Source organism: Maniola jurtina, chromosome 6 (genome assembly GCF_905333055.1).
Source record: "Maniola jurtina chromosome 6, ilManJurt1.1, whole genome shotgun sequence".
Classification (NCBI taxonomy): Eukaryota; Metazoa; Arthropoda; class Insecta; order Lepidoptera; family Nymphalidae; genus Maniola; species Maniola jurtina.
In genome coordinates, this window is record NC_060034.1 from 6,594,971 (window position 1) to 6,739,149 (window position 144,179).

General features: G+C 35.8%; 7 protein-coding genes, 1 long non-coding RNA gene and 5 other non-coding genes across 20 annotated transcripts; 4 read left to right on the plus strand and 9 right to left on the minus strand.

The window, feature by feature from the left end:
* Nucleotides 1–6,699: 6,699 nt before the first annotated feature.
* Trnay-gua lies at nucleotides 6,700–6,785 on the minus strand. The gene is given in 2 exon segments: nucleotides 6,700–6,735; nucleotides 6,749–6,785. It is a non-coding gene; the product is annotated as a tRNA-Tyr (tRNA).
* Nucleotides 6,786–8,757: 1,972 nt separating this feature from the next.
* On the plus strand, nucleotides 8,758–8,843 carry Trnay-gua. Its single transcript is given in 2 exon segments — nucleotides 8,758–8,794; nucleotides 8,808–8,843. It is a non-coding gene; the product is annotated as a tRNA-Tyr (tRNA).
* Nucleotides 8,844–9,788: 945 nt separating this feature from the next.
* On the minus strand, nucleotides 9,789–9,873 carry Trnay-gua. The gene is given in 2 exon segments: nucleotides 9,789–9,824; nucleotides 9,837–9,873. It is a non-coding gene; the product is annotated as a tRNA-Tyr (tRNA).
* A 2,664-nt stretch (nucleotides 9,874–12,537) lies between these two features.
* Trnay-gua lies at nucleotides 12,538–12,624 on the minus strand. The gene is given in 2 exon segments: nucleotides 12,538–12,573; nucleotides 12,588–12,624. It is a non-coding gene; the product is annotated as a tRNA-Tyr (tRNA).
* A 6,513-nt stretch (nucleotides 12,625–19,137) lies between these two features.
* Trnay-gua lies at nucleotides 19,138–19,226 on the minus strand. The gene is given in 2 exon segments: nucleotides 19,138–19,173; nucleotides 19,190–19,226. It is a non-coding gene; the product is annotated as a tRNA-Tyr (tRNA).
* A 16,193-nt stretch (nucleotides 19,227–35,419) lies between these two features.
* Nucleotides 35,420–48,194, minus strand: LOC123866376 (histidine--tRNA ligase). Of its 3 annotated transcripts, none has more exons than XM_045907904.1 (9): nucleotides 47,874–48,194; nucleotides 46,366–46,533; nucleotides 45,639–45,851; nucleotides 42,656–42,877; nucleotides 42,023–42,229; nucleotides 41,119–41,413; nucleotides 40,269–40,369; nucleotides 38,200–38,382; nucleotides 35,420–37,455 (listed from the first exon to the last, which is right to left on the minus strand). In XM_045907904.1, exons 2-9 carry the CDS (start codon nucleotides 46,477–46,479, stop codon nucleotides 37,216–37,218), a joined length of 1,575 nt encoding a protein of 524 aa, XP_045763860.1. In that variant the 5' UTR covers nucleotides 46,480–46,533; nucleotides 47,874–48,194; the 3' UTR covers nucleotides 35,420–37,215. The 3 variants fall into 3 exon arrangements, with proteins under 3 accessions (XP_045763860.1, XP_045763859.1, XP_045763861.1); XM_045907903.1 differs by lacking the exon at nucleotides 46,366–46,533 and adding an exon at nucleotides 47,478–47,744; XM_045907905.1 differs by lacking the exon at nucleotides 46,366–46,533.
* Nucleotides 48,195–55,184: 6,990 nt separating this feature from the next.
* Nucleotides 55,185–61,932, plus strand: LOC123866378 (vacuolar protein-sorting-associated protein 36). Of its 2 annotated transcripts, XM_045907907.1 has the most exons (8): nucleotides 55,185–55,279; nucleotides 55,384–55,509; nucleotides 56,136–56,331; nucleotides 56,906–57,264; nucleotides 57,816–57,980; nucleotides 59,018–59,118; nucleotides 61,104–61,218; nucleotides 61,705–61,932. In XM_045907907.1, the coding sequence occupies exons 2-8, from the start codon at nucleotides 55,414–55,416 to the stop codon at nucleotides 61,876–61,878; spliced, it is 1,206 nt and encodes a 401-aa protein (XP_045763863.1). In that variant the 5' UTR covers nucleotides 55,185–55,279; nucleotides 55,384–55,413; the 3' UTR covers nucleotides 61,879–61,932. The 2 variants fall into 2 exon arrangements, with proteins under 2 accessions (XP_045763863.1, XP_045763862.1); XM_045907906.1 differs by lacking the exon at nucleotides 55,185–55,279 and having other exon boundaries at nucleotides 55,286–55,509.
* A 1,326-nt stretch (nucleotides 61,933–63,258) lies between these two features.
* On the minus strand, nucleotides 63,259–65,317 carry LOC123866379 (piRNA biogenesis protein EXD1-like). Its single transcript, XM_045907908.1, has 4 exons — nucleotides 65,120–65,317; nucleotides 64,138–64,944; nucleotides 63,808–63,924; nucleotides 63,259–63,527 (listed from the first exon to the last, which is right to left on the minus strand). The coding sequence occupies exons 2-4, from the start codon at nucleotides 64,723–64,725 to the stop codon at nucleotides 63,285–63,287; spliced, it is 948 nt and encodes a 315-aa protein (XP_045763864.1). The 5' UTR covers nucleotides 64,726–64,944; nucleotides 65,120–65,317; the 3' UTR covers nucleotides 63,259–63,284.
* A 2,399-nt stretch (nucleotides 65,318–67,716) lies between these two features.
* LOC123866380 lies at nucleotides 67,717–69,862 on the plus strand. Of its 2 annotated transcripts, XM_045907909.1 has the most exons (7): nucleotides 67,717–67,888; nucleotides 67,982–68,071; nucleotides 68,160–68,260; nucleotides 68,352–68,463; nucleotides 68,579–68,665; nucleotides 68,910–69,008; nucleotides 69,490–69,862. In XM_045907909.1, exons 1-7 carry the CDS (start codon nucleotides 67,847–67,849, stop codon nucleotides 69,799–69,801), a joined length of 843 nt encoding a protein of 280 aa, XP_045763865.1. In that variant the 5' UTR covers nucleotides 67,717–67,846; the 3' UTR covers nucleotides 69,802–69,862. The 2 variants fall into 2 exon arrangements, with proteins under 2 accessions (XP_045763865.1, XP_045763866.1); XM_045907910.1 differs by lacking the exon at nucleotides 67,982–68,071.
* Nucleotides 69,863–70,503: 641 nt separating this feature from the next.
* On the plus strand, nucleotides 70,504–92,106 carry LOC123866375 (glutamine-dependent NAD(+) synthetase). Of its 2 annotated transcripts, none has more exons than XM_045907901.1 (13): nucleotides 70,504–70,693; nucleotides 84,372–84,530; nucleotides 84,628–84,883; nucleotides 85,087–85,232; nucleotides 85,580–85,829; nucleotides 86,046–86,250; nucleotides 86,619–86,765; nucleotides 87,198–87,346; nucleotides 88,011–88,166; nucleotides 88,600–88,814; nucleotides 89,595–89,817; nucleotides 90,278–90,454; nucleotides 91,033–92,106. In XM_045907901.1, exons 2-13 carry the CDS (start codon nucleotides 84,385–84,387, stop codon nucleotides 91,159–91,161), a joined length of 2,199 nt encoding a protein of 732 aa, XP_045763857.1. In that variant the 5' UTR covers nucleotides 70,504–70,693; nucleotides 84,372–84,384; the 3' UTR covers nucleotides 91,162–92,106. The 2 variants fall into 2 exon arrangements, with proteins under 2 accessions (XP_045763857.1, XP_045763858.1); XM_045907902.1 differs by lacking the exon at nucleotides 70,504–70,693 and adding an exon at nucleotides 83,864–83,993.
* On the minus strand, nucleotides 73,157–79,521 carry LOC123866262 (cytosolic carboxypeptidase Nna1-like). The gene is made up of 17 exons (XM_045907717.1): nucleotides 79,281–79,521; nucleotides 79,005–79,180; nucleotides 78,500–78,652; nucleotides 77,919–78,151; nucleotides 77,580–77,726; nucleotides 76,873–77,131; nucleotides 76,632–76,796; nucleotides 76,406–76,521; nucleotides 76,181–76,340; nucleotides 75,790–76,109; nucleotides 75,596–75,713; nucleotides 75,428–75,505; nucleotides 75,165–75,347; nucleotides 74,361–74,509; nucleotides 74,094–74,267; nucleotides 73,841–74,008; nucleotides 73,157–73,451 (listed from the first exon to the last, which is right to left on the minus strand). Exons 1-17 carry the CDS (start codon nucleotides 79,483–79,485, stop codon nucleotides 73,157–73,159), a joined length of 3,099 nt encoding a protein of 1,032 aa, XP_045763673.1. The 5' UTR covers nucleotides 79,486–79,521.
* LOC123866381 lies at nucleotides 83,223–87,983 on the minus strand. 2 transcript variants are annotated; one of them, XR_006796174.1, is made up of 4 exons: nucleotides 87,384–87,983; nucleotides 86,486–86,493; nucleotides 85,843–85,844; nucleotides 85,278–85,289 (listed from the first exon to the last, which is right to left on the minus strand). It is a non-coding gene; the product is annotated as an uncharacterized LOC123866381 (long non-coding RNA). The 2 variants fall into 2 exon arrangements; XR_006796175.1 differs by lacking the exons at nucleotides 85,278–85,289; nucleotides 85,843–85,844; nucleotides 86,486–86,493 and adding exons at nucleotides 83,223–83,233; nucleotides 85,071–85,075.
* Nucleotides 92,107–92,847: 741 nt separating the features above from the next.
* Nucleotides 92,848–116,137, minus strand: LOC123866065 (transcriptional regulator ovo-like). Of its 2 annotated transcripts, none has more exons than XM_045907388.1 (4): nucleotides 115,746–116,137; nucleotides 96,166–97,823; nucleotides 95,329–95,754; nucleotides 92,848–94,848 (listed from the first exon to the last, which is right to left on the minus strand). In XM_045907388.1, exons 1-4 carry the CDS (start codon nucleotides 115,903–115,905, stop codon nucleotides 94,663–94,665), a joined length of 2,430 nt encoding a protein of 809 aa, XP_045763344.1. In that variant the 5' UTR covers nucleotides 115,906–116,137; the 3' UTR covers nucleotides 92,848–94,662. The 2 variants fall into 2 exon arrangements, with proteins under 2 accessions (XP_045763344.1, XP_045763343.1); XM_045907387.1 differs by having other exon boundaries at nucleotides 96,109–97,823.
* Nucleotides 116,138–144,179: the final 28,042 nt, after the last annotated feature.

Consider the following 144,179-nt stretch of genomic DNA (forward strand, 5'->3'; position numbering starts at 1 on the left):
CAACAACAATAATAAATTAAGTTAAATGACAAATATTCCCCTTAAAAATCCTTCATTTATTAAACTTGCTGTACTTACATATGTATAAAAAACGTCACATTTATTTTTATGTGCCTAAGTATATTTTCTGAAGTAGGTAGGTATAGAGAATTCGAGCACGTCTGTCCATGTTAACGTTTAGTAACGTGCGGGCACATTCCAGAAATAACTGTGCACCCACTCACTGGATATTGCTTACTCAGCCAAATGAGCTTAGCACTTCTATGACCAAGAAGACACTATTTCTTTATAAACAAGTAGGTAATTTAATAAACAATTTTAAGATTTAAATATTTCGTAAACACTAAATAATGCTGGGACGTGAACACTGAACAGTGTGATGTAGTGAATCCACACGGACGAATTCCAATGAAAAATCCTATGTATAATTAACTCTTTGTTTTTCCGGGACAAAAAGTAGAGAAGTTTTAGGCAATTAAATATCCCTTGTTTTAACGGTTAAGGTAAACATCGTTGCAGGAATCCTAAGAGCTCTCCATAATGTTTTCAAAGGTGTGTGAAGTCTGCCAATCCGCACTAGGCCAGCGTGGTGCATTTTGATAGGACCTCTTGTAATTAAATTTAATAAGGTATCGTTTATTTAAATCTAAATATTGTCACAATTTAATTTTTGAAACAAATGAATCCTACGTGAACAATTATTTGTAGTAAATAGGTACAGGTAGATAGGTAACTTATCATTCTCGTACAATTGCCTCATAAAATCACATTTCGACGACAGTGAAAAATGGCAGTCATCATTTCAACAGCATTTTTATGGGCACAATTTCTTTCGCATAAAAATAAAAATCGTGCCGTCTTTATAAAAACATCTCTTGCATTGTCATTCATGAGGGCGGAACGCGTATTTGTCACCCGCCATGTCGGTAGCGGATCGCGTTCCAAATATAAAAATGCAATTTTAAACAAAAACTTGCCGGATTCGAACCCCTACAATAGAAGAACACGCATGTCAGGATTTTTATCCTTGTTTACTTGTTTCGGATCCAAAGATATAATCCCATTATAAACGTGAAAGTTTGTAAGTATGGATGGATGGATGTTTGTTACTCTCTCACTCAATAACTACTGGACGGATATGACTGAAATTTAGAATGGAGATAGATTATACGCTGGATTAACACATAAGCTACTTTTTATCCTGGAAAATCTCTGAATGATTCATGGTCCATGATCCATGATCACCAACAATTATTTACACTTAGATTAAAAAATTAACATTATGTTGTAAAAGTTTTAAACTTAAACTTAGTACTAGTGTTATTTGACGAATATTTTTATTACTAAGCTTAATGTTTATACAGTTTAATGGTTTATCAAAAATTCTTTTACTTAAATCGCAGTTTACAAAATACTTGAAAATAAGTTTCTATTTAAATAATACCCATAAAAGAAAGTTTACTATGTCATTTGACTGGCTACCAATATCAAACGCCAATACAATCGTCAATAAATTTCACAAACGAAATCAAACCTGCGTCTCCTGAGGGTAGATATATGAATTTGGTATTCACTGCGTCGTCAGGAAGGCATCAGTGGCGAAATATTATAATGGCATAATGGTATCACATGGTGTTGTTCTTAGGGACGTACCGTCTCCACGAAAATTTTGAGACGCTCGAAAGTGGTTATCGATATCGATCTTTTAAACCCAGGCATTCCTATGTAGATAATAATATCATCAAAAAGAATAGTTTTATTTCATTTGTATTTTACTACCAAACTTGTATTTGAGAGGTTGATGTCAATATTTAAGAAATGGATCCAAACTTCACCATTATACAGTTAATGAACTATATATCTATCCCGAAGCTAAACGATATTATGATGTTTCTGATACAAACCGCTAAGTTCCAGCATCCATGTTACCTTTTTTTAATGCAAAAACGGGGAGGATCTTCCAGGCAAACTCGATTGGTTTTTATGTTTATATTAATCGCGAAAGGCAAGCCAATCTTGCCGTTAAAAGAATCATGTAACTTCGAGATTAGGTGTATTATGATCTAGGTACCTAGGATCCGACAGGGCGACATGAAAGCCGTTGGTTCTAGTATACCTGCATTGGTATTTAGTGCAATATTTTTGTAAATACCAGTATTTGTCGATAAAATCAAGACATCACTATTATGAAACACCTCTGGCGCAACATCGACGTCGTGCCTATTCTAAGCGGGGTTTAGGCTCGTGATGCGAAAGCGAAGTGATGTCACTACAGCTCGACTGCCAAACGGATCCATGAAACCCGCGAGATCTCCAGTTTTATTGTTCGTCGGATCGTCGTGTGCTTAGTTTTATAGCACTCGGGGTGTTTAGATACCGCCGCCGCGTTGCACGTTGGTGCGAATGCCAAACAGCTCGGAATATTCATGTATGAAAATCAACTTCGTGAATTGCCCAAACTGGTTTTTATTGCTGTTCGCAACTGTAGAACTATATTGCCTATTGCCTACCCTATAAAGCGGAATGGTAAAATGATTCATTTTTATAACTTTTTCAGGACTAAGTTCTAACTTTTAATATTCAGAGTTTTTATCAAGTTGTGCTTTAATTTTTACGACATACCTACTCACTTTCTAGGTACAACTTATAGTCTAGACCATTAACAGAGTTGAGAGTGCCTAGCAAAAGAAATTTTGAATTATGACGCTTGTTATGACGCTACAAAATTTACATCTACCACCTGGTTCGGAACACCTTTCCTACCTAGAAGAGTCGATAAGAAACTCGCTAAACGGTTGCTCTTTTCAAAGATTCGATTTATAAAATTATGCCATGAATAGTTCTTGCAATCATTGCGTTGCTGGAGCAAGTCAATTCCACGTTCTATTATTTTTTACATAATCTTCGAGTGTGTAAGTTGCTTTAGTAAATCCTGCGATCTCTGAATCACGACAGTATTGTATAGGATAAAACTTGCTTTGGCAGTTTTGGTATTGTGCCTAAGGCCCTGCATCTTTTTTTCATTCATTAAAGGCAAGCGCTTGACCACAATCACACCTGATGGAAAGCGATCATAATATAGTCTAAGATGGGACGCGTTTACCTAGAAGATGTCTATTCACTCTTGTTTTAAAGATAACCGAATTGTAATTGGTAGGAAACACAGCCCTGATAGAGCCCGTAAGAAGCACTTTCGCGCGTTGACGTTGCGATACTCCTAGTATTTGTGACTCTACATTAAATCCTGAATCATTAGCTTTTATGGTGATTATCCAAAACGTACCTAAACGTGCATGGGAATGGCAATTAAGAATGAAAAATGATCATTACTGGCGTTATAATTAAAAAGCCGCGACATGTTCTTATGAGTAGCCCGCTCAGACTTTGATTAATAATACGCTATGACAGTCCTTTGTCATGAACACGACACGGACGTATCCACTTTTGTTGCTGCTCGAATTATTGTGCCGAAAATAAAGGTGCCTCATTTATATGGCTGGAGCGAAAATTGATTTATTTTGACTGTTGGAAAATTTTGGGCGATTTTTCTTCGATTAATTTAATGCTATACAATCCTCCAGTATAAAATGTTATAGTATATAGTTTTATATTCATCCTTTCCTATTTTAATTTAAGTAAGTTTCTATTTATTTCTCTGATGTTTAACTTAGGCCAAAGAACACTAACTATTTTATACTACGTAAAGAAACGACTTACCGATTTACCAATATAAAATCAAAGTTTAAAAACCCCCGACAAAAACTTCTATAAGAAAACTAGAAAACAGCTGATAACTTTCAAACGGCTGAACCGATTTTCTTAGATTATAGCTAAGAACACTCTCGATCAAGCCACCTCTCAAACAAAAAAACTAAATTAAAATCGGTTCATACGTTTAGGAGCTACGATGCCACAGACAGATACACAGATACACACGTCAAACTTGTAACTCCCCTCTTTTTGGGTTGAGGGTTAAAAAGTGTACAGATCATGTGAAATAAATAACCGTATTATATCGAATTTTAAAAAATTGTACCCTAAATCATATTTTGACAGGTTCTCAGTCCACTGGCAGTTTAACTAAAACCCAATAATCGCAAAATCCACATGCGTCAAGTAAATCGCGGCAAACGAAAGTGTCAAGTTGTAATCTGTGTAATTAAGTGAATGTCAGGACGGGCTTAGTATTCGGGCGCTGGCGTATATGTAGGGGGGGGGATATATTGGTTCAAAATATGACATTTTTACTTTGTAGCTCATAGCATTAGCCCATTTGCATGAGGACACTTAAACTGATTTAGTTAATTTTAATCTATCCTATCTATCTATACTAATATTATAAAGAGAAAACCTTTGTATTTTTGTATTTTTGTATGTTTGTATTGAATAGGCTCAAAAACTACTGGACCGATTTCAAAATTTCTTTTACCATTACTTAGAGGGATTCTTCCGAATCCGTATAGGCTATATTTTATCCCGGAAAATAGATAGGATTTTTCGTGGTAGTGAAAATTGTGGAGTAAGGCGTCGAAAAAACTGCCGTACGTTAACGATTCTCGCGAACGCTGCCTAAATGGTTAGAGATGTAGGTATGGTTGACTTCTATAGAAAAGTTGTAGAACTCAATAATGCCTACAAAAAAGTCCGCGATAGTATAAACCAAACATTTATATTTTAGCCATTATATAACCACTTTTCCATTAGTTTTACGATAAATTATAACTTTGACTTGCACCCGTGCGAAGCCGGGGCGGGCCGCTAGTTTTTAATACTTAGTTACAAAATTTAACTAAGTAATACAGTTTAACGGTTCTTGTGTGAGTATATAGTTAAGTGCGTGTACCTCGCAGCTCATATTATTAGCCTTATCTTTTAGAACTTAACAACCAAGACCAACGCCAGTGTGTCTAGCCAAGTTCTAATAAGAAAAGATTTAATAAGAACTGTAACGCACCGGCAGTGAGTACAACCTATTTCAAGCTACTTTTGGCCCCTTCATAACTCGGTTAGGTACTCTTTTTACGAATTACAGATAAGTTAGTAATAAGTACCCCTAAACCAACCTGTACTTACACCAACAATGAATTGTACTGAGGACTTATATTATGATACTAGCGACCCGCCCCGGCTTCGCACGGGTGGACATTTATTTTTTCTATTTTCCGGGATAAAATATAGCCTATACGGATTCGGAAGAATCCCTCTAAGTAATGGTAAAAGAAATTTTGAAATCGGTCCAGTAGTTTTTGAGCCTATTCAATACAAACATACAAAAATACAAAGGTTTCCTCTTTATATGTAATATTAAGTGTAGATTTAGAAAAGACGCATATAATTCAGGTAAATCATCAACTATCGAGCTAAGGTGGAACACTCACGATCCTCAAAGATTACAAGACTAAATGAGCATATTCAACAATGTCAGCAGACGGTAACACCCTCGAGATTCGCACCGCAGACTTCGCGAGTCAACTCTCGCTAAATGAATTATTTCCCGCCGAGGTGGCGCCTTCTATTGACGGAGCAAACTTCGCTAAATAGTTTCGTTCCCAGTGCTATTATTGTTCAGAAACTGTCGCGCAACTCTGACTGACAATGGTGTCGGGCGTACGTACCATTTAGCAGTTGCAAAGTCTACAGATATCTAACCAGAATATCTGAGTTGCGAAATGTGTGGAGGAACGTTGAAATGGCACGTCGAAGTTAGTTATTGTGATGTTATTGACAATGATAAAGTGCCTGTTGTACCTCAGCATCATTCTATTGGTAGAGAATTGAATATGGTTATGCTCCAAGCATATCTAACTATATTCCATAGATCTGTAACAGTCTGTAGAACAGGCTATAAGCATAGGTAGACGAATACCAAACTAGCGCTACGCAGTCTGTTTTGGCAAGTATTTTCTAAATTCAATTAGCGATATGAGATTTTAGTTAACTTTTATTTATGCTCTGGATGATTTATGCTCACCTAACCGCACAGTTCAGATACTCTTTGAGTGCGAATAAAAACCGACAAAATAAGTAGGTATGTCACAGCGCCAGCGTAAGTTTTGAGGCAGATTGAGGCTACGTATCCACATAAGCTTGTCATATCTGCAACCTCTTGGATACAAAGTAAGCGTGAGGGCCTGCTACTCTAGTTGCTGACGTTAGTGGTGCATTGCATTTGGAGTGTGTAAGTTTTTTAATTAGCCAATACAGCGCGAGTTTTTCCGTGCAATCCGATTCGAACCTGTGAAAAAACGTTCCCATAGAACTATTTGTATTGTAACTTGCGCACTATATCCGACTTCTGTTATCCGATTTCTCTCCGTCATCCGAATATATCGGATGTGCCTTGGATTCAAATCGATCATATAACTTATAGATTATACCAAAGATCACCACTGAAGAGCTTGGATTTGCATCAGAGATCGGATTAGTGCGTAAACAATATCTGAATCCGGTCCGAGTTTTTTATATCCGTATTTTTAGGGATTCAGATCGGATGAGTGCGTAACCGCTTTTATTGAAAACTAATGCTCAGAGTTCCGACTGCGATACACATATAGGACATAGTGGCACACACGGACCACATAGCGATGGTTTTAGGCTATAGCCCAAATGCTTTGCCATGTCTAAGATTACCAATCCAAGAAAAAATTATATGGCCCCAGCCATTTTTTTTTTTGAACATTGTAATTAACTTCAAAATACTCCTTCGAGCCGGATTTGAACCAGCGACCTATGGATGACAATTAACCAGCTACAGTCCACCGCTCTACCAACTGAGCTATCGAAGGCACGCAATATAACGCCAATTACTGCTATACATATAATACGTATTATGTTCTCATTATGTAAGCGCTTCAACTTGCGTATGTGCACTGATTCGAAAGTAGCCGTCTCAAAAGTGTAACGTTTTTATTTACTAGTAAAAGACTGACCTGTCTTCACATTTCGAGTTCAATATAAACAAGTGTATGATTTATAGAAAAAAAAAATACTTTGATAAGATAAGGTACCTAGTATAAACAACTGGCGTTTTGTAACAATCCATAATTAACCACTATTGTCCGATTGATCGATTATGTTCTCAAATGAAATAGGTATTATGTAAATTATTATGAATAGGTATTTAGGTGGGTTTAATTTATGATTTCTGATACATCCATTACTAATGCACATTACGAGACGACATTGCAAAGCGAATTTTAGTACTTACTAAGTTACTATGTGTGATAAAAATTGCGATTGCCAATGCATGCTCTTGAAGGCATCAATATTTTGCTTTGAATCTAGAATTTATCACGAAGAAAGTTGAAAACCCCAGACGAGTCGCACGTAGGCACGTGCGACTCGTCTGGGTTTTTCAGCATTACGAACTAAACCCTTTTATCACTAAGAAGTCAGCATTAATTTTTAAGGTTCCGTAGTAATTTTTACAAATAATTGAGTGTATTAGGTACTCATATAATATATTATATTTAACATGCTGTTTTACCTCAATCATCTTTAACTAATACTCACATGACATTAACAGTGATATTAGTAAGAAAACTTGCAACTGGATATGCCCTATAATATGGCCTTATACTTTACGCATGCAGGAAAATAATAGCAGGGTGAACAAGTTCCAGACTAAGCGCGGTGCCGACCTTGCGAATATTTTCCTGGCACAGCGCAGGGCACAGGAGGGCGGTGTGGACTGTGGACGACCGTTGTCCCAGCAGGGATGCACTTTGCCTCGGTCGAGGCAGGCAACCATACTTACAACCATAGACTCAGCTTATAATTAAGCCATGTAACTATGATCCTTAAAGATAAAATACGCAGATTCTCAGTTAAAAATAGTGTGAATTTAAACTTGTCACTGAGGTCCTGTAGGACTGCCATCTACATTTCAATTATAATCTGTTAGAGACATTCCCAATCCCAGGTGAGACGCAAATCAGCTTACTTCACTAACCTGCAATTCCCAATTAATATGTTAATGTAAGGATATACTCGGTGAGACTGCACGTTGCATAAACTCGGAAACTGAAGATGCAGAAACCGCCTCGTTCGTATTCATAGTTGTGGTGAATGCTATGAGAGCTTAGGCTTAGGAACGGTTTAAATAGAGAAGTGGTGAGTGACAGAGATGTGGCGCAGACACAATATAATAATATCTCCTCTCGATTGAGAAGTAGGATATCACTTGAACATAGTAATAAAAATTAGGTTGTGCATCGTATCCGGGAAAACAATTGTATTGGAACACGATTTTTTAAACATTATTTCACACTCAAAGAGTTACACGAAAGGCGGACTTAGGCTGGCTTAGGTACCTTATCTGCTAGTCAAAAATCTGTCTTAGGTGCAAAAGCAAAGGCTGAGCAAGCAAGCAAGCAAAAAGAAGAGATTTTATCGAAGCCTAGCCGATGGCCGCGACTTCGTCCACGTGGGCTTAGTGTGGGAATTCTTCGATTTTCCGAGATAAAAAGCAGTCTATGTCACTCTTCAATTTCCCCAATTTTTATTGTGTGTTGTATTGAAAATTAGTCTTCCAGATTCTAGAAAAAGATGTACTCGTAGCTTGACTCGATTTCACGCACGCACTATGTAGATATTTTGCACAATACATTACTATCACTACTACATTATCTACATGATAGTGAAGCAAACCGTCCGATGCACGAATTCGCACGATAAGTGGAGCACACCTTTCACCTCAGATTCAAAGGGTTACATAATCAGAACGTTGTAAGTCCGTAAATGGTAATACTTACTATACCTTCGATAGCTCAGTTGGTAGAGCGGTGGACTGTAGCTGGTTAATTGTCATCCATAGGTCGCTGGTTCAAATCCGGCTCGAAGGAAATTTTTGAAGAAAAAGTTAAAAAAAGTTTTGACTCTACCTCACCGCAGTAACGGTATAAGAAACGGTACTGTATAAGAATAACTATAATATGAAGGCTTTCGATTCACTATAAATATAAATTTTATTTTCTACTATACTACTACTTATACTTGTATAAATAATATTCTATGATCTATATATATCATCAATTCTAGAAGTTCTCTCTAACGAAAGACTTCGGTCATGGCTAGATGCCTTCCTACAGGCAACGTCGTACCTTCTTGGTTGACTTTCCATTCGCTATGGTAATAATTACCTAATATGAAGTCTATATGTTCCCAGTTGGTTAAGAAACAGGACCGTGAGGCCGTTATAAATATTAAAAAAGATGTACCTATAGTACGCGATAGGTCGAGATGGCAAACGCCCCGTAACACTCGCTCGTCACCGCGCTATCCCGCACTAGGTTAGCGCAGGGGCTGTACGGGTGTGCGGGGTGTCCCCACCCCGATTGCCATCTCGATGTGTCACGACACATACTATATTTATTAATAATTTTTTTTTACTAGAACTAGACGATGCCACATATCTAGAAACTAGAAAAATTTCTAGACACTTTATCGACACATGAAAGTCATTGTCAATTACAACCAATTTATAAAAAGTGTAAAATATACTCGTATTAAAGAATCAAAAAATGTTTGAATTAATCATGAGTAGGTATATCGCCTTATCGATTTCTTAAATTCTTAAGTTTTCCTAAATAGATATACCTACATAAATGATAGTATATTATAACACGTACGTTATCCAAATCACGTTCGTTAAAACAACTACATCAATCGTGTTCTACATCTAGCTATTACAACAAATAAGGCAAAAAACGATTTATTCCTTGCAAGGGAAGCGTGCTACGAAAAACAGGAAGAATATTAGGACATTTCACAAATTTTCAAAAAAGGAATCCTTCGAACCGGATTTGAACCAGTGACCTATGGATGACAATTACCAACTACAGTCCACCGCTCTACCAACTGAGCTATCGAAGGTATAGAAAAAAACTCCATTTACATTTATACATTGCATTAATTACGTAATATAAAGTCTGATACTATGAAGTGAAAGGTATCTTCATGACGTATGGATTCTAATACACTTTACCTATCAGAGAGCCTCTGTTCACGAGCGGTGCTAGACCGTGATGTGTGAAAATCACTACAACAGACCTTTGTCTAGTTGTGGACGTCAAGTGGTTATAGGGTGACTTTACAATATTTACCGGAGTAAAACAAATCAACCAATGTACCCTAACATCATACGCATTGATATGGTAACTGGATAATGGATAGATATGAATTACATAATATTATTTTGATTAGATGTGCAAAGATACATTCAGTTTTAACCTTAATAATTACATAGTTTTATTCTTAAATTATTAAGGCGTAAAAAAATATAATAACCAATAACAAAATGTTCTGGAAAATCGCGGAAATTCTCTTCCGCGGCGCGGGCGATATGTTTGCGCAATTATTAATATGATGCTCTCCTAATATTTGTATACGACATATTCGAGCGGGATTCCGCAAGATATGACCCTGAACTGAAAATAAAATGACCAAGGTACATTTTTCTGAGAGAGATTTAGATTTTTTTAATCATGTGCATTTTCCGGGATCCAAATCCCATCTCAGGGATGCAAACTTTCTCAGTCCTAAACATCAAAATTAGTTAAACGTATAGGCCGTGACAAACAAACACACTTTCGCATTTATTAAGTAGGAATGTAGGCAAGGTACTAGATGATACCCGCAACTTCGTCCGCGTGGATTTAAGTTTAAAAATACCGAGGAAACTCTTTGATTTTCCGAGATAAATGTAGCCTATGTTCATCTCCCAGATGTAAGCTATGTTTCATCTACTAACTATCAAAATTAGTAACTGAATAGACTAACATATTTCCTATTTATAATTATTAGTAAGGCGGACATGGATTATTCTTACTCGAAAATAAAACAAAGGCGCACTTTATTTCTAAATTATTGTTAAGTAGCACTTTATCGAAATGCTTTACTTTCTAAGGCATGCATTAAAATGACTACAACGGATGTAGCTTGACGTGTCGCCTACTGCTTAGAAATCACTTCCACCACGTGAGTTTCTAGGCTGCAGGATATAAGACTTGAACACTATCCATTGCAGGTTTGTTGAAATTTTCCCAACAGTTTTCACATTAAACCTGCCTTGGAAAAGTAAAATTTTAATTTGGTACCACTTTATATTAGAATAATAGGTATACCTAATTTGAATATAGGTTTGTACCTACTGTCGCATCACGATAAGCGTATACTTCCGACCTGTCCTGCCGGACTTGTTTTAAAATTTAAATATTCAGCGGAAACTGCTTCTACTGAATATTTATATTCGTAAATGGTAACAAAGGACTTATTTCTAGCTTTATCTACGAGTATTTATAAGCCATAATTAGACAACTGCGTGGGTTTAGGTAAGCTTATTAAAAAAACATTATATATTGACCATAGTACGTTGAACATTCAGTACAGCTTAACTTTACTTTATAATTTTACTTTTATTATATTTACCTACCTAATATTATTATGTGGAAAGTGAAAGACAAACGCTACATTCATAGGATTTTTGAAACTCAATGATCATCTCAATTGCTCATAATTTCGTTGAAAAACAAATGAATGAACAATGTTATTTTTCTACCCCTGTAGAGTAAGTAGTACCTTAGTAACTACAAAGTCTCAAAACATAGGTTGGTATAGTAAAGACCTTTTTAAAGAAAATTGCGCTATTAGCCATAATACCTGCTTTCGAGCATCACCGCTGAATATGCATGGAACATTTCCTTGATAAATTGACAGCCATCATCGCAAAGGGCACCGCAAAGATCAAACACAGGCTTGGCAAATAATTTAGGAGGGCTCAACACTTAGCATAAGGTCAACCTGACATTTCGTACAACATTTACGTCGACGCCAATTCATAACATTGTAGGAAACAGGCGTCACGCAAGAGTAGTTATAGTGATGGGAGACGATGTTTCGATAAGTAAAATCAATAAAACCCACTGATGAGTTATGAGTTGTACAGTTGAAGTGGCAATGGGCAGGGTGCATACTCTTAATTCAAAAAAACAATAGACGTTAGGGTCCCAAGGTGTTTAGAATGGTGACCTCGCACCGGATAACGCAGCTAGGAATATAATCCCCCACTACGTGGACAGACGACATCAAACGAGTCTCAGGGAGCCATTGGATTAAGGCGGTGAAAACCTGTGGCGTGTCGAAGCCCCTACAAGAAATCCATGTCCAGCAGTTGCCGTCTATCGGTTGATGATGCTGATGAGTTTTTGATACTTGATGTATAAATAATGTCCTTACGACCGAATTTCAGAAATAATATTGATTATAGTTACTATACGTGCGTAAATACAGGTGCACTTTTTGTTTCCTTACTCTCATAGTCCGATGGAAAGGCAATGTGACACGACCGGAGACAGATCAGGGGCAGCGCTGCCGGCGGCTTTACGTGCGATGGTGCACAAATAAAAGATGTTTTATAAATTATAACTCAATAAAATTAAGGTGAACTATCGTTAAATGACGAAGCAAAATATTTGACTTTATATAGATGTACTTAAATTAAAAGATAACGTTATAAATTAATATTCAAACTAAAAAGATTCCTTCGAGCCGGATTTGAACCAGCGACCTATGGATGACAGTCATACCAGCTACAGTCCACCGCTCTACCAACTGAGCTATCGAAGGCACAGAAAAAACTGTCATTTACACTAACATTAAAAAAAAGTGAATGTTGTTAAAGACAGTTAGCGTCAGCATTTTAATTACAGCTTCTTAAAAATACAGTTAACTGCCAGGCAACAGATATTTCGCTAGTTCCGTTTGCTTACGCGCTTAAATTTTAAACCTAACCTACATTTTAAACTTAAGATTTAAGATATCGATTTGTATTAAAACGAAATCGATAACATTAAACTGCTTTTCCACATCCCTCAACTTAAATAAAAGGGTAGTACTTCAAACGGAATTGCCTTGTCGTAGCCGCTAAAATATTTATACCTACTCGAGTTAGGAAGAATGCCCGATTTAATTATTACAGTCATTCTAACTGCCGTTTGACATGAAACGCATTTTCTACGCGCTACGCTCGTATCCTATAAATACGTTGTAACAAGATCTTATGGAGCGATATTAGTATTTTTATCCTTTCCGGCCGTTTTAATTAAGAACTTCACGGTTTTGTAAGGCGAGGTAGCCTATTTTTAACCCCCGACCCAAAAAGAGGGGTGTTATAAGTTTGACGTGTGTATCTGTGTATCTGTCTGTGGCATTGTAGCTCCTAAACGAAAGAACCGATTTTAATTTAGTTTTTTTTTGTTTGAAAGGTGGGCTTGATCGAGAGTGTTCTTAGCTATAATCGAAGAAATTGGTTCAGCCGTTTGATAGTTATCAGCTCTTTTCTAGTTTTCTTAAGTATAGAGGTTATTGGGTCGGGGTTTTTTTAAAAATTTTGAGTTATAACACCAGTGCCCAAAAAAGGAGAGTACTGTTTTCAGGATTCATGTACCTTCCACAATAATTTCCAGATTCCTGAAACGCGATGTTTTAGCAGTGTGGTTCCTACATGCGCTTTGTAATGTAAACAAATTCATACAGGAACTTATTTCAACTACTTTTTTAAACTTTTTAACTACCTACTAATATCTTCGATCACGCCAGCATTTCCAGAAAATTTGTAGGGAATCTAATATAAGAAAAATACGTAAGTAACATTATTTTAATTTTGTTTCTTCTAACGTTAACAATGAACCAACCGATTGCCATTTTTACGTCGGAAACAAAACTGCACGCAGTTTTATATAAAAATGCCTGCACGTGTCACATTCAGAGACAATACGTGGTTTTTTTCTCTTTTGAAATACTTTATTTTAGTTGTTGCTATGTTCCGCAACAAGAACCATATCGTAAATTATTACTATATCTCGTAAGAAGTTACATCAAGGTCGCTGTGTGATTGGTTCTGAAAAATAAAAAGACAGACATCTTTCACTCATGTAATATATTATGACGCACACGTCTTCGTCCACGTAGATTTAGTTATTTTGAAAATCCCGTAGAAACTCTTTCATTTTCCGGAATAAAAATTAGCCTATGTCCGTATCTGTTCATTTCGCCATGAAAAGGTAGAGGTAACAGATAGACTGACATTTCGCATTTATAATATTATATATATATATATATATATAATATTTATAAGTATATATATATATATATATATATATATATATATATATATATATATACTTATAAATGCGAAAGTGTATAATTACTATAAATTACTGCGCTCGTGAAAATCGATTTAAAGTTAGTATGTTTGTGACTTCAATGTTAAGTTTATTGACAAACACTGAAATACAATCCTTTAAGGGCGTGTCATTTGAGTAAACTTTTCACTAATTTACGATGGCCCAATTAAGTCAATCTCCCATCAAATCCCCCTTTCTTAGCGACTCGTCTGAGGCATAAAACGCGCGAAAACCTAATGCCATTTCACGGCGGAGTAAACCTTTCTCTCGGAGTTAGCGTCTATTTAAACTCGGATTAAGTTAATCGATCGAGAAAGCCCTTAATTATGGCTTTATCTCGAGCAATGAGGATCGAACTTAGTTTGGCTCGGATTTAATTAGTGGATTTAAACTACACTAGCGGCACGCTATGATGGCCGGTTTGACACATTACAATAGTGATGTGGAATGTCAATTTATTCTGGAACAAAAAACAATTAAGTTTTGTTTTTGTACCTGATTAAATAGGTTTAATAAAACAAAAATGTATATGTTTATTTAATTTATTTGAACGAACTGAATATTTGAACGAAAATGAATATACATACTTTATATGCACACAAGAAACATATTAAAACGTCAATTCGAAACTGCTTTGTTTTGCATTGAGCATTGACGCGAGTTTGCCGGAGGTAGTAGTTGTGCTAGCCAGCGATCCTATGTGACGATCGTATTAGATTCCATTTTTAAAAATTTATTGATATTTTTTTGCGATTTCAGAGGTTTGTCCACATAGTGAAAATTGATCATATTCACAAGTACATTCACCCCTTAAATGGTGCAAACTGATTTTTCTACACTTGTATACATTTAAGAAATCAATTTAATAAATAAATTTTGAGTCCTAAACCTAAAACTACATTCGATAAAATTTATGAATCTCTGCACATCACTATCGTCAATAAAGTAATACAATTATTTCCTTCAAAGTCGTTATCAATTAATACGGAACTTCATGAGCGGACAAACGTCAAACCGGCCATCATAGCGTGCCGCTAGTTTAGCTTTGCAAAAGTTTGTGTCTGCTACCTTTCGTATTGAAATAGGTTACAAGAAATTGAATCAAGTAGCAAGTAGGTGTCCCCATTAATTTAACCTTAATAATTCCTTCTCTTAGTAGTTCCCCGTTTTGTCCAATATGTACTTGCAAGTTGCACTTATCTATGAGCCTGTTGTGAATAACCTTATACTGTCGTCACTACCGTCCTATTTCTAAAAAGCAGTTGCTTAACTGTAAAAATTAGAGTTTCCAAAAAAGAAAGGACCTAACTAAAAATTAAGAAAAAACCTTGGTACTATGCAGCACTATTTGTTAGAAAAATCAGGTTTTGAAATCTCACACTCTTTTTAGCTATAACTTAAAAACCACTTACGGCAAACCTACTTTTACGAAAAAGCGCACCACGGTAGTCACCGTCGATAAGCTAACTGCGGTATCTGAAAAATAGAACTTACTAAAATATATGCTCATATGAAATCCCTTAGGAATATCATAGGTGACATAAGACGATATCCGCATAAATTACCGTAACGCAAACCGTCAAGAAGGCTTGTCTATCAGAATTAGCGTTGAACCGCTAACCTGCAGTGTCGCCATATTAATATTCATAATCGCTCCTTGCATGTCATTATGGCGACGAAACTTGAGATGGTAATTTATTTTAGCATATCTGAGACTCCTCGTAGGTTTATAAATGTTTTATTATCATTTATAATGATAAGTGATTTCTATCATATTACTTTGAAGTATATTTTTACCCAATTACTTATATCGTTGAAACAATTAGGGAAGTTCTCTAAGATAAGATTCGCCATATTCTTCCTGTTTCTAGGCATTTTACTAAGGGGCATCGTACACGGCGACTTTTGTAGAGATACATAGGTAGGTACATTACTGTAGACCTTCTTGGCGGCTTTATCGCTATTCGTTACTGAATCGCTGCAGAAAGTTGCCTTGGTTGATTTCCCTAAACTCGCAGAAAGATAGCTAATATGATATGTAGGTAGGTATGTTATACTTCTAGGGCATGCCATGTCGCACAAAATAACCTGTCATATTATTAAAGTTGTTGAAGTTCTTTAGACCACCACTCAACAGTCGTGGTTCTTATCAATTAGTAAATTGGTCTAAGCCCAAAGATATTTGCATTCAAAATTACAGGCAAATGTTTAGTTATTTTATTTTATGTTTATTGAAACCAATGTTGACATAAAATTATAAAACCTTCTCATAGAGACGGCAATATTTACAAATCAGCGAAATATGAAATCCGTGTTAGTCCCGTGACTTGCGATTCACACCCCGATGGGACTACAAACCCTAATTATGTCTGAAACAATACCTCCTTTATTTTTATCCGTTTCCCGCTCAATCATAATTACTGGGGTCTATCCTGGGATCCATTGTTCCCTGAGATGGCTCTACCACCTTCTGTTACGATGTAATTCAAATAAACTGCCAGTGAGATTTTATTTTGTGCGGTTTAAAAAACAATATTACATTAATTTTAAGTTTACATTGTTAAGAACCTAAGTGGTTTCATTGTTTTCGGTTGAATAATTAGGTAGAAAAATGATTTCAGAATAATTTTATTGTTAGGTATCTACTTACAAACCGATCAAAATCTAAATTCACATATTTTATTTATTAGTCATAATAAAACAGGAACCAATTTAAGTCCTTGTCTGCAAAAAAATCAACATATTAATTTCATCAGTTAAACTCCTGCAACCAGAGAGCCCTATTAAGTGTGTAGATATGCAAACACTCCCGTATACGTCTGCATAGCGATACAATAAAAGCCTTTGAAATCAAACAACAGCTCAATAAAAGCGCTCGCAATTACCTGCGTCTCGCATATTTATCTTTTTCCCCGATATAAATGCTTTGTGGGGGTCGGACAATAGCGGGTGGGGGGAAGCTTTATAATTTTTTAATTAATGCCGCCGAAAATATCAAAGTCACTGGGCGTGCCTACTAGTCGGGAATGCTATTAAATTTCTGATAACGTTTAAAAAGCATTCTCTATTTTCGTCCTGGTCCTCTTGCGTTTTACTAATTGCATATGAGCAATATACGCCTCGCCAACTTTGACAATTTTTTTCATAATTTACAATATTGTGTTACGAGAATCAGTACCTAACTAAAATACCTATGGTCTAGCTCTAGCACAAGATTTGCATCTAATATTGTTCAATTAAACAATCTTCGTAAAAACTTCTTAATTCATTATCTGTAGACTCAATTTTGTCAATTCCTCTGGGAAAGTGAGTTCCTCAGGGAATCTATATTCCTAGTTCCTCCCTAAGCGACATTAATTTATAGATATATCTATGGTTACAATCCTGGGCCCTTATTCCGAATAACACTTAAATCGTAACTACTTACTTATACTTACCTACTACCGCGAAAATGATTTTATGGCGTTGACAGTTTTTCATATAAGAACTTGACAAGAACCTCTAATTTGACGTCACAAATTGTAGTTTTGAATACAGTTAAAATATAATGGGAAAAGATACAGTTAAAATATAACGGGAAATCAGGGCCAAGGGCTATATAATAAATACAAAAAAATACAAATCTGCAATACAGTTATTTGGCACACTGCTACGAAATTTCCCTTAGGTATTTATTTTGAACGACGCTAAATATGTTGTTCATTTATTTTATTATAATTATTATTCGCGTAGATTGGGGTAGAACAACCTGACGAGCCCCTTTGTAAATGAAGTAATTCTATTGGAAATTCATGTCACTTTACAAGGGTGCGTGCGGCTTTTGAAAACTGAGCGTGAAATTCACCCATTAAGTAGGTAAACTTGTAGGAAAACAGGGCTATAAAATATGTCCTGCACAACGTAGCTACTCTGTTAAGTGTTACAGATTTAATATTTAAGTATTACTGACGTTCTGTAATGTTTTTTCTATTTGTTTAGAAACTAATAAGTGTGGAGATAGGCACTATCTAAAGTCGCATTCATATCGGTAAAAGTATGCACTTTGCGTCCAGCGCCGAATTCGATAACAATTTTCATTTCGAAACAATCGTTGCTCTGGAGTCTGGACGTCTTTTTATAGAAAAAGTTACGTTGACAAAACGCAGGTATTATAATTGAATTAAAATGTGTTTTTTTCTTTACGTGGTTATTTATAGGATAAGGATGGGTTATTATTTGACGGTAATGATAGTTAAAAGTAAAAAAATAGATACATGACATTCGCGTCTAAAATGATGACAACTACCACATTTTTGTAGAGCGCTATCTCTTTACATGCTTACGCTTCTGTTTTACTCATCAGCAAGAACGCATTTTATACGCCATGTAATATCAACGTAACATACCATGCAATGGAGATTTTAAATTTCTATGAATGTAAAGTCATAGATCCCTAATCCCAATTCATTTATGCACACAATCAAAGGGGAAATCGGTGTCCAGACAACGTTTGATAAAATTTTATTACACGGACAATGCCCACCGAAATTAGTGTTATTAGCGAGCGCTCATGTAAATAGCCCTCTATAGGAATTTATTGGAGGTAATTGATTTAATGCGTCTCTTTGTTCACAATTACGGCCCGCACTTTTGCTTTGGGGATGTCATTTTAAAATTAAATTAAGCTCTGCACTCTGCAAGAATCTACGTAACCACACGTATTACAGTAGGTGCCTCCTTGTTTTTTTTAAATAACTACTATAATTATTAATATTAATAATTATATCTTGTTTTGATTTACAAATTATGAAATTTTAATTTTTAACACCTACTACAATTAAATTGAAAAAAAAAACACTGTTTTAAAATACATTTCATAACTTAAGTTTTCATTTCTATCGACAGTCCCCACTGACATGCACCTTTTTGCTTTATAGTTATTTGTAGATATTTGTTCAATGTTCAAAAACTATATTCCTTCGAGCCGGATTTGAACCAGCGACCTATGGATGACAGCCATTTTTCCACTACAGTCCACCGCTCTACCAACTGAGCTATCGAAGGCTTGTTACTTAAAAGATATAATATGGATATTAATCTCATTCGTAATTTTAGAAAGTGGCGTATCAACTTCGTCACATTTTTATGTTTTAGAATTCATTTGCTAAATAAATCTTGGAAAGTAGCCGTAATGAGACAGATTGACGTAATCATAATACCGGCTTACCACGGTGCGTGATATTGCGGATTACGCACGGGCGATGAGCACGGACAGCCTCGCACCGCGCACAATACTCGGACGACGATTCGGATGACTCGGACGACGTGTCTGCGTTACCACAAACGATACCTTACTCTTCCCAAATGCATCGGTACAGGCTGGTCCGCATTCGTCCGCAATATCACGCACCGTGGGAGACCGGTAAAACATGGTTTGGTTTTTTATCTAAAAAATCGTTTTTATTTGGTTATTTCGGTAATTTTTGTTCACTAAATTAGATTTTAAAGGAACAATCACAAAACTTCACTTCAAGATGAGCACGCAATGATTATGATATAATATTTACAGTTTTGGTTTTGAATCCCAGTTGAGATATTAGAGATTGAAATTCGAATATGTCTGTCAAGAAAACCTATAGGCTACTTACCGTTGACCTAGAATCATGAAAGGCAGGCAGGTAGGTCTTATGGCACAAGCTGCACAAGTAAAGAAAAAAATCCGAAAACTGTGAATGTGTTCATGAACAAATTAGTATTTCCAATATTCAAAGTAAAACAATTATAGCAAGGAATCATAGGAAAACACTTTATCTGTACATTCTAAAACAGATTTTTTATTTATTTTTATGCATTAGTTTTTGATTTATCGTGCAGACTGCAGAATGTCGGAAAAAATACTCGAGTACAGGTACGGAACCCTCGTTGTGCGACTCTGACTCGCACTTGGCCGGTTTTTTCCTTTTGGGTTACCTACGGAATTCTAACAAGATAAAATTTAAAACTAAAACCCGACTGCGATCATCTTAATAAATGCTGAAATAGTAGAGTAAAACTTTTTTCTCGCTTAGAATTTCTCCTCTTTCATTTGTCATCCTACTTGATAGGTACAATAGCAAAAAAAAATTTTTGGAGACCTCCACTTTTTTTTTATGTAACATCCGTCAGGTCAATTTTTTTCGTAGGTATAAAATATTATAGCCTATGTCACCCGGACACCTTTACAACGAATCAATTGACACCTCATACATCAAGATCGGCCCAGTAGATTAGGCACTACGGTGGAACACAGAATCTGGATACAAACATATATATACTTCCTTCCTTTCTACTTTGCCGCAGTCGAGTAAAAAGTGCAAGACATTGACATTATTGGGAAATTCATAAAAAGTGTACCTATTTATTTTCCGGTCAGTCCACACAGTTCCACGTTGCAGCGAAGGCTGTAATTATATAACCACGTAATTGCACTGCCAACAGGCTGCCTGGGTTGTTGCGACAACATTAAAAGCTATTTTTTTCTGAAATACATAGCCCTGAAATTATTTTCCCCTAGAATGAAATGTACTGAAAACTCATATCTACTTACGTTCTAGCTTTTTTAGTGTTTTTCAAATGCGTAAATATACGTATTCACTAGGAATTCAAAATTAATATATAAATATGATCATAGTGTAAATTGAATAAAATTAATAAACCTTTAATTTCAAACCACTATTATGTCAAGCGCAAATATCTTAAAATAATAATTAATTCATAATAAATAATAAGAAGTATAGGTAGGTAAGTAATCTAAGCATAAATCAGAATTTTCGGAATCAACCAATTTTACTATATTAAGTACATAGTTAGGTGCCTACCTGTTTAATAAAACCACCAAAATATTGCATTAATTCTTTGTTAATTAAACCGTTATTTACAGGAATAATATTATTATCATAACTGAAAACCGGATAAGGAAATTCGCACGCCTCAAGATCATGAACATCGTAAGCATTAACAGGCCCGCGGCTTTATCAACACGGTTTAATTGTTGGCGGGAGACTATCTTGAGGTTTACTGCCACCGATTGCCGCTATAAAATGTTACAGCCCTTTTGTTTTGTGCCACTTGCTAGTCAGGGAGCTGGGTGGTAGTTATAATTGGTTAGTAGGTAGGTACAATAGGGATACAGACTCACACAGAGGGCTAATTGTGTAAGTTCATACTACAGTTTTCAATCCATCTATACTTAATAAATAAAATTGGAGTGTCTGTCTGTAATTTCGAAATAATTACCTCATATTAAGCTCATATGGTTATTTGAACGATACCCACACTGAATCCCACGTTTTTAAAATTTTTGTCTGCCTGTCTGTCTGTCTGTTTGAAAAGGCTAATCTTCGGAACGGCTGAACCGATTTTGACGGGATTTTCACAGACAAGTAGAGGATTGACCAGGGTGTAACATGCCCCCCGGTATCAGTTTTCCCTTCAACTTTTAAATGTACCTTCAAGTCAAGAATGAATAGGCATCTTCTAGGTAAGCGCGCTCTATCATAAAGCTCTATCTTAGGCTGCATCAGCACTTACCCTGATTGCAGCCAAGCGCTAGTCTATAACTTCCGGGATTGTCGTATTGGAAATTGCTGGCTTTCGTACCGAAAAGAGCTTATTGAAGTTTTGCTTTTTTTTAAATAATGAATCAATTTTCGAACAAGTGAGAGAAAATTATATTACTTAGATATACTTATGGATTTTTTAATACTGAGTCAACACTTCAAAAGTTTCTAGTGTATACTACATACGAATATCTATACTAATAAATAAAATTGGAGTGTCTGTCTGTAATATCGAAATAACTACCGCATATTAAGGTCACATGGTTATTTGAACGATACTGTGACTGAATCACACGTTTTTAAAATTTTTGTCTGTCTGTCTGTCTGTCTGTCTGTTTGAAAAGGCTAATCTTCGGAACGGCTGAACCGATTTTGACGGGATTTTCACAGACAAGTAGAGAATTGACCAGGGAGTAACATAGGCTACTATTTTAACCGACTTTCAAAAAGGGAGTTGTGTTTTTCTACCTATGTACACCGAAATCTCCGTGATTTCTGAACCGATTTGCGTCATTTCTTTTTTAATCGATAGAGGAACTTTGCGACATTGTTTCATAAAAAATTTGGATTCCAACTCCTCAATCCTGATACTGCAGGGGATCTGACCAATCCACGCGGGCGAAGCTGCGGGCATCAGCTAGTTAATTAATAAACGACGACGACGAGTAAAAATAGTATGAAAAAATAATCATTAGCTCTTCATCTTTATAGTGGTTTTGTCGGTTTTGACAACAACTTTTCGCATTTACTCGTAATCTTCAAGCAATATTATACACACAGTCGTACATAGATCTACATATTTAATATTTTTATTATAATCAGTCATTGGCTAATACGTAGAATAAGTATTCTATAGTGCTGACAAAAAACAAAAATAAATAAAAGGAAAATATAAACATAACAAAATAATGTAAGTAGGTATTTCATGTTGTAAGGGTGTATCATAAACACGTACGGGTAGATACATACTTTGAATAATTTAGTTTGGAGAGAGTTTTCACCCACTTCCGCAAAAACCACCACAACCGCGAATAAGAAACACATTTTACTTAGTATGTTGGTATGCTTGAAATAGTTTGGTAGGAACGCGAACATGAAATGACTTTTTGTTAGGAGGTTCGTTGTTATGTTATGTACTAAAAAAGAAATATAAACAAAAAACTATATCCACATAATGTAATTTAACTAAAACTATACATACGATAATATTATGAGCATTATAAGAATTAAATATCACTTACTTTAACGGTGAAGGAAATTATCCTGAGTAAACCAGCATGCCAGAGAGTTCTCCATAATATTCTTAAAGGTTTATGAAGTCCGCACTTAGCGAGAGTGGCAGACTATGGCCTAATGCCTTCTCATTCTGAGAGGAGACTGGTCTGTAGGTGTTCTCAGTAGTGGGCCAGTGACGAGTTGATCATGATGATGCTGATGGTGAATTAAGACCTGCAGCTGTAATTGCATTGTCAGTTAATCTGGCACTGCAAAAGTTTAGGGCTCCCCTACTTGTTTGTTTACTTTTTTATACGATAGTAAGAAAAGAAATAGTTTTCATTACCTAGATAATACCTATTTTTAAGTTTTTCTAGTATTTTAATATTTTTAAAACAGCGATTTTTGTATATTCTGACAATACGTTTCTATTTCCTCCTCTTATAAATATACTCTAGAAAGCTAAAATAGATAACTATTCGTCGAGTAAATATAGAATATCACACATAACGGTTGAATAGGCAAGCTTTTGTGAAAAAGTCTCACGTTCTATGCGCGCAACGCACCGTGTTCCGATTTGATGCGTGCCTCGCGATTTCTATTTTAGTGATGCTCCTAGTTGGTTTCCAATTTATAGTCTTTAATATTTGGAGAGTTTTTTATAGGCTACTTTTAAAATTTAATAAGCACGTCAACAAAATTTAGTATTTTACTACCTCTTCAGGAACGAGGCTTAGACCATAGGTACCTTAGCTATAGGTATCACGCGAAATAGAAATATTTTCTATTCAATAAACTTTTACAAGTACTTTTCAATCTAAGATCAGTAGTGTGATACATGAGTAATGATACATTATTGTCGGTTGTTAGATGTAGTACATCGATTGTTATTTGTTCTTCCTATACGTGTATAATTTTATACTTGTATGTGTTACAACTTAAAATAGATTGTATAATGACATGCAAATCTATTATTACTATTTCTCGGTATTGTTGATTAAATTAGCCACCGTAGATACCTAACCCCATTTGAAAAATTTAAATAAAATAGGCATACTGAACATTATCAAAATTTAATTTTTGCTCACATTAAGGCTGCTGGTGGAAGAAATATTTCCAATAGAGATAAGTTGTCCATTGTGCACTTCTTTACATTGTAAATGTTTTAGTTCAAAATTTCTGGTACACCTATTACTAGTCTATACTAACATTATTAATGCAAAAGTGTGTTTTTTTGTTAGTTCGTTCTTCCTTCACGCCCTAACTAAGCAACCAATCGACTTGAATTTTAGCACAGAGATAGTTGAAACTATGAAGAGTAACATAGGCTACTTTTTATCCCGGATAATTAAAGAGTTCCCACGGGATTTTTTAAAACCTAAATCCACGCGGACGAAGTCGCAGGCATAAGCTAGTGAATCAATAAATAAGAACTATCGATTAATCAAAGTAGCAGCTATCTACACAATAATCACAAAATTGAAAGACAATATGATATTTATCATACTTATCGATATCGATAGGTCAAGTCGACGAACTAGTCAACATCTCTATCAAAAAGTGAATAGTATTTGTCAATAGTTGTGATCGCTGTTTGGGAGGCAAACAAGGTCGCTTCTGCCCGATAGGCGTCGCCACAATCGCACAAAAGTTCACGCTCCATGCTTTATGCATTTCACGTCCTTTTACATTTTATATGCGTTAAAACAACGCTATTGATCAAAATTCAAGTAAAATATCAGATTTTTCCCCTTTACTTGTGCCTGAAGAGTGACATAAGCTACTTTCGGGGACCCCCGTAGGAACTCTCGGGATTTTTCAAAACCTAAATCCACGCGGACGAAGTCGCGGGTGTCAGCTAGTATAGCAATAAATACGTTTTGGCCGATTCAGAGGTAGGTAGATATAGAGATTAAAAAACCGTCATACTATTTTATATTATCAGCTTTTATCGACTGCAAATTCACTGACCATCAAGTCAGATTGTAGTCAAGTGTTTATAATAGACATCAAAGACCTAGGTATCTACTCGTATACATTGTATCGAAATTAAAAATTTAATAAGTAGAGTTTTAAAACATCTAGAAAACGATGAATTCATGAGTCACGAGCTTTAAAGAGATTGAAATGTTATACCAGATAGTACAATTATTTTTTTTTCAAAGAATGTTAGCCACGCTGAGAATCATGACTAATACCTACTCTCCTTTTCCCTCCAATTAACCATAAATCTTGTGCCAGGAGTGGGTACGACAATAGTGCAACGGGTGGGGTTTGAACCGCCGACCTTTCGGAATTCATTCCGCTCCTCAACCGTTGAGCTATCGAGGCTACAATATTATTGTTTTTGGCAAAGGAGACAGATAAATCTCCTACCCTGTATTATTGTTACGCATACATTATGACATGTTTAACCTGAGACGGTGGCTCACGGGCAATTACATTGCGCATTAGTCTCTCCCAACAAAAATACCCGCAATTCAACAAAAACAAACGTGAGGATTGCCTCTCAGCGCTGGTAATTTGTCAGGTGTTTCGTGGTCAAAGATTATGATGTTTTTCTTACGCTATTTTTATTCCGACTTTAAAAGTTATGTATTGGCCAAAACTAAAGACTAGAAAATTATTAAATTATTACGAAACGGACATTTTTCGGGGTTTTCTTTCAGGTTTTATTGCGATGTTCTAGCTTGGAAAAGAAACATTTCATACACTCAAAATATGATGTTCATAACTATGTACGGAACCCTAAAATTTATCACTTCTCCTTGCTTGCCGACAGCCCAGTACGCTTGTGTAAGGAACCGCCAATCGTAAATAATCTCCTCTGTGAGACAACTGAACAGTTAGGCACGGTCTGCAGTTTGGGAGATAATCTTTTTCTTTGCGCAAATGCGTGGGAACAATCCGCATCGGTGCCGTACCGTTGCTCCCGCTAACGTCTTCTTCAAGGGGAATGAAATATCTAAACGCGACTCTCTTAATGGCTCTCATTTATTCTCTCCCGAATCTCGCACTGTGCGCCCGTAATTATTGCGTTTCCAGTAGGGTTATTAAGTTTTGCTTCGGTTAAAATGAGAAATGGCGGCATTTATTCCGCGCTCAACTTGATATCTTCGCGCGCCAAAGGGTTTAAATTTAATTATAGATCGTGGTATTACGACGTAATTAATATAATTGTGGCGGTTGATAGACACATCTTATAGATTGTGATACTTTAATTTTACCTTTCCTGACATGATTGTTGTTGAATTAGAATTTCACGTAATTAATATAATTGCAGTTCGACCTATAACAGTTAGGATATGTTTTAAATATTGTTCCTAACTAATCATCTTCTCGTATAGGTACCTTCTTTACTATAAGTACCTACTACACTAGATGATGCGACTGCGTCAGCTGCGTGGGTAAGTATAGAATTTTTAACACACCGAGAAAACTCTTTGAATCTGCGGAGCAAAAAATGCTCTTTGTATTCCCAGCCAAATTGTTTGGTGGCTTGAAATAGTTACAAATATTCAAACTTTTACATTAGTCGTATTAATAAGATTAGTATAATTAGTATGGGATTTCAGTACCACGTTAAGATATTTAACCACATCAGTAACCCATCGCCGACTTACTACTGAGTATGGGACTTCTCTCAGAGTCAGAAGGGTTTGGCCATAGTCCACCACGCTGACCAAATGCGGATAGGCAGGCTTCACACACCTTTGAGAACATTATGGAGAACGCTCAGGCATGCAGGTCACCTGACAATATTTTCCTTCATCGATAAAGCAAGTGTTACGCACAAAAGTCTGAATAGCTGTTAAAGGTCAGATCCGAGGTCGCCCGTAATCTAACCCTGAAACCCCCGACTAAGAGACCGATGTTCTCACCACTAGGCTATAAGGCTTACCACATTATAAACTATACCTAAAATTCACCTTAATTAGATGTTCTTTAACAAATTAGAACTTTATGTAAATCCACGATCTTAGTAAGTAGGTACGCGCTATCGTAGAGTTTTGAACAAAGCTTAAAGTATATAAAGTTACAAATTAAATTTAGACTAAGTAAGTTCATATCAAAGTTGTACATGGCGTATTATGCAGGCTTTAGCCAAGTTGAAGTCGAAAGGCTTAGTCCCGGCGTGTTATCTTTGCAGAGTTGGGAATTTGTTAACGCCGGCGGATTCTCCTGAAATATGAGCCACAGTTTGTATCGCTGTGCGTGACAATGAGATGATAATACCTACTCGTTGAGATAATAGGCTTACCTAATCTTCATCTTAAAAATAGTAACTTCTATATTTCAAATCAGATAAAATTTTGTTTGCAAAATGTGAGGACCGCGATTTGACTTCTGTTTTTTAAAGTTCTGTTTTTGAGTTTACAGAGATAGGTAAGGAAGGTTCTCATGTTGCCAGCTTTTATAAACCTAGGGTACTTCCCGTTGACCTAGAATCATGAAATTTGGCAGGTAGGTAGGTCTCATAGCACAAGTACATTCTAAAACAGATTTTTATTTATTTTTATGTATTATAGTTTTTGATTTATCGTGCAAAATGTTGGAAAAAATACCCTAGTACGGAACCCTCAGTGCGCGAGTCTGACTCGCACTTGGCCGGTTTTTTCTTTTGAGGTATGTACCTAATTCTAAAAAATATCTAAGTAGATATACGTACCTAGTAAAACAAAACAACTGGCTAGGTCCTTTATTAATTTAATCAATCGATCGGCATGAATGTCGCAGCCGTTAAATTATCGGCGCTCGTGTTTGCGCATGGCGCGGCGCAACGTGCTCAACAAACAGCCTTCAGGTAAGTTGCAGCCCTTGTGTGTAGTTTTGCTTATTAACGAGACCAACATGGCGGACGCTTGATAAGATTTCGGTTTGTCTTGACTGGTATTCGTGCCTTGAGGCGGTTTGCGAGCATTTGGAGTTCAGGCCACTAAGAGCGCTGATCTGGAGTGTGCTTTACTTGATGGAATTAGGATAGGAGTTGAATATAATATTTTACTGTGGCATGATTAGATCTGAAAAAGAACGCACGCTTTTTCAGGGAAATTCAGGAAAATCTTGCCAATGATTTTAGAATTCTTTATTGCACACACAAACATATACATTTACAGAACACACAGAAGAAAGTATATATGACGGTGCAAAGGCGGCTTTATTGCTAAAGCAATCGCTTACAAACAACCTTTGGTGAAAGAATTATAGACCTAATAACCTGACTTATAGTTTGGTGAAAGTATTTAGGTAGTATAGACTTAGATACTTATCCTATCACAAATCGCTATACGCACAGAATCGGAAGAAGAGGAAGTAGGGATGAAAATATGGGCCGAGCACCCAACTCAATCACAAGGCGGACGAAATTAGCGCTTGTCGGCAAAAGAAGCCGAAAGGAGCTTCAATTAGACATTTTTAGGCCGCCTAGCCTATACTCTTATAATATACCTACTATCACAATACAAGTTTAATAATAAAATAACAGAGCATACGCCAAGTTATATCCCTATTCTTACACTACGTAACGCGCATAGCTTGGAGCGGGTACAAATCGCCCGGCTGCTTCGGATAACTAACACATGTTCCCGAATCATAAACAATTTCATACTCACCTCCAGATTGATACCTACCTACAAGTTGGTAGAAGGTACGCCGTTTTGCTAATGTTTTCGCTACATCGCAAAACATGGGTAGGAGGTATGTACTTATACTCGTAGGTATCACTATCACGTCTAAGGTCTTGGTGTACCTAAATTCTAAACTTTCATTTACGTTGGTTTTCATTTCAGCATGCAACAGGACAGGGCCGCGTGGTATAATATCGCATATTGTAGCAAAATCTTTTTTTTTAAATTGAATTGTAAAAACATGCCAAATTGTCCCATGTTATTAGTGACGCAACACAAATAAGTAAGACTTCTATGTATTTGAAGTAATCCAATCCAATTTGAACACGAGGCATATACACAGACCTCAGCTGGGCTTGTGGTACTTATTTATTTTTGGACCTCCGTAAAACACAGTGCAATTTCAGATTGGTTGGTAGTTGGTACAGCTACCAATCTCAAATTGCCCTATGCATGGTGGTGTGTATAGTTAACTTAACTAGTACCTACTTGTTTTGCGCTCTCGATACCTATTCTAGCGTAAATCGGCCAGATTAAAATAAAAACTAAACTAGATTAATTCGTACGGATTTGACAGTTATTTGTTCTACACCGATGTCTCTGGAACGATTTCGAATTAAACAAAATCGGGGCGATATAGATCCCTTGGGAGCGGTTCATTTCATAGCAATTAGTTAGCTACAGGCGACGGATTCGTCACGAATGAACGGATACCCCTTCTGGAAACGACTTATAGAATAAGATATTAAGTTATTGAACGCTTATCCATATTCACACTTAATCCATTTGATAATACCTGCTTATTTACCCATATCATGCCTAGTATAATCTCTGCTGATGATGCTGCGATGGCCGATGATGTACTGCGTAAGCTGATGGAAATTGAAAGACACCTGCTTAAACAGGTAGGCAACTACTTACTTTTTAAAAATACACTTACTTTTTAAATTGGTTTGAAAATACTTACGTCCTATTATATCAATAGGTACCTATAGTAGGTGACGAGAAAAAATGCAGGAAGACAGTATTTAATATCTAAGCCTTATCTAAGCAGAGTTTTCAGTCACAGCCTATATTATACTCGTAAATGCAAAAGTTAGTCCTTCAATCACGTCGTAACGGAGCGACGGATCGAAGTGATTTTTTTTTGCATAGTTATAGTTAAAGACCTGGAAAGTAACATGTTATAGACTTCATTTTATTCCAGAAAATCTGTGTGTACCTATCTTCTAGAATAAGATAATAATACATAATAAGTACCTTCATTTAACATGCAGATGTAACTATAACTTATCTAGGTTTTGCTTAATAAACGAATTTACATATATTTTTTTACATTATGATTTATTATTTGAGTGTTTATGTTTCTTACAACACAAAAATAAATACATCCTCCTTTTTTGAAGTCGGTAAAAAATCGTATCGCATCATGTAAGCGGCACCGTGTAAGAAACGACCAACTTACTCATCTAAACCGAGTTGTCGGGGAAATCTGTAACGAAACGGCCATCGAGCTAACTCTAGACAATAAACAAAGTCGAGATAAGCGAGTTGCGTCTTCATTGTTCTGTCGGGATTCGAGACAGAGGGAGATGAGGCGATTGCTTATGAAACAACTTCCCGCTGTGTTATATGATTTTTAGCGGTGTAATTTTACTGTTTTAGAATAAGCTCATATCTTCTCTTCGCACCTATGTTGTTGTATTGGAGATTAGGTACCTACCCGACTAGGTAGTAAATGGTTTTGATTTTAGCAGTATTGTTCTTTTTAACCCCCGACCCAAAAAGAGGGGTATTATAAGTTTGACGTGTGTATCTGTGTGTCTGTGTATCTGTGTATCTATCTGTGGCATCGTAGCGCCTAAACGAATGAACCGATTTTAATTTACTTTTTTTTATTTGAATGGTGGCTTGATCGAGAGTGTTCTTAGCTATAATCCAAAAAAATTGGTTCAGCCGTTTAAGAGTTATCACTAGCTCTTTTCTAGTTTTCTTGTAGAATAGAAGGTTAGATAACCGTTAGGTTCATAATATTATGTCAATTGACAAATGTCAAGCTGTCAAGATGGACGTTGCCTAGATACATAATTATTTAATGTTTTGGAAAACTCAGATACTTTGGATCGTAGGCGCGGAATAGTCCAAGAAAATCGGTTCAGCCGTTTGAAAATTATCAGGTCTTTTCGGTCTTTTCTAGTTACTGTAACCTTCACTTGTCGGGGGTGTTATAAATTTTTAATTTACACTTGTACCTAACTACCTATGTACTACAATGTACCTACCTACTTTGGGCATCGATGTACTTTGGGACAGTTGGTTTTTCTGTACATACCTATACTTTATTATTTAGTAACTAGCTGATGCCCACAGCTTCGCCCGCGTGGATTTAGGTTTTAAAAATCCCGTGGGAACTTTTGATTTCCCAGGACAAAAGTAGCCTATCCGTAATAGCCCGTCCCCGGGATGCAACGTGTTTCTGTACCACGTTAAAACATTTAAACGGATGAAAATTTTCAATCCTTTAAATAATAATTGTCAAACGTTCAAAAGCGCTCAACTTTTGAATGTTTTGAAAACTAGAATGACCAACCACTGATCCGAAATCCCTTGCCACTTCCTATTTGTAAGAAAACCAGCAGGACCTTCCTAAACAGGTTCTAATTCCTAAATTAAAGTTTCTCTGCTTAATTACTAACTACAGTTACGCAGACAACCCTACTCGATATGGCCCATCGAAAGTTCGTTTAAGTAATGTCACTATCGTCCTCCCCTTTTGGAGACGACTGAAACGGAATCATACCAAGTCCACGTGAACAAAAGGGACACAACTACCCATAATATCCTCCTTTAATCACACTTGTTTTCCAATCGCTGCTAACGATTATTGGCATAATATTCGGATTTCGGATGTCGTTTTGAAATTGCTTTAGTATCACGAGATAAGTCGTTTGCAAGTCCAATAAAAGAGGACGAGTGTCTTTATTTAGACGTTTGAATAAAACTTTATTCTCTGAAAAAAAAAGCTTCGGCATAGCATTTTTGGCCTCCTAGGCTTTATTATACTTTGCTGAAGTGTTCCTATGGGATCGGATTATTGAGGACAGTGTGAGAAAGAACCAGAATAACTGAAAGTTCAATAATTCGAGATGCTCTCTCTAGCAACTGATAAAGCACAAAGTTCATATTATACCTACAGGCTACAAACGTTGGGGTCCGAAGACCTAAGGTACCTAAGTACTGGAGTAGCGACCTCAAACAAGTCGCAGGTACCAAATGGCAGAAAACCGGTGTGAGACTCCCTGCAAGAGACCTCCATGTCCAGCAGCATCGGTCGAGACGACAAGGCTTTTGAGACAAAATATAACTAACTAGGTAGGTAGGTAGGTAGGTAGGTACCAGTGAAAATTTGGTAAACAAAAAAATAGGTTCCTGTTATAAGTTTTACGTAGCCAAATTTTTACATAAATTAAAATTCAGCCTTTGATTTAAGGTTTTCGGAAACAAAATTGGGAATGATAGGAGCGACTACTCGTGACAAAGTACCGCAAGAGCTTGGAAATTTGCAATTGCAGATTGGCAGGCAATATGCATGTCCTTCACCTAGCGTTTACTCCGAATCTAGACATACTTTATCTGTGAATATTCATAATCCAGTTGCATGAATTATTACGGCGTTACTTTCAAAGAATATCTACCCAGGCTTCATTATACCAACTGTAGTTAACAATGCCAGCCTATTAAACAAATTGCAGGTTCAAACGGCACTCGAAACTTCTAAAAGCCTTCAAATTATTTGGCATAGAAGACTGGCTACACAGGGGTCTAAAACTCCCTTGAAACATCTACAATCCACATCTATTTACCTCATTTTTTTTTAAATAAGCTATCGGTTGGCAGCAGAGAGATAAAAAAACAGAAGAAACCTGTAGAAACCTGCCTTAATTTACTAACCTACACTCCAAGAATATGGACTAAATACACTGCTTAGTAAAAGCCTAACAGCATGTCACTTTCCTTCCCACTCACATCCCGTTTTAAATTGTCATCAAACAACACATAATACAAAAGGACTTTTCGAGAGCTTACCGTTTAAATTAGTTTATTCCCCTTCACAACCACAACGAAGGGTTGCAAAATTTAAATTACAAATAAAAGTACTGAAAAATATCTACGAGTGGGTAGTGCCTCAATAACGACTTCCCTTAATTAAAGCGGAAGGGGTAATAAAGCGAAATAATCCGGAAACATGACTGGCATTATTTTAAAGACAGACGATTTTATGGAACAGAAAGTTATTATAGGTAGAGAGGTATGAGAAATCTTTAAGGTGACCTTATATATCTTAACTTCTACTTAGGGCTGAAGGCAACCAAACTGTACTGAAAAAGTTAAAAAGATTTTTAGACTAAAATAATTATCGACCGAACTTATGCTCAAATGCCCTTGCCCATGTAGGTATGTGTGCCCAAATTCCGGCCTGCCGACCCCGATTTTGCACGCATCCGTCATGGTCCAAAGCCCAAACCGCTCAACTGTGCCAGATGTGCCATATTGAAATATGGCAGGCACCCTACTGACTGTCCGACACATCGCCCCGAGGAATATTCTCTTTCAAGTACACGCCTGTATGTGACCTAAACGCCCCACTGAACTTTAGCAAATATGCAATATGAATATCTCCGATATTACCTGCCATTTGAAATTGCGATATGTATTAATAACACAAATTGTATGCAATGTTACATTGAGTAATTGAAAAGTTACGTAATATGAAATTAGAGTTTCGTCACCCAGAGTGTTTTAAAAATAACCTTTTTTAATTAAATATAAGTATCCATTTAAAAAAATATTTCTAAATAAACGCACAAGATCCACATTTATATATTTTGCTTGATTTTATGATACAGAAAACGTCTAGCATATTAAACTTACTGCCGTTTATAATTATAAACTAACTTATTAATCTTGCTTGATTCTGCACCTCTTGCTGGTACATTGTAATAGGTGTTATCATAACTGGAGTATCTACGACTACTTGGCTGATAATCAAGTTCTATGTAGTCTCCTTCTTCTCTTCTTAACTGGCCGTTTTCCTTGCCAGAATATCTCGGATCTTCATAAATCGTTATGGTCTGCTTCCTACGAGCAACTATTGGCGCATCTCTAGGTATTTCCCTGGGCATTTCTCTGGGAATTTCTCTGGGCATTTCTCTGGGAATTTCTCTGGGCATTTCTCTGGGTATATCTATGGGTATTTCAGCAACTGGGTCAGATCGAGACTCTCCATAACGATATCCGTGGCCATGTTTTAAACCATGATCATATCCTCCATCGTGACGTATGCCGTGATTATCATAGTAACCTGGAGTGTGATAATCTCTACCCCAATCCGGATTTCTTTCCCATTCAGATCGATCCCAATCTCTTCTACTATTCCAATCCCATCCAGGATCGTGATAGACTCGCGGGTATCGATGATCGCGTCGATCGTGAATTTTACCCCTGTTATAAGCACCGTGTCCGTTACGATATTTGTTATAATTTTCAGAATTATCCAAATAGGCATTTCTTCCGTAATCTCGATGAGTAATATGTTTGTCCCCAACGTCTCCGTAACGGTTGTTGGCTCCGCCGCGATAGTTGTTTCGTAAATACTGTTGACCATTATTATGGGACCCTTCATAACTTCTACCTCCTTGATTATCATGACTATTCACTCTACTATTGTATCCGGCTTGATCACCTTCATCGTTTAAATCATCAAAGAAACTGCTTTTGCTCGAAGACTCATCCTTATGGTAAGAATTTTGAAATCCTTGCTTGTGATGACCTTTTTTGTGTCCTCTCTTGAATCCATCTGTGTGGTGATCTTCAGCCTTTTCTTGCTTACTATTGGAACCTGCATACGCATCCTTTTCTGATGATACTTTGCTCTCCTGGTCTTTTTTTAGGAATTTAGCTTCGTCGTTTTCTTTCGAATATTTATTTGAATGGGTGTCTTTCGTTTCCGTATCGATGTGATGATCCTTTTCCCCCTTGTCCTTTTCCAGCTTGATCGCTTCAGATTCTTCATTTTGAGCTATATCTTTAAGATGTTCTTCCAACGCTTCCTCAAGACCTGACGCACAAACTCTTGAATTCAACAAGGAAACACACAGTAAAAATTTTAAATATCGTCGGAATAGAGAAGTCATTTCATTCCACTCAATAACTATGAAATGTGTTTACAATAAGCTATCGGCGTTAAATAAAAAAGGGTCTTACGTAAACAGTTTTATATAGATAGTACGTAGGTTCTGGACTTCGCGGTAATTGAGGCACAATGCCAGGAAACACAGAATATAGAAACAATGACCAAACATGACTCTGTCCGTGACACGATGGTTTTGAACTAAGTACGTAAATGCTAGCTTCCATCGAGGTCAGTACATCTAGTAATGTCATCTAAAGTACGAAAGTCGTAGTGTAAGAAGCAAGGCATAACTACGGTTTGGAGCGAAGTCGCGGCACACCTTCATTATTTTATAAGAACTTCAATTCTTTATTTCGAAAGATTTATTTTTTCAAATAAGCTTTTACAAATATTTTTGAATCGTCAAATGCATCTATCTTGCCATGTTATTGAAAACTAGACACAGAGGACACACAAAGAACGCGCTGCTATGCCAAAAAGTATAAAGCCACGTTTGAATTGTTAGCAATGGCAAGACGCTACGCTTTGGCTCCACTTCAATCTGAAGGTGTGCATTACACCTAAGGTGGTACTACTAATATTATAAAGAAAAGAAAGAGGACAATAGACAATCAAAATACTTAGTACGGTAAAAACGATTTATTAAATACTTTCGAATAATAAAGTAAAAGCATAATATAAACAAACATCTTTTAGTTTCGGTAACACTGAATAAAATAATGCTGTAGATTCTAATAGAATCTAAATACCTAATAAATTAACATAAAATGTAGTTTGAAAGCAAAAATATGGTACGGTCTACATAATCATGAACCTCATAACTAGTAAAAGCAAATACCCACGTAAATTATTTCGTTTACCAGATATTTTGAACGTAAAAAAAACGAAATGCATTTATTTAAAAAGGAACGTAAATTGTTAAAAGTAAATAAATAAAATATCATAACCTTAAGCTTTATTAAACTTAGCTTTATTTAGCTCCTTCGTAAACTTATGATAGCACGCACGTACGCAAACACGTAAGTACGGAATACTCCACAATAAATAGCAATAAATTAAACAATCATTTAAATTCCAGGCTCTTTATGAGATCTAGATCAAATTTTCAGGATTTTACCAACGTAGATGAATTAATTTTGACTAAAATAAACTTTATGAATAAAAAACAAGGTAACCCTTTAAATTAATAAGCTCAGCTTTTCACTGGAAACGATTTTATTTAGAAGTTATTTTTTATCTACGTACGTTTTTTTATTTTTTTACTAACTAACGCCCGGCATCATAAAGTTAGCATAAATAATACATCTATGTACGGCATGCATTACAATGCCACTCGCATGCCACTTATTGTACGTTGACAGCACTATGTTAACCTTCCCGCAGGTCCCAAGAACAACTGTTAAAAGTTTCAACTTAATCGGAAGAATGTTGCGCTCACGTATAGGTACGTTACGAACAGATCAACAGAAGATTATATTAAAGAATCGAGAGTGTTTAATAATGAAAAACGATTTTTTATTACAAAAAGTTTTTGGTGTCATCAAATAATTTGAAGAAAATTTTAAATGCTATTAATACACAAATCGCTTTTCTAACTAATATTTCACATGATTTAAAAAGCAATTTAACTTTTTAAACCAAGTGAAAACATTTTTCACAATGTAAAATTTGTACAAATTGTTTTACGGTTTTAATTCGAAATTAATTATTCCCCTCGGCAATCCTTTCCTTACTAGAGTACCACAGCCCATAGACCCATACCCATTATACGATACTTTGTGAAAAATATACATACTTGCTTTTCACATTATAGTTCCCCAAATGTAAGTTGGCCGGGCTGAAATTACCATCTTGAAAAATCCATTGAATTACCATAGACTTGAAATTTTTCATTAGGTATCTGATTTTTAGTTCCGAGAGTAAACGAAGATTGCCGAGATGAATAGTTTATCTTGTACAATGCCACCAACTCTGTTTAGGCTACAGGTGACGTCATTGCTAGTGGAGAATTTAGTATTGCTATTTAAGAAAACCAAGATAAAATGAATCAATTAAAATTTTTTCAACATAGCGAAGATTCAATATAGCATGATTATATTGTAATACTAGCTGATGCTCGCGACTTAGTTGAATTTGAATGGCAGCTGACGCGGCCCTAGTTTCAATTTCGCCCGCTTGCGTGGTGATTCGCAAACTCAGTATCTCACACTGAATGGTAGTCACAGAGCTCATTTATCAATCCATTGAAGGCTTTCTACGAAAAATTATTTTGATAACACAGTGAAGCAGCAATGTAAAACCAACCAACCTAGGTGGCTAACATTCAGTGTTAGACACTGAGTCCGCGAATCACTTAGCTGAACAGAGACAGTGGCACTTTACATAATAATGAAACTGTACATAATATTGCAATCGCTAATTTACTTATGAAGCGGTCCATTCATTTCCTTTATATCTAACACTTCAATTCTAGATTTCAGTTCGTCTACAAGGTTCGCCCTAGGAATTTCATCCTCTTTCCTAGTGGAAATGTTACGTATTTTAACCAATCCACGTTTGAGTTCGGATTCGCCTAGAATAACAGCGAGCGGGATTCCGTTTTCTTCGCAGTGTTGTAGCTGATTCAGCATTTTTGGGTTCTTTTTGTAGGACTGCTCAGTCTGTAAAAAAATAAGTTTCTTAAATTGAAGTCTACTATGAATGGGGCAATGGGCAGTTTGTCATGTAGTCATGACTGATTGCTCCAAGCTGTAATCACAGAATACTTAATAGCACCTTCCACGTACTGAAAGCTTTCACCAAGACGTTTAGATATATAGCAACTCTTGTTACAACTCAACAAAGTGCAATTTAGCTGCACAGCACTGCAGCCTAAAATTTAATAAACACCACTCTTTCTACTGCGTAAACTCTTATCTTCTATCTCTCATTAAAGATAAGATACGTAAGTTATGCGAGTGCGCTCGAAGAGACGCGCCGCCCTAGGTGTAGTTCTCTGGTCAGGAGAATATTTCATATGATCATGCGCACAAATCTGTAGTATATCGCGCGACCTTGACGCGCTGACGCATTGACATTCGAGGCACGCTCTGATTGGTCGATCGCCATGCAAATGCGTTGCAACACACCACAACCCAGGAATGAGTTGGAAGCACTTTACTTTTACTCGCACATGCAAACTGTGGAATCAACTCCAATCGGCGGTGTTCCCACTAGAATAGAACATGGGGTTATTCAAGGGGGCAGACCAACAAATTATTGAAAGGCGGACAACGCATCGGCGGTACCTCTGGTGCTGCAAATGTTCATGGGCGGCAGTAATCACTTAACATCAAGTGACCCGCCTGCTTGTTTGCTCGCTATTTTATAATTAAAAAAGAAAGCTTAATAAGAACACTACGAACCTTAATTCCAGCTTTCCACAGCTCTGCGCATATCTTCATCCTTTCTTCGAGGAAGTTTTTCTGCGCGGACGCGACGTACACATCGATGTCACTCGTCCGTACACTGATGTCACCCGCGGCTAACTTCGCTTCGAGCACCGAGAATATGCGCTCCACTCCTATACTAACGCCTACACAAGGGACCTGAAAATAATCATCACCATCATGAATCATTATCAACCCCTCGCCGGCTCACTACTGAGCACGAGTGTTCTATCAGAATGAGAAACTGCTTGACATTGAAAATAATAATTAGTAAAGTAAAATATTACAGTTGGCACGTATAAAACCTCTGGGTACCAATAATTACGTTGTACACACTCTCTAAACTAAACTAAATTAGGATATCTAAGTATAGTCCTTTATTGTACATGCCTAGTGATTCGCTAACTCTGTACCTATCTATCACTAAATGATAGCCACCAAGATCATTTGATTATTTTTAATCCATTGAAGGTTTTCTACAAATTCTAGGGTTGCGTATTTTTCAATTAAACGCTGAGTGAAGCAGCACCAACCAATGTCAAATGAGCTTGGCGATGTTAGTGTTAGACACTGAGTTAGCGAAATCGAGTTTTCGCTACTACATGTGACTGAATAGGTATGCTAAAGGCGTTCAGCGCATAGCCGTAACGCAAATTTTGACTATAATACTATCAGGCAATTCACTATACTCAAATTACTGATTATTTCAAAGCTACAATTTGTTGTAATTGGAGGCTCCAATGCAAATAGTGTTTTAGTCCATTTTTGTCATTTTTAGTGGCAATAGAGATTTTTTATTTGCGTAATAGGCTTGCGCTTGACGACAATCTAGACAATCCTGGTTTAGATTGGAGCATGCTTGCCTAGAAGATGCCTAAAAGAAAATGTTATTTTGTCTTTTACAATAACTTTGTTAGTTATTAATGAAGTATATTAATAACTAACAAAACTACACTTATTACAATATATTCGTTTGCACATCATATAAAAAATTGTACAGTATTATAACACAATTTTAAATTAAGGTTTTGTGACTTATCCCTTTTTGAATTGGAGCCTCCAATCGGTGTAGTAAAAGTGGATGTGGTATTACGCAGATGATTATGGGGTGCCTACAGTTTGATTCATTTTACGTAACATAATAATTACGATAAGTGAAAACGAAATCAGGCAGTCGCCGGCAGCTAACTGGCAGTTTCCAAATACATAGATACGCATAGTTAAATTTATATTAATAACGTGTATTGCAACATGAATACTGATTACGTAATATATTATTTACTAGTAAATACCCACAGTTGGCGTCGATTTAGGTTTTAAGAATCCTGTAGGAATTCTTTTATCCGGAACTATGTCACTCTTTGGAGTCCTTAACAGCATACATGCAAAATATCACGTTATTTGCTCCATTGCGGCCTAATTGAAGGACAAACCAACCAACACACTTTCGCATTTATAATCTGGATTAGACGTGACTGAGTCTATGACTATAGTACTCTAATTCCGTGGTTTTTATCGAATATTCAAAGTCAAAATCAAAATCATTTATTCAAAGTAGGTACAATTATACTCCTTTTGATGGTCGAGATTGTTAAATTTGTACGATATAGTGGTAATAATTAATTACGTAACTTAAAACTAAAGCTACGAGGGTTCCAAACGCGCCCAAGTCTGCGAAGAGCTATTTAATTTGTGATGTTATTAAAATATCATTCTTTAGCTTCCGACCACAAATAGACTGCATCTGCGTGTACTAATCTTTAAAAAATTCTGTTTTCTCGTAGGACTAATATTTTTCTAGAATAAAAAAAGCTTATATCCGATATGTACCTACTACGGACGCAAGCTAGCTCTATGATGTGTCATGTGAGTTGATATGTATTGAATATTGATTCAGCAGTTTCACTTGTTGAGTCGTACAAAGATATCAGACAGGCCGATCGACCAATACACACTTTTACATTTTATAATATTAATACTGTGATTGACTATTTTTAAGATGTATTTATTATGCATATTAAAAAGTTGAATTATTAATATTTTACCTGTTTGTTTTTAGAATCGAACATCCCAACGAGGTTATCGTATCGACCTCCGCCTGCTATCGATCCAACAGTTTGGTCCTCGTTGCCGATTTTGATTGGCTCTGAAAATTAACAAAAGCTGGTTAAGTGCGTATCAGAATTTGCATAAGGCAGGGTTCCTTAACCTTGCTAAGTTGCTAGTGGCTTAAAACTTTAGCGGTCATCATTTTTTAAACGGTGGTTTTTTTAAACTTATTAAGTAACCTCATGATGATTTTAAAATACGTATTGAACAAAGCATCGTAGTTTTTTTCGACTTAGATTTTCATGTTTAGACGGTACCTAGACTTTTGTTTTTTCAATATATAAATGTTTTCCGGTTATAGGTTTCAATAATAATTATATCAAATACCTTACAACTCTATAGTTGATTCTAAAAATCTCTGACACACAGACAGACGGACCGACAGATGCATTGAACAAAACAATAAGGGAGATTATTTGGGGAGTCTGGGATTCGATCCCGGCACGCACCTCTAACTTTTCGGAGTTATGTGGGATAAGCAATAAAATAGTGGTAGATCATTTTGACGATTCAAAAGCACTTGTAAAAGTTTAATTGAATAAAAACATTTTAAATTTTGAATTTTTTTTGAATACCACTTGCTTTAACAGCGAATGAAAATATCGTAGAGAAACCTACATGACTGAGAGTTCTCTGTAATTTTCTTCAATGCTTCTTGCCTTAACTTAAAGTCTGCCTGTCCGCACTTGGCCAGCATGATGGACTATTGCCTAAACCTTCTCTTTGTGATAAGATCCATGCCCAGTAGTAGGCTGGTGTTCTATGACGATGGTGAAATAAACTTACGTGTTAACACAGCCTCATAAATAACTCCTGTATAATAATCCAAGCCTCTCGCGAGGCTCAAATCGAACAGGATTTTGTCCTTAATTCCAAACAGCTCGCAATAGTGAAGCAACAGCTTGATGCCTTCTAGTCCCTCGACCGCGCTCTTGCTTTTAGATAACTTCTCGTCCTGTAATAGCTTATCTGCCAACTCTGTTCCGCCATTGAGGCGCACATATTCGCCAATACGGTCTGCCGCTTCGGGCTGTACCCCTTTTTCATTTATCATTTCAGTACGGACTTCTTCCCATGGGGACTAGAAAGAAATATCGATGCTATAGCAATGAATCACAAAAAATATGCTACTACAATATTTTTTTTCCATTACTAGTTAGCTCTTGACAGCAATCTCATCTAGTGGAAGTAGATGTACCTAGTCTAAAATAGAAGCGGGATAGCAGTTTTAAACCCTTAAAAAATCCGTTATGGGTATTGGAACACTAAATTACTTGGTGGCACGGCTTTAAAGGTAGGATGATAAGTATAGCCCCACTGAAGCGTCCAACCAGAGCAGACCAGAAACAATTTAGAAATTGTAAAATTTAGAAATTGTAAACTTTCTACATTGCCCCAGCCGGGAATTGGATCCAGAACCGCCCACTTATAAGACCTCAGCGCCAAATAGTTACCCGGTCCAAAACATTCGTAGTTAATTGGCTGTGATAGTTGGACAGACCAACCAAACAGATGCACAAGTGATCCTATAAGGGTTCCGTTTTTTTCATTTGGATGTATGAACCCTAAAAATATCCTGTTCTCTAGTTTGCAAGATATCTCTTTGCCAAAATGCGTCATGATTAGTTCAGCGGCTAAGCCTTGATAAAGAAACCAATACACAGGTACATAGATTAGTGTGGATTCCTACCTTATCCAGTTTATCAACTGTAGAACAAGTGGAGCGAAATTTATCAGCAGGTACGCCACACGCCTCGAACATTCCGTCGAGTAACCTTCTGTGGTTCACTTTGAGGACATACTTGCCGATGTCTAGGGCGTCCATTATTTCCGTAACGACCAAGAGGCACTCTGCGTCGGGGACCATAGGATCGTATTGTCCCGCTATATCGAAGTCCTGGAAAAATATATGAATTACTAGCTAATATGCCTGCGATTTCGTCCGAATGGATTTAGGTTTTTAAAAATCCCGTGGGAACTCGTCGATTTTCTGAGATAAAAAATAGCCTATGTCACTCTCCAAGTCTTTAATGTTAAGTCTTTAATGTATAGTATTTCTATACCCATGCAAAAATCACGTTGATCCGTTGCTTTGTTGTGACTGAAGGACAAAGCACTTAAACCAACAAACAACGCTTTTAAATTTTAGACCGCAGCGCTATTGCATGCTAGTAGCTATTGCTTATATCCCTACCCATATTCGACCCGATATCGGATGACTCCGATCGCCTTTTGTTGCGATTTGCATCAGAAACAGAACACTAATGTGTTTGCACCTTTACAAGACAATTTTCCTATAATGGGGTAAAAAAATTAAACTTACACATTGATAGAACTCTCTATACCTCCCTCTCGTCATAGCGGGGTTATCTCTTCTGTAAACTTTGGCAATGTGATATCTTTTCAGTGTATTAATCTTATTCATTGCCAGGTATCTCGCTAGAGGCACTGTTAAGTCATATCGTAGGGAGAGGATCTCACCGCCCTGGTCTTTTAAGTCATATATCAATTTTGAATCTTCTCCATACTTTCCTGTTAAAACTTCCTGTAACAGATGACGACAAAATTAAATATTTTTTATATTAATAAAGTAATATTTGCACAAATATTTCTACGGTACCTAATTTCACAAGTGTTAAGAAAATAAATACCGTTCCGCTAGAATAGTGCATAAAACTAATGATAGTGCAGCAGTAGTCAGAAATATCAACATCGAAGTTGTTCAAGAATACTACTAGGTACTACCTAGAACACTGACAGTTGGCCTTATACTCAACATGCTATGGAGCAAGCTATATTAGGTCTCTGAAATTAATGAAATGAATCTGAAATGAATGAAAGCTATATTATGTCTCTGAAAGACAAAATCCGTAGAAGAACCAAAGTAACCGACATGGCTCAACAAATTAACAGTGACAGTGGGCAGGCCATGTCTGTCGCAAAACCGATGGGCGCTGGAGCGGAAAGCGCGTAAAAGCAAGCGCAGTGTGGGATGACCTCCAACCCGCTGGACTGACGATTTTAAGAAGGAAGAGGATGAGGAAGGCGGAAGTACTGTGTGTGATCGCGCATTGATGAAAGGCTTATGTCCAACAGTGGACGGCCGCAGTTTAACTCAATCAATAAAATAATAATTATTGATTGAGTGGTCAGATGTTGGATCCGAAACTTCCTATATTTTATTCGAAACAATAAGAACGAGTTCCAACTTCAATGCAAAAGTATTACGAGGTTGCTGACGATGCGCTGGGTCCGCGACCTAGTGCTCTAGCCTGCATAGCTAGTTTGCGATTTGAATCGCAAGTAATTTAAGTAACGTTACCGTTGGAATACGTGACTCGTGCTGAGTCTTTGAAAGCCAGTTGAATTCAAAAATAGGTCATTAAAAGCAATCTGGTACCTATGGCCGAAATCGGCGCTATATCCAAATACTTAATTATTTTTTTGCATAATATTATAGATGAATAAAAATTTAAATGTAATTTTTTTTGGGTTCCCTAATATTTCTAAGAGAAAAAGAAGGAACCCTTATAGAATAACTTCATTGTCTGTCTATGGATCATATCTGTCCAGACCCGACAAGAGAATCAAAACCTATAGGGTACTTCCCGTTGACCTAGAATCATGGAATTTCGCAGGTAGCAATGTCTTATAGCACAACTAAAGGGAAAAATCCGAAAACCGGTACGTATATCTTACATAAGTACCTAAGTACTTACATCACAAAAAAAAATAAAAAAAGATTTTTTCGTTCGATGGTACGGAACCCTTCGTGTTCGAGTCGGACTCGTTGTTGATCAGTTTTTTTAGTTGAAATTTCCATAAAGTGTACATAAAACACTATAATAAAATTATGAATGCTATATCCGAAGTTGCTATAATATATGCGAGCGAATTTCTTATTAAATTGTATGCTAAGTTCAAGGCGCACAGGTATTATGTCGCTATTACCGAACACTATTTATAAACAAAGGCGTCTAATATATATCTATATAATATGTATTATGTATAAGTAGGTATCTGTATGTCCGTCGACCCTCAAACCGATCCTCAAAGGAGCTTGCAGAACATCTTTTTTGTTTGAAGATGGTAAACAAAATACGCGAAGAATTCAGAATTTACTACTTCTTAATTATTTTTAAGATTGGATAAACACAATGGGCAGCGATAGTGATGTGAGACGGCGCGCGCAATGCGGTTCTAGGCTATTTGTTGTAGGCTTGCGGCAATATAAAAACACATTCTGTGATAATATTAACTCTCTACCTATTACGGTTCATGAGACACAGCCCACTGATAGACAGACAGACAGACGGACAGCGGAGGTTAAGTAACAGGGTCCCGTTGGCACTCTTCGGGTGCGGAGCCTTGAAAAGCTATATCCGCGCGGACGAGGTCGCGGGCATCATCTAGTGAAAAGTATAACATTGGCAAACCGGCTAGCAAAAGCCTAGAGCTCGTACTGTCGATAGTAAATAGTGAGCGGAATTAGACTTGCGGAAAAGGATACGTCACATTCAAGGCCAACTGTGCGAAGTTGCTCGCGAATTTTTCGATTGGAACAAGAATATAGCCAATAGCCATATATCACCGTTACATTTAGATTGATGTAGGTAAAAGTTCAATCAATATTATGAAACTGCACATATCTGAAATTTGATTCGAATTTCACGATGGCTTCGTTGAGGAAAACTGTGTGAATCTAAAACGGGTACAATTTAAATGCTCACCAAAATAATTTTTAGACCCTTACAACAAAACTTATGAATTGAGTAACGTAAAGTTACCCTTGTGAATTATTTATGTGATTAATGTCAATAATATGTTTTACATTTAATTGAAGGAAGTTGAGTAGACTTGGTCATATTTAATATTATAACTAGCTGATACCTGCGTCTTCGTCCGCGTAGATTTAGGTTAGTAAAATCCTGTGGGAACTTGTTTCTTTCTCTAACAATTAGTGGGTTAGTTTCTAAATCACCACGATTAAGGAATGCAATTCTTTACAGTGTCAGGGTTGAGGAGTTGGATAGCCAGTTGAATGTACTTTACTTGGTAGGTACCTCGAATATCGATTTATAACCGACAGTTTCTAAATTCCATCAGTTTTGGTAATCAGGTCTCCTGCAGCATCAAGATTGAGTAATTACTCAACCTTCTTCTAAAAATTTAAAATAAATTGGATTCCAATTAGAATCCAATTTGTTTATCCGGCAGTATCGCAAGGTTTCTTTATCGAAAAACTTTACACAAATCGGTTCAGAAATCTCGAAGATTTTGGTCTACATAGGTAGAAAAACACATACCTTCAATTCAAACACAGGTGTATCAATACACTCTGCGCCATGTTTTTTGAACACTGTAATAATCTTCTGTAACACATTATTCCTGATCGTCATCTGCTGGGGATTGTAATCCCTTGTGCCTTTTGCAGTTTTGAGTACAAACTTTGATGGTGCAGCATCTTCAGACCCCAGCTGTGCCTTTAGAGCGAGCAATTTTGATACCTCTTCTTGAATCTAAAAACAACATGTATGTAAAAATACATGGCTAATGTCTAGTAATCACTACAAATAAAGATTGGTTTAAGTTATATAAACTTTTCATTATATTGGCATTTATGTGGTGGTGTAAAGAAAATTTAAAGCAATAAAAATTCAATTTGCTTTTGATGCAATTTATAACATTACAAACACATACAAACATGTTTTACTTTATTATTTCATTCATATTATGTAAGTATCTAAGTACTTTCTTGATTATTAATTATTATTTACCTTAACACATAAAATAATTGTTCATAAAAGATATTGTTCAAGATGTGTTAAAATAAATAATACATTGTTTCTAGATAGCAAGCACCAATTTTCGAAACTTCGAAAAATAAAGATGAACTTTGGAAGTAAATGTTTCAAATGCAGTGTACCTGAATATTCAAAATACGTAAAAAAGCCGTAAGCCTTAAAAAAGTGCATTGAAGAACATCTAATTAATTGTGAGTTTCTACATCTAAAAGCAGTAACTTCCCAATACCTTGCAACAAGACGTTGTTGTAATAGTTTTTACATGATCACTTCTTTGTACCAAGTTTCGTAACTTGTCTATGGTTGATAGATTTCCTAAGAATCTGAACACTTTATAAATCATGCTTCAGTGACTTTCCAAGCTTCTATTTACAACCAATATGATTCCTCGTCACCACTAGTGTTAGTACCGGAAATAAAAAAGAACTTTTTAAGTAAATTATAATTTATTTTTTGTTTGTATGTGGTAACGAAGTAACCATATGTGGAGGTTCAAACAGTCAAAATATTGTATTATACTGTTCATAGCATTTGTGCTAGTTAATGTGAGATTTACTATGAAAACTTAAAATGTATTGTCAAATATTTTATTGTAATACAATTAAAAACACTGAATAAAACATTCAAATTATAGTATTTATTCATAACTAGCTGTTGGCCGCGACTTCATCCACGTCCGCGGGAACTGTCTTGGATGGATTTTCCTGTCTGTCCATGGATTTTCCCAAAAAAAAAAATCTTTCATATAAACCTCATCCTAACAATTACAAACATAACAAAATGAGAAATTTCCAAATTGGGTCAATCATTGTCAAGTGACCAAGAAAAATTCATTCAATTCCAAGAAAAGAGGGATTCATTTTTATATAAAAAAAAAATCTAGGATGCAATCCAAATATTGTGATAATTATATTTATACAGATAAATTTGTTGACTAATGTGTAATACTTTTCTATTATGTGATTAAAGAAAGGGGATCACTAGCCTCACCAATGAGGAATATGATGCAAAAAGATAGAGGTGAGACAGGGAGCTAAGACTGCTCAATGCAGAACTAGCAATTAATCTTTAATGCCTATATGCTTGGCTAACATTTTACCTCTCTTAGTAAATCTCAACATAACCATATCAAACCAAAAGCAAAAATTCTTTCATATTTACCCAAACTACACAACTACTAACCACAGCAGTGTCCAAAAACCCTAAAACCATTGCCAATTGTCCCACCATACCTGTTACATTGCATAGACAGATTGGGAAGTGTAGCAACTTTGCAGCTGCCACTGTGTGACAGATTGGGATATGGATTATGGACACTGTAGGGATTAATAAATCACAAACCTGTATATCAAAATTTTTCCTGTTGCCCTTTATTGCATTTACTATATCATGAGATGGATGAATAATTGGAAACAAAGCTATCTCTGAGTCACTGAAGCTCCGCATATGGTTCCACCATCTCTTTAAGTGAGGGTATTTTTGGAAATCTAAATTACTTTCTAAGTTGTAATGTAATTCAACATCAATTTTACTAGGCACATAGCCAGATATATAACTGTACTCAGAGAGGTGTCTATTTATTTTTCCAAGATCTTGACTTGATTTACCCTATAAAATAATTACCTCCGTTTAGTGACGGCATGATGCAATAACATGGAATAGTTCAATCTTACCAACAATACCTACTTATTGAATAGGTATCATAGAAATTTTATGGATTAAATTGAATATTCTAACCTTTTCACTGGATTCCTTCGCTGCTTTCAACTTCCTCACCAGATCGCCTTGCTCTTTAATTTTTTGCAACAAAATATCTTGAGGCTCAGCCATAGCAACAGGAATTTATGAATGAGAAATGTGGTACAACAAACTTTGAACGTAAGATCACAACGAACTCAAGGCTAGGTCAAGGTAATCTAAGATACTACAGTACTCTTTACTAACTGCAAAATTATTGCACTATCAATTTAACCTCTCGTCTCGGTACTTTCATTTCACTTGCGATTTGCGCAAAATTCCAACCTCTGGCTCTGCACCACATTTTATATAAATGTCAATATGTCGATGTCAATGTCAGTAACTGTCAGCTGGTGGAAAAAAAACTTTTAGGAACTGTCAACTGTCATGGAAATATTGTCTATGGTCTAGTACAGAAAAAACGGGTAACATTGATATAGTAGCGGAAGTTTTTAGGGTGCCATTTAAAAAGTTTTGCGAAAAATGTGATATAATTTTGTGAAATTAGGTTTTCCTAGAAGTTTGCAATACAATAGAAAATAGGAACCTGTAGGACACTATGATGTTTAATGAAGTTAACAAGATGGATTGTGGTGATAGTATAAAATATTAATCGGTGGTACGTGGGTCATTCTACCGAAACGCTATATTTGTGTTCGCTTAAAATATATCGTAGCTCCGTAAATTTGAACTAATTTTAAAACCTAATTATTAAATTTCATGACCTTCTTTAACATATTAAATAACTATTTTTATAATTAAATATTAAATTTTACTTTATTTCAGTGGTACAGTACGTGATTACTCACGTCCTGTAGAATGTTCGCGACATAGGATATAATATTGACGTGTCTCTAAAAATTATTTAGAAAGACTCTACATGCATGGCAAATTAATTATTGTGTAAACTATATGATAAAGAAAGCACCAATAAAAATAGTAAAAAATCTCACTTATTATTACACAGTTAGCCGTGCGCAGCGGTCGAACGCGGTCATGTAATTAGTTAGTGCGTGAATGCGTACCTACCGAATCGTTTGTTAAATAAATAATTATTATTGTTAAAATGACGAATCCTTGTAGCTGTAAAGTCATAATAAATGAATTATTGGCGTACCTACAGTGTAAACGCAGCTTAATGGATGAAGTTGCTCTTATACAAGTTTGTTTATCGGGTTTTAAGGAATCAGATATCGAAAGTGCAAAGTTGGTTCTCTTTGAGGCTACCAAACAGAGGATCACCAGGAAAAGAGACGTAGAACAAAAGAAGACGCTAAAGGAGATCGTGAGAATCCTTAAGGAAACAGATCCTGAGGATCTGCCCATTTTCGTGGCGAAAGATCTGCACCGACTTCCACCTGTGACATTTGACCACGTTGACGCCACAGCATTATTAAAGGATCTGTTGATTTTGAAACAAGACGTGAACACTATTAAAACCAACTACGTGACTTCATCTCATCTGGACGAGCTGAAAACCCTATTTCAGCCGAAAAATCTAAACGAATACCCGAAGTTGAGGGTAGACGAAAAATTATCTGCGCGACCGCCGCCGGTGATATCGAAAACGGTTGGAGCAGTGACGCCCGCTGCCCCGGCCCCTCCTCCGTCCGACCACGCCTCCACGCCGCGGCCGCCGGCGCCTCATTGCGGCTCGGCGGCGCCCGCGCCTCCGCGGGCTCGTGAACACCGAGTCCGTCAAAACTCCGGGGCCGCTGCCTCTGCCACGCTACAAAAAGGAGGTAAACAAAAGGACAAAAGGCAAGTGACCCTTATTACTAGTAGCCCGAACTCCAAAAGCCTCTCGAGCTTTTTTGACCCAGAAGGCGGTTTCGAGACCGTTACTAACAAGAAAAGACGCAGGAAAAACAAACCTAAGAACAACAAACCTACTCAATCGATAGGATCTGTAAAAAGAACTGGGACAGCTGTTGCATCGAGTAATATTAAGGTGGCACCACGATTGACATACATCTACGCGTCCAGATTCGATTCGCAAACCACCGACAGTAATATCACAGATTTTCTACTAGAAAACAACGTCGAGCCTGTAAAGGTTGAAAAGTTAATTCAATTCAAAAAGTCTAACTTTTCATCGTTCAAGATAACAGTAAATAAGACGGAAGAAAATACCCTACTGTCAGCCGATCTTTGGCCAATAGGTATAGAGTTCAGGCTATTCCAATTTAGACCTAAACGCTATTATCGCTCGATCGTATTTCCCGCTGATCAGCCCTCTACACTGATAGGCGTCGAGAGTACAGTCGTAAGCAAAAATGACTAGTGTAAAAATGATTTCATTTAATTGCCGATCGGTCAAACGTTCCTGCCAGCATATTCGAGATCTATGTAGTGACTATCAGGTTATCGCGATCCAGGAGCACTGGCTTCTACCTGATGACCTTGACTTCCTGAATACTATCGATGATAAGTTTAGAGCGTACGGTGTGTCTGCGGTCGATACGACGACTGGTATACTCAAGGGTCGACCCTACGGCGGCGTCGCGATACTATGGAGAAAGGATATGTTCCCGACTGTCACCCCTATCGACTGTGGTAACCCACGTGTGGTTGCAGTTCGCCTAGAGCTCGCGCGTCGCAGTATCATAGTGGTGTCGGTGTACATGCCCACAGAGGCCGCGGATAACCTACCGGTGTTTACGGAATGCCTAGGAGTCATTAGTGCAGTGATCGCGTCACATGACGATGTAGAAAGTGTCATCTGTCTAGGTGATTTTAATGGTGATGTGTCACGTAAACATAGCCTATTTGGCCGCGAATTAGTTGCCTATTGCGAGGAGGAAGAATGGACTTGTGCGGATGTATGTACTCTAGGCGTTACATCAGGTACATACACGTACCTGAGCGACGCGCACGGCATGACCAGCTGGATCGACCATGTCGTAGTCACGAGCGCTGCCCTGCGCGCGCTCAGGAGTGTGCGTGTACTCAACAACGTCTATTGGTCGGATCACTTTCCTTTAGCTGTTGACTTTGATTTTGATGTAATTGTGCCAAGAAGTAATTTGATAAATAGAATACATGTGAATAAAATTCAGTGGGGATATAGAACCTCGGACCAGCAGTGTGAATATACCGAATTATGTAGCCAATACCTAGATAAGTATAAATATGATAACCTGCCGTGTTATGGTACTTCTTGTAACATGCATGGTCATCACCAGTATATAGATTCATTATATGCCAGCATGATTGAATGTTTGTCTAGGGCTGCCATTGACACCTACACAGGAGGAGCTAGGATCAGAAAAAAGACAGTGGTGGGCTGGAATCGACATGTGAGGGACTCCCATGCCAGGGCCAGACATTCATTTCTGATGTGGAATTGGCATGGGCGTCCTTCTCATGGCGATATTTACGAGGAAATGACTAATTCAAGAAAAACTTTTAAACAAAAATTAAAATGGTGCCAATCTAATCAGGACAAAATTAAAATGGACATAATCGCAACCTATAGACGAAATAATGACTTTGGAAAATTTTGGAAGGAAACGAACAAACTACAGCCTAAATGCAGTACTCCTGTGTCGGTGGGTGGTTTACACAACCATAAAGATATAGCAAACTTATTTGTAAATAAATTCCGCGTAGACTGCCCGATAGTCGGCGCGTGCCCTAGCGCTGAGTCACTCTCCGGCGGCGGCGCGAGCGCGGGAGACTCGCGCGCGCTGCATGTGTCGGCCGACGAGCTGGCGCGGTGCGTGCGCGACATGCAGCGCGGCAAGTCCCCGGGCCACGACCACCTCAGCGTGGAGCATGTGCTATATGGGGGCCCTAGGCTCTTCCAAATAATGGCTACATTATACAATACATGTATCGATCATAGCTATCTTCCTGTAAATATGACGAAAACAAATGTAATACCGATCGTTAAAAACAGAGCTGGTGACGTCTCCGACCCTAAAAACTACCGCCCTATTTCTCTTGCAACAATATTCTCAAAAATTTTTGAGAGATTGTTAATATCTCACTTAAATTGCAATATCGAATTACACTGCGGTCAATTTGGCTTTCGTAGCGGTTTATCAACAGACTTAGCTATTTTTGCCTTAAAAAGTACTGTAAACTATTATCTCGCCCGGGAAACATCCGTATATGGATGTTTCCTGGATCTGAGCAAAGCATTCGACACCATTAATTACAATATTTTGTGGAATAAGCTACGAGCTACAAAAGTACCTAGTAAGATAGTGGATTTGCTACAGTTTTGGTATACAAACCAAATTAATCAAGTAAAATGGCAAAATGACTTTTCCGATACCTACCGGCTGAACTGCGGTGTTAGGCAGGGTGGTCTGACGTCACCAATTCTGTTCAACCTCTATGTAAACGAACTGATCGAGGAACTGAGCAGTGCTAGGGTAGGCTGCCAGATTGGAGGCGTCAGCGTAAACAATCTTAGCTACGCCGACGACATGGCCCTGCTCAGTCCCTCGGTCTGCGGCCTGCGTAGCCTAATTAACATCTGTGAAAAATATGCAGAAAATCACGGTTTATTATATAATGTGGCAAAAACTGAAGTGATGATATTTAAATACAAGAAAGGCCCAGAAAATGTACTGCCAATAAAACTATGCGGCTCCGAACTGCGATATGTTACTAAATTTAAATATCTAGGACATGTATTAAGTGACACGATGAAAGACAATGAGGATCTAGAGAGACAAAGACGGTCTCTGGCGGCAAAAAGCAATATGCTGGCTAGACGTTTCACCCGCTGTTCCCGACAGGTAAAAGTCACCCTGTTCAAAGCCTACTGCCAGGCGCTCTACACCTCCCAGCTCTGGTACACTTACTCCAAAGCAACTTTTGACGCACTTCGAGTGCAATACAATAATGCATTCCGAGCTCTGCTGGGGCTCCCATGGAGGTGTAGCGCGTCAGGTATGTTTGCGATGCACAGGGTTGACGATTTCTACGCTATAATGCGTAAGGCCAGGGCAAGGTTCTTATCCCGACTGAACTACAGTCAAAACATAATATTAGGAACTCTGAAGTATTATCATCATAATGAACCAAAATTTTTCCACGTCTGATGTTTTTATTTTATTTTATTAATTTTATTTTGTTTCATTTTATTTTATTTTTTTGGCACAATACACAATATACAAAACTTTGACTATAATATTATTATTTTAATTACTTCAATTATTTTAATTTTACATTATTTTATTTTATTTTAATTTTAATTTACGTAATTTAATTTAATTTGTATAAAATTATGGACAATTTATACTGTCTGAAATAAAATATTTTTATTTTATTTATTTATTTATTATTTTAAAAGTTATTTATCATTCTACAATGTTCGTGAAAAATAATCACACCGGTAGAAAAAAATTGCCGAAATGCTAAAATTTTTATTTTTCAAGTTGGAACATTAGTTTATAGCTCTAGCAACTCTATGATTTGCCTTGTTATGACTAGTGTAGGCCATATTTCTGCAGGTGATAGCATTTCAGAGTATCATTAAGTTGTATAGGCGTTCTACACCAGTGTCAAAGTTGAAATCTCATTTCTGTACTCAATAAAAAAAGTAAGTAAACAATTTAAAAATATGATTTGCTTAGGGCCTTATTAATAAGTTGATTAATTAATATAATCGAGTGAATCTTGTTTTCATAACTTAAAATTTTGCACCGAAAACATATTTTTAAGTTAAAACGCCACTTCTGTAGAATTCACTTCTGTTGATATAGCTTTCTCCAGAAGTGAGATATTTCTACAGAAATGATAATTTACTTATTATTCTAATATATTTTATCTTCTGTGTACAAATACAAATTTATAATTATTATAATTTAACTAATGCAGAATGCTGTTTTTTACTATGAACTGGTTTTAGATATTGTACTGCTAGCTTTATTATTATTATTTTCGACAGAAGTTACTTGTTTTCTACAGGAATAATAAGCATGGCTCTTTTTGGTAGTTTTTTCAGGCATATCAGGCAAAACGCGATTGGAGAAAGAAAAAGAGTAACGTTTAGGAAGAACAAAATAAGGCTTGGATACCGAAGAAGAGACAAAAAATGACCAAAGCTGGACCGGAAGGAGCACATCGAAAATATAGAGAAAGATACTAAAAAAAACTATTAAGAAGCTGGGAAAATAAAATCAATTAAAGACTACACACCAAGAGCACAAAAACAATAAGAAAGAGTTGGCCAGAGCGTGTATAAGGATTGAAAAGAAGATAATTCTCCTTCAAGTCCAGATTCACAAATATCTACAGTATTTTCTAGATTTTCCTTAGACAAAAATAGATGAACACTGAAATTAGAGCTTCTTAAGCTAAGAAAATTAAGCTAGCAGAGTTTGAAAAACAGCTCGCATTTGCTCCTATTACAAAATTAGACTTATTTACTTTACTCCCAAAAAAAAACTGAAGACTGACCTGATTTAACGAAACCAACCCATTCACAGCTGGTATCTGCAGAAACAATCATAATATAGGAATATACAGGAACCCAATAGCTGTCGCTATGGGACGTGACGCGGACGTCACGTCCAGGGTTGAAATTTTTTACAGATCAACCTTTGAATGTGAGGGTACTTCTGATATTTTTCAAACTGGAAAATGCAAACCAAAAAATAAAATATAATTAGTATGATACGTTCGATAATGTCATAAAACATGTTTTAAAAACTTTTTTGCTTCGCCAGATGAAGAAAATGATATTTTGTAATGATTCTATTTTCAGGATCTTATTCTACAGGAATCTTATGTTTAAGTACGTCATTTCTGTAGAACATGTTTGTTGATTTTTTTTAATAGTTTTTAACTAAATTTCACTTCCTGAAATTGACATATTAAGACTGTTGACACCAAAAACAATTAAGCCTGGTTATTTTTTTTGCATTCTTACATAAATTTGTAATTTTAAGAAAATTCCTGTCACTCATGGCGAAATTTATGTCACTCCTGTCGATATGAAAAAACCAAAATATGCGATTATTTCAAAATATTATTGTTATTGATCTCTGTTTCAATTTTTTAGATGATTATTACATTAAAACTTATCATAATAACCCAACAAAAAGTTGATATTGTTAAATAAAATTTTATTTTTTTATTTTTATCACTCGGTAGAATTACCCACGTAAGTCAGGAGGCGCAGCAGCGTCGCGTCGTCGTTATTTTTAAATTACAAAGCAATTCGTACCTTTTCAGGGTCTCGTTTAATTTGATTTACCGCACATCATTGGCAACACTAATTATCTATAGTTACTGGTGAAAAAAAAAAACAAAAAACAAAAATCAGTTGTTTGGTTGTTTATTTTGTCCGTTTTGTGTGCAGTTTTGACTTTTTTTTATGTCATTTCATTTCACATTTGGTGTCATTTGTTAATTCCTACCATAGAGATAGTATAAGATTCCTACTGGTGAGATTATTATTGAAAATAAAATGTGAATCTCTGTGTGTTTTGTGAAATGTAACTATTCATGTCCGTTTCTTGTGCCCACAAATGTTTTTTTTCGGTTTTAGTTCTACAAACTATTTTTACAGCTATCTAAAATGGACAGATTTGAATACATAGATGCTAGATTATTTGATGGCGAAGAATATCTTAAACGTGACAAAAATGTTAAAATATACGATGGTGATGATAAGGTGAGTAAATAAATTTAAAATTTGCACAATGGCAGTTAATTTTTCCTTAATAATAAACTAGTTGTAGCCTAGTCTATTCATTAGGTAGGTATTACTTAATTTTACATTAATTATTTCATAAACTTGGTTTTTACTTAATTTCACATTTCTCTATGTTCCTGTGGTCTGTCCTGTGAATAAAGTAATGCCTAGGAGACATCCATTATAAAAAAATTAAAACAGAAGAGAAATACAGTCAGAAATAGAATACCTTAACACTTATGAGCTATCACTACTAGTACTAGGCAACTTAAGATTACTGTAGGTGGTGTCCAATTATGAACATCCATTATCAACCCATCTCCCCCCACTGAGCATGGGTCTCATTTCAGAATGAAAAGGGATTCCTTCCTCACAATGTTTTCCTTCACCATTAAAGCAAGTGATATTGAATTGCTTAAAGTGAATAAGAGGTGGACCACTAATCTATCACTACTGTTTATAATATTTTTATAGTAATTTACTATATTATAGTAAATTTTGTATAGATTTGTTCAGTTGTTAAAAAGGTAACAGATAGACACTCTTTTGTATTATTTATAAAAATATGATTTCATTATCAAAAGAAAAAATGTGGCTTTTTTCAGACTCAATTCGTTGATGGAGAAGTAGTGCTCACAAGCCATAGAATTCTTTGGGGCAAGCCAGGGGACATACCAAAAGGAAATGTATGCCTTTCGCTATATTTGTATTATGTTTTTTGTATGGAAGAAGAGAGTGGTGGAGTTTTTGGTTTGGGTGGTCCAAAGAGAATTATATTACACTTAGGTCCTCCTCTTCCAGGTAAAGTATCTAAGTTTAGGGTGTGCAAAACAAATAATCTGAGGTTGCAACATGCCCAGCTGAGATTATTTTTAACAGTATGGCACATGTTCAGATTGGACTACTTGTTTTGCCCACACTATAACAAATATGTCAGTTAATAAGATTTGACTATTTATTTATTTTACAAACTTATTTTTGTTTAGTACAACTTAAAAGGCCTCCTAAAAACAAAAGTACAAGATGAAGAGTGATAAATTTCTTAGAAATGATTTTCCAGGATAAAAGTAGCCTATGTATATCTCCAGGATGCAAACAATATCTCTGTACCAAACAGATACTTACCCAACCTTATCCACATGGATTTGGGTTTCTAGAAATTCCATGGGAGTCTTACAATTTGTAGCACAATAAGTAACCAAATTCTGTCAAAACCGGTTAAGCAAATATTGGGCTGGGAAAATGTAGCAGACAGACAGACACGCTTTCGCGTTTATAATATTATAATATGGATAAGGATTACACTTGTAACATTCATAGTTGCTCTTAGAAACCAATTTTTAGTTGTAATTAGTTTTGACATATTTTTTTTTAGGTAAACGACCAGGCCCTGCTGTTGTAAGCTTATACCATTATATAAAACTATCATTCAAAGACGGTATTGATGCATCCTTTTACAAAGCATTGAGCGATGCTGTAGCAAGTAAAGCATGGGAGAGACCAGTACAGACTACCTCTCCAACTACACATACACCAAATGCTTCTCCCAGACCATCTGCAAAGCCTATAAATTCAAAAATTCGTTCAGGGATTGTTGGTATAGAAAGGTCTATAGAAGAGCAGCATAGAGCAACAGATGCAAGTATTAATGTAGCCTTTCAGGACCTCACCAAACTTATGGAGAAGGCAAAAGAAATGGTGTCTATATCAAAAAATATTTCTAATAAAATTAGGGTATGTGCAAACTTGTTACTTACATTTTATGTGTGATGATACAGATTCTATATTAGAAATTAAAGCTGACTGCATGATATAGTTTTATCTCTGAATGTGACGAAAGTTCATAAACTGCAATTCACCAATGAATAGTTTAATAAGAACAAATCACTAACAAAAAAAAAAACAGTCCTGCAATTTGTCTAAAGTACATATACTTCAAAAATTGAGTTGATATTTTGTTTTTTTTTTTTTTATCCGTCTGTGTGAATTCAGTTTGATTTTCTAGGAAACGTAGGCTATATCCATAAACAGGATGGCAAGCTATCTCTATACCAAATAGATCATATATTCATGCTCACAATTTCACCCACATGCATTTAGATTTTTAAAAATCCTGCTTGATCCTATTTGATTTTCCGGGACAAAAAATACCTTATCTCTGTAGCAAATTTCATCAAAATTGGTTAAGTAGATGGGCCGTAAAAAGATAGCAAATAGACTTTTGTATTTATAATAATATAAGTTGGGATTATTTTATTAGTATGGATCATTGAATTTCATTTCAGGAAAAGCAAGGAGATATATCAGAGGATGACACTGTCAGATTCAAATCCTACCTCATGAGTTTGGGTATAGATGACCCTGTTACCAGAGATGCATTTAGGTCAGACTCGGACTACTACATGGGCCTGGCTCAACAAATTTCTGATATGATGGTGGCTGTTCTTATGGTAAATGAACTTTCGTCTTGATAATAAGGCTAGGGGCAAATCTAGTTCAATTCCGCTTCAATGTATCGAGTTAAAGTCTTTGGAGACCGCCGTATCTGGGCAAAACACCGTTCGCGTGTGTTGCGTCTGCAAGGAAGAACTCAACCAATGCCTAGTTGATGTAGAAATTATGCAACTTTATACTGTGCAATTGTCACTCGCAGTCAGCTTTCCAAATCCGCGTACCGAATTTCGGCTAGACGTGTCTCTTAGTAATAGGCAAAGTAGAGTAGGCGATTGAGAAGCGAGGTATGTACCTACTAGTTATAGGAGACACGGGTATTGTAAAAAAAATCCGGCCAAGTGTGAGTCAGACTCGCGCACCGAGGGTTCCGACTCAGGTATTTTTCCGATATTTGGACGATAAATCAATAACTATTACGTATGAAAATAAATAAAAATTTGTTTTAGAATGTACAGGTAAAGCCCTTTCATATGATACCCCACTTGGTATAGTTATCTGACTTTGAAAATTTAAAATACTTACTAATTATAATTTGTTAGTGAACACATTTGATTTCTTTTGATGTGTCCAAAAATTCACGGTTTTCGAATTTTTCCCTTTATTTGTGCTAGAAGACCTACCGTCCTGCCAAACATGATTATAGGTCGACGAGAAGTATCCTATAGATTTTTTTTACAACGGACGGACAAATAGACAACAAAGTGATACTATAAGGGTTCCGTTTTTCCTTTTGAGGTACGGAACGCTAAAAATTCACAATACTCCTACTTGTACCATACCTGTTTGTCATTCTTATCATCAACCGATAGACGTTTACTGCTGGACATAGAAAAGAGGCTTTCATACACCACAGTCTTGCGCCACCTGAATCCAGTGATTCATTTGATGTCCGTGTTTGGGGGTCTGGCAAAGATAAACTTTCCAGTGAGAGTTGTAATCAGTATCAATAATCTTTTACATCTACAACCCCAACTGCATAACACCTTGTGCATATTTAGTAGGTACTTTAGATATATTTGTTGTTTACTTTCAGGATTGCGGTGGAATAATGTCTTTAGCTGATGTATGGTGTCGAGTAAACAGAGCAAGAGGTTTAGAACTCGTGTCACCTGAAGATTTGCTTAATGCTTGCAAGTAAGATTCCTATCTAAATATTATATAAAAGGAAAAGCTGACTGACTGACTGATCTATCAACGCATAACTCAAACTACTGGACGGATCGGGCTGAAAGGCAGACAGCAGATAGCTATTATATGACATAGGCATCTACTAAGAGACGATTTTGGAAAATTCAACCCCTAAGGGGTTCTTCTTCTTCTTCTTCTTCTTCTCTCTGGGCTGGTTTCCGCACTTAAACGTTTCCGTCTGTTGTGCGTGTGTTGCCCCTCCCCGCCGAAGTCTTCACTCCAGCCATCCAAGCTCGCTCCAGAAGCCAAGTAGACCGCCCAGGTTGCCGAGGACTTCATGGAGTGAGGTTGGGGAACCCAAATGGCGTTCTCGTTGTTCTGCCACGACCATGCACTCCAGGAGCACGTGCGTCGGCGTTTCATCGACCTCCATGCAGGCCCTGCACAGAGGACTGTCGGTAACACCTATAACGAAAAGGTGTTTGTTTAGTGGGCTGTGCCCTGTTATGAGTCCCACCACCTTCCTAAGTTTACCTTTGTCCAGGCGGAGTAGTTTGTTAGTTTGTCGTTGATCTATATTAGGGAAAGCCTCTTTGGCTTGCCTGCAGTCAGTTGCGCTTGCCCATAATCGGGAATGCTCTTTAAGTGTTAGTTCATGCAACCAAGTTTTATACTCACTGAAGGGTATGGGTACAATGGGCTGTGGCCCTGTCACCTTCAGCGTCGTAGCCTTGCGTGCTAATGCGTCCGCTGCCTCGTTTCCCTGGTCCCCATCATGTCCTTTGACCCACCGTAGGGTGATGTCATTCGACATGGCGAGTGTTTCCAGAGCCTTATGGCAGTCTTGTATGAGTTCGGAGGTTGTCGAGAATTTAGCCAAAGCTTTGAGAACAGCTTGGCTATCTGAGTTAATGTTAATCTTAAAGTTTTTTACCTGTCGATTTGCCATTGCTATGGCTGCGGTTGTAATGCCTACACACTCTGCTTGGAAGACAGAGTTGTCCTTACCGAGTGCGTGACTTATTTTCATGTTTAGTTCTTGGCAGTAGGCTCCTGCTCCTGTGCCGGTTTTTGTTTTGGATCCATCGGTGTACACTTCTATTGCATCTCGTGTTGCCTTCGGATCTATGTTTATCTCTGGATATATTTTGTATTGTTTGTCCAGTATGTGTTGTTTCCTGGTTCTGTCGCATTTCCACTCCAGGCGTGGTTCTTTGGTTATGCTTTGCACTAGAATTTTAGTGTGCCTTGTGTTCTGTTCTTTCCATAGACCTGAGGTTTTCAGTCTCAAGGCTGCGAGCGTTGCTTCTTCTTTGATTTGTAAGTGTAGGGGCGGGATCCCCAGTATGATTTCAAGTGCTGTTGTTGGTGTGGTACTCATGCAGCCTGTAATGGCGAGGCATGCTTGTCGTTGAAATTTCTGTAGTTCTTGCTGGGCGGTCGTAAGAAGAGTTCTCGGCCACCATATCAAAGCGGCGTATGTTAATGAGCTTCTTACTACCGCTAGGTATAACCACTTTATTATCTTTGGTTTAAGCCCCCATTTTTTCCCCAGCATGCGTTTACATTGGTTTAGTATCGTAAGCGATTTATTAATTTTATCTTCTGTATGCCTTTTCCAGCTGAGCTTGCTGTCCAGAGTCACACCAAGGTACTTGACCTCAGTGGACAGTTTGAGGCTTGTGTTGAACAGAGTTGGTGGTTTGTTTAGCTCTATTTTCCTTTTGTTAGTAAGGGGTTAAAAGGGGGTTGAAATTTGTGTACTCCATGCGGACGAAGTCGCGAGCATAAGCTAGTACATATAATATAACAATAATATTTAACATACTTGATTAAATCAATACATATTATGATATCCAAATAGAAAGGTACTGGAACTCATCAATATGCAGCCCAAAACCTTGGACCTTATAAAGCTGAAATTTTGTACTGAGGTTCTCTTTATAATAACATAGTACAATCTAACTGTATCATCTGTTGTTTGTGCAAAGGTTGTTACAAGCAATCGGTGCCCCGATGTCCTTGCGCAAGTTCCCGAGCGGCGCCTGCGTGCTTCAGCTGAACAGTCACCAAGATGAAGAAGTAGCTAAATCTACTAGAGAACTGGTAATCTTTTTATCCATGAGGATTATAACATATATTTATTTGTAGGTTCAATGGTCCTATTAATGGTAGTGTTAATTTAAAAAAACCAGTCAAGTTCGAGTCGGACTCGCAAGCGAACGGTTCCGTACCATTGTACAATAAATAACACTATTTTAGCTATTTTCCCTTGTGCTATAAGACTGCTACCTGCCATACATGATTCTAGGTCAATGGGAAGTACTCTATTGGTTTTGATTCCCTTGACGTGTCTTGACAGACAGACAGACAATAAGGTGATGCTGTAAGAGTTTCTTTTTTCACTAGGAGATACAGACCCCTAAAAAGTAGCATTGTACTGGGTGTTATTGTATTTGATTATTAAGGCCCACTTGCACAAGGTCTCTTAAATTGCAAATGGGCCTTAATAATGTTAATAGGATCCAGCATTTAAGTTAGGCCTAACTATGTATTTAAATATTTTAGTAAGTATGTTAAATCTTGTTTCAGCTTGAAGAAGTTGGGAACCTAACTCCAGAAAAGCTGTCTCAGCTAGAAAATGTTTCCGTCCTACTCGCACGCGAGCGCCTGTTCACAACGGAGCGCCTCGGCCTCGCCTGCCGAGACGAGTCCATTGAAGGACTTGCTTTCTATCCCAACCGATTTCTTGAGAATGTAACGTAACTTATTAATGCTATTTTTGTATATAATATATTGAAATAAATATTTATTAAGACAACATGGTTTCAGTTACTGCGCTATTTCCTATCCCCTAGGTTAAAGACCAACCTATAAAGTATGATATATATAAATGAACTTATTTATTTCATGTAGGACAGCATGTACACTTGTGATTGTCAAAACTCTACCACCAGTTTGGAATAAAGATTCTACTGAGCCGAGCCAGTAAGAAAATCAGCAGTTGCTTTTTTTACCATTATATTAACCTTAAAAATATGATAGCCACATTCTTCATACTTAGGCTACACAATTATTAACGTTATCTAGATAGGTACTATTAATTATTATTAAATACCGCTAAAAGTAACAATGTTTTTATACCGGTAATTACATCATTATTTAGTTATGGTAACCATCCCTGACTACTATTAAAAGCCATTTGAAGTATAATTATCTTTTATTTTAAGCACAATATTGATTTCACAAAACATGTTACTTTATTCTATGTAAGCAGCATTAGATATTGAAAGCCCACAACTCCAATAAATACTCATTTATCCAAAACCATCTCACAAAATATCTCAATCTTATATTACTTACTCTAGGAAGATATGAGCGAAAATGTACTGATATACAGGGTGGAAACACTTATGTCCATGTGTGATCTATTCACTGCCTCTTAATCTTTATTAAGTATTGAGATTTGTACCTAACCCCATGCCATTGATTTAGATAAAGTATGTCATATTCAAAGCATTTAAATCACATAAAGAAAGTTTTCTTGGAATAATAATGCTGTGATATTGTATATCACACTAATATTATCACATCACACTAATATTATAAAGGCGAAAGTTTGTATGTGTGTGTGTGTGTGTGTATGTTTGTTACTCCTTCACGCAAAAACTACTGGACGGATTTGGCTGAAATTCGGAATGGAGATAGATAATATCCTGGATTAGCACATAGGCTACTTTTTATCCCGGAAAACCAAAGAGTTCCCACGGGATTTCAAAAAACCTAAATCCACGCGGACGAAGTCGCGGGCGTCAGCTAGTTATAAAAAATTCTGGAGTTTTGAAACTATTTCGCCTGGTGAATTAAATGACACCCAAACAAATGCAACACCTTCATATTTTGATTCCAAGTACTTGCTCACATACCCATATTAGATTAGATAATTAGTTAATTAGCAGTTTATGATTAACTATCATGTGATGTAAATTCAATACAAATTAATATTTAAATGTCTTATATTGAAAAAATAAATCATCTGCAATATACTTCTAATTTCCACCCTGTTGATTTAGAACTGAAAAATAAGCTATTACCTTCAAGTAGGTAATGTTTTTTAAATGAGGGGCAAAAAAATAAATAAAAAGCCTACTTCTAAAATTTATTGTGGAATGTTAATACTCAATTGCACTCTTAAAATCCTTTGGTATCTGATACTGCTTGCCACATAGCTCCCATGCTTTGAAATCATCAACCGATCTGAGGGATTCCACATAGCATTCCACTCCCCTTAAAAAGGGCAGCATCATTTCATCATTAATCATTTCTGAGAGGCGATGCAAGAAGCAAATGTTCTTCGCAAGAGTTTCCTTGATGCCTGTTGACAGTGGTCGTTCAGTGCATTGCACTAAATCCAGCTGCAAGTGCAAATTACATAATAATAAAACTAAGTAATTAGGAACATTACCAAGCTTGGGGGAAAAAGTTGGACGAGGCTCGTCCAACACAGAGAAGAATGGGGTGCGTGTGAGGAGGCCTATGTCGAACTATGGATTAATAAGGGCTAATAAAGAAGAAGAAGAAGTAATTGGGAAAGTGTTTTAACATTATTACTGTGCAGTGTCTATTAGCAAAAAAGCTTGCATAAGTCAGCTCTGGCAAGTCATTTGCATTGTGATTTACTTCTTGGAAACTTACTTTTTCTTCTATAGTGTTATGTTTTAAACCAAGATAAGTATTGAGACATTCTGCCAATGTTTTTACATGAGTTGCAATGCGTCCTGTCTTGTTCTTTGTGATGATGATATCCCCAACCTGAAATGATATTATGCTTCATTAAAATCTGAAATGAAGTCTTTTTAATACAAGTCTTGAATTTCTTAAAATATGTTGTACTTACATATTAAGACTTCTTAAAATTTTTGTTAAAAGGTCCTTATTCTATTTTATTATTTAATTTAGTTAATAATATAGTTTAGTTTTGCAGACAGAGCATATAATTATAGTGTAATTTTAAAGAAGACTTACCTGAGTATCAAATACAGAATTCAACTTAATGTTATGTTTGTGAAACAAGCAGTCTGATAACTTTCTACAATCATGAATAATCTTTTTTGGGCTTTCGCTTTCCAGCATTTTTTTGAGACCAGCGTCAAAAGCACGATATTGCATTACTTGAATGTCAAAAATGTATATCTGCTGAGGTGTAGACACAACAAGGAAAGGCATCTTACATTTACGCCCCATGTTTGCACCATCTGAGCTTATTGCTACGTAGTTGTACTGATTTATTTCTTCCATTGCTTCATGGTAGGCTTGATCTACTTGGTTGATGTAAACATATTTCTTTGATAACTTTATGATATCCTCATATTCTTTTTGTGAAATCTTTAAAAACGTTTGTTCACCTGGCTCTTTAAGTTTCACAATATTCCTTATTTCTGGTTCATAGTAGTGACAAATATTCTCATTTGGCTCTGTTTGAGACAAGTCTTTGACTTTATACAAAGATATTTTTGATTTATCACTGGTCATACTATGGAATCTGCCTTCGATTACTTCACAGTTCTTGGTGTAAATTTGAAGAAGTTCGCCTTTCATGGGTAGATTGTCCATTTTGGCTTAGTAGCTAATTAAGTATATAAATAGTTTAATCTTTCTTGACAGGTTTAGCGGGCGCTTTCTCAGTTTCGCTGTAGGCTCTATAAATGTAGAGAGCTAGCGACACATGCAATACGACCACAGCTACGACGGCCGAATACACGCTGCTCGTTACAGCCTCTAAACGTAATATACTGTCGAATATCAAAATCTTCACAATGAAGAAGGATAACACTGGAACAATTATAATGAATAAACAGTATTTTATTACTGTCTGAAACACTTGAAAGTCCGGTAGTTCCTAAAAAGAATAAGGTTAACTTTATATTTTTCACATTAGTCATTTAATAAGCATTACTATAAAAAGGTATTTGTATTAAAATAATTCATAGTAACTATAAATACTTACATTTGCCTTTCCTTCAATCATCATAAGGATAAAAATAAAAGAAAAATAAAATTATACTGAAACTATTTCACTTCTCACCATGTAACACACCAAAAACTGTGACAAAAACTAAAAAGTGACAGAATCAAAAATCTAAAATCTAAATTCATTAGCTTTTTGGGTCATCGACTTGGCTTGGGTATTAGCGTGACAAGGAGGGATCTTTGGGCACTTTAATGACATTGACATAGACAGACAATGTAGAACAAAAGCTGCCAGCAATTGGAGTCTCCTCAATTTTAGGGAATATGTTGAAAATATCAACGTTGAAAATGGAGTAAGTTTTCTCTAATTTTAAATAAATGATAAATTGGGAAAGCCGTCCTTGTTTCTACATAACATAGGGAATAATTAATAACAAAAACTATTGATAGGTCATGGACATTATCAACAATCTATCATGTTTACCTGCTCAAGTACTATATTTACCTTGTGCTAAATATAGCTTAGATGCAGACACGTTTATGCATGCTGATGTATTTATTATCAGGATATATCGTGAAGTTATGTTTATGAATGACCAGCATTTTATTTAAAAATACTGTGAAAATCAGATTTTATACTTAGCAACACCATTTACAAGGTGACAGCGTGACACTTCATAAGATGGCGGTGTTTTGGTCATGTGCTAAAAAGATGATTGTCTATGCTTTCGACCAGCTCAATCTTTCCTACTTATCACAAGATCTAAGCATAAATAGAGTACCGCTGGATAAGGTGTGCGAAACAAAATGACAGTTGCCTGTTTTTTGTGTCGACCCAAGTCTTCCGGAACAGCGAACGCGTCAATAAATAAATCATAAAATAGCTGATACCCGCAAGTTCATCCACGTGGATTTTGGTTCTTAAAAATAGGTACCGTAGGAGCTCTTTACATGTCCGGGATAAAAAAGAAAGAAGTCTAAATCACTTTTTATAAACTAGTACATAACTGATCTATACTAACTAATATTATAAAGAGGAAACCTTTGTATTTTTGTATTTTTGTATGTTTATATTGAATAGGCTCAAAAACTATTGGACCGATTTCAAAATTTCTTTTACCATTACTTAAAGGGATTCTTCCGAATCCGTATAGGCTATATTTAATCCCGGAAAATAGAAAAAATAAATGTCCACCCGTGCGAAGCCAGGGCGGGTCGCTAGTTACGTATAACTTAACTTTAATTATAGAATAATAGAATTTGAATATAGATACATGCAGAAATCATGTCGATCTTGCAGCGTGATTGAAGAAAAAACCAACAAACAAACACTCTTTTGCATTTATTTGGATTGATGCCATTTTTAGTAATAATAATTGAAAGAGACAATAGTTACAAGAATTTGTTCAATTTGAACATCAGTTTGTAAAATTAAAATAAAAGACCAAAGCTCTTTTTAAGTTAGATTTCGAATAAAATCTTTTACTTTCATAGGGTTCAGTTCCGGAAGGATGCCAACTTCCATCCGTCCGTCCTGTCCCAGCTGTCTTTCAGGGGACTGTATCTCGTGCACCGTAATGGGTAGAGAGTTGAAATTTTCACAGAATGTGTTTTGATTGTCGCCATTACAACAAATAACTAAAAGTAATCATCAATAGATAGTTTATTAAAATTAAATCACATTTAAACTGACCCCGAGTACTTTGTTTCATCAACAATGCCAAATGCACCACTTATTAGAGAAATTGGCAAAATGGGGTTTCTGATACTAATGGTGCGCTTGCTTTGAGCTATAACACATTTTTGTACTATAATGACGTGTTACATGGTTTGTAATAGCTCTTACGGTGTAATGAACATGAATAGAGTGTTAATCGTTTGTACCGCAGTTAGTCAAACAATTTAGGATTCCGTAGTTTTGCCATAAAAATAATATAAGCACTTCGATTTTGATTTATCATCATCATCATTATGAATAACGCATCGCTGGCTCACTACTGAGCACGGGTCTCATAGTCCACCACACTAGCCCATTGCTGATTAGACTTCACACACGTTTGAGAACATTATGAAGAACTCTTAGGCATGTAGTTAGGTTCCTTCATCGTAGCAAATGATATTTGATTTCTTTCTTTCCTCCGAGAAATTAGAAATGCGTGCCCGGGATCGAATAGGAGGCCAATTCAACCACACTCTATACCATTAGCGATTACCCTCCTTGAGTCTAGTAGATAGTCCTATCTCGCTGACGAAATGGTGAGTGCTGTGGTCCCAGATTATGTCCGGCGGAGTCAATTTGGGAAATTATAATTTCTGAATAGGCTCCGAGCTAGTCTGCTAGCAGGCACTGGGCAGAGATTAATAATAATTATTCTCTATGCTTGGCCGTGAGCCGTGGCTAGTTAGTAGTAAGTAGCATAGAGTACCTTTTAGATACAAAAACCTCACTGCACAAACTTATTTAAATAATTAGTCACTCTTGTTATAATCCAATAAAGTGCAATTCAGCTTGCACAGTGCTACGGCCTGAAATTTACTCAATGTGTTTTCAATATTGAAATTACGGAACCAGGTATGAAAATGTATAAATATTATTTTTATGAGTAACTATATGCCAACGTAGCTGTACGGTTATTTCGCTATCACCTTTTACTGTCCATTTTGTATTGTGAAATTTAGTTGTTTAATTGACTGTAAACTTTTATTTTTATTACGATCCAACATTCAGTAATAAAGAAACAGTAGGTAGAATAGTTCTGTAAAAATGTTGGGAAAAATTCATTACGGGATCTTGACCACGCTTATTGTAAGTAACTAAATCGGTCACTTTTTTATTAGCCCTCAGAATATTTTTTATGAAGAGATATAATATTCTTCACGTTTCTATTATTTTCAACAGATTGGGATATATGGCACATTTTTAAATCTTAATGAGGTGCAAAAAAATATATTGCAATGGAAGAATCAAAACTTGCTAAATTTTAGCGAGGTCAGAGACTTTGATTACTTCATACTTTGATACTCGTACTAAATGCTTTCATAAGCAACAATATATATATTTTTTTACTGTTTTCTAGGTAGGTGCATCCACAAATGGCATTTTTGATTTAAGTGATGTGAAAAATAAATTACTTCAATGGAAATCTCAAAAAATCGCTGCACTTTGTCCATCAAATGGGCAAGTCACTACTCATTCTTTTGCTTTTATTTTTATTAGTGCCTGTGGAAAATAATAATTATTAATGATTTTAAAATTTCCTATATTTCAGGGTAAAACTACAAAACTTACTCAATTTAGCATGTAGTACAGCCCAGCCTACTAATGTAACAGTACGTGACGCCTGCATTGCTTGTTTTACTCGAGTTACATCAATGTCAGAGGTAGCGAATCAATTACATAATTTAAATTTTTGAATCAACATACAGCAAGTAACTAGGTACCTATGTTACGCTTTTTAAATCAAATTAGAATTAACTATGTCTTTTTTTTACATAGGGACCACAAGAACTAAATGCATTGAGTGTTTGTGCGGTACAATATTTCACGAACACATCTTACGCAAGTTGTGCTACAAACTTAATGGTGAGATGTTTACTTTATTCTAGAACATTTAACGTTTCTCTGAAAGTAAAGGTTTATTCTTGTATGGTTAAATATTTTTAAAATCAGCTTTTTGTATTACAAGAACTATTCCAAGAATTAATATTTTAAACTCTATGTAACACTTTACATAATTTTCCTTGCTTTTATATAATAAATTCCGTAAAGTAGGTATCACTGTTAGATGTCGTCAAAGTTTCAAATAAATGCTATAAAATGTTTTTAGGCTTTATCAACATCTGCTTTAAATGTTCAACCATCTGGATGCTATATGGGCTACTGTGATTTCGTACGTTGTTTACGAAGAATTAATTCTATTAATTTGGTAAGTTTGGACCACTCGGTATTTATTTATATTTATATTACTTAAGTAACTACATACATATTACTTAATAAGATATGATAGTTTATTACCTAGGATTCTTTTTAATTTATAAAATATAGTTTTTATATTAACAACCCCGGTGCGAGTGCAACTTACATACCTACGAAGTGTTCCATATCATTGGCTACCAGAAATAATATTTTTTGTGATGTACCAAAAAAATCATGTTTTTTGTATTTTTTCTTTACATGTGCTCTAAGATATTGCAACCTACTGAATTTCATGGTTTAAGGACAAGTGGAAGTACCTTATAGCTATTGATTCCCATAACGGGTTTTGACAGCCAGAATAAAGTGATCATAGAAAGGTTCCATTTTCCAGAATATTGTGCATTAAGTACTTACATACATACCTACTATTAAGTAGGTACATAATATTAGAATAAATGTAAGTATTTAAATCAGTCAATTTTCATTTTCAGATAACACAATGCACGAGAGAAGCTCGAACTGGTGTTAACATTGCACTAGATAGTGATAATGTTCGATTTTATACCAATGTAACATCGTGTATTTTGGCGAAAACTAGGTGTGGTACTTTTAATCCTATTACTGGAGACCCTCAAATCCCAGGGTTTACTTCTACTGGATTAAGAATAAGCAATGCTTTACAATTTTCTGAAGCTGGCGAACTTAGAGTATTAGCGTTTTCTGCAACTACACCCGTTTCAACGTCATTTTGTACAGCATCTACTAATTTAACACAAACAAGTTGGTTAACCAATGCTTGTTAAATTATTTATTGATTCATTTCATTATTGTCTGTTTTAATCTAGAATTAAAATAATATTAAAAAATAAACTTGAAACTTTAAAATAACTTCAAATACCTTTACCTTTACAGTTTCTTTTCTATCAAAATGCCACCCAAAAAGTGTATAAAACCGAACAAACTTCCCATTCATAGTTCACACTTTCAACTTCCACTCTTTCCATTTTTCTAACCATTCCTTAGACTCAGAATAGTGTTCAACTATCGTAAAAAAAATTAAAGCGATCCACTGAGCGTACCGGGAATTAAAATTGACGCTTTGATTCAAATTGTGAGAGTTTGAGTTTGAGTAAGTTTGGTCTAGTGTTAGACTAGTGGTCTTGATACTATGGTCGATAGAGGTGTCATCACTAACATTTAATTCCGAGTACGCTCACATTACTTGCTTTCACTGGTGTTATCAGTGCAACAATGGCAAAAATAAAGTTACTTAAATAACAGGACGGCAATCGCAAGTCCAGCGTACCTACTTTTAGAAGTCAGTGACTCGAACAAGGCCTCAACAGAGACAGCTTTTTATCTACCTACTGTTTATAATCTTGCAGCTCTGTCTCTTTTTACTTATGGGAATCTTATAGAGATAGGAATAATAAGTCTAATGTCAAGCAAGGAGTATGCAAATATGAACGTCAAGTGTCAACTGTCAATGCTCACTATATTATGACTATGGTATGGTTCATATCAAAAATGTTTGTTTTGGTCGTTTTTGCGGATTTTCTTTGATGATTTTCTGTGATTTGATTGGATTTTTGATTTGATTTTGGTTAAAATTTCCTTGTGTTTACTCGCTTAAAATTCATAAATAAATGTGTGAAGAACCCTGTTCATCTTATTAATAAGTTAACAACCGGCAACGTAAGTAAATTATTTTCTGTTGAATAACCTTTTCCGCTACATAATATTTTTTGTAATAAGTAAACAGTTTACTAATAAATACATTAAAACTATGTTTAGTAAGTACTTAAGTAGTACTTCCTTAGAAATTACTTTTAAGAATGTACGTTCTATAAATTAAGGTTAAGTATCTATTATAAGTTCCTAAGTTACAAGATGAAGGTTTTCTGCTGGCACATAAAACCTAGGCGCGCAAGGGCGGTTAAATAACCAGCTGATCAAAATAGCCGCCTCAATTCATCATACATGATTGTACCTTTGAATTCAGTTACTAAGTTGGCGATCCTCCTCTTTTTCTCACACTATTTATTTTCACAAAAAAAAACCGGCAACCCAGGAAACATCAGTTTACTTAAATTATTTAAAAAATCAGAATTTTGAGTAGGTAATTAAAGAATCCACCAAAAATAAACAATTTAATTTAAGTATTGTAACTACTTATAAATGCGATTCGTTAATTGTTACTGTTAAATTGCAGTTGTTACAATTATTCTTAATAGCAATAGTGTAAAAGTACTTACATAATATGTGTAGATATCCAGGGTAAATGTAAATAATGGTACTATATGGGAAACACTTATCATAAAAATATAATGGTCTAAGATCCCACTGTTTATTTGGATTTATTGTCTTTGACAATTCACATTTATCATTTGCCCTCTGAATAGTAAAAATTTGCCCTATAATATGTAGCATAATAAGTTCACATTTACCTCAAAAAAACCAAATGTAATTTTGAAATAAATGTATGATTTTAAAAGCTGTTAAGTATTTCACTCTATGGGTCATTATTTGTTCTATCAAACAGTCTTACATATTATGATATATTTTTTAATTTTCTCAAGCTTTGCAAACTCAGTATATTTTTGAAATTTATGAATGTTTACAGTTACCCTGGTTGACCCTAAGCCGCGCAAATCTGGCAAAGCACAGTGTAGAGCATTTTTCCCTACCAAACTATTACCAACATTGCTTATGTTACAAGTGTAAATTAAAAATTTTCAACACCCCCGACAAATCATTTTCAAATAAATAATTATGTATATCTAGGCAACGTCCATCTTGACAGGTTGACATTTGTCAATTGACACTTGAATATTATGAACCTAACGGTTATCTAACCTTCTTTTGTACAAGAAAACTAGAAAATAGCTGATAACTTTTAAACGGCTGAACCAATTTTTTTGGATTATAGCTAAGAACACTCTCGATCAAGCCATCTTTCAAACAAAAAAAACTAAATTAAAATCGGTTCATTCGTTTAGGCGCTACGATGCCACAGACAGATACACAGATACACAGATACACAGATACACAGATACACAGATACACAGACACACAGATACACAGATACACACGTCAAACTTATAACACCCCTCTTTTTGGGTCGGGGGTTAAAAATCATATCGAAAATCAATTGACACTTACTCCTTTGCTCTTGGTGACTAGTAGTTGTGTCAATTGATTTTCAATGTTATTTCAATGTTTGTAAAGTCAATAATGGTTTAGCAGTGAAAAATACTATGCTTCGTCAGATGTGTGCGGTTCTAAGACCTTGTTTACACGACATTAACACCACACATTTTGTTGCTGGATAAGTCTTATGGAATATGTAGTGGTATATAAGGGATACATTGAGGATAGATGCATTCATAACTAAAACTTTGTATGTTTTTGCTGTGTATAATCACAATGCAATGTATGTGCCATTATGTATTCAATAAGACTTATCCTGCAAGAACCTGTAATGCATGTCATGTGAACAAGTTCTTATAAAGATAAATTAAGTAAACAAGTGCAAACATATATCATATACAGTGGACCCCCGGTAATCCGGCCCCTGTCTAATCCGGCACCCCCTGTAATCCGACATGTCTATTATTTATTATTGAATTTACTAAATTTGATATACATAATGAAGTATGATTTGTACTTCAGAGTATGTATGACATATGGAATCTTATCATTAAATTTGTAATTTGTCAGATTACAAGGTACTCTTTTGTAAAAAAAATCCGGACTATAGGGGGTCTTAGGCAGTACTCAATAATCCAACAAATTCGATAGTCCGACAATGTTCTGCAAAACGTTTGTCGGATTGCCGGGGGTCCACTGTAGTTCCAATCTATTGTAGTTTCCCTTATATATCCCTTATATACACATTTTTGTAAAGTTACTTAACTATAATATTTTTATACTCAAAAGAGTTTTTGAGAGCAAGAGATTTTGCACACAACATAGAGTTTAGTTGTATGTGGCAAAAGAAAACAGGCTGCATTGTATCATATTTGCAGCTCATTTTTTCTTGCTTCTTATATTATGTACCTTCCTATATATAGTAGGTATCCTTCAACTGTGTGTGAATATGATGTTATCTGCAAAGGGTCTAACTTCACTATAATAAGCTGTTATTGCACGTAAACCTCAAACTTTGTGTCTAGTTTCAGTGGCTGCTTTTTGTTGTTTGTTTCTGGTTGCTTTTGTCTTTTTCTTAACTTTTTTAGTAATTTGAATGGATGCATCCGAATCAGAGTTTTCCGATATTATTGTGTTATTGGTTTTTCGATTTGATTTCTTAGTTTGGATTGCAGTTGCCACAAATGCACTTTTTCTGAAGACTGATTTGGCTTGCCTATTTTGTGGTTGAGTATTCCTAGGTATGTCTGTGAAACTAGTGCTGTTCATGTGTGATATGCTTTCTGATTTGGCATATTTTAACCTAAAAAATAAACAATTTTGTATTTGTACAACATGTATACTTAATTTAGCAAAAGACATCATCCAAATTGGGCTATTTGTTTTGCAGACGAACCGGAAATCTGATATTATGATAGAGCATATTATAATGGTTTTTTAAGTTCTACATCAAAGCCCTATGATATTTTCTATGAGATTTGTCACCTCATAAGCTGTTATTTTCATTTGAGCTATTATTTTTTCAATTTATACGGAGTAATACCCAAACTATGGAGTAATACTTAAACCACAAAAATAATACCTACTTAACTAAATTAACTATTTAATATAATAAAGATTGATGGCCAAAAAGCTCTATTATGTGAAATGCGAATGATGTCCTTTAAAAATAATTTAATAAATGTTTCTTACTTTCCCTTTTTCTTATTTGTTTTAGATGTTTTAATAATGGGTTCCAGTAGGTCCTCGGAATTTGGCACTTTTACAGAAATCTTCTTTGATTTTAGTTTCTTTTTCTTTTTTTCGTCTTTGCTTTTCTTTCGTTCATCTTCTAATTCTTCCAACTTTTTAGAACATGACCTTATGAAAAATACAAGAAGTTAAAAGAAGCTAAGTAGTTAGTAAGTTTACTTTAAAGTAGCATTTAGTTATTTAAAAAAAATACCTAAGCAAAGCTTCACTGTCAGTAAAATATGAATTCATGGCAAAACTGGAAATTCCCCAAGACAAAGGTCCTTTTTCCTCATTTTGTACACCAGTCCAAATGTTTTTCTTTAACAAATTCAATTTCACCTGTAACTCCGATGGGTTATTCCTGCTTTTTATTTCTGACAAGCACCTATGGTAAAAATGAACAAATTAGATTGCTTCAAAAACGTCGCCGGATAGAGTTCTTACATTATATAATATAATTTTTTATAAATTATAATACTTAGGAGGTGGCAAACGGCGGAATTGATGCCATGAAGCAGGTTTCAACTTGGTTCTGTTAAGTGGTTCACTTATCAGTGATACACTTCTTGGTCTGCTTCCTTTTGTAGATTTTTTTTCACGATCTGAGTTGAATGGTGAATCACTAGTCTGAAAAACAAATGTAAAAAAAAATCAAATCACCCCCTATGTGACAGATTGTTAGGTCCTGTGACCAGCTTTATTATCACCAACTGCTCATCAAAACCAAACCGTAAGTTGTCGCGCAGTTACGAAGTCCGCAGTTTGTCCTGGTTGCAGCATTACGTCAAGGTTACCATAATAATAATTGCATTGTTGGTACAGCAATTGACCACCAGTTGAATTTATTAAAAATGATGACGACAGGACTACTTTGTACCAAATATTGAGTTGATTAGATTGGTGCTGTAACATCCCAATTAATATCAATTGTATGATTGAGATCTTTACGCCAGCGTAGAAAAGAGCTAATAAATCTATCTATCTATCTAATAAACCGGTGTTTATCAAAAGTAGCTTAACTTCATCTCGATTAAACACGCTTCTGAATATAAGAATCGCATTCAAATCGGTCCAGCCGTTTGAGCACTATGATGCCATTGACCTCAAACTTATAACACAATTATTTCGCGTAAAGGGGTAAAAATATTTCCACAAAATGTGGAATAATGTTGTAGCAGATTTATGGGACCAATTTGGCTACCTCGAGACAATCTGCGTTTGTAAAACGCATACAAAAAAAGTTAGGTACAACGATTTAATAATAGAATAAAGAAATAATTACTGGGGCTGGAAAAATCTTTAGTTCTGGTGGCATTTTCTTTTTCCTCCTCGGTTTTTGCTTTCCAGAAATTGTTAGCAGTTTGCGCACTCTTCTTATAGGGCTGATATTTTCTTCTAAGGAATCACAATCCGATGATGCATCTGTCATAGCATCTGATGTTAGGTCTATTGTTGCTCTTGAAACCTATAAAATAAGAATAGATATGACAACGCGGCCGAAAATTTCGATTAGTTAATACAATCATAATTATACAAAATTAGGACCTGTAAAGTTTCTCTTTTCGTTTTCTTCTTCTCTATCCGATTTATTTTTTCTAGTGTTAGCCTTTGCTTTCTGGGTTTCTGTTAAAACAAATCTATTTTAGTTATGTATTTAAAATTATATTTTCTATATGATTACTTATCATAAAAAGCATGATTTACTAAACTTACAATATCTGTGCTGATTTCGGGTAGGATAGGTGATGGCGGTGGTGCAAGTTGTGTTTTGCTTGAACGCTCTCTAGGGGGACCAGCTTCTGAACTACTGCTAGATGTGTCGCCTTCGTCACTGTAATTTTAATTAAGTTTTGGTAAAGATTTTATTTACATGGATTGAAATTTTATAATCTTTATACTTTACAAACCTTGAATAATCTGACAGATCGATGTTTGTTGGTTCATCAGCGTTAGAGCCCTCCTTTAATAAACGAGTAACTATTTTCGTTCTCAATCTTTCTTTACTAGGGTCTTCGTCGTAGAAATCAAGTAAAGTTTCGCAAAATGTTCGACCGAGGTTCTCGTAATCTTGGGCAGAGAAATGTGTTGACATTCTGCTACCCAATTCAGAGCCTCCGAATGATGCTTCCATTGTGTAACTGTTGGCAACCCCTAACATCCAAATAACAACTCTCGCTGTTCCTTCTTTGCTGCGTTGAATTCTAAATTTACAATTTTCAAATGAAAACTGAAATGTAATAAAGTTTGAATAAGCAGTAGTTAAATTATGGACGCTATCTAATAAAATAGGGTATATACCTTATCAGCTGCATTTTTATGTAACATCAAAGGGAAAACTTGCTCCTCCAAACGCTTGTCAGAGTTTTTTCTGCTTTCGCATCCGTATATAAATACATTATGTTTTCTCGAATGAGCATGTAAATCCACATACATTGCCACGCCACATTCTTCCTGTAACCTACACTAAATTAGGTTATGAATCAAAAAATTATCTATTTTTATTCCAATCTACTGCATAATTACCTTCGTATCATTACTTTGGTATGCCATACAGGCGGATAAGTTTCCCTTATGACAGTTCGATATTGTCTATTTAGATCTTTTCCAGTTAGTGAACAACGGTTGTTGCCGACGATGACCTATAAAATTGATGCACCTACCTTTATAAGTGTTTCATCAATAATATGGGATTTATTTAAATCGAAATCTATTTTAAAATTAAAAATAGCATAGTCTTATTGATACTCACTCCATCAGGATTTAGCATAGGTACTAGTTTGAATATAAATTTTTCTCTGAGTTCTCGTGCTTGATTCGTATCTCCAGTCAAATAGTCCATAAAACCTTTCATCATCCACGATGAAGGACTTTCCCCTGGATGGACTCGAGCTGTTATAATTACAGCCTTTTTCTTCTGTTAGGAATAAGGGCATGATTAGAATTTTTTATGTACCCACTAGGATTTAGATTAATTGGTGTATTCTACATACCTTAGGTTCCATTTCGTTACAGTTTTGTGGAGCAGTGATTGTCAAGTAATAAACGTTGTTTCCAGCTAAAGTGCGACATAGGAGTCGTAATTTCGAATACATAGATTTCACAGGATGTGCTTGCAGCCTCGATAGATATTCTTGTAAATCAGAATATGTGTATGGATAACAATGTGCAATGTATACAGCATCATCTGTATGGGGGAACTCTATGTTAAAAGTTAAAGTGTAACTTGGATATTGTTCTTCTTCTTCGCACCTGAAAATATTGTTTTAATGTTAAGTTATATTTACGAGCTGTTCGGCTAAAATCTGAATGTAAGAAAGGAAAAGACGTACCCTTTTACAAATCAATAAACATTATCTATTCAAACTGCTATTTGGCCTTTAAAAATGAGCTCCTAAGCGTCTCGAGGGCGCCCTATACAAACAAAGTGTTGTTTGTATTAGAATACTAACCAATCAATCTCAATTAAATTTGGTAGACACGCTCTAAAAACTAGTATATGCGTTAGTGATTTAAATCTTTGAGCCCGTGTAACATTGTAACTACAATACATATTTTTAAGCAAGTCTATCAAACCACAGGCACCTATAGTTTCAAGACCCTGCCTACTAAATTTCATTGACTTTAAAAATCAAAATTCGTTTGGATGGGGCGCTCTCGAGATCGACTCCTTTTATATCTTTGACAAAATGTAGCTTACGTTGAGTCATTCTTGTAGTATGCGATGTTATCGCCGCAACGTCTCCAACCGATCGAATGTAGCTGAGCGTCCTTCGTTGAATATAATAAAGGTCGCATGCCTTCATTGTACAGGCTTTCAGGTTTTGATAAATTTACAATAGAAAACCTGTAAACAAGAAATATAGAAGTTGAGTTTCCAGTACCTACGCTTTCAATAACAATCGGAACATTCGTTTGGGTAAAATTGATACAAAATTATTGTCTAATGCCTCAAAATTTTCTACACTAGAAAATGACCGAAAATAATTAAGGACAATAATATTCATAATAATTAAGTATTATCTCCAATTTAACGTACCTGTACATCATTTGCTTTTTCGTATTAGAAACTTTGAAATAAAACCATTGCATGTGCCTGTTCGTATAAAGATCAGTACGGAGGTGAAGTTCATAGTAAGCGGACGTTATTTTAATTGCTTTCGCCAAATTTCCGCTTTCAAAACGTGATTCGAATCTTAGTTCATCATCACCGCCTGCACTCGTACACGCCGAAAGAAATAAACGGGACCCACCGACTGTGGAACGACTAAACTGTAATAGATAAAGAAATTACTAAGAAACAATTGGAAAAATAACCTTGTAGTTAGGTAATACAGAAGGAAGATTGTGACACTGACTACAGTTGTTGGCAGAAGAAGGTGGGTAGGTATCGTGATAGAAAATGGTAAAAAAATAAATGTAATTACTTATCTAAATAAATAATTTTAAATACCTACAAATCAAAAATTTCGGAACTGTCAGGATTCGAACCTGAGTCTCCCATGCCTATCGCGCCCTGCGCCATCGTTCAACTAGTAGTAGTTAGTAGATCAACTTTAGAAATTTCCTCGAAGTGTAGGTAAAACACTACCATAAAATTATAAAAACAAATTATCTTACGTAGTTGACAGCACTCATTGGATAGTACTGGAAAATTACTGTGCCCGCTTCCTCTCCAACTGGTTGAGGCCTCAGCTCCTTTCCCGTAGATATGTAGTAAGGCTCAGGTGATGCCGGGCTCCACATTATGTGCTGTATCCTTTCTTCTACAACCTAGCGACCGAAGATTTACTTTATGAGATTACCAATGAGTTTATTAGACTTTTTAATACTTCCTTTTTAATATGTACTTTCAAAATTGTAGTTGAATCGTCATTACTCATTAGGCTAAGTTGAAACGCGTTAGCCTTTACCTATAGGTAAAGGCTAACGCGTTTCACGCGTGGTTTTACCTATAGGTATAAACCACGGAGATATATCGTCTAATTTTGGAAGATGCACAATAAGAACAAAAATTTCTTTGCTTGAAATCGTGAAAGTAATAATTTGATAAGGTACCAATTTCGTAAAAAGATATAATAGCTATTATTAAACGGATTAAAAAAAAAAAGAAAACTATCCTTACTTGACATTCTGATGGCCATCGCGGTGCCTGCTGTGGGCAGTCGAGCTCTTTGGGTAGGGCAAATAAATCTCGAGGCTCTCTTAGTTTTGCAGTTGTCTTAAAAGTTTTTATGTCGGTATTTATTTCTAGTTGATTTGTTTTGATGTTATTGTGAAGAAAATTTGATATGAAAGTTCCTGAAAAAATACCATTTTCAAAGAGCCTTTTAATTTTACCCTACTATAGAGACATCATTAAAGAAAAATTGCAGATATATATAGCTTTTAAATTCGTCACCTTTATTGCATATAGGAAAGAGGGAAGCTTGCAACGATTTCACTTGGTCTATATTTGCTATCAATAAATTATCTTGTAATACCGGATCCCTAGTAGGGAGCGTCAACGTCACCGTGGTGTTGTCGATGTAGTCCCGCCTCTGTTCTTCTTGCTCTATCATAATTACGTTAGCTTGAACACATTCAAGGTGTTTCCACCATAACATTTTACTAACTTTACCACCGGAGACTTTTTTTTTTGTTTGTTGGCTACGTTATACTCATCGCGTTTGCACGCATTATTAAATAATCTGTCACCATGGCTGCAAATCTATTTTAACTGATAATCGAGGTTTTTTCGTATAAACTGGCGGGTGAATCGGCGCACGGAAGCGAACTGAGGATTTCGTGTTCCAAAAGTTTATTGTGATTCCGAGACGAAAGCCGTACCTACTGATGGCATGCTTCGATCGCATAGCGCTTTATCAAGTGATTTGTGACGTCAGTCAGACAGTAAAGAGTTGGAAACCTATCAATTAGAATTTGTGGCGTGGCAGCTTTTGAAAATTTACCTATTCTATGAAGATTAATTGGCAGTTTATTACCTGACTGCACCAGAAGAAGGGTAATATTTATAGGGTGTATAGTATATGTATGTATGTACTATGAATAAAAATCTTTGACTTCGCCTTCAGCCTAAACGGGTAGGTTGGGCCGTCTTGGTTGTCCTATATATTATTATTACACCTTTTGTTATGTTGTGAGTGTTACTGGTGAGTGACGTCACAAATAACAATATGGCGGACGCTAGCCACCGAAACCAACATTTTTGGAAAAAAAACTGTCTGATGATGGAGGATGTCCGTCTCAATCGCTTGAAAAAGCTAAAAGCAAAGTTTCTCTATCGATCAAAAAAAAATTCCGAAGATTAGCCCGTTCAAACAAACAGACAAAAAAAGGGTGATTCAGTTATGGTACATACAGTTCAAATAAACATACTTATGATCTTAATACGAGGTAATTATTTCGAAATTATAGAAACTTCAATTTCATTTATTAGTTGGTATAGATATAATATGTAGTTGTTTTTTAGGAGCGGTCAGTCAGATAGAAATTTTTGAACTAAGTATAAGAGAGGAATCTAGTCCTGGCAGCCATGTCATCGATTTTAAAGAAAATAAAACTTAATTTCTGTGTGAGATTTTTTTGGAAACCTTTGAATAGAGCTAATGTTATCTACAAATCGACGACTTGAACCACATTTCATTGTCTCTTATACTAGTAGTCGCCTTGCTGACTGCTCTCAAAAAAAAAATCAACCTGTAGAGAGTATACTGAAATCTACGCATTCATTTACTAGTAAGTAATTAAGGTAGCTTACCTTTTTCGACACTTTTTGGAATTTCTTTCTCCAATTTATCCATTGCCATTATTTCTTAAAAATTCACGTCATATTTTCAATAACTGCTCTCAACTTCATAATGTTAAATGAACTTTGAATTAGCATGGTTCTTAAAAAATCACAGTGAATTCTTTCTTGACTAGTTCCGTACGTTCCCACCTCCGCACTGAATGGATTTATGGCTTCAGTAGGTGAACCGTTTTCACAGGTATCCTTTCATAAAATGCTTTCGATAGGTAATTAGAAGTAAAATACATACTTACATTCATTTTTTTTAAACTGGTGCGAATCATTTCATTTATACTTGCGTAGCGAAATTTTATTATAGGTGTTTATGACCGATCGAATTAACTGTTTTGTAACTTTTAAAAAAATTATCCTATTGTTTACAATTTGAATAGTTTCAATTTTCCACCGAAGTTTACTAACTTCTGTTATTGATACGAGGAAAATGCGCTTTCCGTTTCCCTGAAAACCTGAAAGGTGACTGCACTTCCGCGTAATGTGTAAACTTGTGTGGAAAGGTTCAATTCAAAGTTCGCTGCCAACTTCGATTGTAATCGCTAAACTTTTCGCAGACACACGAACACGAGGAAGTCCCCAGTACGAAATTATAATAAACTTCCCTGATTTCTATCTTCAGTCGGTAGTAGAAGCTTTTGATTTATTATGTATGATTTGGTAGAACCTCGTTTTATGCAAGGCCTTACGATCTCTATGATGACAGTATTTCTTCGGTACAGACTGCGGCGTGCGAAAGCTGAACTGAGCAAGCAACGAGTATTTAGACGTAAAAGACAAGTAGGTAGAGACTTAATATTTTCAGTTCAGAATTAATTGGCCATTTCACTGTAATGAATTTTAATGAAGTAATATCGTTATCGAATTCTATATTTAGGCATATCTGCATTTCAGCATTTCAGCAAATGTTTAGCCTTAAGGTAACAGACAGATAAAATCATTCAAACATACCTACTAATAGGTAGTAAAATGTTAAATCTGTCCAAATTATGCATCTTCGCTGTTTACCGCCTACGTAACACGTAAATAATAAATTCCTAATGAAAAATTATTTAATGTAAAAATTCCATGAAAAATATAGTGTACTATTGGACCAACGTGTATATTGATAGGTCTAAGCCCTAGGATATTAAATGAAATGCTTAGGTATTTTGCAATCTAAGAGATCTTCGGTTTGATTCTCGGTTGATAAATGATCTTATCTAAATTGGCGTAGGTCTAGGTGTTTTCTCTAATGGAGCTTAGTTTGCGGTTGGTTACCAAGCGGTCCCTCTTTCAGGGTAATTAAAAGTGCCTACTGACAGTCCAATTTTATTCACACGCAATTCGTCGAAGTTAGTTGTTGGAGTCCAAATTAACCGTATACCTACTCTAATAACGACTCAACCAGCAACGGGTCGGTAATCGCCTTAGTTTGATTTTTAACCCCTAAATGTGAAAGATTTTTCACAGATTTCTTCCACACATTCTTCTTGTAAGATTTTATATCTTACTACCTTTCTGTGTACCTAGGTACAATCGATGAATTTCTTAATGATAAAGTTGCATTAATATTCGTTTATGCATGGCATTGGCGAACTCGAAATAAATATTTTTGAATTAGATTTTTTTTATTTTTACCAGAAAATTGTAACGATAAAGAGAAAAAGAAAGAAGAAGTGGACAAGGAAGCACTTATCTCTATAAGAGATCTCTACCAGTGACCCTTGGCAGTGCGAGAGGTTGTAAAGGGAGTAGAATAAGTACAATAAAAATAATTTTTTCATAGCACGCTACGTCTACCTATACAACAGTGCAACAAGCAATGTGTCTCGAGAGTCGAGGCATAGGTACTTACTGTGGACAAATTGAACCAATTGCTCTATCACGAATTACGATCCAACGCGATTGATAGATGCAACTTATAGATTGCTAGTACACCTGCATATTATTGTACTCTTTGACAACGGTCGAGTAGACATACAAAATGTGGAGGAAGTTCACACTGATATTCGACAAATTGCATGTGAAACATAGACTATATATTATATTACTTCGTAATTGGACTTTCAGTACTTTAATGTTTCAAATTACACTGGATCATGGTTTTCATTAAATGAGTGATAACACACGCAATTACAATATCGTGTTCAGCGGGGTGATTCGCTAACTCAGTGTCTAACATTGAATGATAGCAACCGAGCTCATTTTTTAATCCATTGAAGATTTTCTACGAAAAAATATTTTGATATCACCCAGTGAAGCAGCAATGAGGAACCAACCAACCTTGGTGGCTATCATTCAGTGTTAAACACTGAATAAGCGAATCACCTAGCTATGTACAGTAGTGCATGTTGGTATAGCAGTTTAGAAGACGACGACAATTTGATATTTACATCAGTTTCTCTTGAAATAACTAAGTAGGGACATACTCGCCTATATATTACTTTAGTCTTCTACTTTATGATACATAGCTTTATATTTATATACATAGCTTGTTTATCAATTACTTAATTTTAATCTTATTTAAAAGAAATAGGTCGCCAATTGAGGCCAAGTTTATTAAGTAATATCTATTAGTTGCCAAGGCAACTGAGCTGGTAAGTCGATAAACTTTACTGGCAACAAAGAAATTATATTCTAGGTAAGAATTCATTTGATCCAATATTGTATTTAATATTTTTTATCACTTTACTGTTAGGAAAACTAATTTAGCTCCAAAATTACTAGTCTAAATAAGAACTTATGTTATTTATCTGACTAGTGGTAGCTGTTATTATCTTACTCTTGTGTATTGGCCTTATAGCTTCGAAGTATAAAAAGAGAGTTGTTTTTTTTTAATGTGTTCCTCCCTTTTTCCTCATTTTTCGTCGATGGGAAACGGAAAGAGGGGTGTTATAATACTTTTAATTTCTTGACTACTTATAGGCTTCAGGTTGTTCGATCTTTGTTTATTTCTATTAGCATAAGTACATTGTCAGTTTATTATTCAGATTTATATGTATCATAAATTAGAAAATAAAAAATTACATTTGTGTACCTACTGCCTCTTGAAGGATCTGTAAGGCATATGTTTCTAACGATTATTAAAAAACTTTTGTATAGAATATTTTCCAAATTTTGGCAATTCTAATTAGCTTGTGCAAGAATTCGTAGGGTTCTTTTTCAGTGCACTTCATGCACTCGCTCGTTTGTCTCAACAGTGCGTAGACCTTTTGTAGGGGTCGTAGGCTATTCCGAGGTGATTGGCCGCGGCCTGGCACGGAGCGGTGCGGATCGATTTCTTCAGACCACCCTGTCGTGTGTCACTGTCACTCATCAATGAATCGTGAGGTACTATGTTGTTATGTACCTTCTCCTTTCTGAATAATTTTGCCTACGATATTATTTTTCAGACATTCATAAAATACAGCAGGATCAAAACTGATCACTCCGTATTTTCGTCATTTTAACTTATCTTAAAATTTAATTAGGTAATGTTTTAGATAATATGGTTGAAGAGGTTCTAGGTTTCTTGTAAAAGTCTAATTGAATAAAAATAATTTGGATTTGAATTTAGGTATGTTTCGCTATAATTAATTATCAATAGGTAATCCGCGTAATAGTCATTAATTATAGTATTATTATTAAAATAGGACAGTTTTGCGACCATAAAATATTACTATAAACTAGAACTAGCAGGCAAAACTTTATGAAAATTCTTATTTTTAGATAAAATACCAAAATGGGTCGTAAAGTTGTAGTAGCTGTATGCACCCTAAACCAATGGGCTCTGGATTTCGAAGGAAACTTAAGTAGAATTTTGCAATCTATCCAAGAGGCTAAGGAAATGGGGGCTCTTTATAGAACGGGACCAGAATTGGAAATATGGTAAGTGTAGGTTCCCAAGGGAATCCAAAGCTTTTGAACTTGATACACACCCTATTATAAAGCTATTTATATTCTGAAAGTAAAATTCTTTTTGTAGCGGATATAGTTGTGAAGATCACTTCCACGAACCAGACACATATCTTCACAGCTGGCAAGTGTTGGCGGAACTACTAAAATCACCAACATGTAAAGATATTCTTATAGATGTTGGAATGCCAGTGCAACACAGAAATGTTTCTTACAATTGCCGAGTAGCTTTCCTCAATAAGAATATTCTCCTGATCAGACCAAAGATGGTTTTGTGTGAAAACGGTAACTACAGAGAGACGCGATGGTTTTCCTGTTGGACAAAAGTAAGTAGACTTAGGGCCCTTTCACAATACTGTGAAAGTCTACGACAACGTACAATGCACTGGGAATTTGCATGAGAATCACATGGAGATGCGAACGTCGTTCTTGCAATGTCGTACCGCAAGTATTGTGAAAAGGCCCTTAGGTAGGCAGGATAACCTATCAAGCTTAATCCGAAAGTTTGACTACAGTCGCTTTGTTACAGGAACGTCAAGTTGAAGAATATTATTTACCAAGAATGATTACGGCAATTACTAATCAGACGACAGTCCCAATAGGGGACGCAGTTATTTCCACCAGAGATACGTGTATTGGCTTCGAAATCTGTGAAGAGTTATGGAATCCACAAAGGTATATCTACAATATAACGTAACGTTCAATTTTTAGTTATGCAGTAATTATGTTACACTAGAGGACGCCCGTGACTAAGTCCGCGTGGCTTTAGGATTTCAAAGATCCCGTGGGAACTGTTTGATTTTCCGGGATAAAAAGTTGCCCATGTCAATTACAGGGACGCAAGCTACCTCGGTACCAAATATACAAATCGGTTAAGCGGATGGGTCTTTAGGAATCTCGCGGGAACTGTTTGATTTTGTTGGGCCGTGAAAAGGTAACAGACAGACAGACAGACACACTTTCGCATTTATAATATTATAGTATGGAAGTATGGATTTAAATCTGAATTTGTTTCTTTACAGTCGGCATATCCCTATGAGCCTCGATGGAGTAGAAATAATATCTAACGGCTCCGGCAGTTACATGGAACTACGTAAAGCGTACGTTACCGTAAATTTAGTTAAAAGCGCTACATTTAAGAGCGGAGGCGCGTATTTGTTCAGCAACTTGCGGGGCTGCGATGGACAAAGGATATATTTTAACGGTTGCTCCTGTGTGGCAGTGAATGGAGAGGTTGTGAGTCGGGGGCTGCAGTTTGCACTGCACGATGTTGTGAGTTATTGACTTCTCAAGTAATTTCTTCAATGTTGAACTCATTGCTGAAAGTCATGCCTGCTTTAAATTACTGTTGAATGACGGAGTTTATTCTGTTCTGTCTTCGAATTGTCTGTGTTCTGTAATGATCCCTCATTCATTCTCAATTCAAGTCAAAGCTTAACTTAAGCTGAGATCGAAGCCTTATCCAACTAACTGTCATACCAATTTCAGGAAGTGATAACCGCCACAATAGATTTAGAAGATATACGCTCTTATCGTACAAAAATCCGCTCCAGAAGCCATATGGCTGCCTCAAATCCACCGTTTCCCCGAATTTTCGTGGATTTTGCGCTTTCCGATGACGAAGACGTTCATCTTACTTTTAGCCCACCGATAGAATGGAAATATTTGACACCAGAAGAAGAAATAGAATTAGGTAAGCATTTAAAAAGTTTTATTGGTTTTGGATTCGGTTGTTTCTCCAAATAATCAACATGCGCTATTACGAGTAACTCTCCATTCTGATTCGGTTTAGTGCGATGGTCACAATAATTTTGATTTCAAGTAGGTAAGTACTGTTGGATGAAAGCAGGAAGTCCATGATACACAGTCATGTCCAGGGAGTCCAGGGTCAAGGCGGGCGGTGCATGTCGCATATTGCACGCTGTAACAGATAAATCTGTAATTTATCTGCTTTAACGGATTATAGCGAATTAAGCTTGTTGGTTCTTGTGTAAAATAGTACTATTTGAGTCTGAATTACTTCTTTATATGACTGAAGATTTGAATTCAATGTAATTTTAGGTCCAGCATGTTGGTTATGGGACTACCTACGGAGATCAGGCCAGGGTGGTTTCTTCCTTCCCCTCAGTGGGGGTGTGGACTCTACTAGCACAGCGTGTATTGTTTTCTCAATGTGCACGCAAATATGTGAAGCTGTACAGAAAGGAGGTAATCTTTTATTTATACACATTTTAGTCACTAAGCCGGACTTAAACGATCCGGGGCTTAAAGGGCGTTTAAAAATTCTAAAAATAAATATAATATTATGGTGACTATAATTGTACGGATTACAGCAATTAGATATCACTTACTTTACCAAAACACAATAGTTGGCAATGTTTAAGTGCGGAAACTAGCACAGAGAGAAGAAAGATCACTTGCTTTTATGGTGAAGGAAAACATCATGAGAAAACTTGTAAGCCTGAGAGTTCTCCATAACATTCCTAAAGGTGTGTGAAGTCTGCCAATCTGCACTTCACCAGCGTGGTAGACTATGGCCAAACGCCTCTCATTCTGAGAGGAGACACGTGCTCAGTAATGAGTATGAGTAGATTATGATGATGATACAGATACACACCACATGGTATTATTTATTTTTAGAGAGTCAAGTTCTATATGACGTTCGAAAGATCCTCTGTCAATCGGATTATACCCCGTCCGACCCGATGGAGCTTTGTAATAGGCTTCTCGTCACGTGTTACATGGCGACAGAAAACTCCAGCCAGGAGACTAAGCAACGGGCCTCTCAGGTGAACCGTTTTTTTAAAGAAAATAAGAAATAGGTACATTGGCGCCGATTCTGTTGTCTTTCTCCAAACTAAATTTGGAGTATCTGCATCCTCCTCCTTTTAATATTGCTAAAAAGGACGGAACATGAATTTTACATTCAAAGATTCTAAATTTTGATACACTCTACCGCGACTGGCAGCTAAAGTCACAAGGTTTGAATTTAATAAATCTAAATTAAATTTAAAACTGTCAAATCGTATCTGTCCTTTTCATAATACATTAATAAGTAGAGGATGCGAATACTCTAAAATTTCGTTGCCAATAGAATCAGAGCCAATATCACAACACAAGACAAGGGCTTATTTGTTTGAAATCGGTTTTTAACTTTTTCTAAATACGCATGCCCTTTTCTCGACGCTCTTGGTGACGCTTCGTTGTGCTCTCAATTTTCGTAGTCAGTATTGAAGAATAGCAGGAAGAAGAGCGCCTCCTAAGCGTTCTAGATGCCCGCTTCAGCTATTGGCTCTGTGAGCGATACACTTTAGACCAGTTTATTGCTTGGTAGTTTTTATTACCCTCTATTTAATAATTACAAAGAAATAGTTTATTCTTAACATAGGCATGATCCCAATACTGTGTCCCTCCTGTGTGCGTCCAGTAGGCTAAGTATGAATATGTTTGCAGCTTGCGAGTGAAATAGGTAGTTATCACTTTCCAATAGTGATAGATTCGGCCGTGAGCGCCGTGATAGGCATATTCACTACTGCTACTGGACTAGTGCCGAAGTTTAGGAGTAAGGGCGGCTGTCCTCGACAAAATCTCGCCTTACAGAATATTCAGGTGAGTAAAACGTACCTCGATTATATTACTTAGCTGATGTCCGTGCCTTCATCCGCGCGGATTTAGATTTTTAAAATCCCGTGGGAACTTTTTGTTTATACGGGATAAAAGAAGCCGATGTTACTTTCAGATTTTTAACCATGTCCATATAACAAATCACGTCGATCCATTGTTCTATTGCAGCGTGATTGAAGAACAAACCAAAAAACATTTACACTTTCGCATTTATAATATGGGTAGTGAGATACCCACCTACTTCCCCATAAACGCCTTTCTTTCTAACGCGTAAACCCTTATCTCTCTGTCACTTTCACTCTCATTAGAGATAAGAATTATGCTAGTGTTGTCGAAGGGACGCGCCATCGCGTTTATATTTCTCGGGTCACGTGACCAAATGAATATAAAGCTTTAAAAGTATCTTTTGGCTTCACAGGCTCGCCTTCGAATGGTTCTATCGTATCTATTCGCGCAACTAATGCTATGGGTCCGAGGAAGGCCGGGTGGTCTGCTAGTACTGGGCTCTTCGAACGTAGACGAAGCGCTTAGAGGGTATATGACCAAGTACGATTGCTCCAGCGCCGATGTTAACCCTATTGGAGGGGTATCTAAGACGGACTTAAAGTCCTTCCTGCAGTACGCTAAAAGCCGGTAAGTTTGCAATGTATATTCAATAGTTAGTGTAAATTCAATAGTTTGTAAAAAATATTCTATACCTACTGGGCGTTTCGATTCAAGAAAAGTATCGGCAAGTTACCAACTTCGTGACTCGCATACACGCAACGCATCATAAACCAACAAAAATATTCGAAATGCGAAAATAACTAGAAAAAAACTTTTTACAAGATCGAGCTTGCGTTACAAGTAGGTACCTTTAGGGGAGGTTTTTTTGTTTGGAAAAGCAAAGCAGTCTTCTTTATAAGTCTTTAAAAATTGTATTTGAAAGAATTAAAAGTTTCACGTATTCTTCTTGCATCAGTTCCTCAACTTTGAGAATCGTGGCTCCCTCGACATATTCGCGATGTTGCGCCATTTTTTTTTATTGGAGGCCATACGAACAGCATTGCAGAAGAGTGTGTTGACTGTCGACCATTTCTTTTCGAGATAGACCAACGTCGCGAGCTACGTGCGCGGGGTCTATTTCCTCCGATTTTTAACCGACTTCCAAAAAGGAGGAGGTTCTCAATTCGTCGGAATCTTTTTTTAAGTTTCTCGACCCTACTCGCGTTTTTCCTAGCAATGTGACCAAAGTAGTCGCGCATCCGATGCATCGAGGTACAGATGTCGGGTACCCGCAGTTTTATATTCGAGACGTTGATCTTATGTTTTATCCAACAAATATTTAGCGCTGAGGTTCATTTATTTAAATTGACAATTGACATTTATTTAAATGTGTAGATAGACGATATTATTGGTTTTTTCTTTGTACAGGTTTTTCTTGCCATCTCTCTCTGAAATACTCCAAGCGCCACCGACAGCGGAACTAGAACCATTGTCCGATGGTCAAATAACGCAGACAGATGAACAAGATATGGGAATGACTTACGCTGAACTGTCGGAGTTCGGTCGACTGAGGAAGACGTACAATTGCGGACCGTTCAGCATGTTCCAGAAACTGGTGCACCAGTGGAATAACAAGTGCACACCGCAAGAGGTAAATATACCCTTGTAATAAACTGAACTAGTGGTATGAACAGTTAACATTTTGAACTGAATTGAGACACAGATTTTTAATTCAGACAGTGGCACATGGTGTGGCACTTATGAAATCACACAAATGAGTTTGGCTGGTACTGTAAAATATTAGAAAAAACCTTCGAAATAACAGTAGTAGGTAGGCACTTAACATCCGTATTTTTCTGGTGGATCGGACTAGAGCACAGACTAATTGCTAAAGAATGTTATTGACATTTTAAAAAATCTCTATTTTCAAAATTTTGAAAATTTTGAAAAATCATTACATCTGTCTCCATCTTCAGTGAACCTCTACTGTGGGATGCCTTTCCTAATGAGAATGCCCATACCCAGTATTCAGCCTTCCTCATTCCGGTTCCCCTTTTCATATCAGCTGAGGCAAGGGCGTTCTATTGATCTTATACATAATTAAATTCCAGGTGGCAGAAAAAGTGAAGCACTTCTTCCGCTGTTACGCGATAAACCGGCACAAAATGACCGTCCTCACGCCATCGTACCACGCGGAGTCTTATAGCCCCGACGACAACCGCTTCGACCATCGCCCGTTCCTCTACCGCGTGCACTGGAACTGGCAGTTCAAGACCATCGACGACGCCGTGAGTAACTGCCTTCATCTTCTTCTTCTTCTTTTCTTCTTGGTTTCTTTTCCGCAATTAGGCTGAGAACTATAGCGTACACTTTGACTTTACTCAGACTTAAGATACCATTAAATAGAGACAGCGTTATAACTACGAAGATTACTCCTTCAAAATAATTTTTAAATACATATCAAAAATTGCGAAACCGGCAGGATTCGAACCTGCGTCTTCTGGGTTCGCGCCCGACGCTCTGACTGCTAAGCCATAGTATCGCTTACTGCCAATGACGAAATTTGTGATATGCATGTTCACTCAATACTGAACTGACTGTTAATCCTTCGTCTCCTACTTGAAGCACAATTGCTCTGTCTAAACGACTTCAACGAACTTCTGTATATAATATCATATACTTACTCTGTGGTTAAACCTAATACATAACTTGAACTAGGAACATAGTCCTTTTTGTGTGGGTAGTTACTGTTATGCTGGACAGGTATCACCATTCGCTATTATAGGTAAGAGAACTACCATATTTGGACCCCGATTCCGAGAGGAATATTTTCATTTCCAAATTGTTTTTACATATTTTATTACAGGTCGCTCAAATGGGAAAGGATAAACGTATCAAACAGAGTGATACGCCATCAAAACCAGAATCCCCGTCAAGTGCAAATCCAAACATTAACTTCAACCTGCGGCGAGATAGAAAGGGAGTGCTCATTTAAATTTTAAACAGTACAATCCTTTTATAGAGTAAACAAAGTTTGTATGAAATTACTAGCTGTTTTTTCTAGCGAAGATACGCAACAATTAAAGATGATCGCATATTGCACGAGCCATACTCGTATGTATTGTACGCAATCCTTTCTTGTATTCACCGATTACGTATTTTTAAGTACTGAAAAATTGCATTTCGTACGATAATATATGCTTTTTAGTGCGAAATGTTGAATATGGTCTATCTAAATAATCTTTAACAGGTTTGACAATTTTTGTTTAGTGTCAACTGTCAAATATATTCCTCAGTTATCAAAAGGTTGTAAAATTGTTTATTCTATTTTTCACTTTATTACAAGATACATATATATTTGGAGCTTATACAGTATTTCCTAAATAGATTGACTAATTCTGTCATGCACAATCTAAACTAAACTGACTAAGGTCTAAATCTAGTGCTATCCTTTTCCACAGGGATCATTATGAAAGGAATAGCAATACATTTAGACTTGTCATTCCAGCTTAGAGAATGTGTAAAACAGAATTAATTAGTCGTATAGTAGAGGTTATAATGAAATGTTTATTTTGAAATACTTGAAACAATTATTCTATTAAGGACGGATTTTTCAGTCACCAAATAAACTTTAATCAATGAATCCAGATTTGCAATACGCGAACTGTCCTGTCAAATTCATTCCTCGGATACCTACCTTAATAAGTATTATTAGGTGATTGAATATCGGCTCTAATACATGTAATAGACGTAGCTACAATTTAGCTTTCATTCGTATAGACTAACTATAGAGTAAGGTTGTTCTGAAGACAAATTCGATTGAAAATTGTGATGTAAACAAGATCAAAGATGGTACAAAGGAGTGGCTTTTAATTAGTATAACGTTGTTGTATTTAACTGTTGACATAAATTAGAGTGATTCTGAATGAGTATGTACTTATAATACATGAACAGTTATTTAGTTATCATAATTGTCTTGTTCCTTTGTACAGAAAAACGCATTGTTTGCACAATAAAATAAAATATTAGTTTAAGAATTTAAACTGTAAGGGACATTGAAATGGCTTGCGAATGTTTTTCATGCAAAATGATAGTTTTACGCAAGCTACGATGTCATATTATACAAATTACAAACTAAGACGAACTAATGATATAGCTTTCATTTTGTTGTTCAATGATTATAAGATTATTATTAAAAAAAAAAAAGGTTTTTTCTTGTTATTTATAAATTTATTATCTTTTCCTTGTGAATATCGCCTAAACAAGAGATGTGATATACTATTGCTTCTGTATAACCAGTAAGATCCATATTATCACCTTCAAAAATAAATAAAAACTTGACTCCTTGACGGACACAACAGACAGACAACAAAGTGATCTTATAAGAGTTCCTTTTTTTCTCAAGAGATACGGTACCCTAAAAATGGCGTTGATGGCACCTACTTATTAGGTACGTACCTATCTTCGGGAGCTGACGCCATGTGCATGTAAAGCGGGTACTTAGTTTTTAACTAGCAGCAATAGTTACGATTGCAGCTTGCCAGTTAGTAGTACTAAGGTAGGTGGCAGTGGATTTATTCTTTGGCATGTAGGATCATAGTCTGTAGTTTTGTAACCAATTTTAAAATATACTTACCTAGGGTTAAGGTTAGACTTTAGAGGTTTATAATGAAACAAATGCTAATGTTTAAACCTTGATATATTGCTTATCAGTACAGAATAACAAGAGTGTTTCCAAAAAAAATATGAAACAACAACTTGACAATGGGATCAAAATGCTAATAAATGCAAAAGAAGTAGGTGTTACCAAGGCATTGCGCTATCACAATAATATATTGGGGCAAAACCGTATGATAAGCCAATATATTAATAGTGTTCAGATCTATCAAAACTTACCAAATCGTACAAAATATTTCAACAATTGTATCTTTTTAAAATCTCATAAACACTAATTATTATTTATTACTAAAATATTTAGAAATAATTATTTTCAATTTTTACTACTACTTACTAAATTTAGACATATTTACAATTTTTATATCCACAAGCTTCGCTGTGAAAGCGCAAATGTACCAAAATTGAGCATAATAATGTCAGATAAAACTTTCACTATCAATCATTTGATTTACAATATTTATCTCGATGTTTCATTATGCTGTAACAATCAACACATTTAATAACTTAATTACACAGTAAGATAATACAATTCTCATACACACTCACAGCACGGTCTGTATCGAATCGATCCTTTCGTTTAAATAATATAAATAAATCTAGAAATGCATTTAAACTTGGTACGACTTATCGTGAGACTAATGTGTGTTCTCACGTACAAGATTTTTATAATTTTGTTACATTAATAAGTACCAACAAAGAACAAAACATAACATTAAGTACATACATAACACAAAACTTGTGACATTATTTTTGTGTTAATATTTTGTGAGACGATTAGAAACTAATATCACTAAACGAGGAAAAGAGATTCCTTATCCTGGAGTTACGATCAAGGCCTGATTGGCATTGACGCAGGTTTATGATTTGGACAAAGAGTGTCATCCGAATCATAACAGCTTCGCTTCAAGTCAGCGACAATTGTAATACAGTACCTACTACCACTTTTATACGTCGAATTGGCAAAATTCGTTTGCGCAGAAAAGCGCAACCTGACGCCAACTTAAACCGAATGTGCATCAATGAAACCTTAATGCTTGGCTTGCTTAAACCTTGATTTTAAACATAAGACCAACAGAGACTCGTGCTATCTCGCTCATAATTCGCGCGTATAAAACATGGCGCTTAAGCAACAACCAATAGTGGATGAACGCGCGCTACGATTGGCTGAGAGATATTTTCGCGCATTTCAAAATAAGGTTTCTGCGCAGGTACATCGGCGTAACATATGAAAGTGGTAGTACTGTACTTGCGTTTAGCACCATCCGAAATAATCATCCGATCTAATTTACGCTGAATTGAAATGAAACTTGCTATATAATTTCAATAATATTAGAAATGTACTTACAACTAATTGTTAAAATTTACACTACAACTAAACTTATTAATAATCCCGTACCATCACCAAAGATTGCACATAATACCCGATACTTTGATTTTTTTAATTGCAGTCATGCCTTTCACCAAGGCTAATGGATTTCCCCTGACTGTTAAAAAATTAAGGTATTTTGAAATGGAACAAGAGGTTGATATTGTTCCTCATTTGAAACTAATCAGCGAAATAGTTACAAAATTCATTATACCCATATTTTGGAAGACAGTGTCAAACCGAGCTTTTTCAGTGTAATTGCACTCGACAAATTAGTGCATGCACTGGGGTCTTAAAAGTTCTTCTAAGTTATATCGATTCCTTAAAAACGGACGGAATAAATTCGTATTTCATATTATTCCAATTTTGTACCAAAACTTTAAATGTAGTAGGTAATAAATTAGTAAGTACGTATCAATAATGGTACAAAATTGGTTTTCAATATCATAAACCTTAATTATGGACTGGCATAGGCAGCTGGCCCAGAAGCTGATTGGCGAAAGTTGCATTCGTAAATTTAAAATGTCTCTTATCGTAGAACTTCAACAGCGCAGGGGAGTAAGGGTGTTGCTTTTTGAGATGCATATAATGTTCTTCAGGTTCCGATGTAGTGTGACCGCATTCTTCGCAAACGTACATCTGTAAAAAATTCGGCACTATAAGTATTGGGTCACTCAAATACATTAATACAACTATTTTCCTGTTTTAAAATTAACTTGTTATAAGTAATGATTTCTAATTTGTCTTATTTTACTATTTATGTACTTAGAAATGCATTTTAACTTATAAGTAACTGTAAGGGAATTGATAAAGCAAGCACCCCAGGCATAAAGACGAGACCGGAGCCCTGGGAAGACATATTATAATGTGCAATACACTGTGTGAAGACAAAGTGTATGGGCGCTCTATCTATTCTATAGAATGAAACGGGGCGCTTGTTGTAATTCTTTCTATAGACCGCCATACATTTTGTCTTCATAATCCGTCAACCGCCGCGCGCCGTCCACATGCTGCGGGCGGTTTTTTTAAAATTTGTAAGGTAGATATAGATGGCGTTGTAATTTATAAAGTTTTATTAAATAGAGAGCTAAGTTCGATGTAATTGAATGAATTATTCACCTTAGTCCTTCTTTCCTTATAAGCGTAGGTGTGTTGGACTCCGTGAACCTTCAAACAGTGGGATTCTAAGGAGCATCTTTGGGTAAATGATTTTTCGCACAAGTTGCACTTGTAAGGTCGGACGCCGGTGTGTGTTCTAGTATGTCTCTTGAGGTCGAATGTGTCATTAAAACCCTTGCCACAGAATGTACAAAGGTATCGTTTCACATCAGAGTGGCATTTCATATGTCTATTCAAAAGTCTTTGTAAGCTGAAGTTCTTCGTACAAATTCTACATACAAATTTTGTTGGGTCATCTTCGCTTACTAGCACTTGCTTATTTTTTTCTTCTTCTCTTTGTCTAGCGTTTGCTTCGGTAGCTAAAGGGTTTTTGACACCATGCCCACCGTTGATAAACTCTAAAGGGAGCTCTGCTGGTAGGCCCAACTGTAACAAAAGAATTGAAATATTATAAAGTATTTATTTTGATTAAGGACAGCTACATTTTCTTTTTAGTCAAGAAAATCTTGATTAAATTTTAAATGTTTAAAGCTGAGCGTAATCAATTACAGCTGTCCTTTTATATTATGTTATCAAATAATACTATAAATAAATATTTTAAAAAAAACATTACAGTTATAATGCAAGTAGGTTGAAGCATAAGTTGATTCAGGCTCAGCGTTATTTAATAACGGTTCGTGATTTCAATCTTAAATGTCATCAATGCTGTATTCAATTCGGTTTTGATGACGATGAAAGAAAAAGAATTTAAGCTTCGCCTTAAAATCAAGTAATGCTTACCCTTTGTTGCAAGATTTGTATTTTGCTATCGGCGACAGAGCCTTTCTTGAGACTTACAGCGGCAGCAGGGCTGAGAGCAGAGTTCTCGATGTGACTGCTGTCCAGAGAATTGTTTCCACCCGGAGACGGCAATGAAACACCAGTTGGGGAGTCGAGGTCCAAAGACGGATTAGTGAATGGAAATCCCGGTGACAAGATTTGCTGTCTCTGTTGTAGTTGAACATGTATTTGTAGTTGCTGCATTTGACCTTCATTTTGAAGGAGCGCTGGATTAAGCTGCATTAATAAATCAGGCCGTTCCTTTGCAAAATTGTAAGTTGAACCCTGTTCTTGGCTAGCAAAGGCGATGTAGTTAGCTTTCTCATAATACTGTCGGCTTAAATTTACTTGCTCTGCCAAAGATTCTATATCAACGGCATTATGTACGGAGTCAGGTGTGATTGACGAAGATTCTCTTAGTTCTGAATCGGTTATTGATTCCACCTGATTATTAAGGAAACTTGCAAAATCTTCTGTTGAGTCTGAAAGATTTCCTAAAATTGCTTCATTTGGTGGGAAAGTTAAAGTAGTATAAAATTGGTTATTATCTATCACATCTTCTCCCATATCTACAACCATCGAGTCATCAAAGTTGCTGCCATACCCAATGGCACTTAAATTTTCTAGTTTGTTTTCATAATCAATTTCTTCGTCTTTAAGAGCTAAACCATAATGTGCATTTTGCATTAACGAATATTGCTTACTTTGTTCAGGAAAATTGGTGTTTGGATTTTCATTGTTTTCACAATCCATGTTGAACCCATTTATAATGTTAAATTCGTTAGTGAAGTTACCATTGGCATTGAATGTGTTTTGGCCACTTTTAGTGGATGGTCCTAAGGTTTCGTAAAATGGCGGAAGGCTACCAGTTGGAGGACTGTTAGGTCCATAGTTCGATCGTCCATCTCGGCCGTTACCACCACTACCTGAGCCACCTCCTAGGGCCCCACCCCCACCGGATGACGGAGCAGCACTTCCTGCGCCAGAGCTAAAATTTCCAGAGCCACCACTACTTTGCGAATTGCAATTCGAACCATTTCCTCCAGTAGAACGTCCATGACCGGCAGCAGCACATAAAATACCGGGAATTTTACTGCCAGGACGATTTCTTAAAACTAATAAAGGCCTTGCCAAAATTCCATTAGCAATTTTAGAGCTACTAGTCCGCCTCTGTTCTCTTATCTTCTTTTCCGTTTCCTCGTCTTCAGATTCTCCTCTCTTTTTTGCAATAGCGTAGTCGATAGGCTGATCTTGTTCAGGTTCCGAAGCAGGTAGTGTAGCTGGAATGGTTACATCGGATAGTTCTTTTTTACTGTCTCGAAATTGCGACTGTGAAGGCGTTCTCTGTATCACAGATACTTTTTGACAAGTTACGTTGCTATCAATCCCTGGAGAAGGAGCGGATTCGGGCGATGGCGAATTTCTGGATGGTAGGACTACTGGCTCGTTCTCTATTAAATCCTTTTCTTCTTTTATAAGCGGTTTGTCTTCAGTCTTTTTGTCTTCAGCAACAACGGGTAAATACTGTTTTCTTTCAGCTTGTGTAAGAACATGTCCTCTGTGGCTGCCATAAGGTATTTCGCCACCTAGTATTGATGATATGAATCGTCTGGGTTCCTTATTTCGTCGTTCTTGTGTATTTTTTGCTCCATTATTCTCGCCAAATACGTCGCGATCTGAAACAGAGAAACGGTCGTAGTTAGTTTTTCATTCTTGTGAGTGAAATATTCTGTGTAAAGAATAGCAGAAAAAAATCAATAGTTTGATTCAGAATAAGAACTTAGTAGATAACTATTCTTGTAGATGTATGATTATAAAGTATTCGAGTAGCGTCGCAGGCGTAAGGCCTCGTTGACGTCACTGGTATGTGCCTCCATAACGGTAACACTCGCCTCCGCCACAGATTACTAATAAGTTACTTGCCTCTGCACACACATACACACCTACAACACTGTTGAATGTGTGTGTTCGTGTCGCATTATTATAATTAACAAAGTGACTGCCAACAAAGTGACAAATTCAATCTCGACCTAAATCTGTTACCCATTGATGCTGCGGAAATTTTATCATTATTCACCATGGAACAAATACTTACTTCCTGTTTTTTTAACTGCACAGCTCTTTAGTATTTTTATGGTTTACCTACCGATTTTGACCGTCAATTAGTTTTCAATTTACCAACCATACTCTACCTCTATACTAACTATGTATATTCTATTTAACGATGAGGAAGGAAGTAATTTAACTTTAAATCTTATAGTAACAGCGAAATATGCGTAGGTAGTCAGTGAAAGTCCCAAGGTTGGTCAAAACGAGTTCCTTTGCCCTTTCTCGGCTTTTGTTAGGGACCCAAGGACGATGCCTGCATTGTCGAGTCTTCTTTTTTGTTCAGAACCCGTAATTGTATGCGTCTGTGCAGCCGGGCGTGACAACACCAACGATTTTGAAAACCGTCCATACAGCACGGTATTTACGATTATGAGATTTTTGAAAGCTTAGAGTTTTTAAAAGAATTCATAGCATTTAAAATGTTTGCAAATATTAAAATTAATACAATGTTGTAGGAATATACACTGAAAATGCCCCCTAAATGCCTGTCATCCTAATCTTACCTATAGTTCGCGACAGGTCAACATGATGGTAATCGATATAATGAGACGGGGCGTCCCCACCATGATTGTCACGTCGACCTGTCACGTTGAATACTATAGTCGTACCTATCTAAGTACAAGTGTAAATTAAAAATTTGTAACACCCCCGACGAGTGAAGGTTACAGTAACTAGAAAAGAGCTGATAACTTTCAAACGGCTGAACCGATTTTCTTGCATTATAGCTAAGAACACTCTCGATCAAGCCACTTTTCAAACAAAAAAAAAAACTAAATTAAAATCGGTTCATTAGTTTAGGAGACACGATGCCACAGACAGATACACACGTCAAACTTATAACACCTCTCTTCTTGGGTCGGGGGTTAAAAAGAACTGTCTTTGATGTAAAATATCAAATATGTATTCTATATGAAACAAGTTCCTAGGTAGGTAGTTTAGTACTTACTTATGGAAAAGGCGATTTGAAATAGGTAGTTACCTACCTAGTAGGTACTTACCCAATATAAATAGCAAGGTCTTAATAGGTGTTCCATAAATATTGTGTTGGTAACGGATACACAAGTTTCTTCATAGGTAGTAAAATTATTTTAATTTTAGCTACTTGATTAAGAATTCAAATAATCATTGCAAGCAATAGAGATAACCATACACAGCACACAGCATTGAAGTCATTGTTAACGAGCTCTATTTAAATAGTGCGGTTTTTATTCTAAAACGGTAAGTCAAGGCCGAGTAATTACCATGTCCATATCTATTCAGTTACTTGCCGTTTCCTGCCGAGAAACTGTATGCTAACCTTGAATGCGAGCGCTCATTATTTGGCCATTACAGAGCCTGCCTTCTTCGCATCGGTTTTTGGCAATAATTAGTGATTCTAGGTACACTCCACGGCCATACACTAATAGAATTAGTACTTATACGTCTAAATATAAAGTCTATAATAGTGTTCAAATAGAACCTAGTATTTAAAACATGTTTATAATATGTTAGTACCTACAATTTTCTTTAGTATTAAACAATATTAAACAGTTTTCTTTAGTTCCTAGCTACCTATCTATTCAAATGTAAAAACAGAACATTTTTGGAGTCGCCTTGGTTTTAAGCAGCCATTTTATTTAGAAACATTATGTAAAGCTGTAGGTTTATTGAACAGTTATATAAACTAGTAGGTATCACATAAATATGTTACACCAAAATTTTGAGATTAGGATAAAATTATTATTTAGGCATTTTTTTTATTTAATCCTTAAAAATATACCTACCTATTGCTTATTTTTTTAGGGTGTAGGGGTACAGTACGTACGTACCTATGTTAAAAAAATACGGACTTAAATAGTGAGCAAGCGGGTCACTCTGGTGTTAAGTGATTGCCGCCGCCCATGAACATTTTTGCAGCACCAGATGAACCGCCAATGCGTTGCTGACTTTTCAGGAATTTGTTGATCCGCCCCTTAAATGATCCCATGTTTCTAATTCTATCTACTAATCGTAACATTAGCTTACCGTTACTCATAATTGACATTGCAATTTGGTTATGTCTCATTATTAGATACGTAGGTATAGCAAAATCATTCTAACAATAATGATGTCGTAACAGCGATATGATAAGTTAATGCGCTAAACGCATTCTGCGGTTGTAATAAATAGGTAGGTAGGTATGTACCTAAACTCAGAGTAATTATCGACGCATTAATCATTGGCGAAATGTTTTGTTTTTAAATGCCAAATTGGTTAATATATAACAAAAGTATACCTCAATAAACTATTGCACAATTCTCTACTTAACAGTGTTGTATCTAAGTTCTCTACTGAGGCTGAGATCTATATTAGAGCATAGTACGTAGGTACTTTGGCTTTGCTCAGACTTAAGTTTCAGTTAAAACGAAATAGATTTATGCCCGTGATATAACGCTGTCTCGTTTTAACAGTGTCTTAAGTCGAAGATAAGTTAAAGTGCGCTCTATAAATCCTCAGAACACCTCATCATCCGAACCAAGAAGAGACGAGCCTTCGCATTGACACCGCCTTGCCCGTGAGAGTGCCACTTTGGCTTTCTAGGTAAACCTAAGAACATTTAAAGGAGGCTACTAGGTACTTACGCTACGATGAACGCACGCGCCGAATTGCTGCCTCGATTCTTGGTCGTGTGAGTGACGCGCTTACAATACAAATTCAAATTCAAAATATTTTTATTCAATTAGACTTTTAAATCGTGAAGAGCATCTACCACTGGTTCGGAGTGCCTTTCCTACCGAGAAGAACCCGCAAGAAACTCGGAAGGATACATTGGCAGTTGGCACCTACTAAGTATTATGAGCATATTCGATATTCTTTATCCTACTACTCGTAACTCAGCCTGGCTAGAGTATCGTAAATTAAATAGTTAGGTATGAGCCATTAACTTCATTTAGACATCCTTTATAACCAGATATCAAGCTTTTACCAGCATATCGATTATTCCAGGCGTGCCTACAATGTCTGTATAACGAGACGATAAAACAGACTACAAGAAAAAAACTAACGAGAAGCGGCGGGCGGACTAGCATGTCCTTGCGCTCGGGGTTATCGGACGCTGTTAGCATTTAACGCTTTAAAAATGTAAAGTCTGAAACATACAAAACGCGTGGAGGCAACGACGCACGATGGCAATGGCAGGGCATGTAGGACGTCACAGTGAAAACGCTCGTACGCGTGTCCAGTCTACACTAATATTATAAGTTTGGATGAAGGTGGTAATATCCGAAACTACTCCACTGATTTTTCGAAAATTCTTTCACTGATACATGTTAGGTTATAATATATTCATAATACAAGGAACTGTCTGAAACACGTCACGCTGCAGAGAGCGAATGCAGAAACACAGCTACTACGCACGTGTGAATATAATATGATATTGAGAAAGCAATTTCAATATTAACTCTTGCCTATTACTAAGTTTTACTTGTGATGATTGTTTCAGCAAAATTAAACGTTAAGCCTGTGTCATAAAACAATATTTACTTTAGGAAAACATATTTTTCTTTCAGACTGGATTTTCCTAGTCGGTACTTTGATCTTGACAAAGTATCAATTTATTTACAGTTATAACTTAATTATACTCTCTTGTGAAATGTGCCACGCTCATCGCAATGGAAGTTGGAACCCCATCTTACAGTTACTTAGAAGGCGATTAGACGCTACCATCGTGACTCGCGCCTCGATGCCGTCACGCGTTGTGTGTGAGCAAGCCTTAAGACAGCTATGAAGAACCGCTCCGAAGCCCGAACGGAGGGCATATAAAATTCCGTTGAAGGCTTTTTTCCATAAACATAAGTACCGATAGCACACGGTACATCGGGAGCGCACTGCCCGCAAAGGATCGGTTGAAAGGTCGTTTGGAAGGACATTTTTTGTCGTGTATTGTTTATCGTAGCATCGTTCGCATATGTAAACGCCGTTCACATACATTTACCTACTAGCTAGTTTATGAGTAGGCAGTTATACTACATTATCCTATTACCTATAATAAATAGTACGCGACAGATAGATGGCAATCGGGGTAAGAGGCGGAGGGACGCCCCGCACACTTGCACGTTACCCGTGCTATCCCGTTCCACCATTGCCATCTCGACCTGTCGCGTAGAGCTTTCACAATTTACTGATTTTTGCGTTGACCAAGCTAATATCTATGTACCTACCCAGTAAGTGGACATTTTAGCGTTTAAACTATTGTGAGTGATATTTAATACAAATTTAATGTACCTACCTCTATCTATGTAAGTATGACGGTTTAAATCACTTTTTTGTCGGAGTATGCCTGAAATTATAAGGTATTATCCTTATTCAATGGCCTCTGCGCCCAAGAGACTGCGGATCGCGAGCATAGGCCGCCCAATGAATAAGGACTCCGGGCGGATTCGAAACTAGTCAGACATAGTTACTTACTCTGACAAACAAATTATTTATAATCTAGGTATGTACACAGTAAGTAGATAACCTAACCTAACTAATATACCTACCTAATTTAATTCAGTTGCCTGCGCCTAGAATTGGTAGGATTATCCTTTTAACATCTAGGCATGCATCTATTACGTATTTCAAAGGTATTATACCTACTAAAACAATAATTACTTTAATAATATAGTGCAAGTAGGCATCCCACATTGCTCGGGGGCATCCTCAGAAGGTTTTGGTACCGGTAAAATAAAATTATTATGTAAGGCCAAAGACAGAGCCTTCCGGATAATTTCGACACCGCTTCGTGCAAAAAACGATTGAATAGGTAGGTACTTACCTAGCTACTTCTTGTCTCTAAAAGAACGGCTACAAAAACTGTTCAACGCTTTATTATTACTTTGATCACAGCGTGAATCACAACCAGATTTGGCAAGGGTTAATGACCCAAATATGTTTGTCGAAGTGTTCAAGGCTAACACCAACTAATTTGGTTTGCTGAACAGAAAAAAAATCCGGTATCTAAGACGGCGATCGATTTATGTTATGTTCTAATAGTCGTTAAGTTTTTTTTATGCCGTTAGGTACAAGTCAGCCCTCAAATGCGACCTCACCTGGCATTAAGAGACGATGCATTCTAAGGCTAAGAATTGAGATCTATAGAGTGTACCTACCTACTTTGAGTTTGCTCAAACTATATATACTTGGAGTTAAAGCGAGACAGATATATGTGAAAGTCATACATCTGTCTCGTTTTAACTGAATCTTAAGTCAGAGGAAAGCCAAGTCTGCTCTATGTATAGAGCTAAGACGAAAGGATCTTTAGTACATAAGACGCTAAAACCATTAAAATGAAGGTTTGTTAACGGTTGTTAAGAGTGTTGAACCGGTATGAGCTATTCTTAAGCTATTTTGCCCCCCTATATTTTATTAAACACTGCATTTATGTAAAACATTTATATACTACTTTGTAGAATATTTCCTGTTTTATTAAATTGACAGACAACATTTTGCAATTTATTCATAGTTTATCTTTTATTGCCTAAAATACCAAAAGACTATTACTGAATTTTGGATTTCGTGTCATCTTTGACGTTCACTACATCAAAAGTTACTTGGTAGATTCTCACAAAGAATTATATTTACCAAAGAAAAGGTCCTGAACTAATAAGATGACAGAACCAAATCTTTCGTTTGGCATTTTTTACATTATAAAAATTCAAACAAAAAAGTCATAATTTCGTAAAACTACAGACACATAAAACTGTCATTTAGGTGGGTTATTTATCTTCATTTATAAATAAAACTAAGTACTCATTAAAGAAGAACATATTGTCAATATATACAGAAAAAAAAATCTAAATTTAATTAATATTTTTTTCCAAAAAATAATCTTGAAACACACTACAAAACCGTGCAACGAGCAATAGTAAATTGAACTAGGAAATCAGTACCGGCCGAGGCCTCTCCGAGAACGGACGTAACGCTTGTTTGCTTAGCAATTGTTATCGGATTATTTACGATTTACCTGAAATTGTAGTGCGACTATCACTTCTTAATACTAGGTATTTTTAATACTCGCTATTTTTTCTTAAAGATAGATAAAAACTTTTTGTATGTTTTTAAATTGTGTATATGATGCTGTAAGGAATTGCATTCCTAAATTCTGGTGATCCCTCGGGATTTTTAAAGGATCATCCGTTTAGATGTTTTTACGTGGTACAGAAATGCGTTGCATCCCGGGGACGTGCTATTACGGATAGGCTACTTTTGTCCTGGAAAATCAAAAGTTCCCACGGGATTTTTAGAAACCTAAATCCACGCGGGCGAAGCTTCGGGCATCAGCTAGTTAATAAATAAGTATTGCCTCGAGCAAATAGCTGCATCTATTGTTCCCTTTCATTGAAAGGGAACAATTTAACAGTAAAACGCGATTTCGGTAGAGAATAGATTAATGCCTATCAGAGCAGTGGCATTGATCTATATTTTTAATAATTTCTAAAAATTAAATTTTTAACTGTTTAAATTTTACATGGGTGTCACATTTATTTCAAAAGCTTTTATAAATTTGTAAAACTCAATACTCAAGGTTTCATTATACTGTTTGTGATAAGGAAAACCATGTTTTTTAAATAAACAGAAAGTTGAATTTTGTATAATTAGTTATTGACTAAAATTATAACTTTTCAGAATTAAATATTCTTAAAGGCTTATAGTTTTACAGTTATTACCGGCTGACAATGCTATATGCCAATACCCTTGCTATTTGTCCTAGCCGCTAAATAAAATTTTGATGATTCATCGTCCTTTTATGGCATTAGCGAGGTTTCTTGTATTCCATTATGATTTCTTTTTTTGCATTTGCATAATAGCATTAGTTTATTGTCTTTTACAGCATTAGTACGGTATTTTGTATTTAGATTTTGGTTGTATACATTGTACACTCTAGCATAACACCTGAAACAATAGGATAATTACTATCATTTGCACGTGGTCATCCCTCGTGGATCTTTATGATGGTTTTATTTTAGAATAAAACAATTCTTTATCCAACTAAGGGAGGACTGAGTTTTCGGCAGCTATGTATAGTACGTGACAGGTCGAGATGGCAATCGAGGTATGAGGCGGGGGACGTTCTGCACACCCGCACGTCACCCGCGCTATCCCGCACCGGATTAGCCCAGGGATTGTGTGGGTGTGCGGGGCGTCCCTACCTTGATTGCCATCACAACCTGTCACGTGTTGTGTTGCGTGTTTGTTTGTTTATCGACTCATCAATTCACTTATTACTGCCAAACTGCACATTAAAATTTGATAAATGAGATCTCTCTTTGGCTTAGCTTTACCATTCCGTATGTTAGAGGCTATATTGTCATATGTCATAAAATTTTCTGATATGTCATAAAAGGACTTATCATAATCAAAACGAATGTAAGAGATATAACCTACAAAACCCAAAAAGTATATCGAAATTGGTATTACCTACACAAGACATGAAAAAGAAATGTATATCAAGAAAAAATAAACTTGAAATAGATGGATCGAGTTCGATATCAAATCATAGCAGTTACTATGAAAATTTCGAATACATGTATATAATGATTTATACATATTCAAATATAAATCAATCATCTGCGGTGAAGTCTTTAAAAGTAGTTGGTGGGTTTTTGTACTTTCAGTTTTAAACTTTATCTTATTTTGTTTTTGTATCCCTAGCTGACTCGCGTAGCAGTGCACTTATTTTTGATGAATAAATACCTACTCAAGTGTAACATCTGCATTTTTGTACCTGTTAATCCCTTTCATTGTACTGTCCATTGTTTTGCGCTTACGGTAAGTACGATTTAGTACTAACAATAAAATTTGAAAAGATTGTAAAGGACCATAAATAAGAAAAATTGCTCAATGTCTTTATGAGTATTAGTAGCATTGCATTATATTTTCGATAATATTGCAAATTAAATATTTAAGACTTTTTAAATTTTAGACGGATTTCACATTTATTTTACCAGCCTTTATAAATATATATGTGAAAATTAATATAGTAGGTGTAATTATTTATACTGTGCATGATAAGGGAACCATATTTTCGTAAATATGTATAAGGAAAGTTGAATTTTGTATAATTTCTAGACTCTCTTATACTTACACAAGTATATAAAAGATTAGTATTAAGTACTGACTACAATTATAAGTTTTATTCACTCGTACTTAATCTATAAAGACAATACACTGTTTTAAAAAACATCACTGTTTTAAAAAAAACGACAAACTAACACCACATACTTAAAAATATTGAAAAAATAATCCGTTTGAAAATCGTCTAGGATCAAAACGGTTTGTTATAAACTAAACTGAACTCGGTACGTCCGTTCACGGAAACAAACAAAGAACCTCGGGTAAATACCTAAACTTGCCAAGCAGGCTCATGCGTTAACGCTCTTAAAGACATACCTACCTATTTACGTAGCCAGGATATTAATAAATTGGAACCTTTGGAACTAATAAAATTGGCGATAGATGGTTTAAGCTGAAGAAAGAGTTTAAAAAAGCGTTAACTTAAAAATCTGATATTTTACAAAAAATATATAGGACATATAAAAAAGTTTAGGTAAGTTGATCACATGATAGTAATTAACTTGTTTGTTTAAACAAATAAATAACCTTTATTCAGCCAAAATCTACAAATGAAAAAATCCAAACAGATACCTACACACCGTAGTTCCTGTAATCTATATGATAAGAAAAGAACACAAAAACCAAAGATATTTAAGCATGTTATAGAGTTATAGACAGAACCTTCTCTACAAGACGCCTGGTGGCTAAATTGGCATAATAGGCACCTATTAGGTACGGAGATTTGAGCAGCACAATTACTTCATGTCATAAATCTTACCTATACTTCTATACAATGATTATATCGCAGAAACACATTCCTTAGTAAACAAGTCGTCTCGAATTTGACAGCTTGTTTTGTAAAATCTAGATAGCAGCAAAAATTACTACGTTCTGCGAACCAAACATGCCTTGCAAGTCGTTAAACAGGTTCCAAATTTTGAGGCTATTCAATTGTTATGTAGAACGCCTGTACATAGTCCTCAAATCTAAAGAGATCGTGGGCGGCATTCGGCAAATTGCTCCAAAATACCTACACGATATGATTATTATCTTTTATAGCATGACACAACAATAGCGGTGATGACCTTAATCTTGGGACGTGTGCGTGCGAAACACTCGTTTTTTTTAAAAGATTTGTATTATGTTAACCAACGAAAACATCAATATAGGGTACCATAAGCGTAAACCATACTAATTCATAGCAATATTTTAAGACAGGACGTTTAATAAAACGTAGTGATCTCTAGTAGACTAAACTCTAAACTGTTTTGTGTATATACCTAGGGTGTACCGAGACTAGAGTCTAGAGTTCTAGACTATATCAATGTACCTACTTTTTTGTACCCATTTTAGGCTAACATAGTTGGGTTACAAAATGGACTAACACATTAAAGTAGGTACAAGAAAGGAGATAGCGCCGTTACGCCCAAAGACCAAAATATACCTTTCAGAAAATCGGAATGGATTCTTAAAACTCAGATAAGTGTTAAGCCTACCTTCCAGGTGGTCTTAATAATGTGTTGATAACAGCAACGAGCCTTAATGCCAAGGATCTTTACCAGAAAGCACTTAAGACGGACAAAAGTATTGTCTTTGTATTTTTATCGGGCCTCTACCGAGTGGATTATCACAGTTTATGTAAGTTATTCTTTTTATATTGGAACATATTCCGAAAAATAATATACCGTTCATTGAATTATTATGTACTAACTTCCTCAACGATTCCGTTACAGATGCGTTACAGTTTGGTACTGCAGATTAGTATTGGATTTGCAATCGATATTAAAACTACCGTTTCGTTTTAAACCAATAACCCTAATTATGCATAATATATTATCGATATGATATGGAGTGCCGTAGTATTTAACTTAACCGCTCGGTATCTGTTATTGCAAGAAGTTCGCTGTTTTCATGTTCACATATTATTATCTAAATAGGTAACTATTGAAACTCAAAAAAATCTAATCAATAAACTTAAACAAGCCTATTTTTAAATTTTATCCGGAATTTGACGAGCCCAACGAGCGATGTATCACATAAAACTAGTTTTTTAATCATCCTTCACCTATTACCTGTTAACTTATTAGTTTATAATTGTTTTGCGGTTCTGATACATTTTTGCCACTATTTCCGCTTCATTTTTTTAATCGATGAAGTTGGCAGATGCCTATAATTATTTTTAACCCCCGACCCAAAAAGAGGGATGTTATAAGTTTGACGCGTGTATCCGTGTATGTGTCTGTGGCATCGTAGCTCCTAAGCGAATGAACTGATTTCAATTTAGTTTTTTCGTTGGAAAGGTGGGGCTTGATCGAGTGTTCTTAGCTATAAATTATAATAGAAGAAAATTGGTTCAGCCGTTTGAAAGTTAGTTTCTAGTTGTTGTCGGGGGTTTTTATAATTTTGAGTTATGTTATTCTAAAGACAAAAATGCAATCGGCATATCTTAGTTTCTTTGCATACTTACTTCAAGTTTTAGAAAAACGTCTAGTACTTAACTGGTTGTAACTAGAACTGCTAATCTTATTTGAATGAAGATAATTTTAATCGCGTTTTGAATATTGGAGTTTTATTCATAGACATTTTTTAAGGAATAAGTTACATGTAAGATACACTGATTAACCAATATGTAAATTATAGGACAACACTCGACCTCATTTCTATATACAAGTTACATTTGGTTGTTGAGTGACTTTGATTAAGAGCATTAGTTTAGATAGCAGAGGCTTTTATTGGGGCTGTTCCTAGTGAGAAGACACATCAATATATTTACTAAACCGTGTACTAGGACGCTCTTCTGCACTATGGAATGAAAATATGATAATTTAAGTTATAAAGAGTGTGGCGGGAAGTGGTTGAATGAGAATGGCGTTGTGGCGCTCGTTAGGAAATGATGATGACGAATTATATTTGCTGATACACGCCTTATTATCGTGAAATTAGATGGTAATTATAGTATAAGTACTATGTTATTATAATTAATTTACTTTTAGATTGCCAAATATAGAAAAATACCATAACATTTTGCATATAACAATAGGTATAATTATCTCTCAAGAAACCATAAACTAAAGCTATATGTGGCTTGAACAGCTGTCGGTTCATACAAAGACAATGACAAAAAAACCATATATAAATAAATACGCAGATGTCTTTTCCATAACTCGTAGCAATTAAAGACTGGCGCGCCCGCATCTCATAGGTGGATAGTACTGGGTACGTTTATTGCAAAACCGGCGATTTGAATACTTTAACAAGACATGTGTGACCGTTCCTAGAACAGAGTAGGTAGCTCATCACGTGTTGCGCATCTTGCCGGCCTCGCAAAAAATAAATGGCAAGCCCTTGTGTACGGTGCGCTTAAGTGGCAATATCGAACGTTGGTTTTGCTGGTGCTGTTCTAAAAATAACTTTGAAACAAGAAACGGAATCGAGTTCCGCACTTAGAAGGAAAATACAAGAACTAAGTAAGGTATTAAATAATTTCTGGCCTAATTAGTTGGTATTGGTATTAAAAAATTAAGTCTTGCAAAGCTCATCCCTCTGTCTGTAACTGGGCATAGCAAAAACATTTGAGATACGGATCATATCAATCTACTACTAAATTAATCACTTGCATTACATATTATGCGACGACGGTTTTAAACTCCGATGGTGTTCAAGTTATCGTCTTGCAGGGACTTCTACGTGTTTTAACCATGAAAGGTTTCGCAGGTTATATTTCGAATAACCAATGGGCAATAAGAAAAAAAAGATTAGTAGCCTCAATACTAAACGATAAGAGATGCCTGTAAGTGGAAAAACATAACGATTAAGAGCAATTGTTTGGAGGTAGCCGTTCCAAGAACGGTTTTGCTCCATTATGAATGCAATCGTATTTTTTATGATCGCAAATCTTTGAAAAGGCAAAACGTTAAAAAGGTAAATACAATGGACGGTGGATACAATGGCGGGCCGGCCAAATGGTAAAGCTTGTTTTTTTTGGATAATCGTTAAAGATTACTGTTTTAATCCTTATGCATTATGCTAATTCGAGATTATATTAACGTTCAGTTAGGAGTCAGGTCTGGTTTTAGTTTAATAATGATTACTGAAAACTTAAAATTTTGAAAACAATTAAAAAATAATATCTTACAAAAAAAAACTGAACTGTTTCCTTTTTTCGCTAAGATTGTAGATACATGTTGGATTCTGTTTAGTTACAAATACATACCTACTTACTACCAATTAAAAATGAACTGAATAAATATAATAATTTTATTATATCCTTATAAGGGAGAAGATGATTTTTTATTATTCAAAAATCAAATTATAATCTAACACACAGCAACATTTTACATTAGGTACCTACTATGTATATTATTTCTTTAGTAATAATCCTCTAATAAATTAAAACTGTAAATTAGCATCATTATTAACGCAAAAACTTTATTGTACCTCCTGCCACCAATTATTAAATATAAAATAAAAAAAACGCAATGTTATAAAAATATTTTATTAAGAATAATTTTAATTAAATTGGTCGTGTGTATCAGAAGTAGAACACGCATAAAGTAGTAGGGTTCCGTAGTCATGCTAGTCGCTAAAAACTTCGGCGGTTATTACCTACCTACTTATTTCTTAAACTGTAGTTTTTTTCCAAAAACTGTCTGGGCTACCTAATGGTTATTTTTGAATGTACCTATTTAACGACATTTATAAATATAATAATGAACATTTTTTTTAAAATAGGGCAAAATGTGAAAATTAAATAAATGAGAGAATATTTTTCACCTCATGTTCCGTACCTCAAAAAGAAATAAGGGACCCTTATAGGATCACTTTGTTGTCCATCCGTCTGTCGTATCTGTCAAGATAATCTATAGGGTACTTCCTGTTGACCTAGACTCATGAGATTTAGCAGGTAGGTAGGTCTTTTAGCCCAATTAAGAAAAAAATCCAAAACCATTAATTTGTGGTTACATCACAAAAAAAAATGTGTTCACGAAAAATTAATTTACTAAATCACATTAACTTGCAGTGTTCTACATAAAAGTGTTAGGTAAGTTTATCTTATACGATGGTACGGAACCCTTCGTGTGCGCGTCCGACTCGCACTTAACCAGTTTTTTATAGTACCTCTCTTAACAGGTTTTTATTATATCAGTATGTAAGTTACTTATGTAGTCTAGTGTTACCTACACTAGGTAGGTATGTTGTATCCTATTGCGTTGGTTAAATAATTTCAGGAATAAAAAATAATAACATGAGCCACAAATTGATGAAAACAATTTGAAAATTATTATGGAAAAATATTACATTGATGTTTCAATGGTCTTTTAATAAATGATTTTGACTTAGACTTGACTTAGTAACTAAATTATGGTTCAACCAATTTATATCAATGGCTTTAACTTTTTAGGGCTGTTCTCTTTAAAATATACTAGTTTTAATAGTAACAGATTAATAAAGTCGGACTATAACATAAACAGCGATAAGCGCGGAGCGCGTTGAAATCTTTTGTAGGAGAGATGTGAAAGCTCTTACATATTAAATTATAACCATATTTCGTTTATATCGAAATTACTCTTTTTCAATTTATTTTTTATTTCTCATATACCAAAATTGTAGTCACAAAGTTATAATAAATCAAGTTACATTGGAAATGCTTATATCTAAACAGAGATTTCTTCCAGCTTCCCGTTTAAGGTTTCTCTTTATTATTTTAATAAGTGTAAGATGTTTAGTATAATTATTTCTTATGCCTTTTTGTATAAAACGAAATAAATACAATGGCGCCGATTCTGTTGTCTTTCTCTAAAGTAGAGTTTAGAGTATCTGCATCTTTTTCTTTTTAATATTGCTAAAAAAGGCCGGAACATGCACTTTACATTCAAAGACTCATTTATTGCACGCTACTTTAACCAATAGGCTCGGGACTGTCAGCTAAATTCACGAGGTTTGACAGCTCTACATTAAATTTAAAACTGTCAAACTGTGTCTGTCCTTTTCATACTAGTTACATAGTAAGAAGAAGATGCGAACTCTATTTAGTTGTGCTCAGAATCAGTACCACTATAATTTTATTTATAGGTATCGTTTTACGGCCGAAATCAATAACGGCGTATCCGTAATCTGTCGATACGTTACTAAGCAACGTTATTTAGTGTCAAAAAAACTATACAATTTTAGACAAATAAGAAATAGACGTTGATTGCTAAGTAATCTGTCGAGAGAATACAGATACGACTGATACTATTAATTTCAGCAGTTAGATATGTTTTACAAAATGATCTGGTATTTCATAATTTTTAAGACATTTAATACTTTACTTAAACTTACTTTACTTTATATTTGCAACAATAGACTATTATTATAAAATGTATTAAAACTGATTCCTTAACTGATGTCTTCTTTAGTGGCTTACAACGTAGGCATTACGTATTCGTGGGTAAGCGCTTAAAATACCGTAAATTCCGAGTGCCAACGAGGGCGCAGCTCCCCTCGCCCTTTTTCCATTTGCACTTGCCCTGACCTTAAGAACAAGTGTGCCCTTTATACAGGTGTCAATTCACCTGGAATTACGTTTAGGTACCTACTTTATTTTTGCCTTTTAATATTATGTCGGATACGATAAGCGTGCCTACATGCGGGTTTCCTTAACGGTGCGATCGATTCTTTTTTGTTTTACTTACTTGTGCATACAATGTGGCAACGCAAAAAGGACGATATTTAGTATATTTTATGTACCTACCTGTTTAATTTACCTGAAGTTCAAATTTTTTTATCTGATTAACTTTTGATATAACTTGCCGCCCTACCAAAAAAGAATTAGTCAACTTATTACTTTAACTAGGCTTAATCACATTGTTTGGTTCTTAATCCGACAAATGACACAGAACGAGCCTGGTTTATAGCCTTATCTGAAATCTGGGTATTGGCTTCCTTCCTTGCCACCCAAAAAACTCAGCAAACTTTTGAATTTACGCACTCTCACGTCAAAGGAAGTGCTGTTAAACTATTTTGCCATGGCTCTCTAATACGATCAACAGGGCTCGTACTACCATAGATATATTTGTGCACTCAATGAGCTAATGAAGAACGCAACAAGCGTTGATACATTGGCCTCTTGTCATCTCAGGGAGACATCATCAAGACCGGCGAGTTGGGCCTTTCTTTTCGAGTAATCGGTTTGCCGTGGAGACCTTATTAGGACCATAGAGTTTTAGTGCTGTTAAATTTTTACGAGACATTTCGCGACGTTGCTTCATCTGATGACAGAAGAGCTGGCTCATGTTTTGCACAAAAGATTAACGTGGCTATTCTGCGCGGAAATGCATCCTGCATTTTTGGTACCATTCCATGCGGACATGATTTGTACAATATTTGTATAGACTAGACTAGTTATAAGTTTGTTATATTTTTCAATAAAAAAATCTCAGTATCAGGTTTGCATTGGGTTTGCACATAAGTATCTCAATATAATTTATTAAAGGACTTTTCTGTTTAATTTTCATATTTAACAGATTTTTACAATAACGTACCTATGTTATTGTGAAAATCTATTTGGTCAGTAATTTCATCTGTATAATTATCACCCGATTTACTCCCTTATCGATCGTTAAGATTTTTACTTGAGTCCACCCGAATGCTTTACATGGTTGTTTTTCAAGTGTAGAGAATATTGAGTTTTCATTATTACAATATTTATGGTTGTGGCTTTTACATGAAACAAGCGCGCCGAAACAATAAACCTCATTTAGTGAACCACACTCGTAACTCTTTGTAATTCAATGTCAACAGTCCCATTCAAACAGATAAAACAGTACATTTTATGCAAAACCGTAATATATTGTTAATTATATTGAAATGACAGTGGAGATCGCGGTGAGTGACCTAAATACAAAGCGATAGCCGGCGAGCGGGGCCGGCGGAAGCCCATTGTGCTGCAATCATTGACACCTCGCCTACAGCACAGTTCCTGCCTGATGACGGTTGGACTTGACCATGTATAGAACGATATACGCCCGATATGAAGATAGTATCATCAATAATATCTGAGCCCTAACGTGAGTTGACGATAGTCCCATTTTGGTAACGCCGTAAAGTGATGTATGTACTAGGTATATATTCTTCAATTTGATGTTTATATTTCCTTACATATAGTCCAGAAGTTATATTTTATTTTCAAATATCCAAATGTCTGTAGTAGGTACATAAGTAGGTAAATGCATACTTTTATTGTCTATCTCATTTTTATGCTTTTTACCATCATGTTCGATTGAAGAATCGTATTGTCACGGCTAACTGTTGTATTTTTAGTATAATTGGTTATTCCTCTATCTTATTAATTCTTGATTATGCAAAAATAGGTACAGAATAACTTTATGTAAACCTATGAATAATATATTTTTGGAATCACATAGTTAATAAATTGTGATTAGTTTATTGTTGTTTGATTCAGAAGATATTTCCAACCAATGCTAAATGTCAACGATCTGATACCCTTGAACTTGTCTCAAATAAGACATTATCGTATTTTTCTTTCAACATTACTTTAAGCGTAGGTATTGAAATTTACATAATCTCATCGAAAATTACAAATGGAATTCAACAAGTTGTCCTTCTACAAGTTTATCAAATTCTTCTTAATCTTTATTCTGAGCTTTCTTCTGAGTTCCTAACTGAATAAATCATTAAGTACAATAGCATACCTATTCTAGTTTTAGCGCCAGTGTGCGAATTACCAGTCTGTGGAAAGATGCAAAAACATGACAGTTATATCAGTGATTCACGCGTTCTACCCAGCGCACCGTTAATGTGGGTACTGTGTGACGTTTTGCCTGTTTGTTTATACCTATTTTAGCGTCAAATATATCTAACTTACCTATATAAGAATCATCAATATTACAAACAAAAATTACAATTGTATGCAATTTTAAAAGAGTTATAATAATACTAGTTATTCCGTTGATGCCGTAGCACCGTTGATTGAGAGATCCCGTTGATGTTTTACCAAAAAAAATCTAAATATGTCTTACTACTTTATCTAAAATCAATTGACAAAAGCAGAACAAAACGAAGGATCACGCAAGTCACACATGATCTCAGGTAGACAAACTGTTGGCATAGTGTGGTCGAGAACAGGATTTAGTCCAAGTGTGAGTATCTTTTTTTTGGTTTGACGAGTGGCCGTTATGGAGGAAGTAATAAATTAATCGTAGGTATTCTTACTGATCTAAAACTAAGGAAATCTTAGGATGATCACTTAAGAGATGCTGACTCGGTTAAGTGGAAACGCTTTTTCAAAGTTAATATTGATGATATAAAGCTATTTTCAGTGGTTATTTGAAGAATGAAAGAAGCCTTTATTCGAAGGATAACAGGGAAGCGTCTACAAAAAGATGTCTGAAGCAATGAATGGATTCGTTATATAGATGTCATTAACTGGAACTTACCGCCACATTCTTTGTCCTTCTTGGAGAGCAGCGGTATGGGCCCGTCGTCGAGAGGAGAGCCAGGGCACAGCGGGTCGCCCTTGCCGAGGAGCTCCTGACCCTCCTGTAAGCCGAGTTGCTGCTCGTGCAACCGTTTCTTTATTAGGAAAATCTTCGGCATCTTTAGTAGTTAATTAACACTGCACTCGATCCTTCTGTTCGTCCTTATCACAAGTTCAGTTTAAAAGATCACCCCGTCCAAATTGGATCAACACAAGTTTGCATCATAACACTGCACGGTGAGTTTCCTCGCGTCTCTGTTTGTTTAGTGCGGAGCAGCTAGCGGCACATCCAGTACCGTTGGCCGCTGCGAAAGGACTGCGATCCGAGCTCGTAGGTGTGCGGTGCCCGCGACACCGTTGCCCGAACAGGTCCGCCCGCGCCCGCGCCGCCCGCCCGCCCCGTGCGCCCGCGCACCGAGCCTCTGCCTCTACAGTCTACGCCATCGCCATACCATCACAAATACAGATTCCAGTAAAAGTGCTCGCACATAGACGTCCCTGTCGACTGTCGTAATACTAATAATACCGTAATTTTTTTCATGCACTTGGACAACATTGTCTAATGTTAGCTAACGTGATATATTTAAACTATCGCTTTTAGTTGACGTTTGACAGTTCGTATTTAATTTAATTGTTACGATCATTTTCTTTTCTAAGCTTTCTAAGCACTAAGTTTGACTAGATGCTTAAAGCTTCTATAAGATGTAAATGCAGAATCCCGAAAGAAATAGACACTGTGCACTTACCCTAATTAAGATTTCATAATTAGGGTAAGTGTCTATTTCTTTCGGGACCACCTATTTAGGTGGTCTAAAATTTGTAAAAAATATTTTAAAACACCCCAAAAAAACATAAATTAGAACAAATAATTCGTTGTTACCTTCATATTCTGCGAATAAAATCTGTGTCAGTCGAATCATCAAAATATGAATCACAAAAATGGAGGTTAGTAGTGATTTAGCAAAAGTTTAAATCATCATGCCTCACGAAATAAAATTAATAGGTAATGAAAAAATTTCAAAATTTATGCAAATCAATTAAAAGAGAAGGAAATACATATTACTCATATATTACTACTCATATAATTAATTAATTATTACAAGTGTTGTCTTTTCAAAGTAAAAAAATCCTTTTTGCTTTGAGGTAATAATAAAAATGTAGTTTGCATATTCTTAAGCAATATTTCCGTTGTAAAGAGGATCAGGTATACAGACGCCAATATTCGGTGTCGGCATCCTTTCAAGTGGAAGGATTATTACAAGTAAAGGAACTCTCTCAGACGGCGAGCAATCAGCTCTGGGTAACTAGTTACAAGAACAGAGACCTACAAAAGATGCTGTAAAGTGTAAACAATAAATTTTATGGCTAGCTTTGTGTCTTTAGTTTCCTTATTTAAATTTTTATCATATTGCTCTTTCATTATACCTAACGCGGTTCCATTTAAACTAACTAGCCTTTGTCTGCGATTTCGTCCGCGTGTTATCTTTTATAGTCTGTAGCATTTGGGCATTAATGTATCTACTTATAACATATCAATAAAAGAATTTTCATAATCGGATCATTAGTTTCAGAGATTTCCTACCACCTATCTTGGATGAAGTGTTTAATTCATCCAAGCCTCCTATACCTACATACAAACTAACAAATCTCTTCATAATAATAGTGATAGAGTAAGAAAATAAAAGCACGCTGTTATTCAGAATTGTCACCGATGCCGACCGTTGCGGTAAGCGAAAGACTCTTTCATGTTTTTTGAGAATGATAAAACATTCCAACTTACTCGTACATGCAGCGTCTTTAATCCTAACATTTCCGGCTTCATAGTTCATTATAACATTATTACAGGAACATTATTACCTACCTACTTGAACTTCCGCTGCTTTTTTGAAGCTAGTTTAGGAAGAAACACGTCCAAATATGCGTCCAAAGCTTACTTCGTCAATGCAATAAATAAGCCAAGTTTCACACAAAAACCAAGAATTTGGAGTTATCAGTAAATGTTAAAAAAAGAAGAGATTATGCCGTCCTGATCCATACAAACCGTTCCTAAACGTAAAGTCCCGCGAAAACTGTTTCGTTTTTTGTGGCTCATCCATTGTAAGGATACGAAAACCTGTGTTGAGTTGAGATAAACCGCATGGATACTTTGCATGTGTGCGGGTCGGACATTTATCTTTTAAGATTTATGCATGATCTTTTAAGTAGGGTTTGGGGTTTTTTTAAATATATTCTATTAAGGATTCTACTCATGCTTCATTCCTCTAAATATTTTAACGCTATATCATTTTCAGTTTTAAATTACTTTTTTATCTATGAAATATGAGAGACCATACACTAGGGACATATCATATTTTAAAGGTAAAAAAATGATGGCATAAATTAAGAGGCCAGAACCAAGCAAAAATGTGAGCAAGATATTATAGAATACTCACTGTAGTGTATAAGAATAGATTTTGTACATACCGTTTGTCTCAATGTATATGAATTATGATAACAATAAAGCAATGTGACCACACGGGATTAAAAATTATAGCGTTTTAATAATAAACGAAAAACGATTACTTAAATAGCATTTTTAGAATTTTTTACTGAATACATAATAACAAAAAGTTGCACAAAAACTAGTTACCGTTTCCGGTTAAAGCTAAAAAATCTTATACATTTATGGAGGATTTTTTGGATTTTATTTTTGTAGAGGAAAAGGTAGGTATGTATCCAATCGTGTTTCTACTTTCTATTGCGAGACTTAATATTTTGGAACAATCAAGTTATTATAATATTTTCTAATAAAAGCTTTACCTATATGAGCGTTGATTTTTCAATCGAAATTTGAAAAAATCTTCAAGGAATCGAATTAGCAAATCGATTGTTTTGATTTCTTTTTTATTGGGGACGCTTGCACTTCTCGAGTTTGAATTTTGGCATCATAAATCATTTTTTATTTAAATATGCACCTAACGAGTCCATAAACCTGCTGCAACGTTTTGTTACTCAAATAAAGCAAAGCAGCGTGTTGCTACCGAATCGGGTGTTTGTTTTTTAAGTTTTAATAAAAAATTGTTGCTTTTTATTTCTGCACGCTTAAGTTTTTTGCTCGTCATAAAGAAAAGAGCTTGCTAACGTTTTTGTGCTTGGCTTTGTTTTAATGTTTGGTGATGACTGATGAACTTAATGAATTTTGATAAAGATATGTTTCTGGTATGCTTCGTTTAAGTTACGGAATCTTTTCCATGTACCATATTATGTAGTATGTATGCAATTCGACTTAGGTACATGGAAAAGATTAGGTACTCATTTAAAGAAAAACTTTTAAGAACCGTTCATGTTCATTTTTTAAGATGTATTAAAGTGGATTAAGATCAAGTTACAAGTTGCAGTTAAGGTTAAATGGTTTTTCTGACTTTAGAGCTTAGTGTATTATGATGTAATTCAATAAAGCATACACTTGCCAATGAATTGGTAGGTACCTTTACAGGTACCTACCTATTTCTACAATATAGGTACATTTATCAAATCATAAAATAAAGCAAAAAGGTTGGTATTTTTTTGTTGGTAGAGCAGAAAAGAAAATCTAAAGCTATTTAATTTTCTATCTACTTTCTAGGCTCTTGGTTGGTACTTATTAACAGTATACCTACTTTCCTAAAATTTCTGTTATTTGACTTGTTGTAGGTACGTACTTACTTCTTACTTGGGCTAATATAGTATTTCGACCGGACAAATAGCCAAGAAATATAATATTAAATGTCTTTGACGTGGAAACACGTACGCAAAAAGTGTGTAATGTAGGTAGGTTATGTAGGTATGCGAGAATTTGTGGTTGGTCTTGATAATCGCGTGAAACATTCATGATTTTATGAATTTGCTATAGGCGTTCACTGTTGTTAACCGGTAGTAATATAACATTGCACATTTTTGACGTTACAACGTAACGAGTCATGAATATTATAAAGTTGAAAACTAAAACCCAACTAAGATCGTCTTAGTAAATGCTGAAATATTATAGTAAAATTGTTTTTCTCTCGCTTGGTACCTACATTTATATTCATGAACTTTCATTTGACATCCCGCTCGATACAATAGCAGAAAATCGGAGCTTTACGTACAACAAATCAATTGCCACCTCATTCATCAAAATCCAGCCAATAGTTTAGGCGCTACGGTTGAACACACAGAATCTGGATACAAACATACATACATACATAGACTGCTAAAATCATAACCCTTCCTTTTGGCTCTGCCGTAGTTGGGTACTAAAAGTCATGCCCGCGGGTGTATAGTAATCGATGAAAAAGATGGAATTTAAACCACGAGCACCCTTGAATTTAAATCTTGAGCAATAGATCGTCTAAGTATACCGTAGGTACAGTGCGTGGATTGCGCAACGCGAAGGCTTGAGCGCATAGAGTAGGATTATATTAGCTTGAGCGCTCGCGGCGCGCCGCGGCCGGTTCCGCGCCGCCGACTCCGCCAAGTTCTAGGCAACGTTAACCTCTTTCAAGTTTAGACGGCAACTCCAATGCTGGTAATCAGTGTTATAACACGACATACTTTATAACTTGAATGAATGTGTAGAGTTAGCATCTATTTAGTAGTTCATAAAAATAGATAAGTACATTATAATAAGATATATAAAAATTGGTTGTTTAAAACCGTAGTTTGAAACGTAGCCTTAATAATAAATAAGCTCCTCTATCTTTCTTTAAATAATATGAAACAACAATTTTTTCTGTATTAATTTATATCCCACAGATCAAAACTTCTTCAGTGCTTTTTTATCATTATTTAGATAGTTTCACATTAGCTCACTCGTGCGCAGCTAGGCTTATATAGGTAGGTACAAAGAAAGATACCTACTTGGAATATATTTTTTTAATTTCAAGATGCTTATTACTAACGATGGCCTGCGACGATTTCGACAAAAATCTGGCCTTATTTTTCGTCTACATTACAAAGGGAATTATAAAGGGAACCCGTGTGTAACATTTCAGTTTTCTAGGTCCAGGCAGGTAGTAAATCAGAACTTTTAACATGTTTTATTATTTAGATTTTTGAAAGCTTTTAAAAATGTACAACCCCTAATAAGTTACTTTTTAAATTCTGATACAAGTTAAATCTTGACTGCGATCTCACCTGATGGTAAGTGATGATGTAGTCTAAGATGGAAGCGGGCTAACTTGGCAGGGGCATGTCAGTTTCATTAAAAACCCATAGCCCTGATCGGTTTCTACACTACATCGTAACGGAACGCTAAATTACTTGGTGGTGCCGCCAAGCTTTGCTGGTAGAATGGTAACTAGCCACGGCCGACGCCGCCCACCAGACGAATAAATATAAAAAAGCAAAGTAAAATAAGCAAATACAAAAAGCAATTTAATGCCGCCTAAGTAAAAAGTCAAATGAGCGTCATTGTAAATAAATCGAGAGCACTTATTCGCAAAATATACCGAGAGCGAGTTTCGGAAAAACCTGATTTAATTAAAGCACGTATACACAACTCTGATCCAATGTATCAAGTGTGTCACAGATATAGATCGAGCAACGGTACCTAAAATCGCACATGAGAAATTAAACTGATGTAGGTAAAACATACATTACCTATAGATTTTTAATCAGAGGTCCTATTTGCACTCTTGTGTAATTAATTAATTTATATGACATGAGTAGACCTTATCTATTGACGTCTGTTAATGTTGGGGTCTAAATCATAAGGCAAATTACAAAACCAATAATCCAGCAAACACCAGGACTTTTCCGAAGTAGGTAGAGGATGTTTAATTTTCTTAGACTATATAGTTACCTTGTATTATTTTCATTAAAAAGTAACTTTGTAATGGGCTCGGTTACAGTAGATTTGAAAAATAACATAGACTGACGTCTATAGCTACCTTAACATAGTTAGCCAGCCTTCCAATCATACGAAGATGTCTGTGCAAGATTATGGTGCTCTCGGTGCTTTGTAAAATCGTTTAATTTGAACTCCTTCAGTATCCAAATAACTACAAGTTACCACATCGGTAAGTGGTTACGTGAATTAACCGTCAGCACAGTCAAAGAATTCTTGAACGCTTAAAATTCATGTGTACCTAGCTACTACGTACCTATAATACCGGTTGTCAAAAGGCTGTGGCGCGGGGAACGATGCGCGGGGGCACGAACTGGGTACAGCGACCGCAATACCACAGCCGATAAACAAAAATGACATAAGTACTACATTTCATTTTATGTAAAACCAACGTTTGTCCCCTACATTTAAGGTAGAGTTTTACTTGTAGTTCTGGTGAATTGTGGATACTTAGGTCGTGAAGGCAGCGGTGTTGCTGTGCCGCAGTGCCCAGCCAGCATTGCCCATTGCCAAGATCACGGACCGCGCGGCGAATGTCAGCCACGTCACGATCGAGCTTTGTGCTAACGTTGAATAGATCTAATTTCAAGCGAGGCGTACTCATTTATCACGATTTGATGGATAAGTACCTACCTACCACAAGTACGAAGGTACAGAGGCTTGGAGTCGTAGATCATAAGAGTAGTTCTGGAGATAAGATTTTTTTGTAATAAATTCTTAGGTAGGTAAGATATGAAGATATCCTCATAAACCTACGTAGATTTCTGTCTTAAATATAATATTATGTTGTTGGTAGGTAATAAATAACGGTAAGATAGGTAACTCCCTGGAAACACAATTATTATTAGGTAGGTACCTACATACCAACGTCTTCGGATTTTTCAGATGCTATTTCAGATTTTTTACAAATACAAAAACTTGTTGCACGACTGCCTAAAGAAAGGAGTGTAAATAATATTTCTTGGATGAATTAAATACTAATATTTTCATGTATGTATGTACCTATGTGAATTTCTTTATTCCACCATAACTTCTAAATGCCTGGTCTAGTATGGGATATCGTTAGAACCCTGACATCATCCCATATGACACTGGCTACTGGCTATAAATTTTTTGACAAAAAAATCAAATGACGACAGGATGGCGCCATTTTTAATGTGTTTTTTTTTTAATATTTAGTTCGTTTTTGGCAGGGCAGTTGTGTTTTTATTTTTTTAATTAAGTAAGTATGACATATTAGATCTACTCACTTAATATGTCACAGTCTCAATTCACTATGTGTGTATATGGAAGAGTACCAATACGATAGGCATTTTGAATAAGTACCCACCTACGAAATGATTTGTTTACCAATCACGCACTCACGCCGCTCCCCAAACGCGTCGTCATTATGCAATCGTCTCACACACAAATACGAACGTTTTTTGTCCATACATCCCCACGGTAAAACGCCCAAGAGTCCCGACGAGTTCTGGCTGCACGTTCATATAATAGCCCTTGCCCTATCTTTATATGGGCCGACCCGTAGACTCCCGCAATCCTCATTCAATTCACGTAAGGTAGCGGCTCTAAGGACCGGGTTTTTGTAATAGTGCAACAGGTAGAAAGGAAAGGATTGCGAGCGTACAGCGAGCGGGATGACATGATATCATCTTTGTAGGCCGTCTCTTTCCGACCGGGCGCAGAGACGCGCGGCGCGAGCGCAGGAATGCCGTACGATTTGTGCTTGCGCATGCGGACAGTTCCTATAGAATGATATTATATTGTATAGCTTAGCGCTTAACCAACACACACTGCCCTAATGTGTATGGGTCATGTAGCGGGATCACAGAGTTTAGCCAGTGAAATTATAATGAAAGGGAATCTGATCATTTTTATCAATTTTTAAGTGTTTGACAGTTGACACTGACCTCGTTAATTGTTTTTTTTAATTTATAATTAGTTTTTTAATTAATTGATATTTTTAGACAATCCATAAATCTTCTAGTCAAAGTCTTAGCACTACGTAGGTAGCTAATTTTTGAAGTTCATGTTTTAATTCGTAAAAATGGTCTTGTCATTTTGTAAAATGTTCTTAAGTCCGTTTATCTTCAACGTTTTAAGGAACTCATTTGCGGATATAAATTGCTTGTCCAGATTTACTTAAAATATTTAATAAAAGAGGTGTATTTTTAGAACCCTGTTTCTTTCTGTTCAGAAGATCTGTTTCCTTAAAAATTCTATAAGTATACCTATAGGTATAATAAACTTATGACTTGCTAATGCCCGCAACTTTGCCTGCATGGATTCTACTTTCAAAACCCTATTTTACCCCATAGGGATAAAATGGATCTTAGTGGATGTCTACATCACATTCACAATAGCTATCTGCATGACAAATTTCAGCTCAATCCGTTCAGTAGTTAGATCAGTCAGTCGGTCAGTCATTTTTTACTTTTATATATTTAGAAGAAGAAGAATGCTATTGGTCCTCTTCAAAACTTATGCGGTAGGTACTTGCAATTTGGAGAGACAATATTTTAACTATCTGTATAAAATCTACCTTTTTTACCGAGACATGATGATGTGACGCCGAAGCTACCGCCCAAAGCAATTTAAACAGACTTATCTTACTGAAGTGCATAACAATTAGTTGATAGATTTGTACATAATATGTACTGGTCATGTCGGTCGTTTCTTCTGTAAACATGACGCTCAGTCGCCGGTCACATAAAAAGTTTCCTCCAAGATCCGGTCACACTGGTCTGAAAGAGCGACGACCTCCGTTCGCTGTTTGGCTTAATGGAAATTGCTTTTCTTACTTCACCCAGCCGATAAGGACGTTTTTGATTGGATTGCGCTTAAATCGGTCAAGCTTTTTTAGCTACGTGCTTTTGTTTAGTGATAATCGAGACTGGTATTTTTAACCCCCGACCCAAAAAGAGGGGTGTTATAAGTTTGACGTGTGTATCTGTGTATCTGTGTGTCTGTGTATCTGTGTATCTGTCTGTGGCATCGTAGCGCCTAAACGAATGAACCGATTTTAATTTACTTTTTTTTGTTTGAAAGGTGGTTTGATCGAGAGTGTTCTTAGCTATAATCCAAGAAAATCGGTTCAGCCGTTTAAAAGTTATCAGCTCTTTTCTAGTTTTCTTGTAGAAAAGAAGGTTAGATAACCCTTAGGTTCATAATATTCAAGTGTCAATTGACAAATGTCAAGCTGTCAAGATAGACGTTGCCTAGAAATACATAATTATTTATTTGAAAATGATTTGTCGGGGGTGTTGAAAATTTTTAATTTACACTTGTTATAAATGTAAATGTCTAGCCAAATAGCAACTCATACCAGCATTCGCTTGGAGCTTTGTCTCCATTAAATGCGAATGAATAGATACATATTATGCTTGTAAACCTTTCTCGTGAAATGTTTTAAATTTGATTTTTGGTTTATTTCATGATTTAATGATATAAGTTAAATAGCGGGTACTGCAACTGCAATTTACCTTAGGTATATCGATAATTTAAATTCGTCGTAAAGACAACCGCAAATTACGTTCTTTTTCTGGACTAATTGATATTTTAAAGATTTCTTTAAGTTTTGTCTTTTGATTCAAATTATAGATGAAATAATACTAAACAATTTAAGCGCCGATTGTTTAGATGTGGGTATACAAAATACTATAGAGAAAACCAGCCAGGTACTATAATTTTGTTATGATTAGTATGCGATATACACGCCTCTCGATGATTTATGGATTGGATTTTAAAAAATATCACGTGTGTACAAGAAAATTTATTAAGTCAAGGTAAAAATACAGTACATCCAATAGACCACAACCAACGATCTCTATATTACTAAAAGATAGTTTAATAATAATTTTTGACATTAATGTAAGTTCGCGACAAGTCGAAATGACTACCAGCTTTAGGGGTTTCAAAATCCTATGAAGTAATTACAAAATTTTCTTGAATGAAATCCTCCTATAATATAATCAGTCCACTGGAAAATTCGCTAGTGTAAAGAAGTGACAGATAAACAGACACAATTTTGAATTTATTATAGAAGTGTGGATGAATAAAGAACAAAGCGTACTTACTACTTATACGTAATTTATATAATACTAGCCGATGCCCGCGACTTCGCCCGCGTGGATTTAGTTTTTTCAAAATCCCGTGGGAACTCTTTGATTTTCCGGGATAAAAAGTAGCCTATGTGCTAATCCAGGGTATAATATATCTCCATTCTAAATTTCAGCCCAATCCGTCCAGTAGTTTTTGCGTGAAGGAGTAACAAACATACACACACACACACACACACACACACACACACACATACAAACTTTCTCCTTTATAATATTAGTGTGATGTATATGCAGTTTGATTCGAAGGTTGACTTTACCAGATTTTCAATGACGTGCTGCCTACACTTACATCAGCGTCGATAACGTTACGACTTACGAGTCTTACGATACCGGTTACGCCTTCCCTACGCTGCAATCCACATAGTGCAAGAGACGGCTGTGAGATTTCCTGCCCATGTCTACAATAATCCATACTTCCAAACTAATATTATAAATTCGAAATTGTGTCTGCCTGTCTACCCGTCTTCTAGCTTTTCACGGCCCAACAGTTTAACCGATTCTGACGTGGTACAGGGTTAGCTTATATCCCCGGGACGGACATAGGCTACTTTTTATCCCGGAAAATTAAAAAGTCCCACGGGATTCCCAAAAACCCGTCCCCTTAACCGATTTGTATGAAAGGTACTTATAACTTGATTTAATATCGGGACAAAATGTATACGTATTTCTACGGCGTAGCTACAACTGCTACGACTGCCTTCGTACTCTACCTGATTAAATTAAATGACGTTGCCTCATCGTAATATTTAATTCAGCATATATTATATTACTAGCTGATGCCTGCGACTTCGTCCGCGTGGATTTACATTTTTCAAAATACCGCGGGAGCTCTTTTGATTTTCCTATATGTAGATCCAAGGTATAACCTGTCTCCATTCCAAATTTCACTCAAATCCGTCCAGCCATTTTTGCGTGATTGAGTAACTAACATCCAAACATCCACACTTTTACATTTATAATATTATATATTAGGATTAGGATTATGTATTTTTAGCATATTAGTTCTTACTGACACTTCTCGACCTATAAACACAGAGGCTGGAATCGCTAGTTCTCTGCACGGTTGTTGGACGCGCTCGCTGCAAAAACATTGCTAATAATCTTCCGTTATGTATCGCCTTAATTACTGCTGGAAAAAAATATGCCAATTGTTATAGGCTTGGCTACGAATAGTTGGTACCAAAACTTATGTTCTATAAATTACTAAAGCTTTATATAGACTTTTTTATATAGAATTTCTGTGTCCCTAATATCCTAAGCTGATTTATAGCCCCATGCTATTTCCTATTGCCATTTAATACGTCAAAAATGAAAATAATTGTATAAGAGTAGGGAAAAAGAAAGGAAATAGTATACTTAGAACCAAAAAAAAGCTAGGATGATGCTCACCACGATGCGTAGTTGCGAAGGGCTAAAATGAAACGTGTTTGAGTGATGTTGCAATGCAAGTCGTGGGTTTAGCGGTCGCGCTCGGCGGTGCAGCACGATCTAGCGTTCCGCTTTGCGCCGGCGCACATCCACCCTCCCCCCTCTTACCCTCCACTTGAACTCGCTCCGACAACACCCGCGCTGGCCCTGACCGAGACAGTTCGTGCCATTACGAAGCTGTCTATCGAGAAATTCTTTCTAGATCTACACGTTTTGATGCTGCATAAACGCTGTGTTACATCTGCGGGCGTACATGTGCGCTATGTATAAAACGCCAAGAGTGCGACGTACTTCTTCTTCTTGTGCCTCTCCATTATTGGAGGTTGGTCTTCATCTCGTCATATGATTTCCTGTCTTTCCCAAACGGAAAAGTTGTGCTACGTTGGCTAACCCAGTCCATTCTAAAATGTTTCCAATTCCAAGCCACGATTTTCTTCTTTTACCGACGACGCTTCTCTTTTCCTCATCGTTATACTTAGTTCTTTGTCTACATACACCGAACTGTGAGGTGCTAGGGACCTGGCTGGGTCCTAGTACCTCACAGTTCCTCTCAGTTTATGACTCGGTTGCTAAAAAGGGGCAATGTACCTTATGTCGATCATTACTAAAAGTATCTACCTACTTACTTCTATCTTAAGTTCGAGTCTTGAGCGGGCATAACTTTTTTTAATTGAAAATTTAACAATATATTATGTAACTTAAAGTGATAGGTAGTTTTGTGGAATTGGTGCCAAGAATATTGACTGCATTCCCGCGCTGGACAGTCAGGCTGATACTTCTCGTGTATGAATTTACCACCTGAAATAGGTAAACGGTATTGTATATTAAGTACTATAGGACATAATAAAAATTCTGACTACTGTGTTTACTTAATTGAGGTACTTATTTAAGCTTCGCTATCAACATACCATTGAATTTTTAGAGTTTTAGCGACCGAAGCGTTCATTCAAACACAAAAAAAGCTGCAGCTTTAAGAGCAATAATTAAGGCTTAATTAGGTGGTAGGCCAATCAACTTTTATGGAGGGCCATTAAATAATTAGAAATTATTCTCTAATAGCCTCATCCGTCAGGAGTACAAATGACTGCCTGGAAAATTAATTTTGACTTTTATTCTTCGTTTTATTACATGCACCTGCTACGTTATTTTATACTTTAAAGTTATAGGCGATGGTTTTATCTAACTTGAAAATTCGACATACATATTTTGTATCATTTAGCAAGGTAGAGCGTATAGAGTACAAACTTAGGTACCTACCTACCTACCTATAAATTACAACAGTAAGTTGTCTGATGTAGAAATGCTAGTTTGGTTTTCGTTTTATTATGTTAGACTTTGTGATTTTCGCTGTTATTTATCTATTCAGGAAACTAGATTTTAAATGACATCAAACTAACAAGTGTAAATTAAAAACTTTTAACACCCCTCTTTTTGGGTCGGGGGTTAAATAGATTACATAGACTAGTTTTCATTAAACCAAACTCGAACAACATTGTAAATGAACAAAACTGTTTGACGTAGAAACTTGATATTAGGAAGGTTTATATTTTATAGAGGGGTGAAAATGCATACTAAGAAAGGATTTTGGATAAGAACCAGTCTCATGATGAGGTACCAATCACGAAACTTGTCAGCGAGAATAAATAAATAAATAGGTACCCACTGAAATATTAATAAGTGAGTAAAAAATATATAAGTACATATAGAACGTGGGACTATTATTATATATTTTAGAAGAAGTCGTGGGAATATGTACGTATAATATACTTATTATTAATTATTCTTCAATTACAATTATAAAGATCACTATTATAAAAAAATATATAAGTCAAACCAGCGAAAAAAATATGTAGGTACATAAACATTTTTTAAGGATCATCAGCTGTAACAATCTTGACAAAACTAGAAATAGGTAGCTTACCTATTGCTTCCTGAAGGATAGGATACCTACTTTTTATTTCGAAAAATTTAAATCCAAGCGGACGACGTCGTTGAAATCAGTTAATTTTACATAAAAATGATTTGCGTGTTACGGCTTATCGTAATTTGTATAGTTTTGCAGGTGTGCCGACGATATTGAAAGTATATTTTGGCAATGTGCATCACGCTAATTGCTAAATATGATTGGACTTGACATTGAAGTTTTTGCACCTGCTATTCAAATTTCGTTTGGGTAACAATTTTTTACAATAAAAATATACTGAGAATGATAATATTATATTGTACCTGCGTTTTATCAGTTTTCTTTAGTAAATTACTAGTTACGGGTCACTAGTAAATTATAAATACAAAGACAGTACCTAGGAAATTTAATTTTGAAGTATGGCACGCTGTTCTTAGTTGAAACGCACAATAATTTATTCAATGTTTTAGTAATTGCGTAGCACGAATCATATTCTTATGGTTCCTATATTAAAAGTAATAACTATTACCATGTAATGATGCCCTAGTTATTTTGTAAGCATAAATTACGTTTGATAACTCCAATTTAGCCGCGCTGGCAGTACGTACCTACATTTATAGTCATTAAAATATAGCTGGAAGTTTATACATTTTCATACAAAGTAATGTTTTATTACAGTCATTTCCACAACGCAGATATTTTACAGCTACGCTGATTATTTCCCTTACAATATTTCAATTTACAATCCTGCTTGATGATGGACTTTAAAAAATAATCTTTTCTTCTGTGTATTATTTTGTGTCTAATAAAGAATTTAAAATATAAATGAAATAAATAAAAAAGCTTAACTATATCTACCTACAATGTTGATGAATGATGTACCTAGGTAATCTAATAACAATGTTACTAACAACATCTCAGAGGAAATTCTTTATGGACATATTATAAAATTATGGCGATTGAAAAGTTTGAAGTGATACAAAATACGAACATAATAAACTACTGTTTTGAAAAGTTACTACATAGTCTCAACTTAGTTTCAACAAATTGACGCTGACCGCGCAAACAAACTATTACAAAAGAAGTACATACAGACAAACGGCAAGTGTAACGAATGGGCAGGGAGTTCAAGAGGCGTCGCGACAAAGAGTACCTTTGCATATTCATGTACTTGTCCTCCTTACAAAATGTCGCACGCAGCTAATGTGTTCGCGCTGTGACACGGTTTCTGGCGAACTAGCTGTCTATGAGTATCTAATATCTACAGCAGACGCTAATTTGTCTGTACCTGGCATTGGGCAAGTTCCATCATCATCATTATTATCAGCCGATAAACATCCTCTGCTTTACCATCCATGGCCGTCTCTGTAGAGACTTCCACAAGCCTTCATACAGCGACTTCCTGCGGCTCGTCTGATGCCATCTTCTCACCTAGTGAGGGGTCCGCTAACGGCAGGCCCTCCAGTGCAAGATTGCCATATATTGGGACCCCAAGTTCCATCGGTTTGACATAGCAGCGTAGGCGAGCGAGAGCTCTCCGCGTGCCATAATTGGTACAATTTTGATTTTTTCCCCCGTACAATTACTTAGCTAAAAGTTTATAAATGTTTTACTCAATACAATTTAAATAGATATTAGGTAAAACACAAATGTTAGGTTAGGTTAAATGGAAATGCATTGTTCGATGTTTCAACTATTACACAAAATGCATACAATAGAGTTGGAAAAATATAATACAGGTGGCCGGTAAAATGTCTCGATTCCGTTGAGGTGCTATAGGATAAAAATGAAGTCGAATAATGTTAATGTTAATGGGGTCAGTGATCCCTAAATAATTTTATGTATTTTGTGAAAAAAAATTGCGGATTTATTTCATAAAAACAGGTGAAAATTGTAGGTAGCGAGCATTAACGAGATCGTGCCACGTTTTACCGGTCATCCTTTAAATATATCGACCAACAATGATGATCATGATGATATTCTAGTACTTTAGTAGTTACTGTAAACAATAAAAAATAACTGCCCCTTCATATCGTGCCTCTAGAGTAGCTAGGTACTAGACACAGTAATGAGTAGGTGTGCTCACACTAGCATATTTTATTATTTTATCTTGATCCTCCTACGAAGCTAAAAACTCAACTGAAATTATAAATGAACATTCACTTAGGATGTGACGCAGCAAAATGAGACCAGTTTATTTTGTCATCGATCCAACGTTAAAATGATAGCGCGGTGTTAAAATTCGCACCACATAAGTACCTACCTACTTACCAACGAAAAAATAGACAAAAACGATATCTGTGTCGACGACCTATGAAAGGATGTTCACATAATGAGGTAGGTGAAGGTACCTACGCTTGTTACACGAGATGAAATGTAGCAAATTACTTTGCTAGCAAAAAGTATAATTCGGTTACAAATAAATATGTACAAGATAAAGAAGTAGATTTGAAAACTTAATTTTAGTAATAAATATTGACGATACTAGCAGACTAATTATTTATTTATTTTAAACTTTCGAGTAGGTGCATTTTTTATCACGACGCGTTAAAATATGGTATGTTTCCTGCATTGATTTGTGGTTATAGACCACAGAGATGCAGCCTCGTACATCGGGTGTCAATGTCAAAAAATGCGCTCTATCACGGATGATGATTATATTTTTATACTCTCCTCTATTCCGTATATCATGTGCAAAGAATGCAAATAGCGATATTGGTGACAATAGATATAATACTTAGGCGATCAAGCTTTCTGTCTTTTGAGTTTTTTCTTTGCGTGAAAGCGAAATTTTCTCAATGATGGTAGGTGGTACCTATAGCGCCAATTTACTAAATGACAAAAAGCACGACTGGTCCTCGCCAATCCAGACTACAAATGACAGACTATAAATGAGACATCACTACTTCTCTTCTAATACATGACACCTCTCTGGTTTCCTGTGACGATGGTCTACTTCATGGTTCGTAAGAGTATTCTCGAGAAAAGATAGAGTAGGTACTTATTATGAAAATTGCAGTCTAACAAAAACTATAATTTGCTAACATCCGTTTTATAATATACTACTTACAGACAGACCTATGAGTATCTTGCCAAGTTTAAACTGACAGCTAGAGTGCTAATTTTTTGAGTAACTTGTTAGACTAAATGTGAATTTGTCTCATGTGTGTGTTATTGTTTATCCAGTCCAACACGTATATCACATCGTTTGTTAATGTCTATACACTCTTTATATGTCTATATACTCGTAACAAAGAACCCTCTGTAATCGGAAAGTCACCGTTTCATCCTAAAAATAGCAACATGCTAATTGGTGACGCAAACCTGACTTCAGAGTTTCGGTTAGCGATTGTTTTGTGAATCGATAAAAATCTCATCGATTAAGATCTTATTGTGAGGTTTCTTTGATGTCAGAATAATGTACCTAGTGCATATTCTACTCAATCTTTAGAATTTAGTTTATCGTAGGTATTTAGCTTAAAGTCATTACCAAAGCCAGAGTGTACAGTTTAGCCATTTTCAAACATATCTTAGTGCCCATCATGTTTAAACTAGTCATCAATAAAAAAATTGTTTTGAAATTAGTTTAGCCGTTTGATAGCTATGTAGTACTACAGACATCAAGATGAAAGCTTCATAGGTACCTACTTTATTTACACATTTTTGCTTGGGGGCTAAAAAGTTACAGTCGATAACTGAATTCCTCGATAAAAATATCATCGACAGACATTAAGATACCTATAACTCATACAATTTCTCGTTAAACAATCAGGAAGTCTGCAATGAATCAAAGGAGTCTTGAGAATCAGGACATAGACCGTAGAGCAGGGTAACAGGTTTTGTAAGTACTGAATATTCTGGCTTTAGAGCGCCAAAGAACTGGCTAAAAGTACAACTTACAAGTTGAGTAAGTATAAAAAATAAATGATTAAATAAAAAATCTGAATGCGAATAAGTCTGGATTTTAGAGTCCAGCCTGCATTTAATAAAACTTCAGTGCTAATGGATATTTCAGCCGGGGGCGTACAAAAGTAAAAACTGTTGATTTGTTAAGCATTTCCGTCGCTACCGTTTAGATTACAGGTTTTGCAAAAAAAATGTTAGTTTTCAGTGGCTAGCGTCCACCATATTATTTTTTTCATGATGTCACCTACCTACTGTCACTCGCATAATATATTTTGAACTAGCTGACGCCTGCGACTTCGTCCTCGTGGATTTAGGTTTCCAAAAATCTCGTGGGAACTTTTTGAGTTTCCGAGATCAAAAGTAGCTAACTTACTCTTCAAGTCTTTAACTATATCCATGTAAAAAAATCACGTCGACCCGTTGGTCAGTTCGGCGTGATTGGCGGACAACCCCACAAACAAACACACTTTCGCATTTGTAATATAGGTAGTGATATTGTTGAAAGTATGAGGAAAATTCGCTAAAGACATAACGATATCTTTTGTAAATCAGTCCGTCCCTGTATAGAATGGTTGGTGATACTAGTGTAAACAGTTCACGTTCCAGGCAACGATTGTGAACGGATGAAGTCAGACGTCCGGTCTTAGTATGGAGCAATCCTGTGACATGTTTTAATTAAACAAGTTTTAACAGCTACGCGTTAAAACTCGTTTTCTTACACACTTCTGCACTTCTATGCCCATCGAGGGCTTCAAATAATGGTACGAGAAATAAAATATTCTGTAACTGTGCTGTGCTCATGAGGTAGGAAATTATAATGTGTTTTCAATCTCAATTACTTTGAGATTGATTCCCTTATCAATACTACCTAGTACCTACTACTAAAAAAGGTTAAGTGCTTTTCAGTACGTAAGTATAAAATTTAAGTATTTAAAAAAAGTATCTAGGTATAATCTGAGAGGAAATCTCCTATCTAATAATTTAATAGGTCTGTAAAACATTTGAAGTATATTTTGATAGGATGTAGTACTCGTTGTTATCGAGTCAAATATACGCGCTATTTTTTTGCATTATAGGGCGTTCTCTCTCTTCGCTTCGTCGATACTAAAATCAATTAAGTTCGGAATGCGTCGATCGATAATTTGAAATAAATATGGCTATTATAATATACGCTTATCATAATTTTTATTATATCCTCTAGGAAACATTAACTGGACAAAGATATTAGTACACTATATATATAATACGATAATATTACTACATTTCCAAGCGGTGAAATTTTGCATTACGCTGTAACAAAGTTAAAAAAAGCAATAAGAATGGTATCGTCTGTGAAAACATATCTATGCGGGCGCCCACACAAACCGACGGAAGTAATGTATATGCAGATATTAGAAGTAGGCGATACTATTCGTGCATACATTGAACTGAATGCGTGCGTGCCCTGCATTTTAATTATAATAAATGCTGCATATATTCTTCGTTTTAATGCTTTAATGGTGAAGGAAAAATTGGTTAATTGAAGAAATTAATGGGGTACAGAGATTGCTTACATCCATGCGAAAGACGTACGTAGGCTACTTTTGGTTCCGCAAAATCAAAGAGCTCCCACGAGATCTTTCATAAAATTGATGTTTCTAAAAAAACTGCTAGGTACGTTTCTAAGACCCTTGCTTGGTCCGATCAGTTTTTGAAAATCCCAACTTTATTAGCAATAGCTCAAAAATTACTTTTTTTAGTTAACTGCTTTTTAAAGTTCCGTACCTCAAAAGGAAAAATGGAACCCTTATAGGATCACTTTGTTGACTGTCCGTCTGTCTGTCCGTCCGTCCGTCGCGCGTGTCTGTCAAGACAACCTATAGGGTACTTCCCATTAACCTAATAGAATCATGAAATTTGGCAGCTAGGTAGGTCTTATAGCACAAGTAAATTAATAAATCTGAAAACCATGAATTTGTGGTTACATCATTAAAAAAAAAAATTAAAATGTGTTTGAATTTTCAAAGTAAGTTACCAATACCAAGTGGGGTATCATATGAAAGGGCTCTACCTGTAAATTCTGAAACAGATGTTTATTTATTTTTATGCATTATAGTTTTTGATTTATCGTGCAAAATGTCGAAAAAAATACCCGAATACAGAACCCTCGGTGCGCGAGACTCGAACTTGACTGGTTTTTAGAAATAGGCTAACAAAATCCCTTTGAACAAGTCTGGAAGCACGTCAGCTATAACACGAATGTACAGTAAAATAACATAAATAAGGAACCGAAATCAAAAATAAGTCACAGTCACACATATTACTCAATAATATAAAAACAGGTCAAAATTCTTAACGGTATAATTTGCCGGGGATTACGTGTGCCATCTTATTTATTACGTTTATTAAAAAGTTTTCAATATCAAACGCTTTGATTACTTACTGATTTATGGTTCTACATAAATTACATACCTTTGCTGACGGAGACGTTCTTGGAAAACCTTTGTTTAATACCGCAAATAAATAATATACAGTCATATTATTTATGCTTCTCCCCATTTCAGCAAGATATTACAATTGAAATAAAAACTGGAAAAAGGGCCTTATCTTTATTAAATAGGTAGGTATTGCTCTTTATTTAACGTAATCAGAATTTTTCTGTTTATTCACTAACTTCATCATCCATCCATCGTCATCATTTCAATCCATTGCTGGCGCACTTCTGAGAACGAGTTCCCCGTCTTATAATGAAAAGAGTTAGGCCATACATACAACATGCTGGCTAAGTGCGGATTGGCAGTTTTCACATAACTTTGAGAATATTATAAAGAACTCTCAGGCATGCAAGATTCTTCACAATGTTTTCCTTCACTTTTAAAGCTAGTGATACATTTTAAAATGCACAAAACTCCAAAAAGTTAGAAGTACGTGCCCGGGATCGAACCCTGGACATCCCAAATCGGGGGTTGATGTCTGAATATTAATGCGGGGTTTACCATCACAATTTCAAATTAGAATAGGGAAAGCCCACCCGTGCGAAGCCGGGGTGAGTTAGGTATTGCAGTCGTAATTTTGTATTTTAACCCCCGACCCAAAAAAGGGGTGTTATAAGTTTGACGTGTGTAATGTGTATCTGTGTATGTGTCTGTGGCAGCGTAGCTCCTAAACTAATGAACCGATTTTAATTTAGTTTTTTATGTTTGAAAGGTGGCTTGATCGAGGGTTTTCTTAGCTACAATCCAAGAAAATCGGTCCAGTCGTCTGAAAGTTATCAGCTCTTTTCTAGTTACTTTAACCTTCACTTGTCGGTTGCGTTATAAATTTTTAATTTACACTTGTTAATTAAAATCTTTTTGCCGTGACGTGTAAAATTTCGTGTTTTAGCGGAGTTCATCAACATTAGACTCATAGCCTTTCGTAATCAATTTCACACAGTAAAGTTTTCTTGTTACAACTCTCATAACTTGGCAACAACGCCAACAACTGAAGATAACTGTAAAGCTTGGGCCGAAGTAAAAACTTAATCGTTAACAACTGGAGCAAATCGGACGAACGAGCTAATTGTAAAAGCAATTAAAACAATATTGTGCAATATCGTTACTGATATAGTCACGGAAGTTTGCGGCCAGGTCGTTAATCTGTAAAAATATAAAAACCAATATCCTTTAATATTAAAGAAAGTAAATATTGTACATTGGTCCGTTAAGAGAAGAGCTAAACCGAAATTGAAAATTAAAGTAACGCTTCTCATAGTAATCTTCTGGAATGGGTATTAATCGAGTAATTAAATCAAGTAGCAAGTAATAAATAATATCAGGCAGTGATTTTTTGTAAGAGCAAGTGGACGAATAAAAGCTTAAAATTTTTGTGCCCATTATTTTAATTAAGTTATTATTATAGCATGAATATAACACAGAAGGACTGGCTCATTTTTAGCGCGCAAAGGATCAACCTGGCTGTCCAGCGTGGAATTGCAGCCAGGATTTTTAGGCATGATTTGTACACTAATTAGACGAGGCTAGCTGTAGCTGTTTAATAACGTTCTGAATAGTTGCATAGTCCGGCTTTTAATGTTAGTCAGCTTGGCTTAAAAAAAATGACAATGTATCATATCAGTTTTACCACAAAACTTTAACAACGCGTAAGTCTAAGAACTACAGAAACAGTGTATTGGATAATGTAGGCTCTCATGCTAAATCTAATGGAAATTTTTGAAGCAGGAAGTAATTAAAATAAATAGGCTTCTTGGGCTTTGTAGATAATGTAAATGTAGGTACTAGGTAATTATTATCTATTATAATATTATACCTAGTGTATTCTTAAAAGACTATTTTGAAGTTCTTTTATTATTATACATATATCATTATATAAAATAGTAATATTAGTAATAATACTAATAATAGTAATTTCACGAATCAGATTCAGTATTTCTAGGGAAATCGAAAAATCTATAGAACACTAGGAAATAATAATATTGTGTTATTTACGTATATTTTTGAGTATAAACCGAACTTATTCATTCGATCCGCTTTACCTACTTTTGGTTTGATTCGTAAATAAGTAAAGTAAAGTTCGTTTGATAAAAGTACTTTTCCATTATTAATATAATATTTAAACAGTTTTGCAAGTAGCAAATGTTTAAATGTAGACATGTTTTATAAAAAAAAATAGATTTAGGTTCTCAAAATGTAGGTACTTCATCATAAAAGTTAATGAAAGAGAACACATTAAGCAGCCGAATACATTTATCTATCAAGTCAATTACACCGATAAATAGCATCACCAACGTGGATAAAACGACAAAAAATACTTATAGGAGTCAGCCAACAACGTCTAGAGTCTTCTAATAAACATGGTGGTTTGAGTTTTTATTCGGCATGTTGGTTTGCTAAGGACTCATTCATATTAGCGATCAAAACATACATGATACACGGGGTGTGGGTGTTAAGAACAATAGCCAATGGGTAGATCAATGACATCTAATATGAATAGATAGGCTAGAGGAATTTGAGTTCAACCGTGTCTGACGAGTTTACAAGGAAAGGCGACACGCGTAAGTAGCCCAAGACGTTGGATAAACATAATGAAACAAACTGACTCTCCGATCTATAGTCTTAAATTATGAACAGGTGAACAACCTCAGCAGAAAAAACCAAAAAGCAGCTCAAACAAGCGTTCTTCGAGGTTTGCCCAATGGGCTTCGCGCAAGGGGGTACTGATGTGCTTAAATAAGAGATCTCTGAGCCTCCTAATACACTGAGGGTAGCCACCAAGAAGGTTCTAGTCGTTAAAATTTCTATGCAACCCGATGTCTTTCCCAGGACGTCGGCAAGAGAGATTTTTTTCCCCGTTAGCGTAAAGGTTGGACGGAATGTTAGAAGAAGATTTGAAGAGAATGGGTACAGACACAAGAGAGTTATATCAAATAAGGGCTAAGATTCTCAGTAAGGAGTGAACGAAGCACGAAGGAGGTGTCTGACAAAATACCATTTCTTTTAACTTGAAATGGCGTACAAGTTAGATTCTTCTATGAAGAGTGTGCTAAAAAATTGTACAGTTCGACTAGTAAAGACGCATGATCAAGCAGCCAGCGTGTAGACGCCCTAAAGCTGCCGGGTTCTTGCAAAAGAGGTCGCGAGGGAGCGGAAGGGGGCGGGCGATGACCGGCGACAACCTTACTGCGTAGCAAATAGCAATGTCTAGGGTAAGGTCCTCACCAAAGTGGAATAATGCTTTCGTTATTTGTGTTCCGTGGGCGATTTTAACGCTACATTTTGTAGCTGTTTCTGTATGTTTTCGTTTTCTATTAAGCGATAGTGATACTTCGTCGTGTGGAGATTAAAAGACAACCGTGTTATTATGCAACTATGTATTTGTTTCGATTATCTATCTAAGTAGGTACCTAACTATGTTTTTAAATTTAAAACCAAAGCCAACTACGTCTGTGTGTATCATATACCTACATCTATATTCTTGTAAAATAAAAAAGTTAAATAATATGAACCTCAGCATTTAAACACCGAAAGTCGTTTATATGCAATACATATACATACCTACTACATAATATTAATAATGGACTCTTTCTCTGAGTCTCATTATTTTTCGTCATTGCTGACCCCCTTTCCCTTATGGCAGAGCTTACTTACAACAATTTAACACAAAATGACAGCACAATGTACAATTTTATTTAATTTGATAAACAAAAACAAATTATACATAGTTAATATAATAATACATAGTTAAATGAAATGGTAAAATATTATTTAAATTAAGAATAAAAAAGTAATAAAATTCGTTGCTGATTTTGAAAACGTTGAATAGCTAGGTAGGTTCGCTTTTAAGTTCAAAAGCTTTTCAATGGTGCCAGTAATAGTTATTACGTTCGCTCCGAAGCTAGGTGTTTTCGTTCGAGAGAAAGAGAGAGGGTAATGCCCTCTGAAGTTGTTTGTGGCAAAAAATGGGGACACAGAGACCGGCTTACTTATTTCGGTTAGGCTGTGAATCAGCATGAGATAAACAATATAACTAACTAATTGAGAAGGTGCCCACATTATTGAAGTCCACTGGGTCACCATGAAGATAAGGAAATAAAGGAAAATGGATTTCCCCTGAAGCATGAGAGAGTTATGCTTATAAAATGATCAAAATTGGAAATATCCTACTTGTCTTTAAAAATATATTCGAATATATAATTTTATATTTATGAGTCAAAGAACACAAAAATATATCCGGAAACGGTAAATAGGATAAATGGTCCTAAGATGAGGATACAAAGGTAAATCTGTTTTATATAAGTATTATATTTATTTCGGGGTAAGTATTATAATAGTTAAGAACATTGTATAAACTACGGCTCATGTAGGTACACTACGTACGTATCACGTACAGTTTATTTGTATCACAGTTTTATATTATGATGTACTTATCCGTAGTTTAAAAAAAATCAAGTCCGTGGGAAATAGACCTTACAAGTACGTTCACGTTCTTTATATAAATAATAAAGTCCTATTTTAATTGTTAAGTAATGTTATTGAACAAGCCTTTTGTATTTAAAATCTATGTTCCAAGACCTCCAAGTACCCATACATTTTCAGGTTATGATGAAAGAGGCGTGCATACCTCGAGCTCGTTGATGTCATTTGTATAAGAAAGCTGTACAAAGTACATGATTCCTGCTTACACCAGACATAAATACATCAGTTAATTTAGAATTGAATTGCTAAGATTCTATTTATGTCTCTTTTTAGCGGATTAGAAACCTGAGTACTTCTTGTATATTTAGTTGAGGTTTTAATTAATTTAATTATTTAATTAATAAACTGTACCTTATATTATATCGTCTCAAATTATAATTTCAAGTTACCTAGATCACTAAAATGTGTACACATATTAAAGTTAATACATATCTATGCTCGTATCCTAAATATTAAAGTTTAAGTTGTAGACCTAATAGTCCCCCTTATAAGAAAGATTGATACCTTATGAATATGGCTAACTTACTCTACCAATTCATGGTATGAAATTCTTATTTAAGAAGTCTAAAACTTATACTTACCAAGCCGGGCCATTCGAAACTGCATTATTCGGAGACTGTTATATGATTTTCGACCTATTTTAAGTATTGGGGATAATTGTATTCGAGATATTGACCTTTTAAGTTATTCGGAACGTAAACAAACCGAACGGGGTTAGCAAAATATGACATGTAGTTTTGAATTTCATATCCATTTCACTGTAACGTTATTGAAGAGCAACGACTGTCCCATTTAGAAATGTTATGTAGGTATATTTCCACTCATAGGTAATAAAGTATTTTTTCTTTTATATAGGTATTCATATATACTTACAAAAAGTATTTTATAAGTTCAGTCTCTCGTATATGAATTTGATATGTAAAGAGTATCTACTCCAGTTATGGAAGGTTTATATTATGTCGTTATCCATCCTAAAAAACTTATATTTTAAATGCGAAAGTGTATCTGTCAGTCTGTCGGTCTATCTATCTCTGGGTCTGCTAGCTTTTCAGCCCATTTGTTTAACCGATTTTGATGGGTACAGAGGTAACTTTTTTCCTGGGGACGGAAATAGGCCCCGGAAAATCCAAGGGAAAGAATTTTCCACGAGATTTTTAGAAACCTTGATCCACATTGACGAAGTTGCGGGCATCATCTGTTTGACACAGCGATAAACTTGCATCCTGGGGACGTACATAGACTACTTTTTATTCCGGAAAATCGAATAGTCCTCACGGGATTTTTTAAAACGCACGTAGACGAAAGTCATGGGCATCATAAGGTTTTTTTTTTTGCGAAGTATTTTTTTTTCAATGATATCAAAATGACCTTTGTTTAAGCTTTTAAAGATATGCATAATATTACGGTCCTAACTACTGGAAAATACAAAAATAAATTCTTGCCTACCTTATCTAAATCTAGCTGAATTAAATTTAAATCCCAAATCTTTTGTAACAATATCCTTTTTCTTGTAGCCTTATTAAAATCTCGGTCATGTAAGGATACAATGTTTTATTATCAGTACCTAACTACATATAGATATTATGTAGGTATATGTGTATATTGTGTATGTTGAGTTGAACACAAATACAAGTTGTTTGACGAATAAATAAATTAAAACCTTGTGGGTAACAATATAATGTGTATATTTCTATGACGGAATTATAAGTATTTGACCATTACATTGAAACTCAATATTTGTACAGTCAGCATGTAAATGATCTATTGGTACAAAATATTTTTTTTCTTGCGCTCTACCATTGCCCTCTTTAATAATTTTATGGGCTCTTTGAATACTATTATTATTAGATCAGCTGTTGATGGGTTGATGATAGATTATAATAAAAGATGGATGAAGCCGGACGGATTCGCTAGTTTAATATATATGTAAAAGGAAAAATTGACTAACTGACTAACTGATTGATCTATCAATGCGCAGCTCAAACTATACTGAAAAGATCGGGCTGAAATGTAGCTATTATGATGTATGTAGACAATCGCTATGAAAGTATTTTCCCAGGGGAGTAAAATAGGGAATTTTGTGTAGTACATGCGGACGAAGTCGCGGGCATATAAGCTAGTCCTTCATATTCCTTCTAAAGCTTCAAGAGCTTTTGCCAACGTTACAATCCTACAGATTTTCCTTTCCATGTGTTGGCGGCTTGGCGTGTGCGGTGTGCAGCTAACGGTCCGCTCACGTGTCTCTGAGGAGGCAACGACCCTAGGCGGCCTCCGCGCAATATTCTACGCGCAATACTTATCTCTACAACAATACGACCTAATACAGCCTCATTTTTACAAATATGCACTTTGTGGCCCATAATAAACCATTCAAATTACTTTGAGCTACTACCTTGGATAAGACATTTTTTTATTCAATAAAAATCCGTCCGAATCAATAGGCACTAAGTGCTACAACAACAATCGATTGTGGATTTTAAATCTAGTGGTTTTATAGTTTACTTTTGTTTGATCGGTATTTTGTAAATTGATTTGATTTTATGTATTATTTATATATTTTCGTTCTTTAATGATCTCACTGACAACGATGCAAATTATTAATGCAGTTTTAAAAACTTGTGTGGCTTGAATTTTTAGTATCCATTAGGGTTGGGTTGTCTGATGACTTTAAAATAAGATTTTCATTTTAAAATTTAACTCAGATAGTGCATTGAATAGGCATGCCTTGCTATGATTTTTAATAGGTACGTCAAAACTGGAACCTATAAATAGGTATACTATGTAGTGTAAAATTCTAAATCGTAAATAACACCGAAAACTTTAAAGGTGTGGTTCCGAGTTCGCACCTTGGATCCCACCAAATAGGAGGCTGACGCTATAATGAGGAAACTTACAAAATACGGTATACTTAATTGCCTATGTAAAAAAAATTCAGTGAAGATTATTAAATAGAGGGTCTTAAAAAATACGTAAACTCCGCGTCCTTTGTTAGTTTTAAGTGTAATAACCTTTTTAAACTATCGATTAAACTAAAAAAGTACGTCAAATCATTGTGACGTAACATGAATGTATTTCATAGAATCTCGCATACTGAGCGCGTGTTTTGACGTTTGATAAATAGCTAGTCACTAATTTGACTAGTAGTCATCATCCCTATTGAAAGTTCTCTTTAGTGTTCTGACTTCTGAATGGTGTGTGAAGTCTTCAAATCCCCACTTAGCGTGGAGGACTAGACCCAAACCCTTCTCGTTCTGAGAGGAAACCCTTGCTCAGATTATAATAAAAACGTGTATTATACATGATATTTTCTTTGGAAAACCCATATTATTTAGGTATATATGTACCTAATATAATTTTATTTTCACATTATTTGTGCATTAAGTAATAATTAATTTAAGCGAGATAAATCAACCCTTTATAGGTTAAGGCGCATTGACTCAGTATGGCACCATGATGGACTGCCATTTAAGGAATTAATAAATATTTATTCACTTATCATACCCACCTACTCGCACAATAGCCCTTGCCTTGGTCACGGTTGAATTAAGTTTTGTGTAATGTAACCATCACTGCCTTTACCTTGTCCTGATTTTATTACTTGAAGTATTTTAATAATATGTCCTTCGGTATCACCTGTACCTGGGTATGCCTTTCTACAAGTACCTAGTTGTTATGAGGCCCCAGTGTAATTTGATACCGGAGTTGACATTGAAACAAAACAGTACTAAGTATATCATACTGTTAAAACGGAAATTAAAAATAAGTACCGGGTACTTATTGGGGATTTAACTTGAAGCAGATTGTACAAATATTGCTTAGTCTTAAGTTTGCAGTAAGTAAATACTTATTCAATGCACAAACACACTCTACGTAAAATTTTGTATAGGTAAGTAATTCCATCATGCTCCACTATGTATATTATTTTCTCAAAGTTGCGAGAAAATAAATTTTTCATCTGATTTGGAAAATACCATCACAGGTTTGTAAAGCCAAATATCTAGAAGGCAAAATGAATAATTCAGTATCAACTGAAAAACAAAACCAACCTTCTACATAATGGCTAGGTACATACTTACCGTCCCTGTTATGTCATTACTTATTATTCATAACTCATATGGTAACATTGAAAATGCCATAGTATTTATAATAAAGATGATTTTGAGAGACGTTAGAGGCCCAAGGTGCTAGAATGGTGACCCTCGCGTTGGAAGACCAGATGACATCAAACGAGTCGCAG

What these genes read in the sequence shown, in the direction of transcription:
- LOC123866378 (XM_045907907.1), top strand. Translation starts at nt 55,414, where the DNA reads ATGGACAGATTTGAATACATAGATGCTAGATTATTTGATGGCGAAGAA. An exon ending in ATATTTCTAATAAAATTAGG is followed by an intron (nt 57,265 to 57,815) that starts GTATGTGCAAAC and finishes ATTTCATTTCAG; the next exon opens with GAAAAGCAAGGAGATATATC. An exon ending in CTAAATCTACTAGAGAACTG is followed by an intron (nt 61,219 to 61,704) that starts GTAATCTTTTTA and finishes ATCTTGTTTCAG; the next exon opens with CTTGAAGAAGTTGGGAACCT.
- LOC123866065 (XM_045907387.1), bottom strand. Translation starts at nt 115,905, where the DNA reads ATGCCGAAGATTTTCCTAATAAAGAAACGGTTGCACGAGCAGCAACTC. An exon ending in TACAAATCTTGCAACAAAGG is followed by an intron (nt 95,755 to 96,108) that starts GTAAGCATTACT and finishes CTTTTGTTACAG; the next exon opens with TTGGGCCTACCAGCAGAGCT. An exon ending in ATAAGGAAAGAAGGACTAAG is followed by an intron (nt 94,849 to 95,328) that starts GTGAATAATTCA and finishes AATTTTTTACAG; the next exon opens with ATGTACGTTTGCGAAGAATG.
- LOC123866379 (XM_045907908.1), bottom strand. Translation starts at nt 64,725, where the DNA reads ATGGACAATCTACCCATGAAAGGCGAACTTCTTCAAATTTACACCAAG. An exon ending in ATTCTGTATTTGATACTCAG is followed by an intron (nt 63,925 to 64,137) that starts GTAAGTCTTCTT and finishes ATATCATTTCAG; the next exon opens with GTTGGGGATATCATCATCAC. An exon ending in ATAACACTATAGAAGAAAAA is followed by an intron (nt 63,528 to 63,807) that starts GTAAGTTTCCAA and finishes TTGCACTTGCAG; the next exon opens with CTGGATTTAGTGCAATGCAC.
- LOC123866376 (XM_045907903.1), bottom strand. Translation starts at nt 47,966, where the DNA reads ATGGCTGAGCCTCAAGATATTTTGTTGCAAAAAATTAAAGAGCAAGGC. An exon ending in CGAAGGAATCCAGTGAAAAG is followed by an intron (nt 47,745 to 47,873) that starts GTTAGAATATTC and finishes ATTATTTTATAG; the next exon opens with GGTAAATCAAGTCAAGATCT. An exon ending in ATAGAGAGTTCTATCAATGT is followed by an intron (nt 42,230 to 42,655) that starts GTAAGTTTAATT and finishes ATATTTTTCCAG; the next exon opens with GACTTCGATATAGCGGGACA.
- LOC123866380 (XM_045907909.1), top strand. Translation starts at nt 67,847, where the DNA reads ATGTTGGGAAAAATTCATTACGGGATCTTGACCACGCTTATT. An exon ending in GAGTTACATCAATGTCAGAG is followed by an intron (nt 68,464 to 68,578) that starts GTAGCGAATCAA and finishes TTTTTTACATAG; the next exon opens with GGACCACAAGAACTAAATGC. An exon ending in GTTGTGCTACAAACTTAATG is followed by an intron (nt 68,666 to 68,909) that starts GTGAGATGTTTA and finishes AAATGTTTTTAG; the next exon opens with GCTTTATCAACATCTGCTTT.
- LOC123866262 (XM_045907717.1), bottom strand. Translation starts at nt 79,485, where the DNA reads ATGTTATGGTGGAAACACCTTGAATGTGTTCAAGCTAACGTAATTATG. An exon ending in ACCAAAGTAATGATACGAAG is followed by an intron (nt 76,341 to 76,405) that starts GTAATTATGCAG and finishes AATTTAGTGTAG; the next exon opens with GTTACAGGAAGAATGTGGCG. An exon ending in CCGAAATCAGCACAGATATT is followed by an intron (nt 75,506 to 75,595) that starts GTAAGTTTAGTA and finishes TTGTTTTAACAG; the next exon opens with AAACCCAGAAAGCAAAGGCT.
- LOC123866375 (XM_045907901.1), top strand. Translation starts at nt 84,385, where the DNA reads ATGGGTCGTAAAGTTGTAGTAGCTGTATGCACCCTAAACCAATGGGCT. An exon ending in GAGTTATGGAATCCACAAAG is followed by an intron (nt 85,233 to 85,579) that starts GTATATCTACAA and finishes GTTTCTTTACAG; the next exon opens with TCGGCATATCCCTATGAGCC. An exon ending in ACAAGTGCACACCGCAAGAG is followed by an intron (nt 89,818 to 90,277) that starts GTAAATATACCC and finishes ATTAAATTCCAG; the next exon opens with GTGGCAGAAAAAGTGAAGCA.